This window comes from Sturnira hondurensis, unplaced genomic scaffold (genome assembly GCF_014824575.4).
Source record: "Sturnira hondurensis isolate 20B ecotype Veracruz unplaced genomic scaffold, ASM1482457v3 Scaffold0004322, whole genome shotgun sequence".
Classification (NCBI taxonomy): Eukaryota; Metazoa; Chordata; class Mammalia; order Chiroptera; family Phyllostomidae; genus Sturnira; species Sturnira hondurensis.
In genome coordinates, this window is record NW_028076953.1 from 425,567 (window position 1) to 569,745 (window position 144,179).

General features: G+C 42.2%; 1 protein-coding gene across 1 annotated transcript; it reads left to right on the forward strand.

The window, feature by feature from the left end:
- The first annotated feature begins 5,803 nt into the window (after positions 1-5,803).
- On the forward strand, positions 5,804-97,029 carry LRRC8C (leucine rich repeat containing 8 VRAC subunit C). Its single transcript, XM_037045459.1, has 3 exons — positions 5,804-6,023; positions 58,445-58,586; positions 90,519-97,029. The coding sequence occupies exons 2-3, from the start codon at positions 58,449-58,451 to the stop codon at positions 92,790-92,792; spliced, it is 2,412 nt and encodes an 803-aa protein (XP_036901354.1). The 5' UTR covers positions 5,804-6,023; positions 58,445-58,448; the 3' UTR covers positions 92,793-97,029.
- Positions 97,030-144,179: the final 47,150 nt, after the last annotated feature.

The following is a 144,179-nucleotide window of genomic DNA, read 5'->3' on the forward strand; positions in this document are numbered from 1 at the left end:
AGGACTTCTTGCCCTCCCTCCCCCAGAGAAGTAAACAACGTGAGTAAATTTAGGAAATTAATAAATGGACTTCGGAAAGACTCAAAAAATACATCTCGTGTGGTTTCTTCGGAGCATCTGAGCATAGTTTTATAGCATCTCTAAGTATACAAAGCACCATCCATGATACTGGTCTTTTAAAGAGAGAGTCGTGTTTACGTGAGTAACAAGAGCATCTTCAATTTCACTGCTCTGGTAAGGTTTCTTGAGCCATCGATCTTTACCCCTCAGAAAATGAGAAGTTTCTTCGTCAGAGGAAACAAGCAATGCTTTAGGCTTGAAATTATATGCTTTGTCAGGGCTGATGTCACTGAAATTTGAAGCAGGTCAATGTTACACTGGATCTGAGATGTTCTATAGCACATTCTATATACACAATATAATGCACTGTTAAGAAATGGCTGAATATTTTGAGTCCTGTGAAAAAATGAGTTACCTTTCTTAGGAGATGTATTTTTAACCTATTTTTAAAATAAATAAGCAAGTTCTATACCCATTAAGAGTATTTCATTGTCTTTAGCATAATTCAATTCATGGCTAAAGCCAGTCATTTGCCGATTTAATTAATGAGTTAATAATACATGAAAGTTCTTAGATCAAAGTCTGTATGTGCAAGCAAATATTTTTCATTAAGCAAAATAATGGCAAGCAAATATTTTTCACTAAGATTTAGTTATAGCAGTGATAGTTGGGTACAAAAAATCACTGCCAAGAATGTCAAAGTAATTTTNAAATGAGTTACCTTTCTTAGGAGATGTATTTTTAACCTATTTTTAAAATAAATAAGCAAGTTCTATACCCATTAAGAGTATTTCATTGTCTTTAGCATAATTCAATTCATGGCTAAAGCCAGTCATTTGCCGATTTAATTAATGAGTTAATAATACATGAAAGTTCTTAGATCAAAGTCTGTATGTGCAAGCAAATATTTTTCAGTAAGCAAAATAATGGCAAGCAAATATTTTTCACTAAGATTTAGTTATAGCAGTGATATTTGGGTACAAAAAATCATTGCCAAGAATGTCAAAGTAATTTTTTACTTTAAACGTATACTGCATACCTATCAGGTGAAAGTTGCTTACCACTGGCCCATATAAACAACGACTCTAAATTGAGGCCTGCGCTTCACCCTGCCTAAACTCAGAGCCACAGCACTTCATGGTCTTTCCTTAAGAAGTTTGCTTTCAATCATAAACTGCTTTTCAGTTAAAGCTGAGCTGCAAAATCATCTCAGGAAGGCACATTTAAGGTGTAAGGACACTATGGGGAAAAGCGCAAATGAATGCAATTTCAAAAACCACTGAACAAAATCATTAACCTTACTGAATATACTTGATAGATTCAATTTAAAAATAAATATACTTTTGCCTTTGTGATTAAGAAGTTAAGTACGAGAACTGTGGAATTAGACTTGCCCGGGTCCAAATCCTAACTCCTCCACCATTGGTCACATGACCTCTGGCTAGTTACCTGATTATACTGTGCCTCAGTCTTCTCCTCTGTCAACAGGAGAAACGAACACTGCCTGCCTGGTGGAGAGCTGTGGCCATTAAACAGGATAAGACACATAAAGCTTGTGTGTACTCAGCACATAATGTGTACCTACTAAGTGCGTATTCGTTATGATTATTCCCAAAGAGTATCTCACAAGTTAGTGACACCAACCACTTCTATCCTCTGTGTGTGTGTGTGTGTGGGGGGGTGGTGGAGTGGGGGGACATAAGATATAAAGGGATGATTTTAGAAGATTTGACCTACAGTTCTGTAGTATTCTAATTTTAGGTTATCAGCACCACCACCTTCCCCTCTGGCACAAACTCCCCTGCTATTTTAGGGTCAAGACCACATTTAACCACATTACCTCTCGGGCCAATGTTTCACAGGACATTTTCTGGGGGGGGGGGATTAATTNACCACATTACCTCTCAGGCCAATGTTTCACAGGACATTTTCTGGGGGGGGGGATTAATTCTCCCTATCCTAGCTTTTTTTTTTAATGAGTATAGTTACAACTTTTTAAAAGAGATTTTATTTATTTATCTTTAGAGGGGAAGGGAAGGAGAGAGGGAGAAAAATATCAGTGTACGGTTGCCTCTCATGTGTCTCTTGCTGGGAACTGGCCTGCAACCCAGGCATGTGCCCTGACTGGGAATCGAACCACGATTATGTGGTTCACAGGCCCACGCTCAATCCACTGAGCTACACCAGCCAGGGCTATCCTACCATTTTTAATGGCATAGAGTCAAAGACTTCAAAACTGTTGCTGCAGGTGGGTGTTACTTTGCAGCTCTTCGGAAAGTGCTCATGGTTGCAACAGTGTTAAGAGCTGAAACTTAAAACAAAAATGTTTTCTGTTACTTCAGGATCCTCGCCACAAATCTCAGGATTAGTCTGGGGTGCAGATGTGCACAGGGTGGTCAGAGAACACTGGTGGTATCAGTGTAGAATTAAATTTTACTTTCACTATTACTAGGCAGGATCAACTGACATCAAGTACCAAACAAAGCAAAAACGGCCTTAACGAACAAGGCCAGCGCTGCAAAATCAAGGCTTAAGCAGATGCATGTACACAATAATGCATTTTAGTGTAAACTCTTTGTGACTAAAGAATCCATATGAGTTCTCAAGCCTTTAGGTTGATACAGGCTACGCTGAAGGTCAGAACCAGTACAACAAACTGAAACACTTTAAAACTCATTCTGTCAGCACTGAATACCAGGGTCTATGCTAAGTGTTGACATAGAGATGAATAAAGATTCAGTGGTGAAGCAAAAATGCAAGGAGCAAGTGCTGGGAGAGCACAAGGAAGGGAGAATTACACTTGTCTAGAGCCAGCAGAGGCTTCAGAGAAGCCTTTTGAAACATGCCTTCAAGGAATGATGTAACCCAGCCTGCATTCTAGCTAACAACAAAGAATGTAATATAATTACCATCTCCACAGGCCCACTAGAGGGGTTGTAGATATTTTTTTCTAGAACCTTAAAAAGTAGGTATCAATGTTCCAATAGATGGGGAACTGGGGTTCAAATATAGTCCCATAGCTGCTAAGTAGTGGAGCCAGAAATTGTGCCCTATCTGTCTGTATCATCACGGCCCTGCACTGCCCAGGAAAACCTAATTTGCTTGCTATAGCCAACCAGTACATGGTTAACTGGTAACTACGTAGAGTCTAAGTGTGTGAAGTCATTCTAGAAGGCCAGCTACAATGTCAAACTTTGGCCCGAAGAACTGGGTATTCAGTGAAAGGTCAAGATGGTGGCTCCGTATAGACATACAGTGCCCTCTCCTGTCTCTGAACTCCAATTATGTTTAGTTTGAAATTGTTTATTGTGGTTCATGTGCATGCCGGGTTCCCTCTCTCACGCCCTGTAAACACCTCATGTTAGAGAATATGCCTTATACTTCTTTGAGACTCTCGGGGTCCAGCATTCACACAAGTTGGCTGACTGACTGCTGATTCACCTGGTGCATTACTGAGGACTAAGTGTGAATATTGAGTTGAGCTAGGTTGACTGAGGTCAGGTGATTAGACTTAAGGTTTTCATGCTATACAGTAACATTTAAAAATAGTGACCTAAGCAGTATTACATAGTGGTTTTCAGATGAGTGCCCCTCAGACTTTAGTGTGTACGTGAATCACCTGTCCACATACAGTAGAACTATTCAGTCCATCCTATTAGAAGGCAGTCACAGAGTAGACAAAACAATTGCAATTAAGCAGGTGGAGGGGACAGAGTGGGGAGACTCAACTTGTGGGGTCCATATCCCATTCCCAAATCTTGTTGCTGTTCTCAGTCCTTTTGCTTTCAGGGCAATGAAGAGTAGTAATAAGGGTACATAACAGCTACCTTTACTGAGTACTTACAATGTGCTTGGCACTGTTCTTGCTGCTTTAAGCATGTTATCTAATTCTCATAGTACCCTATAGCAGTTAGATCACTGATAATTTTTTTTAAGTAGCAATTAGTTCTTTACATTGACACAGGAAGAGCAGTATTCCTGGTTCTTCTCAATCCAAAGTCTAAGGCTGAATCTTCCTTGACACTGGGCAGCGCAGGAGCATTTCAGGGATGCCTAAGCTTGAGGTCAGGGTTCCAAAGGCACAAGACAGACAGAGGCGTGCTCTGAGAGCACTTGCAGGACAAGGCTCACCATAGGAGGTTTGTGCCCTTAGTGCTTGCTTCGCGGAGTCTTTAAATACATTTTGGTGCTGAACATACCTCACAGAGTACCTGGTGGCTTGCAAGGTACTTGAAAGGTTTAGCAAATTTCTAAAGTCAGTTTCTGTCTTTCCCCTAGAAATACTCCAAGAATTTTTCCACTCCATGTCTGAGAAAAGGCCCCACCCTAGATTTCTGTCTCCATCTAGGTTAATTAAGGTTGGCGTTGGAGCTATCTCCCAAAGGCTAAAAGGATTTAAAGTAGTTTTCTGCAGGTGGAGGAGCAAAAACAGTACTGGAATTGCAGAAGTGTAGGTGTTTGCCAAGTGAACTGGGGTGGGGGGAGCAGTTAACGCCCAAGAGAACAGCTTTTGCACGCATTTCCATTTTGGCTTGGCAATAGAAATGGGGTAAAAGGAGGTGCCTGCTTTCTTAAGGCTTGCTATGTAAGAACAAACCAACCAGTGAAACTACTTGTCTATTAATTGCTCTATTCACGTACATCAGACTTTTCCTGGCTGCCAGAACAGAGCAATTTTTAATTTTTGGTGCTTGTAAAATGGCTGGTATTGATGAGGCATTCTGGAAGGCTTTATATTACTTAGTAATCTTGTCTGTACATTTTCCCATATAGATTGTTGGCTGCTTTCAAGAAGGCAGAGTTTGCTTTTGCATCCTGAAATTGGGTAGGGGAGTGTGGAGAAGAAAAGCACGGTTCAGAGCAATGAGATAGAACCTCTCCCCCATACTCTTCAACCACAGGTGGTTTTGACGTGCACGGTCAACTCCTCTATGCACAACACGAACTTACAGGCAGCGCGTTCAACATCCCGGGATCCTGGGGCCCAGAGATCAGGGAGCCCGGCTGTCCCTGTCCCGGCACGTGGGGGTTCTGCCGGAAAGGAGACTGGAGTGTCAAAGGGCTGACGGGCTTCATGGCCCAGGGAAATTAGCTTTTGGCTTCCTCTTTCTGCGTCTAACTTCGGTGAGTCCCACGATCACTCCCGCCCTTCTGTTCCTACGCGGGGAGCGAAATCAGGGGGCGGGATTAGGTCTACCGTGACCTAGGTCCTTTCTAGGAGTTCCCCAAAGGGCTATTTTTAGTGGTAGCTGCCCCTCTAACTTACCCGGGGGGAGAGCTGCGGTAGCAGAGCGGATGCCGCGCACCTGGAAGCCTCGGGAATTCCGCGCTTTGTTAGGGATAGGTGTGTCTGTGTGTGTTGGGGGCGGGGGCGGGGGTGTCAGTCACTATTTCTAGCCCATTCCCAACGCAGGGCCGCCAGGTGGGCGGATCAGAGGCCTGAGTGACCCCGCCGTGAAGCGGCGGAGCGATTCCTCCCCAGGTTCCGAAGAAAGTGCACCGTGCCCGGCGGCAGCCTTCCGCAGCCTGTCGCAGCCTGTCGCTGGCGCAGGGTGGTCTCTGCCGGGGAGGGAGCGCGCGGCCCGGCGCCCTGCGTCACAGCGGGGCTGGGACCGCGGGGCTGGCGGGCGGCGGCGGCGACCCCGGGGCCGGACGCTGGGCGGCGCTGGCTGCCGCTGGCCCGGCTGCGTGCGGGGCGGTGCTGGGGGCGGCACCGTCGCCCGGGGGAGGTGGAGAAGGGAGGGCTGCGGGGCCCGGGCGTTAGCTGCGTCCCGGCTCGGAGCCCGCGAAGAGGACCTGGAGGAAGGCGCCGCGGTGGCCGCGGGCGCAGTGCTCTGGACGTGGCAAGCCATGAACAGCGGCCCCGCGGGCGACCCTGCGGTCGCTGGCGGCCACTGAGCCCGGCAGGGAGACACCTCGCGGCTCCCCAGTACCCTCCGCAGTCGGCACCCTCGCGCGCAGAGGTAAGGGCGGGGACCGCGGAGGGATGGAGAGGGGCGGCCCGCGGAGGACCGCGGGCTCGGTCCGCTAGGTGCACTGGGGCCAGGACTTGCCCGGCCTCGCTCCTCCCTGCCTTCTCCTGGCTCTCGGGGAGGCGGCATGTGGTCGCCAGCCCAGCGTGTGGTCCCTGAGCCCTACACGGCTGGGGCTCTGAGACCCGCCAACCCCTGCTCCACCCATCCCAAGCTTCCGGACGCGGGTCCCCAGCCTGGCGCCAAGCGCAGCGCGGCCGCGGCAGGTTCTGCGCACTTGGGGGATGGGAGTGGGTGGACGAGGAGAAAACAGGGTCGACTCGGGTGGTCGTGGTTCTTTACTACCTTAAAAATCCCCTAGACTTTAGGGCCTGCCCCTTCTGGTCTGCTGACCCCTTGCCACCCCCGAGCCCCTGAAGTTAACACTTTGGGGACAGGGGAATTTGAAGGGAATCTGAAGGGACCGAGAGCGTGGTGCCGCTCCCTGGCAGGACCGGAGGGGAGAGAGGGCAGAGCCGGATCGCGCGGGCCCCACGAGCCAGGTGTCTAGGCCAGGACCGCTGCTGCCTTGAACCCAAACTCAGGCTTGGTAGTCTTTTCCTTTCCAGCTGGTTCCCAGAAACGCGGTGGTTTAGTGATGGAGTGAATAACTCGGGGACCTTCGGACGTGCTCTGTAGACACCCATTCCTTTCTTTTCTCCCTCGGCCAATTCTTCCCTCCTCCACCCCACGCCGGCCAGTGTACATCAGATTCCAGTTTCTTCAGAACGTAAGACACCTAGCCCACATCCTAGGATGGATATTTCAGTGTCAGCGCCAAACTTCTCTTGGTTTCAAATTCTTTTAGAGCATTTTAAACTCCCAGGAAACCCATTAGGAAACGTTTTCAAGTCCTCATCTTCCTTAAAGTTAAAAAAATAAGGATCAGTCAATCTCCGTGGGAGTGCTGGCTGTGGGCAGAGGGAGGCTTGAATGACCCTACTGAACGCAGCCTTTTGGGAGAGGAATAGGTAAAGAAAATGGCAGCCCTATTTCAGTCTCTCACTTTTCACAAGTGCTCGGTAATGTAGGAAATGTAGCCTTAAGCACAGGTCGCATTTGGGACTGGTATGTAGCAGTTTCCTAAGGCATGCAGGAGACTTCTTGGTAGACAAGGCACTGACAAAGCCATCTACTTGAGAGAGGAGGAAAAGTGCTGGTAAACCTTTGGTGCTCACAACACCGAAAAAGCACCAGAGCCAATCAGCTACAGAGGTGTATCCATTCCCTATGTATTTTAAACGATTTGTGTAAACCCCAAATGAAAGATGAACTTCACAAAATTTGCTCAGATTTATAAATTTTGTGTTGGGTGTGTAGACATAGATAACAGATTACAAATATAATCTGTGATTGTTTGCATCTCTTGTGACTTGTTTAAATAGGGAAGGACACGGCTGTAATCCTGACTTGCTTTACTTTGGAGTCAATTAACCTAAACGCTCTCTCTAGGTTAGGTTGTTTGTTTTCTTTTGAGGAGAAGAGGGAGAGGAGCTGCACGGATGGGTGTTTCTCATGGTTCGTATAGGAGATAGTGACCACGGATAGGGCCCACTAACTCAGCAGTCATATCACATAGCATGTTTAACAGTACCGACACTATTATCAGCTTTTGGGAATGGCACTAATTTCTTGTTTCTCAGATTGACTAAGCACTTAATGAAAAGTATTTTTAGAAAGGAGTGCTTTTAGTGAAAAATATATAATTTTCCCCTTATATGAAGCTTATCAGTTTATCTTTTAAAAAGAATACAAAGTTAGCAATATTTTAACTTCTAAGTTATCCAGTTGTTATCAAACTGTTGTTACAGTGTGAGTTTTTTAATAGTCTGTAGTATTTCTAAGTTATAGTCACCAATAACATCATGATAAAGCCCAAGTTTTTTAAAAGTGGGATAGAAACTTGTAAGCGTTTTGCCACACATTGTGCTCAACGATTTAACGTGGTGTTACAATACAGTCCGGCTGGTGCAGGTCTTCCAACAGACCTGTAAGGTAGGTGACCCGCCCAGGTCTCACAGAAGGAAGAGGCTCACATCTTCTGAGCCTGTGACTTGCCCAAGACCATTCAGCTAAACTAATGCCTGAGTGAGGCCCAGCCTTTTTAGTTTCAATAATATACTTTTGCATTATCCAAAGCTCCCTCTTTTTTTCCCTGCATACATTTACTGTTAACTTACCATTATGACTCTACGAAAAAACTGAGGTCAAGGAAGTAAAGTCACCTGTCCAGGGTTTTTCACGTAATTAAAAATATTTTTACACTTTTCATGTAATTAGAATCTAGCAGATTTTAAATTTGCAATCAGAGCCATCTGTTTCCTCAACCCTGTCCTTGCCCCTCACCTCTATTAAATGGCTGATTAAGAGCTTAACCTAGTGGATGTTTCACTTCTGCTCATTAGTTGTTCTCATCCACGTGACGATGATGGCCTCGTGAGCTACAAACATCACGCTTCCAAAGTCTGGCTGTACCTCCAGCCCTGGATCACTTATGAAGGCATATTGCAATCCACTTAATTTATGTTAAAATACAAATCATTCTAGATTGGCATGGGGCAAAGAACATAGCCTCAGGACAGGGAAAGGTGGTATCAAATTCTGGCTCTACTGCACAGTAGAAGTGCCAACTAACTCAACTCACATGATTCCATTTCTCTGAGCCCCAGTTTCCTCGTGCGTGCTGGGGTTCATAAAGCCTACCTGGTGGGATCATTGTTCGGATTAAGTGTAGCAGTACATACAAAAGGCAGCTCCTGTCACCTGGCAGGTGCGGTAAATGGGACAGAGGAATACCCCTGGCCCCTAGCTAGTGCTAATTGAAGTTTCTGCCATTTCACTTTTTGTATATTTTACGTCCATCTAGTGATTCATCAGTGTCGTCAGTGATTCACTTTTTGTATGGGTTACACACGGTCCGATCTGGTTGTTAGCATCTTTAACTTCTGAATCACTTCCTTTTTATTTGTAGTCCCGATTTACACACATTTAGTTTACTTTATGTAGCTTTTCCTTTGTTCCACTCTGCACGGTTTTTAGAACTTTATTAGCCATATTTCTTTCAGCTGGTTGGAAACTGATTTCTCAGCCTTGCTTATCACTCATGAAAGCCACCGCGACGAACCCCGGATCTCCCCACCACATGCCTCACCCTTCACCGAGCCTCTGCCCGCTGAAATTCTGCATCTCCCTCCAGGCCCAGCCTAAATGCTACATCCTGCCTGAGCTCCTGTCCCTTGCCTTTTAAATCCTTTGTTCACTTATAATTCAGACAGCATATACCCCTAGTGCTGTAAAAAATTTTACTTTTGCTTTTTCAGTTATTTGCCCAAGTAATAACCTATGAAAGATTCTAAACTCTTTGAGGACAGAAATGTTGTTTTATTTTTTGACAACCTTTGCTTTGTAACAAGCATAGATTGGTTCTATTTCCTGGATGAAAGATGAGTCGGATATTCTGAGAGAGATTCTTACAATAATTAGGAAAGACACCAAGTTATTTGTTTCTGTTACCTAATTGTTAGTAGCACCTTCCTCTTCATTTTGACACGTATTCGTTCCAGCTTTCTCCACCAGTTTGACTGGCATGACGTTTACTGGGAGGGCATAGTTCTTCAACAAAGCCTTGGCTGTTAGCTACCGCGCAAGACAGCACATCTTCACTAATAATGAAACCTCCTGAGGAGGCGTGATAACTCCCTTCAGTGCAGCTCTGTTGAGCACATCAATGATCTGTGAGTAGTTTGGCATTTTAGACGGGGTAACAGTCCAGGTGGATTTCTTCAGTTAGGAATCGCATTTACCTGATGGAAAGGATCGCTTACCTTTGAGAAAAGGTTGAGATAATAAGTGAAGAGGATTCCTCTTGCTTGGGAATAAGACTAATCATGGCCCAGTGTGTAGGCTACCACGAGGAAGGATCTTCAGAAGAGAATTAGCCCAGAGAAAAGGCCCAGAGAGTCTCACCACAAGTGTGAGCGGTGGAAAAAACAAAAAGGAACAGGTAGAAGCGATGGAGCACTATGGTACCGTATGACTGAGGCCTGCTAGAGTTCGCTCCTTTCTGGACTGTAGAAATAGGGAGGAGACTTTCTCAAGGTGGGCAAGAGAAACTAGGGTGGCCCTGAACATCTAGGACGTTAGTCTACTCCCATTTGATTCCAGCGAGGGCACAGAGGGCAAGAGGGAAATTTCAGAGCTTTGCCTAAAGTAGTTTATGTTTTTGCCATAGTTTGGCAAAGACATACTGCAAATTTTCTAAGTATTAAGAGGTAGAAGGTAACTGAACTCTTCCCTGCTCCCAGGCATGAAACAAAAAAATAACCCTGGCTGTCCACATAGAAGTATAACAAATTCTGGGAGTGAATTTAGGATCATTCTCTGGTGCTGCATGGGTGTCCTTTTAAAATACGGTTCTGTAGTCTACAGTGTATCTAACTGTGAATGGCAGTTGGTAGAGAAATAATAATAATGGTTCAGAAACTGAATCGAGTTCAGAAAAGAGAAAGGAAAATTGGCAAAATTTAAAAAATCAATTTTAAGCAAGATGCTTTAAAGCTTAGGGAAGTAACTGAAAAGATTTTAGATGATAAGTATTTCGAGTTGAAGGAATCCGTGAGAACTGTATGTTCTTGGAAGAAGCCCCGTAAGGACTGAGAAGAGGCAAAACCATTCCCATGCCGGAGAAGGGTGGGAAGGTGGGGCAAGGGGAGAGTTTGTTTGGCGAAACCCAGAACCTACCCCAAGGGCTGCAACTGGAGAGAATATAATGAAGCTCGTGGAAACGTGTTTCTCCACCTTTCTTTCATTATTACTCTCCTTCCCCGAGCCTATTTTAGATATATTATATCATAGATACACTGTATATCTGTTTATGTAATGTGGCCTTTTGGCAAGCTACAAACCATTAGTTAAGACTTTTTTTACCCTGTTCCCAGAACCAGTTTTCAACGAAGGCAAGATGGGCCCCCTACTGAGAATACGTGGTGTAGCATGATTCTGTATTATGTTAGAAACTCACAAGAGAACCATATGGAACCAAAAGAAATGAACAGTGTATGTGTGCACACATGCGTGTATGTATGTATGAATGTGCATGATAGATCAATTAAAAATTCTCTGGAGTTAGACTGTATTTTATGCCTTATTTAAAAAAAAACATACTTTAAGAGTTCTGGCCAAGATGGAGGCATGGGTAGAAACCCTTCACTTCCTTGCACAATCAAAAGGATAACAATCAATCTAAAATCAATAAATAACAAAAATCGCCAGAAAATCAAACTTCATAGAACTCCACAACCAAGGAATTAAAGAAAAAAATCAACCAGAACACCCAGACTAGTAAGGTGGACCAAGCAGGCTTGACTCAAAGAGCCTTGGCAGGGGGCTGAGAGGCAGGACTCGGCAGAGCTAGGGGGGAGGGACGGACTTAAGGGGAAACTGAGACTCAGAGCTGACTGTGGGCTACAGTTGGGGTTGCAGCGCTGAGAGATACTTCCAGTCTGACTCATGAGTCTGTTGGAAAGCGAGCTAGAGCCGAGGAGGTCAGCAGCTGTGTTCTCTCTCTGGCCCCTCCCACACAAGCAGTGCAGCAAAGAGGGTTGCCCTGCCCTGGTGGATACCTAAGGCCTCATCCCTTACAACCTATCACCTTGGCCAAGACCAGGAAATACAGCCCAAATGAAAGAACTGAGTAAAGCCTCAGAAAGAGAACAAAGTGATGAGAAGATCACCAACCTATCTGATGGAGAATTTAAAGCCCTGGTAGTGCCCTGCCTGGTGTAGCTCAGTGGATTGAGCACGGGCCCAACCAAAGGGCCCCAGTTCGCTTCCCAGCCAGGGCACATGCCTGGGTTGCAGGCCAGTTCCCAGCAGGGGACACAGGAGAAGCAACCATACATTGATATTTCTCTTCCTCTCTCCTTCTCTTCCCTCTAAAGGTAAATGAATAAAATCTTTTAAAAAATGTATAAATAAATAAATAAAGCCCTGGTAGTCAAAAAGCTCAATCAGTTCTTGGTCGAAAAATGAAAGAACAAATGAGAATACCCAAAATGAAATAAAGCAAAATATTCACGGGACCGACAGTGACAAGAAGGAAACCAGGACTCAAAGCAACAATTTGGAACAAAAGGAAGAAATAAACATCTAAGTGGATCAGAACCAAGAAACAAGAACCCAGGGATTCTCTGGGACAACCTAAAACATTCCAATATCCAAAATTCACTTATTTGAACAAATAATAAAGGAGAACTTCCCCAATCTGGCAAAGGAAATAGATTTCCAGGAAGTCCAGGAAGCTCAGAGAGTCCCAAAGAAGGTGGACCCAAGAAGAAACACACTGAGGCACATCATAATTACATTAGCCAAGATGAAAATGAAGGAGAGAATCCTAGAAGAAGCAAGAGATAAGGGGACAGTCACCTACAAAGGAGTACCCATCAGAATGTCAGCGGATTTCTCAAAAGAAGCCTTAGAGGCAGGAAGGGGCTGGAAAGAAGTATTCCAAGTTATGAAAGATAAGGACCTACATCCAAGATTGCTCTATCCGGCAAACCTTTCATTTAAAATGGAAGGACAGATAAAGTGCTTCTCAGATAAGGTCAAATTCAAGGAGTTCATCATCACCCAGCCCTTATTATATGAAATGTTAAAGGGACTTATCTAAGAAAAAGAAGATAAAAAGTATGAACAGTGGAAGGATAGCAAACTCAACAGTTATCAACAAATGAACCTAAATTAAAAGAAAAGTAATGAAAACAAAAACTAAGCACAAGAACCAGAACAGGAACAGAATCAGAAATGGACATCACACAGAGGGAGTTCAGTGGGGAAGGGGAGGGAGGAATGGGGGGAAGGTACAGGGAAGAAGCATAATTGGTAGGCATAAAACAGATGGGGAGAGAGAAAAAATGGTATAGGAAACAGAGGACTCAAAGAACTTGTATGTACACCCAGGGACAGGAACTAAGAGGGGGGAATGCAGGAGGGTTGGGGGGGCAGGGTGGAAAGGGGATAAAGGGGGAAAAATTGGGGAAACTGTAATTGCATAATCAATTAAAAATACTTTAAAAAAACGTACTTTGTTAGCTCTTAAACTGAAATACATATGTAAAATATATAAGGCTTCTTGTCCCGATTGCACCTTGGCAAAATTATTAAAATTCATAAAGTTATCTTCCCAAGCCTCCTCTACCTGCATGCTTTTATTTCCCCAGGATTGGAAGCCTTCCCAGACTTTAAATCCTCAACATCCTTTATTTATTTGTGCCATGCTGGGAATACTCTGCCATTTGCCATTCATGTGACTGGTCAAATATATAAGTGAGTTTGTCCTTATTAAAGCATTTGTATTTTATGCCACACATTTATAAATATGAAACACTATGTTTTCTATCAAAGGGAATTTGGGCTCAAAACAAGTAAATATTTGGGAGGGGTGAGGCTTCTGAAGTCATCCTTAGCTTCTTCCTTTTCCATTCCATGCGTCAGTTCCCTGGGGAGCAGAAGCCTGGGCTTCGATGGCTCATCTAGGGAGCTGCAAGGATAGGAACTTGGTTTCTTCATACTGTGTTGGCTTTCTTCAGCATTTGGAGCCCGTTGGTTCATGCTTCCTCCCTTCCCCCCAAAACAGTTCATCTTCTTATCCTGCAGGTTTTATCTTAACCAAATTTATCTTTTCCCTTCGTTTTATCTTAACCAAATTGATATTTTTTGTTTGTTTTTCAGCATCTCTTTGTTTGAGGGCACAGGCCATATAGGCCATATCTGCCTTATTCACTTCTGTCTCCACAGCATCTGCACAGTGCCTGGGACATAGCTACCCAAGAAATAGTCCTGGATTAAATATTAAAGATGTATTTTACAGGAACGTTTGTAGCCCTACCATCTTGGATTGTATCCATTTCCCTTCTATTATTTTAAATTTGGGTAATGAAATTTAATAGTGTAATTAGAAGTTATCCCTCTTAATAGAGTCATGAAATATGTACACAAAAACATTTCTATATATGATTGGAAATTAGGAACTCGAAAAGTATTTAGCTAATAACACCTTGTCTTTTAAAAATAAATGTGAGGTTAGCTTCATCAAGAAAACCCTGTCTACCTAATTTGTATTATCTCCCTTAACATTAGCAAGGTCATTATCTTTATATCAGCAAAGTTAGGAAATACTGGCCTGCACACACAACTTTCTGGTGAGTGCACACTTATGTGGATCCCTATAGCCGGAAAGTAGTTAAAATCAAGGAGCTAGCAACTGGATGTATGTCTGGCATTTGGAGCTGAGTGTTCAGCATTTTATCTAAGAATCTGGTAGCGTAATAGAAAACATGGGTCTGATATTTTCTGTAAGTGGCTCTGTGGTGGATCAAGCAGCAGCATGGTGTTATAAAATAAAGAAAGGGAGTAGTCAAAACTAACCAATGAAGTTCATTTAAGTTTATTCTGGGCAGGTACCTAATATTCTAAACATATTAATAATATTTTGCCTGTTACCATTTTTTTAAGAAAAACAAACCAACCATACAAATATACTAGATTTTTATTTGCTTTTGTTATGTTTATTTCTATATTACTAATATATAGGACAATACCTGATATGTAGCAAAGGATCAGTGAATATTTAACAAGTAAATGAATGAAATGCAAGATAGAGAAAGGGTAACTACAGGCCATGAGGGCAAAAGTAAAATTATTCCCAAGGAGATGGTGGTAAATAACTAGTAGACTGAATTGTCTGTTAGGAAAAAAACTTTTGGGACAAATCACGTATGGGCATATGTTGAATTTTATTTCAGTCTTACCTAAAAGAGGAAAAGTTTCTGATAGGTCAGTTCCAAAATTCATTCTTACTAGGGACATTTTATAAGAAGAATAGTGAATAGAGAGCATTGATAGACTAGATAAAAATGTGGGTTTGAGGTCTCTAGATTCTTTAACAATTGACAATTAAATGGGTGGCTCTTGAGCTGGTTTCCATGCACAAGTCTTATCCCCTTTCAGCCTTAAACGGGAGGCTGGATGGATGTGCAGGAAGGATGAAAAAAATAGGCATAAATATTGGAAAGGAAGAAGTAATATCCCTTATAAACCTTTTATTAGAAATTAGGGTTCTGCATCCTAAGGACTGTGAAAGAGGCTGACAGGAAAAAGTAATTGATTCATTCGAAATATGGTGTTGGGAGAGGGCTCTCCTCTGTACCACCAGAGAGACCAACAGGTGGGTCCCACAGCAAATTAAGCCCGAAACTTCACCAGAGGCCAGAAGAGCAAAACTGAAGCTCTCCTACTTAGGGCACGTTTTAAGAAAGCACAATTCTCTAGAAAAACAATAATGTGGGTAGCAGTAGAAGGCAGCAGGTAAAGAGGAAGACCAAGTATGAGATGGACTGACTCCATAAAAGAAGCCAGAGGCGTGAGTCTACAGGAGGCGAGCAGGGGTTCTGAGGACAGGACACGGCGGACACCACTCATTGACTGAGTCACCAAGACTTGGAGCCAACTCAGTGACACATAAGGAACATCCTGAGGAGCCTCCTACAAAGCAATGACTGAAAACAAGTGTCATACTCCTCTTTGATTGATGGGGGGCTATTTAAAATTTATGAACAAAATTTTAGAAGTAAGCGTGTTTCAGTCTGCCCTTGTACATGAATGTGAGGATAATTTTACTTATCCTGAGCAGGTACCTAATATTCTAAACACATTAATAATATTTTGCCTGTTACCATTTTTTCTAACTTGACAGCTTTCTCCATATATGTGATTTCAATAAATAGAACAGCCTACTGTTGACCTAATTAGCCAACCAGGAGCTAATCAATTGAAACTAATGTTCTCTAGCATCCCTTTTACAGTGAGCGCCGCATCCAGGGTTATAGTAGAGGGAGCAGACCTGTGGTGCTACCCAGAGGCTGCCCAGCGTGTATTAAACATTCTGTCGAATATAAAATACTGTCCCTTTTCCATTGCTCCAAATTTGGAACATGCTTGTGAAAAGCAACATTTTACAATGTTGTTGGATGACAGTATAGGTGCCCAGCGATAAGGAAAGGTCATATTGGTGGCTGGCTTAGTAACAACTAAAGCAGATGGTACATAAAAAATCTCAGAATTTTACTTTCTCTAGAGGCCATGAATCCCTTATTATTCTGTTTTTTGGCTTTTGGTTATTTATAATTTTGAAATATCAAAAATCAGCACAAAAACAAGGAAGCTAATTGCTCCTTCTGAAAGAACATAAATTTTGGATTGGGTGAGGAAAGAAATAACTTTTGTTATCTGGGTAGGATATAAAGTAAGTAAATAATTTTACAGCCTCATATTCAGAACGGGTCACTTCAAAAATAATTTTTCTTTCTGAGTTACCAGTTATCCTTTTAAGCTACTTTAAAAATTAATTTATCTTGCCCTGGCTGGTGTAGCTCAGTGGATTGAGTGCAGGCCTGCGAACTACGCGATCACGGTTCGATTCCCAGTTAGGGCACATGCCTGGGTTGCAGGCCAGTTCCCAGTTCCTGGCAGGGGACACATGAGAGGCAACCATACATTGATATTTCTCTCCCTCTCTCCTTCCTTTCCCCTCTAAAGATAAATAAATAAAATCTTTAAAAAAATAAAAATAAAAATTAATTTATCTTAATAGTTACTTATATTAATCACATAAACTAAACAATGGTGGATGACAGTAGTGTTAAACTTTAGTTTTTAAGGTAAAACTAATTTCCTAAAGTATGTTATAAGATGATGATTATAGTCTTACTATTCTAGTGTTACGAAGAATAAGTTATGTATAGATAGGATATATAGGCTTAAACTATCATATGACAGTATTATACCAAAGATTAGTCATAATTACTTAATTTAACTGTTAGTCCCAGGCCTTAAAATTAATTATCTTGAATTATAATTTACATTGCCACTTAAAAATAATATTTCACAGTTTATATTAAACATTTACCAGAGAGCCATGACAATGATGGTTTCACATAACTTCAGCAATGCCTGAAATTTACAACCACCATTGAAGAAACAGGCCAGTTGTAACTAGTTATAATTCAGTGTTGTGGCACATATCCACCAAGATTTAAATTTTTAGTGTAAATAATGATCTGACTTATGAGACAAATATAAGGAATTTAGTAACTCCCAATTAAATAGGCATCCTATTAGAAAACACATTAGTCATTCATGAACTAAATTACATTTTAAGAGCTTTATTGAGATATAATTCATATGCTATAACATTAATGTGTTTAAACTATTAAATGCTTTTTAGTATAATTATAGAATTATGTAATCACTACTATAATCTAATTTGGAAACATTTCATTGCCCTAAAAAGAAGCCTGTGCCCACTAGCTATAACTCCCCCCATACCTTCCAGTTTGCCCAAGCTCTGGACAGCCACTAACTTACATTCTGAATTTATAGGTTTGTCTGTCCCGGACTTTCATGGAAATGGCATCACACAAAATGTGATCTTTTGTAACTCATTTCTTTCACTTAGCACATATTCAAGGCTCATACTGTGTATCAATATGCTATTCCTTTCATTGCCAGATAATATTCCATTGCACGACTATACCATCTTTCTTTTTCCGTTCATCATTTGGTAGTCACTTAAGTTATTTTCACATTGGAGCTATGAGGAATAGTGCCCCTGGTAACATTCAGATACAAGTTTTTGTGTGGACATATGCTTTCATTTCTTTTGAATAAATATGTGTAGAAGTGGAATTGCTAAATCATATGGTATCTTTGTGTTTACCATTTTTATGTAAATGAGGTATAATTTTTTTCCTCATCTCCCCAACTAGAATAAAGTCAAGGCCAAGTCATTTAACACAATAGTTTAATTTATCCAAGTATTCGTCATTATCAGGAATATCAATTGAACATTGTATTTTATGTAATTCAATCACAGTTTGTAACTCACTATTAAAGCACTACTAAATTGCTTTGGATTTAAAGCTCTGGTTAAGAAATATAGATAGGCTGCTGCTGTATCTTGAAGGTTGTAAATAATGCTGCAATGAACATAGGGGATGTTTATGCTCTTTGCAGTCGCTTTGGGTTCCTTCAGATACATTCTCAGAAGTGGGATCACTGAGTCAAAAGGCAGATCCATTTTTAATTTTTTATGCTGGTATATTCATACTGTTTTCCACAATGGCTGCACCAGTCTGCATTCCAACCAGTCGTGCAAAGGGATTACTTTCTCCACATCCTCACCAGCACTTGTCGTTTGTTGATTTATTGATGATAGCCATTCTGACAGGTGTGAGATGACACCTCATATGGTTTTAATTTGCATTTCTCTGATGATTAGTGACATTGAGCATCTTTTCATATGTCTGTTGGCCATCCCTATGTCTTTGAAGAAGTGTCAATTCAGGTCCTTTGCCCATTTTTTAATTGGGTTTGTTTGTTTTATTGATGTTGAGTTTTGTATGTATCAGTGAATGTGTTCTCCCATTCTGTGGGTTGTGTCCATCAGATGAGTGGAGAAAACAACTAGGATATTTACACGACAATACTACTTGGCCATAAAAAAGAAGAAAATTTTATCCTTTGTGATAGTGTGCATGGACCTGGAAAACACTATGCTAAGTGAAATAACCCAGTCAGAGAAAGACAAATACCATATGATTCCACTCATATGTGGACTCTAATGACAAACTGAACTGGAAAGGAAAATGGGGACCAACTCACAGATGGAGAGCAGACTGACAGCTAGTGTGAGTGGGGAGGTGAAGGGGTGGACAGATTGAGCAGGAAGGAAAAGGGACTCCTGGACATGGATAACTGTGTGGTGATTGCTGGGGGGAGGAGGTATGAGGGGACTAAATGGCAATGGGAAAAATACAATAAAGATTAAATTTTTAAAGATGTACAAAGGGCCAATGCAGTGACCAGACAGCTATTTGCATATTTTTCGGTTCCTTATCCTTAGTGACCTGAATACCTCCCATTCGCTTTGAACTTCCCTTTTGTATATTTTTTCCCCCTTTTTGTTGTGGGGCACCGGGGCAGGAAATACTTTTCATATTCCCTTATTCTAGATAGACGTGTTTATTTGCTTCTACCTGGAACATGTGAACTCCATTCACTTAAGACTTTAGTCTTGTTAATTTCTCTCTGGAGAGAAGCAAAGGTAGTTTTGTTTTTTTTTTTTTAAATATTTTATTTATTTATCTTTAGAGGGGAAGGGAAGGAGAGAGGGAGAGAAACATCAATGTATGGTTGCCTCTCGTGCGTCCCCTGCTGGGAGTTGGCCTGCAGGGAACTGGCCTGCAACCCAGGCATGTGCCCTGACTGGGAATTGAACCACGATCGTGTGGTTCGCAGGCCAGTGCTCAATCCACTGAGCTACACCAGCCAGGGCGCAAAGGTAGTTTTAAAAGTAAAACACTTTTCACTGGTTAACATTCTTTCATTGCTCTGATGCCTGGGATAGTGATGGCGGGACTCTCTTGATAAATTGTATATTTCTATGTGTTTTAGTCTATTTAGAATTATTCTTTTAATTGACTGTTAGACCAAGGCCTGGCAGAAATTTCCCCAAACTCTTTCTCTTCACATCCTTATGAAATCACCCAGGCAGATTCTGCCTTATTTCTTCATTGTAGTGTGAATCTGTTTGTTTAAGGAGGTATTCTAGTGCACAAGGGACGAACCCCTGCGGCCACTTGGCCGTCATTCCTAGAGTTTTTATAAACATAAGGGAAGCTGTAGGTCTAGTAGGTGCCCCAAGAACTCCCTGGCCACAAAAGCACAACCTTATAAATAACACCTCACAGATACAGGCAAGTAGAAAACCTCTGAACCAATTCCTTCATACAGTTTTAACTATTATGCAAATATATACACAAACTTAACTGCAAACTAAACAATAACCTGAGGCCTTTGTATATGTTGTCAAAGGATAATTTTCAAAAACTTGATGAATATGTCAAAGGTTTATTCAACTTCTGAAGGAAGGAGCTGTTAGGATGGCAAAGGGCGATCTAAGAGCATTCAGGAATTATTTGAAAAAAGACTGTTAGAATAACATCGCTCAGTTAGATACAGAACTAGGAAGTGCCCTTCAGGACAGTAAAAAACATACTGTTTGGGGTTTTTTACTGGACAAAAGTCTACAAGTCTGATGTTTAATCAGTGGTGGCTAGCAAGTCAAAGGAAATTATATTTCCCTAAATTATCCTCGGAGGCGCCAGAAAGAGAGTTCTTCGGTATCACAGTGACAGGGTAGGCTGCTCTCCCTTTGCCTCATTCCACGTTTTAGATATTTTTTTTTGTTAACAATGCATACTTGCTCATCCTAAACTTTCCTTTTAAGGGCTCTTGTTGTTTCTTAGTAACATAGCAGACATTCGCCTTGTGGAATGTGTCAAATACAAAACGTTAGCCATGGGACTTCTCAAACTTAAGGCCCGGGACAGAAACGTTGGGTTCTGTACTCGACTTCCCTTTGTCGGCATCCCTGTGTCGCTCAGTTGTCAAAATGCCTCTTTAATCGTATTCTGGAAAGGCATTCTGTTTGAACTCCAACCCAAAGTTTATTCAATTTTAGGGCCCAAACTGCTGTCCAAGCTCTCAAGTTAGATGGTAAATCATCTTAAGCCAGCAGAACGAGAATCCTTTCAGATGGCCATTAGACTTTGACATGCACATGCTCAAATCACTGTAGTCAGCAACAAATCCAAGATCCGAAGAGATACACAGAGGATCTCTGCAGCATAAATGCCATGAAAGCTCCTTGGTCCAGAGGCTGCCAATGGCTCCGCTCCTTTTGAAATGAGTAACTCTCCACAGGACCTCCAAGAACCCCTACAACTGGAGTTGGGCAGCTGTGGCCCAGGTACTTTGGGCCGGCAACCTGTTTTTGTGAGATGCACTTGCTGAGATTGGTTCTTAAATTTTTGAAAGATTTAAAATATTTTTAAAAGAATATGCAACGTAGACCAGATGTGACCTGTAAGAATTAAGTTATTTAACTATTTTTGCCTTTATAGAACAAGTTCACTGATTCTACATTTTTTTATTTTAAGATTTTAAATTTACTTTTTAGAGAGGGGAAGGGAGGGGGAAAGAGGGAGAGAAACAGTGATGTGGGAGAGGCAGAGATTGATTGCCTCTCGCTTACCCCCAACTGGGGACCCAGCCAGCAACCCAGATACGTGCTCTGGCTGGGAATCAAACTGGCAGCCTTGCAGTTTGCAGGCCCATGGTCAATCCACTGAGTCACACACCATTGATCCTGCAATAAAAAATATATATATTGACAATTTTGTTGTTAGCATGTATCAAAAACTTCTATAAAAATTTCCTCTAAAATAAAAGTTCTCTTGTCAGCTAATTAAAAGATTTGCTCTGGGTAGAAACATGGTATTGGAAAAGAGAGAATGGTTTAAAATGTTAGATTCAACATCAAAAAAGTAGTATTTCATTAAAGGCCATTGAACACTTGGTTGACAGCTAGTCAAATGCATGGGTGGTAACTAATTTCCTAGTGTCTCAATGTGATGAAAGTTCATGCGAACTGATTACTTAAGCATTGTAATTAGGAATACTATCTTCTTTCAGGGAGGTTATACAAACATTTGGGATAATTTTCCCTTTATAAGGCACTGTATTAGTATACTTTAAAAGCATACACTGGAGAGATTTCTGGTAAAGATGGAGGCGTAGGTAAACACACTCGCCTCTTTGTACAGCCACATCCAAACTACAACTAACTATAGAACATTCATCACTCAGAACTGTCAGAAATCAAGTTGAATGGAAGTTCAAAACTATGGAATTAAAGGAACCACATCTATCCAGACTGGTAGAAGAAGGGGTGGACAAGCAGAATGAGCTGGTCACATATCCATCTGTGGTAGAAGAAAGTTTTGGGAGGGATATCTTGGGAGCAAGGAGTCTCACACCAGGCCCTGCAGCCCAGGAATCCAGTGCTAGGAAGATAAGTCCCCTAACTCCTGGCTGCAAAACCAGAGGGATTGAGTCAGTGGAAGAAACCTCTGAAATCCCAATTAGTTCCTCTTAAAGAACTTAAAGAACTTGGGAGTTCTTAAAGAACTCCCTGGCTGGGTAGCTCAGTTGGTTAGAGTGTTGTCCCAATATGCCGAGGTTGCAGGTTCAACCCCCAATCAGGGAACATATTAGAATCAACCCATGGCCCTGGCTGGTGTAGCTTAGTGGATTGAGTGCTGACCTGCAAACCAAAGGGTCACCTCTTTGATTTTCAGTCAGGGCACATGCCTGGGTTGTGGCCCAAGTCCCCAGTAGGGGGCACACAAGAGGCAACTACACACTGATATTTCTCTTCCTTTCTCCCTCCCCTTTCTTCTGTCTAAAAATAAATAAAAAAGTATTTTTTTAAAAAAGAACCTACACAAGGAATTACTGAGGTTCACTCTCTCTGAGTTCCAGCGCTGGGGTAGAAGCTTGAAAAGAACCACTGGCATACAGGGAGGAACGGATTAATCTAACATCAAGGTGGGAGCTGGGGGTCAGCTTTCTCCCAGATAGAAAGGCAAGCAGAAACCATTGTCCCTTTTCTGAACCCTCGCTCTTACAGGATCACAGAGCCAGCAGGCAGGTACTATATCTGAGACTCCATTGCCTGGCTAACACTGTTTGCTTCACCCTAGAGATCCCCTGAGAATCTGTTTCACCCAACTTATAGGCCCACCCAAGCTGCTAACAGTGGTTTTTCTATATAAATAGCTGGTCTTGGCTCATGCTTCACAACTTCCTAAGTTCTCTCAAACAAGTAATAGCCAGCCTCAGCAAGCCCCCAGCCCCTATACCTCTTGCTAGGTAGCCTGAGGCCTGGACTAGCAACAGCCAGTTTTGGATCACAGTTTGGCTTTGCTGGGAATCTCCAAGCCCAGCACAAGTACCAGCTATCTCCAGATTGCTTTATAGCACATGCAGCATGGCCCCAGGCAAAATGCAGGTGGGAGCTGACCTTGGCCTGCACCACCTGGGAAACCCCAGAGTCTGCACACCCAATGGACAGCAACAGACCACAGTGGAGGATCACCACCCTGCCTGAGTACATCAGATCCTCCACAGAGGACAGAGGTTGGTGGTCAGTGGTCACAGCCAGTCCTTGCAGCTGACTGGCTTTGGTAAATCTCTCCCATTAACCTGCCAACAGCAATCAAGACTCAACTACAAAAGGAGGGTGTACATGAAAGGCACTCCTTGAGTACCCAGCTTGGGTGATAGGGGAGGCTGTGCCATTGGCCCCTACAGGACACCTACTACATTAGGCCATGCTACCGAGACATGGAGTCATGGCAGCTCTACTGAATACATAGAAACAAACACAGGGAGGCTGCCAAAACAAGGAGAAAAAGAAGCATGGTCCAAATGAAAGAACAGATTAGAACTCTAGAAAAATAACTAAACAAAATGGAGATGAGCAATCTATCAGATGCAAAGTTCAAAATACTGATTATAAGGATGCTTGAGGAACTTAGTAAGGACCTCAAGAGCACAAAAAAGATCTAGTCAGAAATGAAGGATGCACTAATTGAAATAAAGAACAATTTACAGGGAAACAACAGCAGAATGGATGAATCCAACAGTCAAATCAATGTTTTGGAACATAAGGAAGCAAAATTAACAACCAACCAGAACAACAAAAAGAAAAAAGAATCCCCAAAATGAGGATAGTGTAAGGAGCCTCTGGGACAACTTTAAGTGTTCCAATATTCGCATCATAGAGGTGCCAGAAGTAAACAGTAAAGTAAGAAATTCGAAATTTATTTGAAAAAATAATGACAGAAAACTTCCCTAATTTGGTGAAGGAACTAGACATGCAAGTCCAGGAAGCTCAGAGAGTACCAAACAAGATGGATGCAAAGAGGCCCACTCCAAGACACATCACAATTAAAATGCCAAAGGTTAGCCCTGGCTGGTGTAGCTCAGTGGATTGAGTGCAGGCCTACGAACCACACAATCACGGTTCGATTCCCAGTCAGGGCACATGCCTGGGTTGCAGGCCAGTTCCCAGCTGGGGGGCTCACGGGAGGCAACCATACATTGATACTTTTCACCTTATATCCTTCCCTTCCCCTCTAAAGATAAATAAATAAAATCTTTTTAAGAAAATGCCAAAGGTTAAAGATAGAGAATCTTAAAAGCAGCAAGAGAAAAGCAGTTAGTTACCTACAGGAGAATTCCCATAGGACTGTCAGCTGATTTCTCAAAAAGAAACTAGAAGAAATCGGCAAGAAATATTCAAAGTCATGAAAAGCAGGGATCTAAAACCAAGACTGCTCAACTCAATGACAATATCATTTAGAATCAAAGGACAAATAAATGGCTTTTCAGACAAGAAAAAACTAAAGGAGTTCATCATCACAAAGCCATTATTATATGAAATGTTAAAGAGACTTATTTTAAAGATCAGAACTGTGAACAATAAAATAACAAAAAATATATGTCTATCAACAATTGAATCTAAAAAACACTAAGCAAACAAGAAGAACAGACAATCATGGATACAGAGGGCATTTTGATGGTTTCAAATGGGAGGACAGTATGGGGTCATGGGTGAAGAAGTGAGGTGTTTAGGAAGTACAAATTGGTAATCCCATAATAGTAATGGGGATGTAAAGTACAGTGTAGGAAATGGAGTAACCAAAGAACTTACACACATGACCCGTGGACATGAACAGTGAGTGGTGTGGGGATTGCCTGAGGGAGTCAGGTGGAGGGGTGCAAAGAGAGTAATAGGGACAACAGTAATAGGGTAATAATGTGTAATTAAAAACAAAAAATGAAAGCATACACTGGAATATGGTAGAGGAAAAGCAGACTGTAGGGATCTTTTGATGCTTAAAGTTTACAGTAATTTAAGGCTCCATGAACTAGGAAAATGAAAAACTTGGAAGATAGGGGACCGTCACAAAGAGGATCAGAGCATTGAAAAACTGGATCTGTGTGGGTCAAATGAAAAGAATTGGCATGTTTCAGCCAAGATGAGGACAAGGAGAAATTTGATCATTACTTCCAGGTCTATGAAGGCATCCCCATAGGCATCCAGCTGAATATGAAGAGTGATTGTACATCTCTTCTGAATAGAAAGAGGTAAGGATTTAAATCCCACAGTGTAAGGATTCAAAAAGGGAACTTTTCTGATACCAAGTACAGCCTTTCCATAAATTTTCATAGAGATTGGAAATTTTATTTTTTTAAGATGGTAAATATTATATTGCATGTTTTAAGTATATTTTATTAATTATGCTGTTACAGTTTTCCCAGTTTTCCCCCTTATCCCCCCTCCACCCTGCACCCCCGACCCTCCAGCATCCCCTCACCCCCTTCGTTCATGTCCATGGGTTGTACATATAAGATTTTTTAAAATTCAGTTTCCTATACCATTTTTTATCTCTCCCTGTCTATTTTATGTCTTCCAGTTATGTTTCTTCTTCCCTGTACCTTTTCTCCCCATTCCTCCTTTCTTCCTCCCCACTGATAACCCCCCATGTGATGTCCATTTCTCTGATTCTGTTCTTGTTCCAGTTGTTTGCTTAGTTTTTGTTGTTTTTCTTTTAGGTTCATTTGTTGATAGTTATGAGTTTGCTGTCATTTTACTGTTCATATTTTTTATCTTCTTTTTCTTAGATAAGTTCCTTTAACATTTCATATAATAATGGCTTGGTGATGATGAACTCCTTTAACTTGACCTTATCTGGGAAGCGCTTTATCTGCTCTTCCATTCTAAATGATAGCTTTGCTAATAGAGTAATCTTGGATGTAGGTCCTTGCCTTTCATGACTTCAAATACTTCTTTCCAGCCCTTTCTTGCCTGTAAGGTTTGTTTTGGGAAATTAGCAGACAGTCTGATGGGCACTCCTTTGTAGGTAACTGTCTCCTTTTCTCTTGCTGCTTTTAGGATTTTCTCTTAATCTTTAGTCTTGGGTAACTTAATGATGATAAGCCTTGGTGTGTTCCTCTTTGGGTCCAACTTCTTTGGGACTCTCTGGGATTCCTCGACTTCCTGGAAGTCTATTTCCTTTGCCAGATTGGGGAAATTTTCCTTCACTATTTGTTCAAATAAGTGAATTTTAATATTGGAGCATTTCAGGTTGCCCCAGAGATTCCTAAGTCTCTCCTTTTTTGAATTCTTGTTTCTTCATTCTGTTCCAGTTGGATGTTTATTTCATCCTTTTATTCCAAATTGTTGCTTTGAGTTCTAGTTTCCTTCCTGTCACTGTTGGTTCCCTGAATATTTTGCTTTATTTCATTTTGGGTATTTTTCATTTGTTCTTTCATTTTTCAACCAAGCTCAATCAGTTCTGTGAGTATTTTGACTACCAGGGCTTTAAATTCTCCGTCAGATAGATTGGCTGCCTTCTCATCGCTTAGTTCTCTTTCTGAGGTTTTGCTCTGTTTTTTCACTACATGGGCCATATTTCTTTGTCTCGGAACACCTGGTAAGTTGTAGGGAGGCGGGGCCTTAGGTATTCACCTGGGCAGGGCAACCTTCTGCTGTGCTGCATTGCCTGTGTGGGAGGGGCCAGGGAGAGAACAGTACAGCTCCCCTGCTTGCCCCTAGCCCACTTTCCAAGGAACTCTCCTGTGAGACTGGGAGTTTCTCCTACCACAGCAACCGTCATAGTCTACAGTCAGCTCTGAGTCTCAGTTTCTCTTCAGCTAGCCCCGCCCACGAGGCTGGGAGATTTTAAAACTAGAATAGAGTTGGTGCTCTCTGCCGTGGATTGAGTATGAGCTTGCCTAAAATTTAGCCGGATAACCTCTTGAGATCAGCCACGTGTTTTTTAAATTTAAGACTATAGGGGGTACAAAGCACCACCAGATCTGCTGTCCTTTGAGACTAGGAACCAACCACTGTCTCTGGGATCTACTCTGTGACATTGGGGTTAGGGTAAATGGATATATAGGTGGCAAAGATAAGGGGAAAATATTTGCAAGTATTTAAGTATCTAGAAAGGGAAACAATGAAAAATATGACTCATAAGGCAAAAACTAGAAGGATGAAAAAGAGCCACTTATATCTGAGGAGAGAGTGATCCAAGAAGAGAAAACAGCAAATAAAGGACACATCCCTGGCATGGTGGAGGGGAACAGCAAGAAGGCCAGTGTGAGTAGAGGTCCCTGAGTGAGGGGACGAGTAGTTATTTACAGAGGGTGTTATAGGCCCCTGCAGTGCCTTGTCCACCTCCATTCTGAGTGAGATGAGCCACTGGAGGGCTCTGAGCAAATGAGATTCATAATCTGACGAGTTTTCAAAGGGTCACCATGGCTGCCGTGTAAAGAAGCCATTAGCCAGCTATGTGGCTACAGGGACTCAGTACTCTTAAAAATTATTGAAGACCCCCAAAAAGCTTTACGTGGGGTACTTTTAGGCACTTTTGTAAATAGGAGATACGGCAGAACATACAGTAAATGGGATTTTTCAGAATCCAGAAGCTTCCTAGGAGAGAAGCCTGGTTAAGATTTTCTTAATTAAATAATGACAGTGAAAATTGTCATTTACTGCCAGGTAAAGTGTGCATCATTCAGAGAGGTTGGCACAGACTTCAAACTTCAGTCCTTGTGGCTGTAAAATATGCATTGTAACCACCACATTATGTTGAACAAAATGGTGAGTAGAAGTGACTTTAATTTTTATTTGTTAGATTAATGTGGCTGCTTCTGGGAATGCAGATGTTCAATGAGGTGGTATACATATAAGGTGATGACAGGAATATTTTTATTCATTTTACTCTCACCATACAGGTTTTTAGACAAAGGACTTCCTATCACCCTAAATGCACAAAACAACTATAATTAATTCATAGAGAAGAGAACTTGCACAAATTACCTTTGAATTTTATACTAAAATACAATTAATATGCCCATGCCCTAAGTAGGAGCATATCCCATCATTAGGAACAGCCCACCAACGTGTGACAGTGGGCTCAATAGGCACCTGCCATCATGGTTTAGAAAAAACAGGCTTATATGACGACAGCTGTTGGGAACCGCCCCGCCTGGTTTCAGGAGTTGTAACTGCTCTGCGTGGATGAGGCAGAGTGAGCGACCTTCGGACTGTGAGCCACTAAGGAGACAAAGCTTATCTCCCTGGCAGGAGCACCGCTTCCGCTTCATCCATCTCTGGCCCCCAATGCTTGGTCGGTTAGTCAATGACGGGTAAGACCCCTCAGAGCGGGGGCAACCTAAGCCAGACATGATCACTTGGGAGGCCCTCAAGGAAGGACTCGGGGGGCTGCAGCAAAGAGGGGGTAATGGACCCTCGCCCCCCAGCTTTGACGAAGCCTGAGTCCTCAGTTTGTCTACAAGAAGTCTCCGAGAATTCCTTGGCTATTTGCCTCCTCTGCCTGACTTAAGCCTGAAACAATGACAGAGGGTGGTGCAGCCCTGTGCTGGAAAGGCCAGGGTCCCCTGGTGATTAGACCTGAGAAAGGATGTGTAAAATTCCCCTGAAGCCTGCTTTGCTAAGAATGCTTTTAGTTAAATGATAAAGGTCCAAGCAGAAAATGAGTTTGTTTTCCCAAAGTTTTGTAGCCTTTTAGCTGATAGACCCTGACTGAGAAGAAGCCCTAATAGTCCTTTGTATGCTATCTTCTGTTTACTGCCTAACAATGATTAATAAGCTATATCTGCACTCCTGTGCAAAAAAAACAATAAAAGCCTGTCTAGGCAAAGGTCAGGGCGCTCTCCTCTTGAGAGGGCGGCCAGGTCATTCTGAGGCGCTCCCCCCTTGAGGGAGTAGCCGTGCTGTCCCTTTTCCTCCACAGGACTCGGTAGTCCATGTGAATTTGTCTTGATTTCCCATCCATAACGGGCGGGCACTGTGTCAGACAGCCTGTTTCTGCCAACTTTTCAGGGAACCTGTTTTTCCACAGAAGTGAAAAAAGTTTTAGACCCAATCTGGAGCTGTGCACCTAGGACCATATCACATTAGAGAATTTTATACACAAAAGAAAAGTGTTGTAGGTGAGGCAGTAGAGCATGTTATTAACGTTAAGCAGGAGATGTATTCGTGGAGAATCTCAGGAACATAAGTGTATGACCGAGAGCATCTTTATGTTTACTCGGCTGTAATGAGATTTTTCTTTTAATTGAAATATACCATGCTTTCCAAAAGCCCTCCTGTGTCACATCCAAGTACGAGCAGAATAGGTCCCTTATAAGAGGAAACCGCAGATCTTGAGAACAGTGGTGTTCCTTGATGTCCTTTGGCCACACTCCTGTTTGGTTTAACTAACGTTTCTGGTAATGGAACTGCTTGAGTCGCAGAATTAGTTTGCTTAGAATTTTTATGTTTCTGCCAGGCCTCTTCCTGTTGACATACTCAGACTGAATCAAAATTACTTGCGTGACATCATAAGCAGTGTAAGTATAGCATTTGAAAACAGTCTAAGGCTCTGATACATTAATCAATCTATGTGGATACATTAGTTTGGAAACCTGGAATGAAGCCTGACTCAGTGTACAGTTGTCTTTAGAATATAATCTGAAAAGGAGTTAGGAAGTATTTAACCTCCGTAACATTTTTAAATGGTCATTCCCCATCCCTTAACATCTCATACTCCAACTAAGGCATTTATTTAACCCGACTGGGGAAGGCTGCAAAAACAAAGTATTTTTAAAATAGACACAGCTATGTCCTAGTTTTTAGAAAGATTATACCAAAGCACCACTCACTGTTTTTATATTGGAATCACCTATGAACAATAAATCCTCATTATCTTTCTAAAACTAAGCTGTTAGTATAAAAATTGAACCTGTGTATTATCAAGTGATAAACTATAACACACTTATTAAATATGAATATACGGTATGCTGAAAATGGGCTATGTGTACTCTCACTTAGCTCCCAGATGTAGATTCTACCCTTTTTTAAAAAGATTTTTATTTATTTATCATTAGAGGGGAAGGGAATGAGAGATGGAGAGAAATATCAATGTATGGTTGCCTCTCAAGAGTTCCCTGTTGGGAACTGGCCCGCAACCCAGGCATGTGCCCTGACTGGGAATCGAACCTCGATCGTGTGATTCTCAGGCCCACGCTCAATCCACTGAGCTACACCAGCCAGGGCTTACCCTTTAAATTCTTTAGTTATTAACTGCTTGACCAAGAGACTGAAAAGCTAAATGATTTAAAGCCAAGGAGTTAGAGGTGCTGCCAATGGAAAAGCCAACAGAAACTTAAAACATCTCTGATATATCTTCCACTGTGAGTACAATGAATTTAAAAGAAAGCATCACTGGTGTTATAATGCAAGTTAATGGGAAATTTTAAGTAGCGTCACTGCCAGTTTTTGAGAAATCCTTCCATGATGTTCAGAGCATTTTTACATTCAGACCATGCTTTGGAGGGGTAAGTCATTGTTATAGATGTGGAGCTCCTTGACAGGTAAGACCATTACTGCTCAGACAACTGGGTCAGATGCTGGGAATGCTTCAATGAGCAAGGAAGGCAGCCTCTGCCCTTACCGAACTTAACCTAGGGGAGGGGAGGTGGATGAGTATATAAATAACTCAGGAGAGTGAAAGAGTGAACAGAGCAGGTAGGGAGAGTGTTGATCTTGGACTGGGTATGAAAACACCCAGCCAGAGGCTTCCAAAATAGAACACTGCGGTTATGGTCTGCGACCCTTTCACATGTTATCCTAGCAGCGTGCTCTCCCTGGGGTGGGGGGAGAGTGGGCTGCTTGAGGGGGCCTGTCTGGGTGTGGTGATCTGGGGAGAGAGGGGGGTGAGGTACATATTAACTGAAGATATGATCAACCAATTCCTTATGTTTATTAAACTATTAATTCAGAATACTGAAATCATTTAAAGTAAGTGAGCTTTACTTTGGGAGGTCTAGCTAAAGCTCTGGTTTTCTCCCCTTAGTAAGACCTCATCTGGTGTTTAGGTTGACTTTTTATCACAAGAAGAGAAAATATGATATTTACAGGGAAATGGGTCTCAACCCTCAGCCCCATCTGCCGGTAGGAATTACCCAGGGATCTTTAAAAAGAAACCTCAGGCGTGGTCTCGCCCCAGGCATTCTGATGTAATGACCTAAGCACTAGTATTTTTAAAGCTTTCCAGCTGATTCCGATGTGCAGCCAGTGTGGAGAGTCGCCGTTCTACCTATGCTGGGTTTTACTTCCCCCAAGATTTTCTAATAAATTTCAGGAGACTGGCTCAGCCTAGATTCTGTCGACAGGTTTTCCAGTTGGCTGTTCCTAGTTTACTATCGATCTCCCTTTGGAAAACATGGCACTTTCTGCTGTTTCAGGAAGGGATGTCTACTGCTGGAGAAGCGCTCATCTTGGGTTCTGAGCAGGGCAGCGGGGGCTTTCTCCTCCAGCCCTGTGCCTTCAGAGAGCACATTTCACCCTCAAAACACGATTACTGTCCTATTTTTCCCACATCTCCGTGCCATGACCAACCTACAGTTTTGTCCTAGAACCTTCCATTCAGTCATTTAACTGGTTCTTTCTCTATATTCTGAATTGCTCGTGCAGCTCTTTGAAGCCTGTTTTTATGTATGAAGCGGAAGCATTTTGTATTTGGTATGTCACTCTGCCCATACCCTTCCATGTTCTTGACTCATCAGTTACACTTCCATATTTCCTTTGCTTATCTCAATATACATAACATTTCTGCATAGAGCCTGTTTCTACCACTTTACTCTTTCATTCAACAAATATCTATTGAATGATAAATATGTTCCAGGCCCTTCCTGGACATTGGAGACAGATCAGGCTAAATTCTTGCCTTCCTGGGACTTACCTTCAAGTGGAAGGGGACAGAAGGGAAATTGATATGTTCAAAGATGCTAAATGCTATGGAGAAAAATAAGGCAGGGCAGGAGGAAAGCACTGCTGGGTCTGTGGGCGGGGTTGTAATACTACATCAGCTTTGCCGAGTTATGCAAGCAAAGGCAAGGGAAGGCTTGGACCACAGTGACAGTGACAGAGATGGCGAAATGTGGTTGGAATCTGGGTAGGTTTCTGCAAGTCCTGAAGAAAGCCAGGGATTGGGCCATGCAGATATCCAGAAGAGGAGAATTTTGTCAGAGAGCACTGGAAATGTAAAGGCCCTGAGGCAGGAGTGAACCCAGATGTTCAAGAAACTGTTAAGAAGGACCAATGTGACCCTGGCTCGCGTAGCTCAGTGGAGTGAGCACAGGCTTGTGAACCAAAGGATTGTGGTTTGATTCCCAGTCAGGGCACATGCCTGGGTTGCAGGCCAGTTCCCTGCAGGCCAACTCCCAGCAGGGGACGCATGAAAGACAACCATACATTGATGTTTCTCTCCCTCTCTCCTTCCCCTGCAAAGATAAATAAATAAATAAATTCTTTAAAAAAAAAAAGGGCCAATGTGGTTGGAGCAAAGCAAGAGGGTATTTGTCTTTCACCACCTGACTTATTTCACTCAGCATAATGCCTTCCAGTTCCATCCATGCTGTTGCAAAGGGTAGTAGCGCCTTCTTTCTTTCTGCTGCATAGAATTCCATTGTGTAAATGTACCATAGTTTTTTGATCCATTCATTTACCTGATGGGCATCTAGGTTGCTTCCAACTCTTGGCTATTGTAAATTGTGCTGCTATGAACATCAGGGTGCATAGGTTCTTTTGGATTGGTGTTTTAGGGTTCTTAGGATATAATCCTAGCAGTGGAATTGCCAAGTCAAAAGGCAGTTCCATTTTTAGTTTTCTGAGGAAATTCCATACTGTTTTCCAAAGTGGTTGTACCAATCCGCAATTCCACCAACAAGTGCACCAGGGCGTGTCAGACTCCGGCCACCAGAGTCCACCTGTTGTGACTGAAGACGACAATAAATGCACAGGCTACAGTAATCCTGTGGAGAAGAGGGGGACGGCATGGCCACTCTCTCAAGGGGAGAGCACCTCGAGTGCCTTGACTACTCTCTTAGAGGAGAGCGCCCTGACCCTTGCCTAGACAAGCTTTTCTTGTTTTTCTTGGGTCTTACATTAAAGAAGGATTTATTATCTATTACATAGAATATTATTGTCTACATTTTAGGTACAATCAAGGAAATGAAAATAACAAATGCAGAAAGGAAAGCTGGTGAGCTGACTAGCTCCATCCTTGGGAAAATTTACACAGGCTTTGGAAACTACCTTGAAGATAGACAATACATATCTACTCTTTCAGACCAGGGTGAGGGAGTTTTAGCAAGAGCAAGCCATAACAGTCTGTATGCATTTTCTAGGCCTGATTCCCATGGGGAAACTCAGTTCCTGCTCACCACCTCACTTCTATAGGTTTTCCATACAGGCTGAGTCACATTTGCCAGACCAAAACAAACTGGTCTTCTACACTAGGGTTCCCTTTTCTCCAACACCCTCTCCAACATTTGTTGTTTGTTGCTTTGTTTATGATGGTCATTCTGACTGGTGTGAAGAGGTATCATTGTGGTTTTAATTTGCATCTCTGATGATTAGTGATACTGAGCATCATTTTTATGTCTCTGGACCCTCTGTATGTCCTCCTTGGAAAAGTGTCTTTTCAAGACCTTTGCCCATTTTTTAATTGGGTTGCTTGTCTTCTTAGAGTGCAGTCATGTGAGTTCTTTATATATTTTGGAGATCAAACCCTTGTCTGAGGTATCTTGGCAAATATGTTTTCCCAAACAGTTGGTTCTCTTTTCATTTTAATGCTGTTTTCTTTAGCTGTGCAGAAACTTTTAATTTTGATGAGATCCCATTTGTTTATTCTTTCCTTTATGTGTCTTGCTCTAGGACACATATCAGTGAAAATATTGCTACATGGAATATCTGAAATTCTTTTGCCTATGTTCTCCTCTAGGACTTTAATGGTGTCACAACTTATATTTAAATCTTTTATGCACCTTGAATTTATTTTTGTATATGGTGTAAGTTGGTGATAAGTTCTATTTTTTTTGCGTATAGCTGTCCAGATCTTCCAACACCATTATCTTTGCTCCATTTTATGCTTCCCCCTTTGTCAAATATTAATTGACCCTAGAGATTTGGGTTTATTTCTGGGCTCTCTGTCTGTTCCATCGGTCCATGTGTCTATTCTTACGGCAGTACCAGACTGTTTTGGTTACAGTGGCTTCATAATACATTTTGATACCAAGTATTGTGGTTCCTTTTACTTTGTTCTTTCTCAGAATTGCTGCAGGTATTCAGAGTTGTTTAATGGTTCCGTATCCATGTTTGAAGTGTTTGTTCTACAAAGCATTTAAGGAAGAGCTAACCCCTGTCCTTCACAGACTATTCCAAAAAATCCAAGAAGATGGAAGACTATTTTTAAAAATATTTTATTTACTTATTTTTAGAGAGGGGAGGGAGAGAGAAACGTCAGTGTATAGTTGCCTCTTGCGTGTCTCCCACAAGGAACTTGGCCTGCAACCCAGGCATGTGCCCTGACTGGGAATCGAGCCTGCAACCTTTTGATTCACAGGCTGGTGCTCAATCCACTGAGCCACACCAGTCAGGGCTCAACCATTTTTTTAAAGAAAAACTATCTTTGTGGGCATGTCTGCAATAAAGCAAAAACACTTTGCTGAAACATCAGAGAAGGGAGATTCTGATCATTTTCTAGGGGCAAGAGTTGGTTAAAATTGTCTTGACCAAATCAGCTTGATTAAGAACAAGGAAAAGGAAGTAAGTAGTCATTGTCCTTCTATTTTAATTCAGTAAATGTTTCCCAGTATTCACATTCCCAGGACAAAAGGTTCTTGATGTTTTTGCGCACTGAGTTCCTGGAAATCACAGGCATATCCCCCCAAAGGGAACTGAAAGTTTAAAATTTGGGGTTTAGCATCAAACAAAAAATAGATATGACCAAGAGTATAGCATAAAGGCCCCCATGGCAGTGGTAAAATTGTTTTTCTAGCTATTGACAATAGAAGAGTAAGTCCCATACCAGTAATTGCTTTATAGAGAAAAGCTGAGTGCTTTCCAACCTTTAAAAAAATCTTTTCTCAGACTGGACTCCCCTCTCAGTGCCAGATTTTAGGATAGAATGTGCAACTCACAAATATGCCCTGAGTTCAGTCCTCAGATAGCTAACTCCCCAAATAGATGTTTTTGCCAATGGATGACAAGGCTGAATTTCCAATGAAGGGTGTTGTTAGAGACAAAAATAATTTTTCTCATGAAGTAAATGAGCTTGGACATTGGAATCTGATGGACTGAGTGGGAAGTTTTGCTATGCCACTCACAGGCTTTGTAACCTTGAAGGACTTATTTAATCTCTTTGCACATTTCCTCTACTGTAGAGCCAAATAGTACCTACCTCATGAATTTACTGTGGAAGTTTGAAAAAAAAGCTCAATGTTTAATGCCTGGCAATTAATAGGCACAATGATATTAGATGTTCATAGTTACACCTTTCCATTCCCATTTAACAAAAATAATTCTTTTCCAGTTAAAACTAGAGGCTGCAAACCACCAAGGAATTCTTACTCTTAAGAGTAAACTCCATTTCACACTGGCCATGTTTGACTATTAGCTTTATTGATAGTATATTGAGTGCTAATTTCCTAGCTAGTAGTGCAATTAGTGTTTGCCACAATTATCTCTTACACACTTTATAACCTGGTGAAAGAAGATACATCTTTTTCCCCATTTTAAAGATTTTATTTATTTGTTTTTAGAGAGGGGAAGGGAGAGAGACATCGATGTGTGGTTGCCTCTCAGATGCCCCCTACCTGGGACCTGTTCTGCAACCCAGGCATGTGCCCTGACTGGGAACTGAACCATCCACCCTTTGGTTCACAGGCTGGTGCTCAGTCTACTGAGCCACACCAGCCAGGGCCTTTCCTTATTGTAAAGATGAGGAAACAGAAGGATTTAGTGACCTGCTCGTGGTCACTCAGCCTACAGATGGCAGGCCTTGACTACAGTGTTGTGTTCCAACCTCTGTAATAATAGAGTTACAGTATATTAATATGAATGTCTGTTCTTGCTTTAATTACCAGAGATATATTGGCTCCAAAAAAGTAGAGATGGGGCATGAAAATGTAGCTTATTCCTTATATTTGTTTTTTTTTCTTTTGCCCTTTCTTGTTAGAATGAATGGAAGGTCTGTGCCATTTGGAGAAAAAAGAGAAAAAAGAGTGGGTAGAAATAATACAAAAGCTGAACGTTGAAAATCACTTAAGATCACATGTTAGTGAAGAAAGTCTTATGTGATCACTGCAGACTTTGCCCCCCCTCCATTTAATTTCATGAGCTAAAGTAAGGTATAGAAATATTTATTAGTTCAGCTTAGCTCTTATTACTATGCTTTCACTCCCTTGGATATTTTCTTTCTTTAATCCGTTTACGTGTTTTTTGCCTGTTGCCATAGTAAAGCCTATTTCATGATGTGAAAGACCTTATGCTGAGGAAAGTTTTTTTAACGTCAAGTCCCACATTTTCGCTTCCACATTTTATCTTGCTGTTACTAGGGCAACCTGTATAATTTCATTTTCTCTTTGAAGTTGCTACTTTAAGCTGTTATGCCCTCATGCTGACTCACTCATGTTCTTCTGATTTTTTTCCTAGCTTAATTCCTATAACTACTTTCTTTACACAGGTGTTTTCTGCTTCTCTATAATCATATTAGCTGATAATACTGTTGGTGTAACAGTTCAGTGTTTGGGGGGTTTTAAATCCCACTGGGAATTAGAAAAGCACTATGGACCTTCTTACCAGGAAAAAATGCCATTTTGAGAACTAATGGATGAATATGCAATAGGGAAAGCAATGTCTCTTCAATAAATGTTGTTGGGAAATCTGGACAGCCACATGCAGAAGAATGAAACGGGACCACTGCCTTACACCAGATTAACTCAAGGCAGATTAAAGGCTTGAACTTAAGACCCAAAACCATACAATTCATAGAAGAAAACATAGGGGGTCAGGTTCTTGACATCAATCTTAGCAATGATTTTTTGGATTTGACATCAAGGCAGAGGCACAAAGCAAAAATTTAAAAAATGGTACTACATCAAACTAAAAAGTTTCTGTACAGCAAAGAAGCCATCAGCAAGAGAATATATTTGTAAATAATATATCTGATAAGGGATTAATATTCAAATTATATAAAAATTCATACAACTTAATAGAAAAAACTAATCTGATTTTTAAAAGAAACAGGCAGAGAATCTAAATAGATATTTTTCCAAGGAAGAGATGCAAATGGCCAACAACTTCATGAAAAGGGGCTCAACATCGTAAATCATCAGGTAAATACAAATCAAAACTACAAGGAGATACCATCTCACACCTGTGAGAATGGTTATTATCAAAAAGACAAGAAACAGCAAATGTTGGGGAGGGTGTGGACGGGAAGGAATCCTTGTGCACTGTGGGTGGGAAAGTATGTAGGTCCAGCCACTATGGAAAACACTATGGAGTTTACTGGAAAAACCAAAAGTGGAACTACCATATGATCTAGAAATTCTAGTTCGGTATTTGGTGAAAAGAAATGAAATCACTAACTAGAAAAGATATCGGCCACCCCCGTGTTCATTGCAGTATTATTACAATGGCCAGGACATGGAAACAAGATAAGGCAAATTTTATACACATACACACATATGTATATATGTATACATACATACATACATATATATGCACACACACACATATAGCCATCCTTCAACCATAAAAAGACAGAAATCCTGCAATTTGCACCAACATGGATGGACCTCATGCAATATGAAAGCATTGTGGTGAGTGAAATAAATTAGACAGAGAAAGACAAATACTGTGTGGTCTCACTTATACGTGGACTCTAAAAACCTGAACTCATAGACACAGAGAACAGATTGGTGGTTACTAGAGGCAGGAAGGAAGCATGAAATGGGTCAGGTGGTCAAAAGATACAAATTATCCGTTATAAGATAAATCTCAGAGATGTAATGTACAGCATAGTGACTAGAGTTAAGAAAACTGTGTTGTAATAATATTTAAAAGTTGCTAAGAGAATAGATCTAAAAAGTTCTCATCACAAGAAAAACAAATAGTAACTATGAGTGGTGATGGATATTAACTAAATTTGTTCTGGTAATCATTGACAATATATGCATGTATCAAACCATGTTATTGTATACCTAAAACTAATGCAATGTTGCATGCAAATTAAAAAAGGAAATAATAGATGGAGATATTGAATAAATAGTATCTCTAAGAGTACCTCATATTATCCAAATCTAGTTGGTTCTTGAGTTTTGAGTGGCAAGTTGTGATAGTCTGTATAGCAGGGGATTTATCAAAAAATTCTATCCCAACTATTCTGTTTCTAAGTTCAGATTGCAGAAGTTAGGATACCTGTTTATTTCTGCTTCATTCTTACTTCATCCCAGGGCAATCCCATGCTAGGTTTTATATCTCTGCTCCTCCCTTGGCAAACTCTCTGCAGGGGTCAAATGGCTAGTTGTCATGTATCTGTCTGTCTTTTGTTCGTCTGCCTCACACGAACCCTTGAGGTTTGAGTCCATACAAAGAGCTGAGGAGCAAAGAGAAGGGATGACAGATTCCGTGTCTCCTTATTTACAGGCCTACTGCCCACATATTCCTCTAGCTTCTTGTTTGTTCTTTATCCCCAACACTTGGCACGCAGGAGTTGGGTGACAATTGTTGAAAGAGGGAGGGAGAAACAAAAGGGAGGGGAGGGGGAAGAAATAAAAGGAAGAAAGGAGGATATAGACTAAAGGGAACAAAGAAGAAAATGGAAAAAAACAGACCAAAGACTGAATTTCCTATGTGTAACTCACAAGTCAATTCCTAAGTAGGGATTCTCCTGGGATTCGAGGGAGGTGCCTACGTTGAGGGCCAGACGGTGCTTGGACAGACGCAGGGTGGGGGCAGAAGCTTTTGGTGCCCACAATTGCTGCTTGTGTTCAGTTATAAGAAATTACGGAGCAGCCCGCTCACTGGTAAAGACTGCCTTATTCCAGAACAACATTCAGTCTTTGTGTTGAGAATTTTGTAAATTCAGGACCAAACATGGGCTAGTCAACCAGGACTTTGGGTGTCTCTACAGTGAATTAACCAGAGTGGAGGCGTCATGTGGTGACGGAGTTGAGTTCACATTGTTGAAAGGTAGTTCAGCGGCAGGGCATGAAGTAAAACTGTTGAGGTCTACAGGTGTCTACAAAAAGGTTGTTTGGGTAGATTGTCATAAATACCTTAGATACAGACTCTTGGTGAGTCTCAATCTTGGTGGCTTTTCGCCATTTCAGGCTGAGAACATGTAACTTGTCCTCTCAGTCTCACAGAGTCTGGACCAACTCAGGCTGACCCTACCCTGTGTCTCAAGAGACAGAAAATAGGAGGTCCAACCTTACTTAAAATAAACAAAACCAAAATATTTATAATAAGTGATGGAGGGCAAAATGGTGTATCTCAGGGGAGGAACAAAAAGCCATCACACCTTTCATTCTGCCCGGAATGTTCTGCTGGCTCTGGCCTCCAACTTTACATAGATAACTTCTACCTGCACTTCATATTTCCATGCAGGCATCACTTGTAAAACCCCCAGCAGCTCAGGTGCCTCAGTATACTGTCATTCTCCTACACTTCTACTTCATCATACCTACCATGATTAGGATTAAATGGTTTTGTGTAACTATTTGCTGTCTGCCTTTCCACCATAATGTAAGATGCACAAGGCTCAGGATTATGTCTCTCTACTTATTGGTATATCCACATGACTAAGCTCAATGTCATGCAGATGGGACTTCCAGCCAAGATGGAGGCATACGTGGAAATACTGTACCTTCTCACACAACCAAATTTAAGGACAACAAAGATTTAGAAACAAAAACCAGAACAGACAGAAAATTGAACTGTACCAAAGTCCAACAACAATGAACCATTCATCCAGACTGGTAAGAGGAGCGGAGTTGACAGCCGGCAGAGAAAGGTCCCGCGGGCGGTGGTTGGCAGAACCAGGCTTGGGGAAGAAATGAGCAAACCCAGTGAGATGCACGAGGTGGTTAGCTGACTGGACTCACATTCACACGCAGATAAACCAGGGGAAAAAAAAGGGCAGCGAGACAGACCACACAACCCAGGGCCCCAGCGATGGGAAATAAAACCTAAAAGCACTGATTGAAAAAACTTTGGGGGGTTGAGGTACTGGTAGAGGCTCCCAGCCTCACAGGAGAAGTCGTTGGAGAGACCCACAGGGTCCTAGAATGTACACAAGCCCACTCATGCAAGAATCAGCATCAGAAGGGCCCAATTTGCTTGTGGGAAGTGGCAGAGGGGACCAAACTTTGAGAGAGAGCAGAACAAGCACCATTGCTCCCTCTCAGACCTCGCTCTCACATACAGCATCACAACCCTGCAACTGGGTTGCCCCACCCTGGTGAACACCTAAGGCTTCACCCCTCATATGTAACAGGCATGAACAGACCAAAACATTATGGCTCAAGTAGAACTCAAAGCCCCAGAGCCAATACTTCTAAGCAACAGAGAGATAGCCAACCTATCAGATGCACAATTCAAAACACTGCTGATCAGGATGCTCACAGAACTGGTTGATTTTGGTTATAAATTAGATGAAAAAATGAAGACTACACTAAGTGAAATGAAGCAAAATGCACACGGAACCAATAGTGATGGAAAGAAAACTGGGACTCAAATCAAGGGAGTGGACCATAAGGAAGAAACAAACAAACAAACAAAAGAATGAAGAAACAAGAATTAAAAAAAATGAGGAGAGTCTTAGGAACCTCCAGGACATCTTTAAACGTTCCAACATCCGAATTATAGGGGTACCAGAAGGGGAAAAGAAACAGCCATGAGTGGAAAACTTATTTGAACAAATTATAAAGGAGAACTTCCCCAGTCTGGCAAAGGAAATAGACTTCCAGGAAATCCAGGAAGCTCAGAGAGTCCCAAAGAAGTTGGACCCAAGGAGGAACACACCAAGGCGCATCATAATTACATTAGCCAAGATTAAAATGAAGGAGAGAATTCTAGAAGCAGCAAGAGATAAGGGGACAGTCACCTACAAAGGAGTTCCCATCAGACTGTCAGCTGATTTCTCAAAAGAGACCTTACAGGCAAGAAGGAGCTGGAAAGAAGTAGTCCAAGTCATGAAATCCGAGGACCTATATCCAAGATTGCTCTGTCCAGCAAAGCTTTCATTTAAATGGAAGGGCAGATAAAGTGCTTCTCAGATAAGGTCAAGTTCAAGGAGTTCATCATCACCAGGCCCTTATTATATGAAATGTTAAAGGGACTTATCTAAGAAAAAGGAGTTAAAAATATGAACAGTGAAAGGACAGCAAACTCACAATTATTAACAACCATACCTAAAATGAAAGCAAACTAAGCAAACAACTAGACCAGGAGCAGAGCTACAGAAATGGAGATCATATGGAGGGTTAGCAACAGGGGAGTGGGAGGAGAAGAGGGGAGAAGGTACAGAGATTAAGTAGCATAGATGGTGGGGAGAGGTTAGGGGGAGGGCAAGAGTAGTATGGGAAATGTAGAAGCTAAAGAACTTGTGACTCATGGACATGAACTAAAGGGAGCAATGTGGAGGAAGGGGTGTGCAGGGTGGAGGGGAATGAAAGGGAGGAAATGGGACAACTGTGATGGTATAATCAATAAAATATATTAAGAAAAATATTGTGCAGATATTTTCAAGTAGAAAGCTATTCAAGTACTTGTTAAAGAGTGAATACTGCTAAAAAAAAAAAAATGGATGAATAATGCTTCCATGCACTGTGGTAGGTGCTAGGGATGTAAAGATTCTCAAAGACCAACTGCATTTATCTTTGAGAAACTTTGTGCTCCTGGAGTAGCGATCTCCAATGGTAATTTATCCCTCTCTCAGCTTCCAGAGGAACCCAGGATGAATTAAGATTCTGTGGCTCTCTCCAACTCGTTTTCCAAACCCCACTTTTTTCCTACCACCAGAATTCCTGACAAACACTGACACTGTTTGTCACTAAGGACGTAGAATAGAAGGGAACCAATGTGTCTCTCCACCAATTTCTGTTTCTTTGCTGAAAGGACATGTATTTTGTTGTTGCAGAAACTATTTTAATTTATGTCTGTGTAACTTTTCTAGGTCCCTTTAACATTGGTCTGTTAAGTTTTCAACATGAGTCATCTTAAAATAGTATCAACATTAAACAACAGATTAAAAAACAAATCTCCACAGTTGCTCTATAAACCTTCTCTTTTCCCTTGACCCTAAGCCGCCCCAAAGATCACATACTCATTCCTAAATACCACTTCACCGCAGGACTTCTGACATATCTGTTGTAAGATGTTTGACTTTTAAAAGTAAGTTTTTTCTTGTTTCTTCCATAGTTTTTTCTACTAAAGCTACAGTTTTAAATAATCATGACCCCTGTACACAGTTTTCAATTTTTTTAAATATTTGTGATGAATACTTAAAGCTTCCCAATTTAGCAACTCTTGAACCCCTTTTGCTCCTGTCAAGCATCCACAGTCCCCCTTTCCATCCCTTTGCCAAAGTCACTGAACAAAATCTGTCCTGAAATCGTCTCCAGATGACTAGGTGTCACCATGCAAGCTGATGTGTTGCTCAGCTTCAGTATCTTGTTTTCTGGGTCTCTCAACCATTTGTAAAAGTAGGTTTGGCAGATCTTCCAGTATCTTTGGGATGGTTTTTTCGGAAAGACTTTCTCTGGTCTCAAGCTATCTTTCTTCCTAATAAATGCAACTGCACATAAACAATTTCAAAATACTCTATAGTTTGTCGATAAAGGTGGCGCTGAGTTGAGTCCTATTCCAAATTAGCTCACGGACTTCAAATTTTTTCCTTTTTTTTTTCTGACAAAGTATTTAAATGAATCAGTCTGAGATCTCACATTTACAGTGTTCTTCTACTTTTGTTTCAATTAATTATCCATTTATTTGATGAATACATGTTGAGCTCCTATTATGTGCAAAGACTGTTAGGTGCTGGGGAAACAACGGAGGGCAACATTGACCCAAGAATGACCCAGATCGATGGAAATAGTGTCTGTGACCGTCCAGGATGCATAGTGCTGTGAGAGCCTCCGGGCTGGATGGGACCTGCTCAGGGAGATCGGGGTTGGCTTCCGTGAGCAAGTGGAGCTGGAGCTGAGCTCTGCAGAATGAGTAGGAGTCTGTGAAGCAGAGGGCGGTTGCGAGAACATTCCAGTTACAGTATTAGCACCCGGGGCCCTGCTGCTATTGCTTATATCTCCTTTGTAGTGACTTTTGAGAGCCACACCTATCACTTGATCTTTGCAATTATATATCACCTACTTTCACGTTTCCTTTGCTATACTTTTTGTTGTCCTTGTTAAGTAAATAACCTATATTCAGAAACAGATGTATTTTAATGAATGATTCATATTTTCCAAGTATTTCTTTCATTCAAATTTTTGGCATAGTCTAGGTCTGAGAGGCAAGTAACCTTCATATCACGAAACCTTTGATGCCCTCCCTCAGATTCTAGAACTTTAGACTCTAGGAGTATCACAGATCATCACATTAGATTTTATTTAGCTTTGCTGTGAGAAGTAAGAGTTGGAAAGAGGGAACTCGTATGTCAGACTTGGAAATGATGGTCATTAAATCAATATGTTAAATTTAGAGTCAACCCCCCCCCCAACTATTTGTCTTGTATGTACAAAACCTTGGGTCTTTATTGGTTGGATGGGCAAAACTCAAATATTTTAATTATCAGATGCATTCACATCAGTTTTAATTATTCTGACAATAAAAGTCTGGCAGTCATTGGTTTCTTCCCACAGAGTTGTGGTTTTTTCCTGGAGACGAAGACCGGGACTTCTTTCTTCCTTCGTTTTACTGAGCATAGCCAACAGGAAAGACCAACAAAGAGCTGACTTCTCAAGGACTTACTTGAGAAGTCCCAAACAGAATTAGTTGGCAGTTTTTCTGCTGTTAAGAACCCTTCCATGGTCTCTGGTCTTAAACCGGAGATTTTAAGTGGTAGGTTCCTGTAAACATGAGTTTAATAAAAAGGACAATAAAAATGATCATGCTATAAATCCATTAGTGTTTTAATGTCTCTCTTTAAACACCAGTCTCTTGTTTTCTGAGCAGTTTACCTTTGTTTCCTAATTGTTGTATATAGCGTGGCAAGAAATGTAAAATTTTTACCCCGTTAAAAATGAAAAGCTTTGTGGAAAAGTTTTGATAATAAGTTGCTTTAGCTTCCCTGACACTTGGTTTGACTATTTTATAAGTACCAGTCTATCTTGGTGAAATTGTAAAACACACCAAACCTCCAGTTGGAACAAAAAGGCAACTGTTCCCCCATAGAATCATTTGGAACTTAACTCAACAAAGTATTGAGCATTTGAGGCCATGGAGCTAGCTGTGTGAGAGAAAAGATGCCCCCTGCCTTTTCAAACTACTCCAAAGTCCAGAAGGTAAAAAAACAAGAAACGTTAGTTTGAATGTTTTGAAGGGAAGGAATCTCACTGTCTTCTCCACCTTCCTCCTCTTGGATCCTTTCATCAGGAAGAAAGGAGCCTTCCACGTAGACTCTCCAGACTTCTCTGGTTTGGGTTTTCTGGCCTGTGCTGTGTGTTCATGTTATTTCTGTGCTTCTTAGAACTGTTGGGCTTCCTTTGCTCCAAGGAAATACACCACAGTCTTTTTGTCAGTTGGAGGAAGACATAGTCCTCAAAAACCAATCCTCAGTTGAATTCTAGGCTTAGCTTTTGATGTTGAGACTGGTAAGAACTGAAACCTTGTCTGAATCACGTTTGAATGATACCAAGAGGGATCGGAGGGGAGGGATGGGTAAGTATACACTCTGCCTTCTGAAAAATTGTACCTGATTTAAAGGCAATAGAAACAACATGGATTGAAGAGGTGAGCAAGAAGACCAGCAGGATACAGAGAGCTGAAGGCTTCCAAAGTCACAGAGAGACTTTAAGTATATTCAGAATAACAGATGGAGGGAATGAGTAGTAATGTGGTAATAGTCTTTGCTGGTCAGTTTTTTAAAGACTGTTAGATCACACTTTAGCCTCATCAGAAAAGATTTATGAATTTAAATTTACTTAAGATATCCAGAATAAGCATTAGTTATTAATGTCACACAAATATAGCTAAAGCTCTTTGACAGAAATCCCAAAGAAATCAAAACCTCACCAAGATTTATAATTGCAGTATTCCAAACCATTATCTTATAAACAAGACTTTTATGTTTGGATTTGTTTTCTGTCACTTGTTTCTTAACAGGGTAATGTTCTGATAAGGGAGTCACAATATTCAGCCATTGGGTACAAGCTGAGACCCAGTAAGCCAATGATCAACACATCCTCTTTATAACTAGTGATAGAACTTTGTGCATTAAAATTTCAGTGAACCTTAACTTTGAAATTATAAATTATTCCTGACTCTTTTCCTTTTCTGAAATATTCTGTTTAGTAGTGAGTGTTCTTTGAATAACCATTATTTACAATGTGCAGCAATACAGTAATAGTTACTTACCGTATTTATTGTAGTGTCAAACTTTTTAACAGGATAGTAACATAATAGAAAAGTTTTATCTGTACTACAATATGCTTGATTAGATGTGTATGAGAGAGAGAGAGAGAGTGTGTGTGTGTGTGTGTGTGTGTGTGTTTAGGTCTAATTCAACTTAGTAAATATTTATCCAGGGTCTATTCTAAGGCGTTGTGCCATATACTAGAAGATACAGAGATAAATAAGATATAAACCCTGTTCTCAGTGAAATAAAAACAACCACCTCCTTAAATGTACCATTGGCACAGGAAACAATAACCAACCACATGTCCAAAGAAGATCAGTTACAATTCATGGTCTTACAGGAATTTCTTTAATGCACGTTCTCCCATGAGACTACACGTAAGTAAGGGTAGGTACTTAGTCTGTTTTGTTCACTTTTATTTTTTCCAGAATCTAGCACAGTACCTGACATATCGGTCCTACACACTTAAAATTATTTATATAGCATGTACATGAGTAAATGAAAGTAATCTTTGCATGTGAGAGGAAGAATTGGCTGCTGATTAAATGTAACAAATTTTTAGTGGACTCAAAGGCTTATGAATCTGATCAACGCAACTGTGAAACTAGCATGTAAAGCAGAGCCCTTGCAATGTATGGCTTGAAGTAGAGTGATTAAGGGGATTTTTCTTTAAATATGCAGAAAGTATGATGAGGAGGAAGTATGTTTTTCCTTGATTAAGTGAGAATGAGAATTTTTAGGGAAGAGTAACATTTGATCCCTACCACCACCACCCTTAGAAAAACAGGTTAAGCTCAATTTGAATATTTTTCAGATAATGTGACAGGGCCATTCATTTAATGTATGACATCACTAAGGAATATCTAAGGAGATGATAATACAGAAGCCTGCTGGGTTGCAAGTTCAACCTGCCTCTTACTATTTATTCCTTCTGAGTCTGAAGTTCTCATTAGTGGGGATGTAAGAGCACTATAGCTTAGGGATCATTTAAATGTATTAATATTTTATTTTTTCAATTTTATAGCAACATGAAAAGGGAAATTGAATATAGGAGATATTTAATTTAAATTATCTCTTTCTTAGCATATGTTGGATTCTTTACATTTGAATCGGCATGATGTACTATTTAGCTAAGAACAATAGAGTGAGGACAAAGGTTTGGTTAGAAGTCCTGGCTCACCATTATCTGTTACATAATCCCATTTTGGCTCATGTATTTCACTCCTAAAATGAGAATTATGGACTGGATGGCCTCTGAGGTGCCTTTCAGGTTTTATAATTTTATAACCCTTTATAATTGTTTAATTAAGTGTATTTCTACAAAGCCATACAATTGTGGTCTTCTTTAGTGGATTTTTCTAGAACTAGCTTGTCATGTGTACCACAACTACAGAGTGAAACACAGGCTAGAGTCATGCACTCCCAAGAGAGAAAGGTAATCACTTTTTACATCATTGGAAAATATAGCCATTTCTTCTGTTTTTTATTTCCATATTTGCACAGCTAATGGAAAAGGAGTTGTTTCATAATTTATGTTTCGAGCATATCCTGAGGACTTTACTTTGATTTATGGGGACTCTGGGTACAACCGAGAAGGACCCATAAATAAGTCGTGGCATTTCAGGCTCTTCCTTTTGTGCTCTCTTTCTCCATCCTGGCCTCAGAGGTGCCCGCGGCCTGGCCCTGTGCCGCGGGCTTGTCCTCCCACGGTGTTACTCAGACACACGCTTTGCCATATGATTATTATTTCTAAATCTAAAGGCAATTTTGCTCCCCTTTCTTCATTATAATTACTATTATCTTCACTAATTTATTCAGCAGTTATTGAGTGCCTACTATATGCCATGTGGTATTATTTCCTAGGTAGTTGGGTTACATCACTGTGCAAGATAGAACTGAAAAGAAAGTCCCTGCCTTCACGATGTGTTCTTGTAGGAGGAGACAGACAGTACATGAGGTCTGTCGGGAAAAAGTCCAGCCATTGTTAATACAATGAGAATGGTTTGCACAACATCAGTGTAACCTGGCAGCCAAGGAGAGTGGACTGGAATGCACATATGTGAATAACGATGACTTCACTGTACTAGTCAGTGGGGCTGGTAGGTAACATTGAGTGAGCATGTGTACTGTGTGGCGGTGGCCTTCAAAATTTCTGGGAACATAGAGCAACAAATCTGCATCAAATTTTGCATTAAGCTTGAACTTTCCTTTGTGGAAATTATTTGCATAAATCAGAAAACCACAGCTATGGGTATCAACAACATGCTCACTCATATATCACATCTCAAGCCGAGTTTTCTGGCAAAATATCAAATTACGCAGGTTACTCAACCTACCTACAGCCCACATTTGGTGCCCTGCAACTTCTGGCTTTTCCCAAAATTAAAATCACCTCCGAAAGGGCCCTGGCTGGTGTGGTTCAGTGGACTAGGTGCCATCCGGCAAACCAAAGTGTCACCGGTTTGATTCCCAGTCAGGGCACATGCCTGGGTTGCAGGCCAGGTCCCCAGTAGGGGGTGTGCCTAAGGCAATCATACATTGATGTTTCTCTCCCCCTCTTTCTCCCTTTCTTCTCCTCTCTCTAAAAATAAAATCTCTAAAAAATTTAAAAACTCACTTCTGAAAGGGAAGAGATTTCAGACTGTTGATGAGATTCAGGAAAATACAATGGGGCGGCTGCTGGCAGTTGGGAGAACTGTGTGAAGTCCTAACATGCCTACTTTGGAGGGGACTGAGGCGTCATTGTCTTGTGTACAGTGCTGCTTGTATCTTCATTAAATGACTCATTTTCATAGCACGTGGCTGGATACTTTCTGGACAGACCTTATATTAAGGAACTTATAATAAATATTTGTTGACATTGGGGGTGTAGTAGACAAAACAGCATCAGGGATAGCTTCAAGATTATTTGGCCTGTGCAACTAGAGAAATGGAATTGCCATCAACTGAGATAGGAAAATATCAAGAGAAGGGCTTTGCTGGGAATGGGGGCGGTGGGGATAAAGGGATGGAACTAGAGTTGGTTTGGGACATCCTGCATTCCATGTGTCTAGTGGATATCCAGATGGAGATGTCCAGTAGGCAGTTGGTTCCATGAGTCTGGATACTGATACAAATCTGTGTTTGGAGTAAATGAGAGAGGGAAAAGAAAGTACCAAAGGCTAATAAGCACTGGGCATTCCAAAGACAGGGGTCAGGGCAGAAGAGGAGGAAACAGCCAAAGAGTTCCAAAAGGAACAGCCAGCGAAGCAGGAGGAAAACTTCGTGGCTGTGGTGTCCTGAAAGTCAAGTAAAGAATGGTCATCAATGCCACTGCGGCCGATAACAGCAAGAAGGTCAGGGCTGAGAAGTGACTCTTAGATTTAGCAACATAAATGAATAATGCAGGTGGGTTTTTTTCTGGCAGAATTCATATTTTATATGCTCAGGAATTATTGAATTTTTTATTCATTTTTTAAGGAGCCAGTTACTAATATGCTCATTATTATCATTTAGAACTGGCCCTTGTTTCCTTGAACGGGGGTAATTGCACTGTCGAAAGGTGATGCCAGAAAAAAATACTGAACAAAGCAAATGTCAGCTGGCCCCACCGGATAGCCATAGAAGAGCAGTGTTAGCAGTTTTGAATAAAAATAAAGTAAGTTTGACATTCTTTTTTTTTTCTTGCAACTATGCTGGCATTCTGGTATAGTTAACAACAGTGTTGGCATGAACCAGGTCGAGAATACCAACCAGCTACTGGCTGCCATTCTCCCAGCAGTGGAACACTTGCCCAGGTACAAGGCAACCTAGGCAGTGGCCTACAGCTGGGGAAGTTTGATATTCTTAAAGTCACGGGTTAATAGAAAAAAATTGTCCCATGTAGTTAATTCTGGAAAGTAAGAAATTAAACTTCTCCTGAGAGGGAATGAAGACATTGTTTCAGGACAAACCAAATAAATGAAAGAAATGAGAAACTCCATGTTTGCAACTAACTTTACTGATATTCTTTACCAAGGGATTATACACTGTGATAAATTTCAGTGGTAAAGGTTAGTGTTGAGTGGTAAAGGTTTCTGGCTAAAGAAACTATTAAAATGATTTGATAATAAGTATTTTTAATAAAGGAGTACACATTGATTTCTGGAAAGGGACACAGCAGAAATAATGTAAAATTATATATTTTTAAATTAACATACCAGGATCTCTTGATTGAAATTGAAATGCCATATTTGCAAAAACATTATTTAATTAGGAAAACCAAAATCTTACATAACAAATTGGAAATTGAAGTTAGAAGAAATATAAAGATTTTCATTTTCATTGCTAAAACAAAAACCATAGATAAAAATAAAATTATGCTGATTTGAGCTTCAGAGGGAAAAAACTATTTAAACCCAGAAGTTTATTTAGAAGTAGCTCCTGCCCTGGTTGGTGTAGCTCAGTGGATTGAGCACAGGCCTGCGAACCAAAGGATTGCGGTTCATGCCCAGTCAGGGCACATGCCTGGGTTGTAGGCCAGTTTCCACCAGAGGATACGCAAGAGCCAACCATACACTGATATTTCTTTCCCTCTCTCCTTCCCTTCCCTTCCCCTCTAAAGATAACTAATAAATAAAGAAGTAGCTCCTTCAGTTTAAAATGATAATTCTTGAAATGGTCACAAATCACTTGGAAACTATAATAATCATGAAAGGGAAATCAAATGTAGTTGTCACGGTAGCATATGACTTTCAGAGGTGCTGAAATTTGGTGCTGACAAACAAAATAGAAACAGGCTCATAGATGGAGAGCAGGTTGACAGCCCAGGGAAGGGGGCTGAGAGTGGAGGGATTGGACAAAAAAGTAGAAAGAACTCATGAACGCAGACAACAGTGTGCTGATTGCTGGGGGGAGGTGAGGAGGTGGAAGAGGGTATTGGGAGATAAATTTTAAAATAATAATAAATTTAAAAATAAGAATACTAAAAGTTTTTTCAGTTAAGAAAGCAAAAGTTTCATCCACTCCCTTTTCAGTTTTGGAGTTTTTTAGTCAACTCCTTCTTTAAATCCCCTGCCCCCATTTTTGCCTCAAAACGAATTCCAGAGATTGATACTGTGCTGATACTGACTTTGAGCTTTGTGATATGTTAATAAAGTCTGTGTATATATGTATGTATATCTGTGTGTATATTATACATCTAACTACATACATTTATATGTAGTATATATGTACATACATATATGAGCATACACATGCATACACGTACACAAACAAACTCACACACCCAAAAGAGATTAAGTACATTAAGAGTTCAGTTATAACAGTGAAGACTATGTCATCTTGACCAGCTGTTTCTCTAAGAGGTCTTGTGATTTATCTTAACTAGGCTGTGCCAGTATTAGGAAGCAGTAGATTGTACTTAAGTTTCTTTGTCTATTTTCGATGTTAAAAGAATGCTGCCTGTGAAGGCAACTCAGCCAAAGACTGGGAGCGCCTCACCTACAGTCGATACCCAGGACTTTGCTTTGTCAAGGAGAGCTGTAAGTGTAAAGGAATATGAGCCTTTTCCAGAGTGGTTTTCAAAGTGTGGTTTGTGGAACACTGGTAGCCTAAACCACAAGTTCAAAATTAATTTTTTATTATATTTTATTGATTATGTTATTACATTGTCCTGATTTTTCCCCCTTTGTCCCTCTCCACGCAGCATCCCCCGCTCCCTCAGGCCATTCCCCCACCTTTGTTCATGTCTACAGGTTATGCATGTAAGTTCTTTGGCTACTCCCTTTTCTGTACTGTACTTTACATCCCCATGGCTGTTCTGTAACTACCTGTTTGTACTTTTTAATCTCCTCACCTTTCTCCCATTCTCTCACACCCCCTCTCCCATCTCTTTATCTTTAACTTTTGGCATTTTAATTGTGATGTACCATGGAGTGGGCTTCTTTGTGTCCGTCTTGTTTAGGACTCTCTGTGCTTCATGGACTTATCCATGTCTATTTCCTTCACCAAATTAGGGAAGTTTTCTTTCACTATTTTTTCAAATAGACTTCTGATTTCTTTCTCTTTCTCTTCTCCTTATGGCACCCCTATGAAGCAAATGTTGAATTGCTTAAAGTTGTCCCACAGGCTGTTCACACTATCTTCGTTTTTTTTTTAATTTTCTTTTGTTCCATTTGGTTGTTTTTTGCTTCCTTATGTTCCAAATCACTGATTTACCAGCTTCATCCACTCTACTGTTGTTTCCCTGTAAATTATTCTTTATTTCAATTAGTGTACCCTTCAATTCTGACTGGATCTTTTTATGCTGGTGTGGTTCTAAGTTCCTGGAGCATTCCATATAACCAGTGTTTTGAACTGTGCATCTGATAGATTGCTTATCTCCATTTTGTTTTTTTCTTTTTCTGGAATTTTGATCTGTTCTTTCATTTGGGCCATATTTCTTTGTCTCCTCATTTAAGCAGCCTCCCTGTGTTTGTTTCTGTGCATTAGGTAGAACTGCTTTGACTCCGTGTCTTGGTAATGTGGCCTAATGTAGTAGGTGTCCTATAGGGTCCAGTGCCATGGCCTCCCCTAATACCCAAGCTACATACTCACAGTGCACCTTTAATATGGACTGGGTACACCCTCCTCTTGTAGATGAGCCTTGGTCACTGTTGGAACATTAATGGGAGGGATTTACTCAGGTCAATCAGCTGCAAGGATTGGCTATGACAACATACCACCAACCTCCACCCTCTGTGGAGGATCAGTGTGCAGGGGCAGAGTGGTGGTGCTCTAACTTAGTCTGTAGCTGTCCACTGGATGTACTGGCCCTGGGGTTTCATAGATAGTGCAGGTCAAGTTCAGCCCCCATCTGTGTTTTGCCCAGGGCCACCCTGCCTGAGCTATAAAGCAGTGGAGATGGCTGCTACTTGTGCTGGGCTGTGGATCTAGGCTGCTCGTTCCCAGCCTGGGCCTCACTGAGGCCAGCTGCTGCTTCTTTGAAAGGACTTAGGAAGTTGTGCAGCAAAAGCCAAGGACAGCCATTCATAGGGAAAAACGGCTTGGGCGAGCCCATAAATTGGGTGGGGCAGAGTCTCTGGGGGTTTCCAAGGCCAGTCAAATAGTATTAGCCAGGTACCAGTCTCCCGGCCCCATGGGAGGAGAGCCCAGAAAAGGAACAATGGCCTCCACTTGCCTTGATGCCAGACTCCTCAGTCTTCCCCTGCACAACACTGGTGCCCCTTAAGCCGCCACCTCAGTGCCAGAGTCCTGAGGGAGCAAGTCAGAGTAGGTGAGTCTGTATGTGGGTTCTTTAAGAGGAACTGGTTGGGGCTCTAGAAGTTTCTTATTTTTTTTACCTTTTTAAAAATACATATATTTTACTGATTATACTATTACAATTGTCCCATTTTCCCCCCTTCATTCCCGTCCATCCTGCACACCCTCTCCCACCCACATTCCCCACCTCATGTCCATGTCCATGTCCATGTCCGTGTCCGTGTCCGTGTCCGTATGTCATACTTATAAGTTCTTTAGCTTCTACATTTCCCGTACTATTCTTGCCCTTCCCCGTCTATTTTCTGCCTACCATCTATGCTACTTACTCTCTTTACCTTTTCCCCCTCTCTCCTCCTCCCACTCCCCGGTTGCTAACTCTCCATGTTATCTCCATTTCTGTGATTCTGTTCTTGTTCTAGTTGTTTGCTTAGTTTGCTTTTGTTTTTGTTTTAGGTGTGGTTGTTAATAATTGTGAGTTTGCTGTCATTTTACTGTTCATATTTTTAACTCCTTTTTCTTAGATAAGTCCCTCTAACATTACATATAATAAGTGCTTAATGATGATGAACTCCTTTAACTTGACTTTATCTGAGAAGCACTTTATCTGCCCTTCCATTCTAAATGAAAGCTTTGCTGGATAGAGCAATCTTGGATGTAGATCCTTGTTTTCATGATTTGGAATACTTCTTTCCAGCCCCTTCTTGCCTGTAAGGGTTTTTTTTTTGTTTTTTGTTTTGTTTTTTTTTTAGAAATCAGCTGAGTCTTCTGAGAACTCCTTTGTAAGTAACTTCCTACCTTTGTAGGTAACTATAGGTAGTGCTAATTTTTAATGCTTGTCTCTTGCTACTTCTAGGGTTCTCTCCTTAATTTTAAACTTGGGTAACTTAATTATGATGTGTTTTGGTGTGTTCCTTCTTTGGTCCAACTTCTTTGGGACTCTCTGAGCTTCCTGGACTTACTGGAAGTCTATTTCCTTTGCCAGATTGGGGAAGGTCTCCTTTATTATTTGTTCAAATAACTTTTCCATTTGTTGCTCTTCCTCTTCCCCTTCTGGTACCCCTATATTTCAGATGTTGGAATGTTCGAAGATGTCCTGAAAGTTCCTAAGCCTCTCTCATTTTTTTTTTGAATTCTTGTTTCTTCTTTCTTTTCTGATTGGATGTTTCTTCCTTCTGGCCCACTCCATTGATTTGAGTCCCAGTTTCATTCCCATCACTATTGGTTCTCTGTACATTTTCCTTTATTTCACTTAGTGTAGCCTTCATTTTTTCATCTAATTTGTGACCACCAACCAATTCTGTGAGCATTCTGATCAGCACTATTTTGAACTGTGCATCTGATAGATTGGCTATCTCTTCATCACTTAGTTGTGTTTTTTCTGGAGTTTTGGTCTGTTCTTTCATTTGAGGCATTTTTTTGGGGGGGTGGGTCTGGTCATGCCTGTTACATAGTGAGGAGTGGAGCCTTAGGTGTTCACCAGGGCGGGGCAATCTGGTGGCTGGGTTGTGCCACTGTATGTGGGGAGCAGGGTCCAAGAGGGAACAACAAACGGCACTTGCTCCGCTCTCTGCTTCATTTCTGTCACTTCCCCTGCTTCCCCCGCTTCCCCCAAGCAAATTGGGCCCTTCTGGTGATGATTCTCATGTGGGTGGGCTTGTGTACTCTCTAGGACCCTATGGGTTTCTCCAGTGAACTTTCCTGTGAGGCTGGGAGTCTTTCCCTGTGCGTCAACCGCCACAGGTGTTTTTAATCGGTGTTTTGAGGCTTTATTTCTTGGCGCTGGGACCCTGGGTTGTGTGGTCTGTCTCTCTCCCCAGTTTTGCCTGATTTATCTGCATGCAAATGTGGAACCACCTGGTCCACCAGCCACCTTGTGCGCCAGGGCTCTTCCAGCCACCCTACTCCGCCCCTCCTGCCGGTCTGGATAAATGTGTTTACTTTAACTCCTTGGTAGTTGGACTTTCATACAGTTCAATTTTCTGTCAGTACTGGTTGTTTTTTGTTCCTAAACTGTTGCTATCCCTATTTCGGTTGTGCAAGGAAGCACAGTATGTCACCTACGCCTCCATCTTGGCCAGAAGTCCTACATGTTTCTTCCACCGACTCAATCCCCACTGGTTTTTGCTTCCGGAAGTTGTAGGGATTTATCTGCCTGGCACTGGAACCCTGAGCTGGGGATCCTAATGTGGTGCTGGGACTCTTCACTCCTGATATATTCCTTTCAAATATTTACCTACCACACATGGATGTGGGACCAGCCCATTCTGTGCCTTCACCCCTCCTACCCTACCAGTCTGACGGATGTGGTTTCTTTAATTCTGTAGTTGTTGTAGTTCCATTCAACTTGATTTTTGTCCATTCTGAGCAGTGGTTGTTCTATATCTTTGTTGTAATTTTGCTGTGGTTGTGCAAAGAGGCAAGCCATGCCTGTCTATGCTGCCATCTTAACTGGAAGTCAAAATTAATTTTTAATGCTAAGATGTTTTTTGCCTTTTTCATTGGTGGTACAGGCAATGGTGGATAAGATGCTTTAGGAGGAATCAAAATAGAGGCACCAGACTCTCCACAACACTGTAGAGAGGTCATCAGCACACACTACTTTAAAAAAATGCCAGTTTCATTTAATGTCTTCATTGAATTAGTTAAATTAATATTTTAATAACTCTCAACTCTTAGATGCAAATTATATTAATATACTGTATTGAGGGGAAAAGCATGTAAAGTACTTCTACCTTTTAAAGTATAATGGGTATCTCAAGAGGGAGTCCTTATGTGAGATGAAAGTTGAATTAGCTCTTCTATCATATTACCCCAGTCTTACTTAAATAAAACAACTGATTATTTAGGCTTGAGTGTGTGGAAGGTATTTTTCAAAATGAATGAAATGACACTTTAAGGAGACCAACCAGTAATATTTGCTGCCAAAAATGAAATCCAAACTTTCAAGTGATGATAGGAATTTGGGAAATCTTGTGTTCACCATCATGAATCTGACAGCTTCCCATTACTTAAAAGCTCTTTTGATGAAAGCAGTGGTGATACTAATGGATGTGATTTTTGATATGTTTTGTCAACATTTGGGAGAGCTGCATAACTCAGTCATCTGACATTTTCCCAGATGCCAAGAACATGATATTACAAAATCATGTGTGAGGGAAAAGATTCACTCAAAGTTCAAGATAGACAAATAGGGTTTTTTAAAATTTACTTATTTATTTATTTATTTTTAAATGTTCAAGTACAGTTTTCTGCTTTCCCCCTCCCCCAGACAAATTGGTTTTAATATCAGGAGATTGAAAAGTTGATAGTTTAGAGATTCTATATTGCAGCTAACAAGCCAGTTGGATATACTATAAAAAATTCATGTCCACAATTAGATGAAAAGGCTGTGAAGATACTTCTTAACTTTATCCAAACACATATCTGATTCATAAATTTTAATCAAGACAACACACCACAGGCTGAATGCAGATGCAGATATGAGGACCCAGTTACCTTCTGTGAAGACAGATGTTAAAGAGACTTGCAATAATGTAAAACAATGCCATTCTCATTTTTCTGTTTTATAGAATATAGTTATTTTTATAATATATGTTATGAAACGGGCTTATTATTTTTAAATGAGCTATATATGTTTTTAAGTTTCTTGGCTTTAATTTCTAGTAGGGTAAATATTGATAGGTATAGCCCACATTAAAAAATGCTCTTTGAGGACCTCCACTATTTTAGAGTGTAAAGAGTTCTGAGATCGAAAAGTCCGAGGACCACTTCTCTACATCGGTCCACTGTATTCCTGAAATTCTTCCCCACTTCACAGAACAAGCCGGGCCCTTCCAAGGTGGTCCGGCATTTATCATGAAGGACACAACAACCAGGTCTGTCGAAAAAAGTAGACTAGAGCACAGGTACTGAACTTGGCACTGCACCTGAGTGCTGTCACCCCAAATCTAGTTTGGACCAGCATTGTTCCATGAACGAGCATCTGAATTCACTCATTTAATTATTCAGCAGACAGTTGTTTAAGGCCTCTTGTTTGCGAGACATTGTAGTGAGTGAGGAGGATGTAAAATAGAATAAGATGATAGCTTCTGAAGCAAACTTGGAAATTAAGATGAGTTGGTGCCTATCTGTGACTGCTGCTAGAACAACTGTTACCAGAAAAAAAAATGGGGGCAGTGAGATTGTAATGATGCATTGAGAAGAAAAGGGGTCATAAGGTGTCAGAGAAAGTCAAGCTTTGAACTAGTATGAAATTTTAATGACACTAAGTATACACATTTACTTAGCTTGTTGTTGCTTACTTGTAACCTGTTTTGAAAATGCATGCACATAACATAGTTTCTGCCTTCAAGAAGTTTGAAGCCTAGTGGTAGTAACAGAATGGAGTTAAGAAAGTTGTGTTTTGGTTAAAAAAAAAAAACACCAGAAAATCATAGCAAATGCACAGATGCCAAGTAGATTGGTCCTTACTTCTTAAGAATATGACCCATAAAGCAGCAAGACAGAATGGAGACATTATAATGGTTTCCAAAGATAACCACCAGGAAATTCAGATGAGTCGTGGCTTTTCTTTGGGCTGTTTATTGTACAGCCTTTAATTCAGTATTAGGGAGAGAAGATCCAGGAAATAAACAAGGCTTGGGAGAGTAAGCACTCAATGTATCCTTTCCCCTGCTCTTAAGTTAGACTCAGTAACGACAAATGTAGTGAGCTGGATTATTAGATCCAAAGATGGCAAACGGGAGAGAAGTTTTTCTAGTCCTCTTTGGCCACTCTTACTCGTTGCCATAATATAAGGAAGAATATTCCTTCTCACAGTAGCAGGAAGAGTAAAGTTCATGTCCTGGATCATAATAAAGGGAGTGGTACTGAGCGGTGAGAAAGGAGAATACAGACCAAGAAAAGGATGCAGTCATTTCCCCTTTTCCCAGAGCCTCTGGTGCACGCACCCTATTCATTTATCTTCTGTCATTTAGGTAGAGATGGGTGTTTTCAGGACCAACTGGTTTCTCCGAAGAGATAAGGGATATAAGTTTGAGGCTCACAGCAAAATATGAGAAGTACAGGAAAGGAGAAAAGATATCAACTCAAAGGAACAGACAGGGACCAAAGAAGGGAGATGCAAGACAAAATGAGAATCTCTCCAACTCCTCCCCGCTAACCATCAATGAGATCTTGCCTCTTACAAGACAAGGACCATATGGCAAAGTTGTTGGCCTTCTCCAAGGAGCAGGCAAAATACTTTACACGTATCAGGAGATAATTAACACAGACCAATGCTGAGATTACACTTAAAAAGTAGTTTAAAGCAGCGGCCCAAGATAATAAGATAAATAGCAAAAATACCTCAAAGGCTGGATTCTGCTTTTTCTGGTATCCTCTTACTCTGTTTAAGGAAAGAGGGAATCCAGGAAATAATGGACTCAGAGACTGCTCTGAGTGGTCTCTCTGGTCCACGTGCAGTCTAAGAGAACCAGCTTAATGGATAGTAGCAAAGGTACTTGTCTTTTCACGTGAGGGTCACTATTTGAGGCAATGCCTTCTGAAAACCCCAAGGTGCCGCGATAGTGCCCAGGCTGACCGAGACCAGTCTCCTGGAGGGTTGGGGCCGCATTTCGAACATTGTTAACAATGGAGTGTGTGGTGCCTGAAGATTGGTAAATTCACGAGTAATCTCTGCTTTCTCAGAAACATGATTCCAGTGACAGAATTCCGGCAGTTCTCTGAGCAGCAGCCTGCCTTCCGGGTGCTGAAACCGTGGTGGGATGTGTTCACCGATTACCTTTCAGTGGCCATGCTGATGATCGGCGTGTTTGGATGTACTTTACAGGTAAGTGCCGAGTAGACGCATGTCAGATGGGGGCCAGAGCAAGGCAGCCATTGTAACCTCTTAAAGCAGCTGGCTGTGTGATTTTTTAACCAACTGAAATCTTACAGATGCTGTTTAAAATCATGGCAGGAAGCCTGAACTACTGATTTACTGAACTTCCCTAATAAAGTAAATTTGGTGCCGGTAAGGTTTCATTGAGCTCAAACAGCAGGTGACTGGAGTCAAATAATACTTGACATCAGTAACCCTGAAAGAAGTCCCTTATTTTTTAAAGTTGGCTTCACAGTAAAATACATCATATGTATCCACAGTTCCATTTATATTGCCAAAACAGAGCTTTTTCTTTTCTTAACCTTTAATAAGATTTTCTGGAAGGACATTTTGATGAGATATCATTATTAATTTTACCCATCGTTTAGTTCTCAATTAAAATGTAGCCCAATCAAATGTATTCTACATTGATACTGTGTATTCATATATTGAACCCATATTATTTTCACATACCTACTACCTGTCAGGCACTGTACTTGGAAGACATACTGGGTTGGCCAGAAAGTCCATTATGTTTTTCCGTTATGATCGCTCTACTAGCACTTACTTTTTAACGTCATTCGAAACAATTTTGTTAGATTGTATTGTGACAGCTGTCAAGTCAGAATGTAGTTAAAAAAACTTGCCAAAATTAATGGATGTTTGTGGAAGCCATTTTAACATCAAAGATGGAAGGAAATACACAACGTTTCTGGTGTATTATACTTTATTTCAAGAAAGGTAAAAATGCAACTAAAATGCAAATTGAGATTTGTGCAGTGTGTGGGGAAGGTGCAGTGACTGATCAAACGTGTCAAAGTGGTTTGCAAAGTTTCTTAGTACTGTTGACATTTTTGCCAAATAGTTCTTCACTGTGGGCTGTGTTACGCACTGGAAGATGTTTACCAGCACTCCTGGCCTCTACCCACTAGAAGCCAAAGCGGGAGATAGCTGATTTACTCAAAATATCCAAATCAATAAAGTTATTGGTGAAAATGAAAAATGTGTCTTCTGTTTTACAGAAGAAAACCATATGGACTTTTTGGCCAACCCAACATATACCTATAAGCAGTTTATTTCTGGGGTAAAACTAAATAAACCAGCCATGAGAAAAGGCTGTGTTGTACTCCAATGGATGCATCTATAAGCAATAAGGGAATTCAGAGGAGGGGTGCTTGGCTTGGAAGCAAAAGAAAAGGGGAGGGGTTGTATGAAAATTTGGGAAACTAGCTGAAGTTAGGGAGGGGGAGATGAAGGTGGGAGAAAGTGCCAGGAAGAGGAAAGAAAGTTCTAAGTCATGGATGTGAGAAAGCACCTGGCATCCTTGGGAAACTCAGTGCACCTGGCTCCCACAGCCGCAGTCATTGAGTCGCCCGAGGGGAATTGGCAAGTGCCCTGTGTCAGGAATAACATTAAAGAGTGAATGAAGGAAAAGTGGGTGTGCCTCTGAAGACGCCTAAGAAGGGGCAGCTGCAAGAATGGGTGGAAACAGGAAAGGAGGGACTCGGAAGTCAAAGGCAGGTGTTGCTAATGATGGTAGGCAGTACAAGTAACTCGTGGACTAAGGGGAGAAAAGCAGCAACTAGGTCATTAGAAAGCTTAGTTTCAGTAGTTGGAAAAGTGAATGGAAGTTAGAGTAAAGTCAGTGGGGCACTTCTTTCCTCACTGTTTTCACCCAGAAGTATAAAATGGTAGTTACAGAACAGTCATAGGGATGTACAGTACAGCACAGGGAAGGTAGTTGGTGGTAGTGTAATAACAATACTGTTCAGTGTGTATGGTGCCAGGTGGGCACTTGAAATATCAGGAGAAACACTTTGTGAGGTATGTGATTGTCTAACCACTATGGTGTACACCTGAAACTAATACAGAATAATGCTGAATATAAACTGCAATTGGAAAAAGAAAGGCTGTGGGGTAGATGGAATTTTCAGGTAACACGACTGAGGGGAAGAGGAGTTTGGGAGAGAAATGTTGTTAGAAGTGCTGCCGGGTAACAATAAAGGCCTTTTTAAAGTTGATTTTAATACTGGTTAACACATAGTGCATTATTCTGAACATGTTACATATATTGTGAATAATTTCATCCTCGTGACAACACTAAGGTGGATGTACTGTTATCATCCCCGTTTACCGATGAGGCAGCTAAGGAACAGAAAATTGAGGGCACCTTCCCAAGGTGGGTGGCAAAGCCCTCATTCAGAGCCAGGCAGTTCGGGCCCATCTCCCTGTTCACAATCCCTAACACCAGGCTGCCTTTTATGTGTCAGCTGAAAAAAATGTTGCCCTTCCCCATTTCTCAAAAAAGGATGCAGTGAAAAACTAGAATTTGACAGAGAGAAAGGGCATAAATTCATTCATAAATAAAACATTTAATCATTGAAGAACCTACTTTGTGCCAGGCTCCGTTCTAGGAGCCAAGAATTACTTCTACATGAAAAAGAAAATAAAAGACAAATGTCCCAAGTTTATGGAACTTAAATTCTATGGAAAAAAACAAGCCGAATAAGGCAAATCAATTAGTAAATTATTTATGTTAGAAGGTAATAAGGGCAGTGGAAAAGAAAATAGAACATACAGGGATGGTAGGGGGTCCCAGCAGCTGAGAACAGGAGTTGCAGTTCTCAAGTAGGGTTGCTGGAGAAGGCCTCATTGGAAGGTGACTTTGACCAAGGACTCGAAGGAGGTACAGGAGCTGGCTGTGTAGATATCTGGGGAGGAGTCTTCTAGGCAAAGGGAACAGCAAGAGCAAGGGACACCTAGGCGAAGCGTTCACAGGATCCTTCCATAGGAGAATTTGACATTTCACTTCCTCAACTTTCTAACTTTGTTTCTCTGGAGACCTGTGAAAGGTAGAATGTTTCAGGGGTACTAGGCAACATTGCTTATGATGTAAATGACTGCTGATTGGTCAGCTGCATCTGGGCTGGGGAATGATCAGTGCTGATAGAAAGCCATACCATAGGATTTCTTCCATTATAGTGACACTTGTAACTAGGCATGTCCTTTGACACGTGGAAGAGGTATCTGCTGAGTTACAAGAGATGTGGGCTTCTTTGGAACCTCAGGCGTTTAGGCCAGGCTAAATCCAGAATCTGCTTGCAGTGGGTCCCTTTTCCTGGCACCTGAGGTGATCCGGGGAGGAGAGGCTCAGGGACAGCCCAGCCCCAGGTGGCAGAGTGGACCACTGCACAGACAGTCATGAAGATCCCCCCAAAGGGGGTCCTGACGCTGCCTTGCTGGCATGCTGTGACTGCAATCCTGTATCTTTCTAAGTGATTCTGGTGCCAAGTGAGGTTTATGGTTATCTTGCAAGTCTGACTATGGAGATGAACTAGAAAGGCCCCTGGTGATGTTCTAGGCCTAAAGCGGGGACATTTCTGGCATGCATCAGAATATGAAGGCCTTCTGGTCCAGGGAATTTATGGAGTGGACCATTTTATTCAACAGACATCTCTGAGCACCAGCAATAAATCAGGTGGTGTGTGGAGCTCTAGACACTGAAAGAGAGATCAGCACAGCCCAGGCTGTTACCAGGTTGCTGATAGTCTGAAGGCCATAGAAATGGCCATAGAAGCAATGTCGTTCAGTGTGTGACTTAGAGCATTAAACGTGTTATCAACTCAGCTACTGGAAGTTAGGGACTTGAGGGGGTAAAAATTGAGGTGAGTCTCAAAGAATGAGTATATAAAACTTAAAAAATATTTTTAAAGAGGAATGGATGGAAAAAATCAGTGTAAACGGAAGCTGTGGTATGAGCGTGTCACAAAGCCCTCATAGATAAGCGCAGATGGCAGTTCAGGGGGCATTTCCTCACACACAACTGTCTTATCCAGCAGGCTATTCACACTTCCATTGAGTGACACTGGGCAGGAACCTGTGCGAGAATTAGAATCTCTTAACGGGCTTTAGCTCCCAGAACAAACCTGTGAAAGTGTATAGATTAGTCCCATTTTTCAGAAGAGAGTTCTGAAGATAATAGAGTCTGTTTGTTCCAGAGCTGAGAGGGACACAGCAAGGGTTCAGACCTCGAGATGGCGGTTTGGTAGCAGGTCCCTTCACCCCTGTGCTCCCTGCTGTGGAATATTGTGGAACCGTTACAGCTGCACGGATTGTGTGGCCAAACATTGGCGAAATGTTTAAACATTTAAACATTTAAACAGGATTTTAAATATAAAAACAAATACCGGTGACTAAAAGGGAAAAAATAGAAAGTTATAAAAAAGAGTGAATTTCCTGATTTACAGTTTAGATTTTTTAAAGATTACTCACCTGCTATAAAAAGAATAACTTTCAATCTATAGTAAGCATTAAAGAAACAGAAGGTAAAAATATGGTGTAAATTACAAAGGGGAGTAAAACCACCCAGTATACATATAACAAATTAATGCTCCCTAAGGAAGAAGATGTAATTTCTTATTTTAGCCCTACTATGATAATCCTTTGAAACTGACTTAATGACTGACGACTTCACAAATATGTTCTCTGTGAAACTCAGATTCCTTTCCCATTTCCAAGGTGATATTGCAGTGATTAATATGTGTTTTCGTGACTTGATTTTCATTTTCTTAAGATGAAAATGCAATCATTATTTCTCATCTTTTTCACAAAACAAGTTAACTCTTAGGGTTCAAAAACAGGGCAAATCAAAATCTAAGGTAGAATGAGAAGAACACATGTCGGTGATAAAATAGTAATCCACTAGCTTTTTGACAGTTTTCTAAATTACTTCCCCCAGTGGCAAATAACAGTTGATTATCTATTTACTCCTAAAAGATTGTGTTCACAAAGGTTTAACACTACCGTAAAGGTTTAACATTGACAATCCTGGGGGAAAGGGAAGTTATTACTTGTCAACAGAGTGTTGATCTTCCTTGCCCTGAAGTGAAAGGATTAGAGTCAACACTTGCATCTCACTCATCTGACAAATATTTGTTCACTTCTGAGCAAGTAGTTACTCTCAAGTTTCCATGGGAAAAAAAAGGCATATACTGTAAAGTGCATTGCTTAAATTATGTCAGCCCACATAAGAAACAAATATAAACTCCTCTAAAAACAGGAAGAGTGTATGTAGTATCTTATTCCTGTGCAGTCATACACCCGTAAGAACCAGTAGTATAAACACCCAACTGTGTGCTATGAACAACGCTCTTCAAAACTCAGCACACTTAGTGAAATAGACCAAATCCTGAAAGGTCAACATGTTGCTTCCTGAAAAAACAAAATTGCATTTGATCTCTGCTTAGGGACTCCAGGTTATCTTATTATGACCAAATCCAAAACAACCCACAGGCAGGCCGTTACCAAATATAGAGCTAGCTGTTGGAAACCAGAAACAGGAACTGGAAGATGCAAGCCCCCTGGAAACCCTCGGGGACCGCTCTGTGACTGTTACACAGGAAAAACATTTCCTGCTTTCTGAAATGCGTGCATGTAGAGTGGGGGTAGGGGAGCCAAGAAAATGATTTCAATGGCTTGAAACTACCTACAGCGACTCCTTGCAGACTTTACCCCGTCACCAGAAGCAAACTGGCCAGCAGGGTCACACTGGGACATCTGACCTTGTTGGTCAGAGTTAATCCGCACTTTGATTTTTGGTACATAATGAAGTTATCTTCTGCTTTTCTGACTTAGAACCATAAATGTCAACTTCATGGCCAATAGCCTTCAGGAGAAAATGCTCACAGGTGGTTCACAGGAAGGTGTAGTTGGTGAATTATAGAGACCCCAAAGAGACTTCAGAAGAGTTCACTCTGATGATGCGCCCTGAATCTTTGCTAACCCTCTGCCCCCACCTCATCTGCCCAACACTGTCTGGATTTCTGGTAGACCTTTCTCCTTTGCAAAATATGAATTTGGAGATTGAAGCTCAGAAACTCTTACTTAGACTAGCCAATTCTTTAAGGTGAAGCTCAGAGTACTAATGAAAAGCTGATAGCACTAATCAGTAGGCACAAAATTACAACCTCATCTCTGTTTCATTCTGTAGTGTCTGTGTACCCACATTCGCCCACCATTCTACTTGGGCCTTTGGAGAATATAAAACAAAAGTCATTTGATGTCTTTTAGAAAACAGCCTTTCTCACCCCTGTAGGAATAGTGGTAGATGTTATCAGAGAAAAACATAATTTCAAGATCTCTTATATCTAGTAACAAAAAATATACTTAAGTTAGGACTGTCTTGTTAGGGTGGTTTATTCAAACTGATACTTTTGATCTTCCCTAGAACTTTGCTTCTTGTCATCCATCACCTTGACAATTTAATGTGCAGTGAATTCCTGGCCACAAGAGTAATACATGAGTGCCTTTCACCTCACCCTCTTGGGTTTAACACCCTCTTGGGTTTAGATTCAGGGCATGAATCTAAATGCTTTTCTTAGATCATCTGATGCCAGCCAGTGAATGAGGAGCATTTTCTTTGATCTCACTATTATGCAGGGTTATGATCGTGTTTCCCATTGATTGTTTAATAATACATCTTTTCCCTCCACAAAGCACTGACAGAATACTAGGTTTTTTCTGCGAGAAGCAAATGAATTTTACTTTATATTATATTTGGTCTCTGTTGTTGATCCTGGGTGGCAAATCCCCAAAACCTGTGTTGAAAGAGCTCGGTTATGCAGATTTGCTGTGATATGGAGGAGAGGACCACGTATTTCTAACTAGGGCCCTGGACTTGGGGGTCCTCCGCGGTCCCTGTCGGGCTCACAGATTCACCCTCCTCCTCCACCCTCACTCGGTTGCTGTCAGAGTCCTTTCTTCCTCGTTTCACTGAGGACACTGACAGCATTTGGATCCTCGAAGCCACCACACAGAGGGCTCTGTGGTGAGGTTTGGGCTAACACTGGGACAGCATTTTGATTGCAAAGCTGGGAAGTTTCTAGATTATATCTGGAGTCTTCTCTTTGACCAAAAGAATGCTGTTCCTTCTTCCCCTACGCTACTGTTTTCCTTTATAAATGCCTGCAGATTTTATGTTTATAATTCCTGTTGTTTTGGAATACCTAGCCTCTGTATTAAAAAAAAAAGGTACAGTTAATTCAGGACTGTTGTTTTGCATCCACTTTTAAAAATATGAAATGAAACATTCCCAATGAGAAAGATACATACCAACTAAAAGATGTAGCCAAAAATAAGATACAATCAAAATAGCAACAAAAAATGTTAGTATCTAAAAATTAAGCTAACCAAGAGTACACAAGAACTTCATAGAAAACTTACTAAATGTCTAGTAAATTATATATAAGACAATTTGAATAAATGGAAAGGTATCATATGTTTTTGGATGGCACAGACGATATGACAAAGGTGTCCAGTCCCCGTAAATTAAGTTAGGAATTTAAAGCAATATTTATAAAATTCTAATTTCATTTTTTGAGAAACTTATATCAAAATTTATATGAAGAGTGACACTTATGGTGGTAGAGGGAGTAGAATGGTGTAGGGGATGGATGGGAGAGGGAGTGAGCAAGATGGAAAGGAGGGAGGGAGAGAGGGAGGGAAGGAAGGGGAGCTGCAGGAGCTGACATTATATTCTGCACTGAGTAACAGGGATAATTCAACCCTTCACCCTTGCGGCCCCCCTCACCTGCCCCCTCCCCCACAAATCCCCATAACTACGTAAACTAAATTCTCAGATTTCATTTGTAGACTCTGAGTCACGTATTCCATCTAAATCCCATCCTTTTCTTCAGCTGTAAACTTCTAAATCTCTATGCAAATATTTCTTTTGTATTTCATAAGCAGGAAATTTAATTCTAAATTTCATAAGTGTGGAAAATCATTAGCTATAAGATTTTTCAACCTTTTGTTTCAAAAACAAAAATGTATCAACTCCACTAAGGCCACGCCTCATCAGGAGGGTTTACTCCTGTATTCCTGGGACCAGGAATAGTAACGGACACATGTAGGTGCCTGTCAACATTTATTCTGAGACATGATGGGGCAAGTGAGAAGGAAGTATAGGTGGGACATTTTTGCCATGTGTTAATGTACAGTGGCCACCTAATGGCCTTGGAAGGAGGCTCAGACCTTTGAATCACAGGGATATTATGTTCATATTTGAGTATTTTACACCATAAGTTGAGACATTGTGAACAGTAGAAGAGAGACCACAGACCCTCATATGAGGCCTGGGTGAAGACATTGTTAACCTCAAATTAAGAAGATTGAAGGGACCGGGAGAGTAGATAGCCGCAGGGCTGTGATTGGATGTGCCCTTTCAGAGACTGAGTGGCCTGGTGGAAGGGAGGCTACGGGGAGAATCCATGTGCCGTGAGATCAGTGTGATAGGTAGTTCTGGGCAGTGGATTAGGCTGTGATTAAAATGACAAGACCTTGCCAAAATGTAAAATGAACCAATGCATTTAAAATACAATGTCAGATATAAGTGCTTAAAGGTGTGGGGGAGGGCAGTGTAAGGACAGAGGGTGACAGAAGTCTTACTTTAAATAGGGTGGTCAAGGAAGTTCTCTCTGCAAAAGTGACATTTGAGAACTAAAGGAACTGAGATAGGGAGGTCTGTGGGTGTCTGGAGGAAGAATATTCCAGGCAAAGTCCACAGAAGAGGCCAGTGTGGCAGGTATAGAAGGAGCATGGGGGAGACTGGCCCCTTTCAGCTTTTTCTTGCTTGGATCCACTTTGTAGGGCTTGCCATGGTTATTGACATGAATTGAGCCTCACTACCAATGCCTCAGAGCACTTGTGCTTCCCCAGAGCTGGTGTCTTAGATTTAAGCTTCCAACATCAAATACCACTCGCCAGAGTTAGGACAAAGAATTTAATCCTACAGTGTTTACAACCTGGGATCAGCAATGAGCATAACCTCAGTGTTGGCACTTAATAGGCCAGAGTGTAGCAGAAAATGTTAGGGGCACATATTGTTCGTGCTACAGGACTTAAAGCTGCTAATGGCAGGATTTGTGTCTGATTCATCTTTGCACCTATTTGCTTGTCTCAGGCCTAATGTGCACCCAAGAGACAAATGTGTTGAGTGAATGCGTTAATGTGGTCCAGCATCTCTAAGAATTCACTGTATTAATAAAAATAACTATACAAACGCAATTTATAAATTGTCTCATAAGCTGATGGAATAAAACTTTGGGGTAATTAATGAGAGGATAATAAAAATTAGATTTTGGGGAAAAAAAGTATAAAAAGCAGCCATTAGCAAGTGACTTTTCTTTAGTATTATCAGAGATCAACCATGGCCTTCTGCAGATCATCATCCTTAGAATAATTAGCATAAATCCAGTGCCAAAGAAATGAGACAGGGCCTTATGTTTGTGCAGTAAACGTGGAGGGGAAGTCCTTTGAGATGTACTGCAATGGTACACTGAAGAGAAACCATCAAATCCTAGGACACGTGGACAATAACTAAGGTGGGGGGTGGAAATGGGAGGGAGGTGGGGAGCACTGGGTGGGGTGGACAGGGCTGGGAATATAAGACAGAAAACTGTACTTGAACAAGAATAAAATAAAATAAAAATAAAAATAAAGAAACCATCAAATCCTGATTTCTAATGCTTATGTGACCTCGTATGTTGGAAAACTATAGCTAAAGTCTGGGTAGGAAAAGAAATCATGCTGTTAGAGCCAGGAAACTTAGGAAGGTGCAGAAATTGAGGCACTTCGCAGGCTGAGTCAGAGTTTTCCCAGTGAGACCAGTGGAGTCTACAGGGTGGGGCAAAACTTATAGTTGTGAGCATGTGAAAGTTTATTCTTGTATTATTACTTAATTATTGTACTGTTTTTCATACAAACGCCGTAAACCTGCTTTTGCCCTACCCTGTATTTTACAGCACCTAGAATTTATGTTTTTAGCCAACCGTGGTTCGTTTATAATAATAGAATTTTAGTTGACTGTCATGGTGAAAAGTAGGTTTTCCTTATCTGAGGGCTGCCATTCAGAGGGATGGTGTGGGCAAGGGTGTTGCCAGGATCCTGAAGTAAATAATTGTGAGTGCTGATGAAGTTATATAACAGTCAGTATTAGTACTTGATGTTATTCCCTGAATTGAACTTTATGAGCTGCCCTGAGAGTCTGAAAACCTCCATGCTGTTTTGTGGGAAAATGGTGCCTTCATTCTACACGACCATTTTCAAGTGAATCCCTGAGGACTTGCCTGTGTTTATGAGCACCCCATGCTATGTGGTTTGTTCTGGGTCATAAAAAAGGAAATCGTTTCCAAATATTTCACAAATCAAGAATCATTTATATTATTCTTATGAAGTGATACAGTAGATTAACTAATATACTGTAGTCTTTCAAAGATTTTTTAAAATTTTATTGATTATGCTATTACAGTGGTCCCATTTTTTCTGTTTGCCACCCTCGATTCAGCAGCCTCCACTCACTCAGGCAATCCCCAGGGCATTGTTCGTGTCGAGGGGTCATGCATATAAGTTCTTTGCCTACTCCATTTCCTGTACTGTACTTGACATCCCGTGGCTATTCTGTAGCTACCTATTTGTATTTTACCCGCTCCCACCTAGAAACCCCCTCCTATCTAGAAACCATCAAAATGCTCTACATATCTATGATTTTGTCTCTGTTTTTCTAGTTCACTTAGTTTGGTTTTTAGATACAAATGTTTATGGGTATGTATTTATTGCCACTTCATTGTTCATGGTTCTGATCATCATCTTCTTAAATAAGTGCTTTTAACGTTTCATATAATAATGGTTTGGTGGCAATGAACTCCTTCAGTTTTTTTCCTATCTGGAAAGCTATTTATCTGCCCTTTGATTCTAAATGATTGCTTTGTTGGGTAGAGCAGTCTTGGCTGTAGATCCCTGCTTTCCATGACTTTGAATATTTCTTGCCAATCCCTTCTACCCTGAAGAGTTTCTCTTGAAAAATCAGCTGACAGTCTTATGGAAATTCCCCTGTAAGAACTAACTGCTCTTGTCTTACTGCTTTTAAGATTCTCTCTTTATCTTTAACCTTGGGCATTTTAATGATTATATGTCTTGGAGTGGGCCTGTTTATACCATCTTGCTTGGGACTCTTTGTGCTTCCTGGACTTGCATATCTATTTCCTTTACCAAATTAGGGAAGTTTTCTTCCATTATTTTTTCAAATAATTTTCAATTTTTTACCCTTTCTCTTCTCCTTTTGATGTACATATTGGAACACTTATAGAGATAACTACACTATCTTTTTTTTTATTATTCTTTTTTCATCTTGTTGTTCTGATTGGTTGTTTTTTGCTTCTGTATCTTCCAAATCATTGATTTGATTCTTGGCTTCCTTCACTCTACTGTTATTTCCCTGTAAATTGTTCTTTATTTCAGTTAGTGAATCCTTCATTTCTGACTGGATCTGTTTTATGCTGTTGAGGTCCTCACTAAGTTCTTTAAGCATCTTTATAACCAGTGTTTTGAACTCTGCATCTGATAGATTTCTCATTTTGTTTAGTTCTTTTTCTGGGGTTTTGATCTGTTCTTTGGTCACTTTTCTTTGTCTTCTCATTTTGGCAGCCTCTCTGTGTTTCTTTCCATGTATTAGGTAGGCTACTTTGACTCCATGTCCTGGTAGTGTGGCCTATTATGTAGTAGGTGTCTTGTAGGTTGTAGTAGCACAGCCTGCCCTATCACCAAAGCTGGGTACTCAAGGTGCTCCCTCTGTGTGGGCTGGGTATACCCTCCTCTTTAGTTAAGCCTTGATTGTTGTTGGCAAGTTAATGGGAGGGATTTACCCAAGCCAGTCAGCTGCAAGGACTGGCTGGAACTACTAACCACCAACCTCCACTGCCCATGGAGGATCATCTGTGCAGGGGCAGGGTGGTGGTGCTTCAGCATATTCTGTAGCTGTCCATTGGGTTTGCAAGCTCTGGGGTTTCCCGGGTGGTGCAGGCCAAGGTCAGCCCCAGCCTGAGTTCTGTCCAAGGCCATTCTACATGAGCTATAAAGCAATCTGGAGATGGCTGCTACTTCTGCTGGGCTTGGAGGTTCCCAGGTGAAGCCAAGCTATGAACCTAGGCTGCCTTTTGATAGTAGTGCCTTACCTGCGGCCACTTTCAAGAGGTTCAGGGCTGGGGCCTCACTAAGGCTGCTGTTGATTATTTGAGAGAATTTAGGAAGTTGTGAAGAATGAGCCAAGACCAGTTATTCTTATATAAAAGCCACTGTTAACTGCTTGGGTGGGCCCAAGTTGGGTGGGATAAAAGCCTCAAGGCATCCCCAAGGCAGGGCAAACAGTGATATTGAAGTTAATGGTGTCTCTGGTATGGCACCAGCCTGCTTGCTCTGTGGCCCTGTGGGGGACAAGTTCAGAAAAGGGACGGTGGCCTCTGCCTGCCTTTCTTTCTGGGAGAAAGCTGTTCCCCAGCTCTTGCCTTGGTTCCAGACACTTCAGTTCCTCCCTGATGCCCCTGGTGCCTTTCAAGCTGCTACTCCAGTGCTGGAACTCAGAGGGAGTGAGTCTGAATAAGTCCATGTGTGGGTTCTTTAAGAGGAACTGCTTGGAACTCTAGAAGTTTCTTCCAGCTCAATCCCTGCTGGGTTTTGCAGCCAGAAGTTATGGGGTCTTGTCTTCCGGGCACTGGAACCCTGGGCTGAGTGGCTTGGTGTTGAGCTGGGACTCCTCACTCCCAAAGTATCCCTCTCAAATTCTAATGCACCACATATAGACATAAGGCCAGCCTGTTCCACTTCTCTGCCCCTCCACCAGTCGGGTTGAATGTGGTTTCTTTAATTCTGTAGTTGTTGGACTTCCATTCAAGTCAGTTTCTGAGTGATGGTGGTTCTATAGTTTAGTTGTAATTTTGATGTGGTTTTGCAAGGAGGCAAGCTGTGTTTACCTACACCTCCATCTTTACGTGAAGTCAAGTAGTTCTTGAGTAATGATATTTTCATGATACTGGTTTATTCTAATCCATGAAGGTTGTAGTCCTATGCTAGTTAAATCTCTTTAAAAATGTAAGTTTCAAAATTGAAAGAGAATTTAGAGATGATTATTTTAAGTTCCCATTAAGTGTAAAAAATCTGTTTTATACCACTCTTGACAGGTTAATATCTAGCTTCTGTTTTTGTGTATCTAGTTTAGGGAGAAATGTTCTCTTTTACAGCAAATAAATCAGTGCATATTAATGGAGTTTGACTAAGTTCCCAGCACTGTGTTAAGTAACATGGACAATACACAAATAACTCAACATCTCATCTATCCTCCAAAGAAGCTTAAGAAATGGTTGAGGAGGCTCTGGCTAGGTTGCTCATTTGGAGAGAGCATTATCCCTGTACAGCAAGGTTGAGTTCGATCCCTAGTCAGAGCACATACAAGAATCAACCAAAGAGTGCTTAAATTAGTAAAACAACAAATCCATGTTTCTCTTTTTCTCTCTAAAATTAGTTTTTTAAAAAAGAAATAGTTGGAGAGACAAAATGACACATTCATTCATTGTACCAATTATGCTTTTTTAAAAGATTTTATTTATCTATTTTTTAGACAGTGGGGAAGGGAAGGAGAAAGAGAGGGAGAGAAACATCAATGTGTGGTTGCCTCTCATGCACCCCCCCAACCAGGGACCTGGCCTGGAACCCAGGCATGTGCCCTGACTGGAAATTGAACTGGTGACCCTTTGGTTCTCAGTCTGGCACTCAATCCACTGAGCCACACGAGTTAGGGCTCATTGTACCGGTTATTCTGTGTGCTGTATTCTAGGCACTATGCTGAGTTCTGACAACACAAAACTTGCTGTCAGCCCTGAAGATAAACTGTTGCAAAGATAGACATTCATATATATCCTTCTAAGACATGAGATAATTGCTGCAGAGTGTGTGTGTTTGGGATTGGGGGTTCACATTGTAATGATGACATATTGCAGTGGCTGCAAAGGTGGAAGAACAGCTGAGTCTACCTGGGGAATTCAAATTTCTCAATATTCTGTGTAGGGTGATTTAAATTGTATTCCTGGGAGAGAAAAAGTGTATTTTGTGTTACAAAGAATAAGTCTTGAGAGGAAAAGTAAAATGAATAAACTTGGAAGTTTCTAGCAAATAAAGACTTGCAACTTGTAACACACTTCCTCTTCCTAAGAATAAAGAAATAAAGGCTGTTAAATGTACACAGTGACTTTTTATCATGTAATAGCAAATTCAAACGTTAGCTTTCCTGAGAAGTACACTATGCTAACTGGCAATGTTAGGGTCAGGTCTTTTACAAATTGAGCTGACGTCTCCCTGCTCAAGGTTTCCTCATACTAGCCCTTCAGAGCTGGTGAGAGCCTCTGCATTGATACCTAAAGCCAAGGGTATGTAACCTTGAGTTCAAATATGTTAGCTCTAGTTTGGGGGTGTGGATATTAACTGTTAAAGTGTAGGGGTTAGATATTGGACTCAGAAAACGCTTCTTGCAAGATCAGGAAACGTTATGGGGATATTCCCTTCGGGGTTGCTTTGTGCGTGGTTGTGTTGATTAGTCACTGAATTTGATACTTTAGAAATTCTGCATTACCAGCAGCAAGTCTCGTGTCTAACAGACAGGTCGTCTACTGCATCATCATTTTGCCTTGTAAGGGACCACATATGCTCAGTGGAAATACAAAAACCTGGTTTGATTTTATTATTTCACCTAGGCCAAATAAATTTAAAGGGAAAAGTTAAATCTATCTCCAACCCTTCATACAGAAAACATGGACTCCCATATGATTTTAGGTAAAACACAAAGTTTTCCTGAGCTTCAGTTTTATCAAATGAGCAGGATGGTCCTGACTGATACAGCTCAGTTGGTTGGACCTCATCCCACAAAGTGAGGGGCCACCAGTTCGGTTCCCCATTAGGGGACACACCCGGGTTGCAAGTTCAGTCCCCAGCTGGGACACATATGGGAGGCAACCATTTGGTGTTTCTCCCTCACATCAATGTTTCTCTCCCTCTCTATCTCCTCTCCCTCCTAAAAATAAGTAAAATCTTTTAAAAAATGAGCAGGATAAACATCTTTCTCTTTCACAGATTTGCTGTGAAAACTGTGTAACAAAATATTATTCTTAGTCTCTCTAACCATATAGATTTCAAATGCCTTGTCTTCATGTGGGGCATTTCTGTCATAGTCGTAAGTGTGATTAGCTGCACCCTGGCAAAAAGACTGCGAGAGGTCTAAGATCAGAGACCACTTGCCCCAATCCTTCCCTCCCATAGCTGCCTGCTTCCCTCCCCCAGGAGAATCTGTAGGAGCTTTATAAACAGAGGACAAAACCAGACAAAAGAACATGTAATGATATCTAAGCTCTGGCCCCAAACTTCACTATTAAATCTTTCGGTGAGCTCAGCCAGACCTCAGGGAAATCACAAGACTTCCTCTCCTAAGCACTCACAGCCTGTGTGACCTGGACCAGGAGAAGGTACAAGGGCAGCTCAAGAAGCTTCTTTATCCTTTTCCCCTGCACTTCAGTCTCTGTTTGCTGAGAGTAAGAAAAGGGGAACTCAGGAGAGGACGAGTCAGAGGGAAAGGGAAGGGAGGAGACTGATGATTGATTATCCCTGAAGCCAAGAGGAGAGCTTGAGAGCTTGTCTGAGCTGTTCTCGTAGGGTATGATCCACTTCTAAGAGCCACGCAGTTTCAAACCCATCACATCACACCAGCTTCAAGGAAGAAGAGAGACTTCACAGGGATGACTCCCAAGAGAAGCTCTGAAGAGAGTGTAACAGAGAGCCCACTCACTGCACTCAAAACCGCCGCCCCTCGTGAGCACAAAGGTTCAATGCTTTCCCTTTGACATTGCCTTCTCTACGAGCCCCCTTTCCCGTAGAAAGGAAGAACGAAGAATAGTGCTGAGTTCTAACCTGAGATCTAGATGAGCCAGAAAAAAGGAAAAAAATGGTAACTGAAATTCACTTTATACGGTAAAGGTCTATCTGCCTAGAATGTATGGAACCTTTCTTATCCAAATTAATGATATTTCAAGAGTCCACAAAGCTTGTGACTGAAAAACTAAATTGTCCTACCATCCAACACATGTAAATGACTAAGAATCGCTCCCACTCTTGTCTTAGCTGCAAACCTTTCATGACGCCACGACAAGGTGCAGCTCGCTCACTCTCAGTGATGCCATCTCTTCCTTCGCGTAGACTGGACCACGGCCTGGCAGTTGGCATCCTTTATTGCTGAGCACTGCAACACTTTATTCTTTGGTCATTATAGTAAATTTCTAAAATAAATGATCATTTTTTAAACATCTTTTTAGAACAGTTACTATTTTTTGTTTGTTTATTTGGATTCTTCCTGTACTTAGAATTCTCTAACTTTGGGCTGTTTGCATGTTGTGTGTGGATACTCCAGAGGATTTGTGTTTCTCTCTGAACTCCCCCAAAGATTTCTTCATCTGCATCCTGGTCACAGATCACTCCGCGAACTGCAGGGTATCCAGACGCTAGTGAGCTGAGAACAGAACTAAGAGTTCACTTCCTGAGGATTGCTTCAGAAAGAGCTTTCCCTTCATTATTTCAAGAGCATAATGATAAATATTTCAAATTTTTCAAACAACAAACAAACTGCCTCTTGTATGAATCATAAATTGTATGTTCCTAGTGACTGTCTATAGTTCTTTTATGTCTGCTGAATTTTCTCACTTGATTTTGACTTTCAAATGTATGCTTTGCACTTAAATCTTACAGTACCATGGGTCAAATAATTCACTAGTTCACTTGGCTAATGAAAAAAATGTTATGAAGCAAAATGGAAAGTTTTGAATCTCATTCACTTCATTTTTGAAATTTTTTTCTGATACCTTTTGTATCTTGGAGCAGCTTCCCTCAAAAGAAGAAAGCAAACACAGATAGCATGCAGCTAAGATACAGGAAGCGAAAGCATCCTCAATGGCTGGAAAGTCTCAAACTCATCAGGGTTTAAAAAAAAAAACACATTCACAATCATAGATAAGTGATTCTACCCATGGAAAAGTCACTGTGTCTATATTTACAGTGATAGTACAATGGAATTGCCTTTATTAAAATATCAAAGTGTAGACGTAAATCCTAATGTAGATTTCATGGTCTCTTTTTACTCAGGAATAAATGGATACTGCCTCCCAAATCTGGCACCCCTTGTGTATCTTAAATGAGTCAGCACTTAGCTCTGGCTTTAGGAATCTCCAGGCTGACATCATTTGGCAATTTGGAGGATGTGTGAAGTGAAGTGTGTCATCTCAGGAAAGTAGCTAGAAGCCAAATATTCCAGATGTTCACTGGCACCTGATTTTATAAATGTGCATAAATAAAATTTTTGCCATTGTGCTTTGTTTTCCTTTGGGGAAAGGGGCACAGTATTTATTTATTCTGTGCCTACTTTGCGCCAGGCAATGTGAAGGATGGAGCCTAGCTTTAAAGAGCTCACTGGGAGGAGGTAAAATGATAAGTAAACAGACAATTACACTATGTTTTCTTAGGTGCTGTAATGGAGGGAGGATCGGCATGTAAAAAACTGCTCCTGTTCCGTTTAACTATATATTCTTGTTCTGCATAGTAATGACTCAGCACATTATGGTCTGAGTTTGTCAGTGTTAATTCTTCTACCAGACTAATGGTATTTAATTTTCCTCAAGAATAGAAATGTCTGATGATGATTGAGAAGATTTGCTTGATGCCTGGTTTGTCATCAGGTGCAGATGAACCCGGTAGCGAGTGTACTGCTGCTGCACCCTTGCCAGGGAGAGAACGTGTAACTTCAGAAACTCAAGTTTTAATCAGCCCACCCCTTAGATATTTCCCTAAGGTCACCAACTCCATGCCTCAGAGGTGCCAGGGTGTGATTTTTTCTTCTTCTTCTGTTGCTATTGGGGAAATGAGCAACCAATAAAAACAGACTGTACACAGCCATTGGTTTATTAATAAACACTTTCAAACTTGGAAATTGCTTTAGACTGGTTTTCTCTTTCTTGATCTAGTATCTTAGATCTAGAAAGGATCTAAACTTTGTCCATATAGTGTGTTACTTCCTGTGCATCATATATGTTTTATTTTTTAATAATATTGTATTGATTATGCTATTATAGTTGATCCAGTAGTTCTCCCTTTGCCTCTCTTCACCCAGCATTGCACACTCCCTCAGGCAGTATGCATCCCACTGCTCTTATCTGTGGGTCATGGGTATATGTTCTTTGATTTCTCCATTTCCTATGCTGTACTTTATACCCTGAGGCTACCAATACTAATTGGTCCCCTCACCTCTTCACCCATTCCACCACACTCCCATCCCTTGTAGAAACCATCAAAATGCTCTACATATCCATGATTTTGTCTCTGTTCTTGTTTGCTTAGTTTGTTTTTTAGATTCAGGTGTCGATAGGGATATGTCTTTCTTGCCATTTTACTGTTCATAGTTTTGATCTTTGTCTTAAATAAGTCCCTTTAATGTTTCATATAATAATGGTTTAGTGATGATGAACTCCTTTAGTTTTTTCTTGTCTGGGGAGCACTTTATCTGCCCTTTAATTCTAAATGATAGCTTTGCCTGATAGAGCAATCTTGGCTGTAGGTCCCTGCTTTTCATGACTTTGAATATTTCTTGCCAATCCCTTCTACCCTGAAAGGTTTCTTTTGAGAAATCAGCTGACAGTCTTATGGAAAATCCCCCCATAGGAACTAACTGCTCTTGTTTTTAAGATTCTACTGCTTTTAAGATTCTCTCTTTATCTTTAACCTTTGGCATTTTAATTATGATGTGCCTTAGAGTGGGCCTCTTTGCACCCATCTTGGTTGGAACTCTATGCTCCCCAGACTCGCATGTCTATTTCCTTCACCAAAGTAAGGAATTTTTCTTTCATTATTTTGCAAATAATTTTCACTTTCTTGCTCTCTCTCTTCTCCTTCTGGCACCCCTGTGATGGAAATGTTCAAACTCTTGAACTTGTCCAAGAGGCTCCTTACACTATCCTTGTTTGGTTGGGTTTTTTATTTATTTATTTATTTATTTATTTATTTATTTATTTTTAGAGGGGAAGGAGAGAGGGAGAGAAACATCAATGTATGGTTGCCTTTTTGTGCATCCCCTGCTGGTAGTTAGCCTGCAAGGAACCGGTTTGCAACCCAGGCATGTGCCCTGACTGGGAATCGAACCGCGATCGTCTGGTTCGCAGGCCCGCGCTCAATCCACTGAGCTACGCCAGCCAGGGCCTGTTTGTTTGTTTTTTACTTCTTTTTTCTTCTTGTCCTATTGTCTTGTTGCCTTAACTCTCCTGTTTAACTTTCATATGGCTACTTATTTTCTCCAACAAAATTGTAAGTGCTTTTAGAATAGTGAACATTGATTATGCCTCCTTGATTTTCCTATGATGCTTAGCTTTTAGCGGCTATTCAATAAGTTTTAGTTGATAAAGGGTAGTCTGTCTTAAGTATTGATGAACAAACCCCGAGAGTCGGTCTTTGCAACCTGTTCCTAGCTAGGTCATTCTTCGGTCAGTAGAGATAACTTGTTTTGTTCTGTCAGATTGAGGGCAAATCTGGATGATCAACTTCGGGGTAGAATTCTCAGGAACCAGCTGCATTTCAATCTGGAGTGGAGAGAGAGTAAAGGATACAGTTAATCACCTTTATATTGGCCCATGTGCCTTTCTATGGTTCCAGTCTGTCTGTTTTTGTCATAACAAAGTGAAAGCACTATCTAAAGATTAAACAAACCACCATCCAAAGAATACCCCTGGATGACAAGTTAATGTATTGACACCAGTTGTTTGATCATATGTGGCAAATTGCCTCATTTCTTTTGGTGATAATATAGTCCTAGTTTAAAGTTGAAACTGGGGAAATAGCTGTTGGGTTTAGTTCATAGAAAAAGAGTAGTGAATGTAGTTGCTGAGGTTGTAGGAGAGTGAGTGCTGTTGAATGCTGTCAGTGGAGGTGTGTGAAGACATGCATCTTTTTCGGTGGGGAGGGGAACTTGGCATTGCATGCTTACCTTGTCTGGCGCGACCCAAGGAATGCAGAGTGCTGATTTTTCTCTTTTAAAAAATTTTTGTATTGTTATCCTATACAGTTGTCTCAATTTTCCCTCTTTGCCCTCCTCCACCCAGCCCACCCCCTCCCACAGTCAATCCCCACGCCATTGTCCACGTCCATATGCCATTCATATATGTTCTTTGACTAGTCCCTTCCCCTTCTTTCCACCATTGTCCCCCTCCTCCCTCCCCTGATTTTTCATGTGCTAGTCTTGAGACTAATTTTTATATTAAAACACACGCCCACACTTTCTCTTCTGGAAAAGATAGTAAAGCAAGTGTTACACTTAAAAATACTCCCACTGTTTAACACATGTAGCCATGATAGAAAAAGTATAAGAGAGAGAGCAAAAATGCATACGTGGACTCAAAAACAAGATACACGTTTCTGTGGAACACGAATGGAACACTGAGTGGGCTAAGGAACCGCTGGGCTGTCATCCAAAAGTTGGCGGTAGCAACCAGGGGCTGAGCTCCTGCCAGTAAAGTGAACTAAAAATGTACGGGGTGAGATAAGAGACTGGAGCCTGGACACTGTTTGAAGCTGAAGGCCCCCATTCCCAAAAGGAAGCTGGAAAGAATGGCAAGTAACTCGATGTTGGATCTGGTGCCTTAAAGGAAACTGTGCATCTGGGGTGCCTCCCAGCCAGGAACTGAGTCAGCCTGCCCGCTGTCTCCCTGAATGGATTTGTGAGATCCAGACACTAGAGTAGAACATCAGAACACCACAGTAAGACCTAATGGTGGATTTGGGGGTGGGGGTGAGTGTGCAGGAAACCACAAAACAGTGTGCAACAGGTGGTGGGAAATAGTTTCCTATTCAGAACAAGCCTGACACCCAGAACACATGAAGAAAAGCGCTCAACAAAATCAGCAGTTGTTGCTTAGGATAAAACTAAGTTTTGAAACAAACATGAAGTTAAAATAGATCAATTTAGCCCTGGCTGGTGTAGCTCAGCGGTTGAGTGCGGGCCTTCGAACCACACGATCGCGGTTCGATTCCCAGTTAGGGCACATGCCTGGGTTGCAGGCCAGTTCCCGGTTCCTGGCAGGGAACGCACGAGAGGCAACCATACATTGATATCTCTCTCTCTCTCTCTCCTTCCCTTCCCCTCTAAGATAAATAAATAAAATATTAAAAAAATAGATCAGTTTACAGTGACCACTGTAAATTGGTCTATTTTGGCCACTGTAAATTGATCTATTTTAACTTCATGTCTGCTTCAAAACTTAGTTTGAAACAAAAAGTAGGTAGATATGACATAAGAGCAAATGAATATTAAAAACTTAGAAATCTTGGAACTAAAAAAAAGGTCACTGAATTTAAAAATATCAGCGGTGGAATAATTAGACTACACTTAATATGCAGAAAGAAGTAATGAATTAGGTAACAGTTCCGGATTTACCCAGAGTTTAGACAGAAAGTCAGGGATTAAAAAGCTCACACACACCCATGGAAGATGATCACTGGCTCCAACCTCTGTCGGATAGGAATTGCAAGAAAATGGAAGAAATGAGGAAGCAATTTTTGAAGCAAATTTTTCTAAAAACTTTACAAAATTGAAGAAAGTCCTCAGCTATAGATAGCGAGTAGTATTAATCCACGAACATACAAAATTAAAGTGAAACTGTGGCCATTAAGAAAAATAGATTGCCCAATAAAGAAGAAACTGGAGCTGATGGCAGGCCTCTCACTGGCAGAATATAGGCCAGAAGAAAATGGAATAATACTGTTTTAAAGTGCTGAAGGACAATTAGTATCAACAGAGACTTGTATAACTTACTGTTATTCAAGATTGAAAGCAATATAGACATGTTCAGGCATACAGGTAAATGAGTTTTCTATCCACAAATCTGTATTAAAAGAATACCTTAACCAAAAGTAAAATGAACCCAGGGAGAAAATACTACGATCTAAGAAAACTGTTGAGCACATGATTTAGTAAATATATAAGTAATCACAATCAAGTATAGATTATCCAAAAATGTGCATTTCAAAAGAAAGGTAAAACAAACTCTGGGAAGGGCAAAATGGGATAGTCCAGTGGGCAGTTAAAGCATGCTTGGAGTGGGATAGAGACTCTAAACCTTTAAGTGTGTATGTTTTAAGAAATAGGTAACCTCTATTATAGAAGTACAATCTTCATATAGACACACAATTTTTACTTTCCTAATCAGCTGAAGCGGGTTGGGAAATTCTATATGGAAAGTGTTGCTAATGCAACAGAAGGCAGGTAAAGGGAGGGAAAGGTATTTAGAAAAATAAAAATACAGAAATAAATCTAAATATGAGTAAATAAGTATGAGTGGGCAAAATAATATAATAGATTAAATTCACTTGTGAAAAGAATGAGTTGATTAGTTAGTTTGTTTGTTTTTAATTAAAGGACAATATGAAACAAAAAGAAATGCTAGTAGATTGCCATTGGCATTAGACAGCATTTAGCCTGCCCATCTTCAGGAACACACAGTTTGAAGTTTTAAAACATGCGCAAATTCTTAACACTGCAAAAGAATCTCAACACCCCAAGGAATTTCCAGGAGCCGAACCTTTGCAGTGAACCTGTGGCAACCACTGGTCGGTCTGTTCTTCGTTCTGTTCTGTGGAATGACATGTGAAATCAGACGGCCTGGGGTTTTTTGGTGACTGGCACTGGTTTTAGTAGAAAAACTGCCTAAATGCACCTCACTGTGGGGATGGGGCAGCACACGCACTCGACTCTGCCCTCCTTCGAGTGAAGCAGGTCCCTCTGTGCCAGTGCATTAGGGCCTCCAAGGCATGCAGTGAAGATGGAAAGCTCCAGGCACAGGAACGACCCGTGTAGTAAGGCCCATGCTTGTATATGTAGTGTATATGTAAATGCACAGGGGTAGGCCGGGAAGAGCGTACAGCAGGCTCATCAGGGTTTGCTAAGAATCAGCATGGGCGTAAGGAAAGGTGGAGGGAGGACTCTACCTTTTTTGTTAAAAGCGTTTTTTAAGAAAAGCAGCAAAAAGGATTTAGGTATAACTTAACCATAAATGTCCAAAATCTATGTGAGGAAAGCTACAAAACAGTCCTGAAAAAATAAAGCACAAATATAAATGTAAACAAGTGGAAACGCACACCATAAAAATGTCTGTACTTTATAAATTATAACTGCAGTGTGATCCCAATAAAAATAACAGCAGTGGCTTGTTTTGGGGTGGTTTTGGGGGGGAGTTAGATAAGTTGATTATAAAGTTTGTTGTGATAGACAAGCCTGAATTTGAGCCCTTATCACACTAATTACAGATGTAGTTGTCTTTTTCCTGTGCTTGGCCTTGAAGGGCTTATCTTTCTTGGTAACCCTAACATAACAAGGACCAAAGTGGTTGACCTGTCCTCAGGGCGCACTCAGAACCCCTCAGCAATTGTGTTCTGCCTGGCCTCCACCACCCTGACGTTCGACGTTCGTCGTTCGTGTCCTTTGTAGCTCTGACAGGTAGTAGGTAAGCTGTCCCTGATCTTGTTCTATCTTTATTATTTCAGGCAGTTGTATTGAAGCTAAGGGTTTTGTTTTGGTTTCTTTGTTTTAACCTCAGCCCTCTGGTTTCACATTCATGCAAGTACACTTTTCAACTTGTACCTTAGTGGGTTCTGCTTTTCATTACAGTGCTTTTCTGGAAACTGCCTAAATAAATAGATCTTATTTTTCTACATTGTAATGGTGCTATTATTTTAACGAAGGACAAAGAATCAAATAACAGCCATCAGAGATATATCATACAGCCATGGCTGGTGTGGCTTAGTTGGTTGGAACATTGTCCCATGGACCAAAGGATCGTGTGTTCAATTCCCAGTCAGGGCGCATACAAGAAGGCAGCCAGCTGATGTTTCTCTCTCTCTGTTTCTTCCTCTATCTCTGAAAGCAATGGAGAAAAAAGTCCCTAGGTGAGAATTTTAAAAATGATATACAATCAAAGTTATGAACATTAATGTTATATCATTATATCATTAAATGTTATATCAGTAAAAAATGATATACAAAGTTAGGAACATTAAAATAGTGAAAATTACTATTAAAAGGCTTTAATATTGCGTAGACAATGTAAGATAATGCAGTGTGTGATAAAGTTTGTATTTATGCCAGTTAGAAATGTGTCTCTTTGCTGGTATAAATTTTACAATTACAATTTTAAATATTTGATTTCTTGTCCCAGATCTGAGCAGCATTTTAGGGCATGGTATCTATGGGTTGTTTCTTTGAGGAAGCTTGAACTTTGACACTGTTTTTCTTGTAAACATTTCCCTGTAGAAAACAAATGCAAGAAATTCAGTTTATCTCATTGACCTTAGAATTAAGGAAGCTGAGTTCCTTTTTTTCCCAAAAAAACAGTTTGAAAGGGTAAAGTCAGCCCCACTTGCTGTTGCGGCACCATTTGCCGAGCAGGCCCGTGACCCTGTCAAACACGACTCCTGTTTTACTCTTCTGAGCTTGTCCCCAGGACTGGGAATTACTGGAAAGCAAGACCAGCACTAACCACGCCCTGCAGCCACAGGTGGAAGATGACATTGGAACAAACTGCAGCCTCGTGCTACAGCGCCCCCAGCAGCCCAGGGGCCACACAACAGCACCCCCCTTTTTGATAAGAATTATCTTCTCAAAATTTGCATTTTATTTATTTTTTAAAAGGCTTTATTTATTTATACAAAGAGGGAGAAATAGAGAAACATCACTGTGTGGTTGCCTCTCCTGCACTCCCCCACTGGTGGCCTGGCCAGCAATCCAGGCTCGTGGCCTAACTGGGAGTCGAACCACTCACCCTTTGGTTCGTTTGCAGGCTGGCACTCAATCCACCAAGCCACTCCAGCCATGGCCAAAATTTGTATTTTGGAAGATGGCCTAGACAAGAGTTCTTGAAGAAGTCCAGGTATTTTTGCATTTCAAATATGTAGGAAAAGAAAGCCAGCTTCTCCTACAAAGACTTTGGTTTCATCAGGCGAAAGGGCGAAAAAGCGGCTTGAGTTTCAAATGCCACTTTTTCTCTTCAGTGAAACACAGGCCCAGTTTTTCCTGGGATTTAGCAGCTCCCAGGTCTCCAAGAGGAGAATATGGAGTGTTTTACAGTCTGAGGGGTGTGTGTATGTGTGTACAAGATTTTCTCCCTTTGCACCCTTGTTTTTACTCAACGTGGGCACAGTGGAGCCAAGCCTAATTCCAAACAGAGCTGAATGTGGGCCTTGGATTAGGCGTGTAAAGGATTAACAGAGTTACCCTGTGCTGAGTGATACTGATTAAAAGAGCAGGCCTTAAGGGATTAGAGTGTTGCTCAGCTGGAAAACAAAGACGGCAATTACTCTGTAGCAAGACAGACCCGAGAAGTGGTAGAGTGAGGCAGATTTGAACAGAGAGGCACAGTTAGGAGAAAGAACCCTGGAGTCCCCGCTGAAGGTTAAAAGCTCGTCTCCTCCTCTGGAGAACGAAAGAAACCTAAGGATCGAGACTGTGGCAGGAAAGGTCCAGCTGGAGGACACTCTTCTAGTCAAGATCTGCTCACGGGCCAGGCTTCCTGGTCACCAAGTTTGTGTTGAGGCCAGGCCATGTTGCAACAGAAAATCAGGGCTCGGGCTTGAGGTTGGCAAGTCGCAGAGCCTTCAAGTTCGTAAGTGGACAACCCAATGGGGAGTGCTTGGGTGGGGTCAGTTGAGTCTTGGCCATGGTGAGAACTACAAAAAAGGAAAGGAAAAGCTATCTCAAGGACAAGAACAATTGAGGGGCAGGGCAAAGGAAGGTTCGAGGAGGGCGTCCTTGACTCAAACAACCTAGAAGTCTGAGGCCTGAGCTGAGTGTCCTCAAGCCTGAGGGCAAACCAAACACAAGGTTCTGCCTCAGAGCTGGGTGTCCCTGGGCCCTGAGAATAGGCCAAACCAGCAGGGGGATGGTTGGAGGTGCCCCCCCGCCCCCCCCAGCTAAAACCCTGGGGAAGTGATCAGTACCAGGGTTTCTGACAACAAGGCGAGGGGGTAAGCTATCACCTTCATCAACAGGCTGGTTTCATCCCTAGATTCAGGGAGACTGACTGATTGCTGGCTGTGAAGACGGGAGAGGAGGAGGCTGTCCACAGAGTCCAGAAAGACAGAGAAGTTTAGAATCCTCCCTCCAAACCTTGCAGAGACGGGGCTTGGGGGTTAGCCCGGGTTGACCTTTCCCTGCCCACTGCTCCCCTAGTCTCAAGTCTCGGGAGGCTGGAGAGAGGAAGACAGAGAGAATGTCCCCATATGGGCCACCAAATTGTTAGGGTGGTTGGTGACAGGGGCTGTGAAAGAATTCACAAAGAGAAGGAAGTGTAGAAAATGGAGTTTTTATTCACTTTCCAAGAAAGGAGAGGGGCATGATGTGGAGAGATACACCAGCCTGAGTGGTGGGGGCTTTGAACTTTTACTGGATCATAACTGGGTTAAAAAGTGTGTGTGTATGGTGTGTGGGGGGTTGCTGTTGTGTGGCCCCTGGGCTGTTGGGGCGCTGTAACACGAGGCTGCAGTTTGTTCCAATGTCATCTTCCACCTGTGGCTGCAGGGAGTGGTTAGTGCTGGTCTTGCTTTCCAGTAATTCCCAGTCCTGGGGACAAGCTCAGAAGAGTAAAACAGGAGTCGTGTTTGACAGGGTCACGGGCCTGCTCGGCAAATGGTGCCGCAACAGCAAGTGGGGCTGACTTTACCCTTTCACAGTTGTTGTGTCATCTCAAAATAATGTACAAAATGATAATTAATAAATCCTAATTTTAGTGAACCCATTTCTGTAATCCCTGCAACCCTTAGGTTTATTTCTCAGAAATAGTACCTAGATATTATGACAATCATGGAACAAATTTACTTGTATATTTTTCTTCCTCCAGGGCCTTTAATTATAAAGACTCACAGAGCATTTTATGTACTTCCGTCACCTAGATGTCCGCTGCTCCTTAAGCTGTAGGGGACATGGGGTCAATTCCAGTCTAGTGCCCACCCTGAGTTCTGGCAGACTCCTGGTAGGTCTGTTTCTGCTTCCACGGAAACACTTTAGATTATAGATTTTTACCCTCCCTTCCTGGGATTGGTAAGGTGTATCACCCCTTCCTTAAAACCTTCCTGGGATGTATAGTAGGCACGTATTAAAAATGATATCTTTGTGAAGATAGAGAAATCTGATGTCAGAGGCTGAGAGGAACTACGCTGGGCCACTCACTTTAGAGGCTCCCAGGCAGAAGCTTGAAGAAGTGAGGGGCCTGTGTAGGGTGTGGAAGGACAGTAGGCTGTGGACGGAGAGACGGGTTTAAATTCCTGCTTTCGCATTTTCTAGCTTTGTGAACGTAGGTAAGTATATTATGAACTTAGGTAGGTATATTACCTAAGTTCTCTGATCCCTGGTCAGTTTCTTTGGTAGAATGGGGAGAGTATGACCTGCCTCCCTGGAGTGGCAGAAGGCACTGATCAGGTGCCTTTGTACAGAATAATAAAAATCGTCCGCACTGTGTGGCCATGGCCCCAGGGTCACACAGCCCAGCGAGGTAAGCAGAGGAGGATTTCAGCCCAGACTTGCCCGTTAGCTGGGCACTCTGGTACAGTGCTTAACCTGAAGCCTACCCACCCAAGGTGTGGGGACCTGTCATTTCCCATCATGAGAAGCAAGCTTGGGAAGGGGCTGGGCACAGGAACAGGAATGGGTCTGCCTGGCTGCTCCTTGGGGATTTGGCACCTGCCTTAAGAAGGAGCCTGCCTTTAGTTCCTCACTGATCTTGCTTTCACACCGATGCTTCTGTATTTTCATCATACCACTAACAATGTCATATTAACTCGAAGGTGTCACTCTTGGAGAAGGTACTGAGGGAAACACTCCTTTCCCTGCTGGTCTCATGCTCCCACCTTCTGCCCACTCCACAGACGGTAGAAACATTTCGTGAGACCACAAAGAGGAAAACTTCCGGAACATAAGACCAACACTGAACTTCTTTCTTGTTTCACTTTTAGTTTCCTTTAAGATAATCTGGCATTTGTCTAGGCTTTCTCCTACTGTGTTCTGTTCCTGGGATTTCCCTGAGAGCATGCTTGACCCCAAGATAACTGAGATCTGAAATAAAAATTAAACACTTTATTTATACTTATCTTAAAGGGAAATAAATTAAGCTTTTCTAATATTTGACATACAGATTGACAGTACTTATTTTTAGAGAGTGGGGAAGGAGGAGGGAGAAGGAGAAGGAGAGAGAGAAGAAAGAAACGTCAGTGTGTGAGAGAAATATTGATCGGTCGCCTCTTGCACACTCCCACCCAGGGACCTGGCCCACAACCCAGGGATGTGCCCTGACTGGACATCGCACTGGCGACCCCTTGGCGTGTGGGATGCTGCCCAGCACACTCAGCCACGTCAGTCAGGGCCGCAGTCACGTTTTTCTAATCTTCTCTGTCTTCTTTTCATTTATCTAAGTATTAGCCCCCCGTTTTATATTCCAGGACAGAGTTTTTATAAGTCTTGTGGCAAAACTTGCCCCCTTTTCCTGGTCTCTCTCTTTTTTTAATGGTTATCTGCATTAGCCTATGAGAAGAACTAAGTTTTTCCCCTGGAACAGGAATAATTCCTAAAAGGTAATTTGTACTTAATAGTAAAGTCAGACTGGGAACTTTTTTGTTTAATCCTAGAATTCAATAAAATAAAATAAGAGTTTGGACTTTGGATCCAGGCAGCCTGGGCTGGATGCCATTGGCAAGTGACTCGGCCTTTCTGTGTTTTGTTCTCCTCATCTGTGAAGTGAGAGGGCCTGCCTCGGCCGGGTAAGGTGACAAGTAAAAGAATGAATACCCACGACATTTTCAGAATAAGGCCAGTTGCATATTAAATACAACAGGAGTTTGTCGCTGTTGTTGCTATAATCACCATCCTTATCTTCATCTCTAGGAGGGGTACGGTACACACCCAGGCCCATGGCAACTATGAACTGGAAATTCCAGCATCCGTTCTAGATTCATCCGCTTTCTCAGCACATGCGTGCTGGTGTCTCCGATGCACCAGGCACTCTACTAGGTGTTGGACACTCCACTCCATTGCTAAACCTTGTACTTCTCTGTGGTGGGCTGTATCTCCCATGTCACCAGCTTGTGGCCATGGCGGTCCACTTTGCAATGGAGTCAGTTTCTATTTCATTAATCAGTATAAAGGGCTTTGCTGTTACAAAATCACTAACCATTTTGCCTTTGCAGAATTACTAAAACACTTTGGATTTCTAAGCCATTTGATATTTTAAGGTGTAAATAGACTTTCCCTGCATTATTAATTACACATGTCACTGCTTTCAATTCCTTGACTGTTCTTCTCCTGAGCTATTTGCTTATTACTCATAAAGTACCACTTACATGTATTTCTTCCTGGGGATGATCCCTCCAGATTGACTCAAGGTGTATTCCGCTGCAAACTACCTAATCTTCACGAAGGATACATTCTCTCCTACCTAGACTGCAATCTTACTAAATTGCTGGACACTCGTGCAGCTGGCTTACTATGCTTTTCAACGAATTAAAGTACTGGTAGAGCAATAGAGTTCTCAATGTAATATTTTGTGTGAATAGCCAGCAAATTCAAACATAATTATTTTACTATAGAACACTTTCTCTGAAGAAATTCTTTTCACCTCTCTCTGAAGAAATGGTTTTTATAAAAGCTTAGGAAATCCCCATTATATTAAAGCCGTTCACATTCATCTGTGCATATAGTTCAGGATATGGGAAGAAAGAAAAGAGAAATGATAAAGACAGGAATTTCTTCCATATTTCCTCCTTTCAATCCTTTCATTTCTTTTTTTAATATATATTTTATCGATTATACCCTTACAGTTGTTCTATTCCCCCCTTCATTCCCCTCCACCCACAAACTCCCTCCCCCACCATTCTCCCCCCCTTAGTTTATAACCACGTGCCTCAAGTTCTTTGGATTCTATATTTCCCCTACAATTCTTGCCCTCCCCACTATCTATTTTCTACCTACTGTCTATGCTATTTTCTGTACCTTCTCCCCCCTTCTCCTCCTCCCACTCCCCTGTTGCTAACCCTCCATGTGTTCTTCATTTCTATGGTTCCACTCCTGATCTAGCTGTCCTCTTGGTTTGCTTTTGTTTTAGGTGTGGTTGTTAATAACTGTGAGTTTGCTGTCCTTTCACTGTTCATCTTTTTCATCTTCTTTTTCTTAGATAAGTCCCTTTAGCATTTCATATAATAAGGGCTTGGTGATGATGAACTCCTTGAACTTGACCTTATCTGAGAAGCACTTTATCTGTCCTTCCATTCTAAATGAAAGCTTTGCTGGATAAAGCAATCTTGGCTATAGGTCTTTGGATTTCATGACTTGGAATACTTCTTTCCAGACCCTTCTTGCCTGTAAAGTCTCTTTTGAGAAATCTGCTGACAGTCTGATGTGTACTCCTTTGTAGGTGACTGTCCCCTTATCTCTTGCTGCTTCCAGGATTCTCTCCTTCATTTTAATCTTGGCTAATGTAATTATGATGTGCCTTGGTGTGTTCCTTCTTGGGTCCAACTTCTTTGGGACTCTCTGAGCTTCCTGGATTTCCTGGAAGTCTATTTCCTTTACCAGATTGGGGAAGTTCTCCTTTATTATTTGTTCAAATAAGTTTTCCACTCGTGGCTGTTTCTTTCCCCCTTCTGGTACCCCTATAATCCGGATGTTGGAACATTTAAAGATGTCCTGGAGGTTCCTGAGCCTCTCCTCATTTTTTTGAATTCTCATTTCTTCATTCTTTTCTGGTTGGATGTTTCGTTCGTTCTTCTGGTCCATTCCATTGATTTGAGTCCCAGTTTCCTTTCCATCACTATTGGTTTCCTGTGCATCTCCCTTCATTTCGATTAGTTTAGCCTTCATATGTTCCTCTAATTTGTGACTAAAATCAACCAGTTCTGTGAGCATCCTGATAAACAGTGTCTTGAACTGTGCATCTGAGAGGCTGGCAATCTCTTGGTCACTTAGAGCTATGGGCTCTGGGACTTTGAGTTCTTCTTGAGCCATCTTTTGAACTGTTTGTGCCTGTTACATATCAGGATCGGAGCCCTAGGTGTTCACCAGAGCAGGGCAACTCAGTGGCTGGGTTGTGACGCTATATGGGGGGCGGGGCCAAAGAGGAGCAGTGGTGGTCCCGTCTGCTGCCTCTCGCAGCTGCCGCCGCCGCCACCAGTGCCGCAGCTGCCACCATCGCTGGGGCCCTCGCATTTCGTCCCACTGCACGCTAGTGTGCCGCGGCCATCAGCCCTCCACCACTGGGTTCGCCCGCTGGGGCCTGCGTGGTCCATCTCACTGTGCGAGAATGTGCGACCGAGGTCAGTCTCCCTCACACCCTGACTGTGTCCGGCCACTTGTGCGCCTAGGTCGGGGGATCTTTCCTGCCCGACCCTGCTCCGCTGCTGGCTCCGCCCCTCTTACCATCCCCGTTGAACGGTTCGTTGTTGTCGGACTTTAGTATAATTCAATTTTCTGTTCTTTGGCTGTGTCTTTGTTCTCCAAACCTTTGTTGTATTCAAACTTGGTTGTGGGAGAAGGCACAGTGTTTCCACCTATGCCTCCATCTTGGCAGAAGTCCTCAATCCTTTCATTTCTTATCCACAAGCTGATACAATCTTGGGAGCCATCCAGTTCAAGATTGAGTCTGATAATGGGATGTACTTCCCAGGCCTCAGCAAGAGGGGGAAAAATGCGTGGCTTTTTAAAAAGATTTATTTTGTTGTGAGTTGTTTTATATCTTAACATAAAATGCTGTGTTTTATGTCATAACTCAGACATGATTGACAAGGTCATATATTTTCTTTTTCCAACATGTGGGTTGAGAATAAGGCCTCATGCTGGAGTTGGACACTGTGTTCTCCAGACAGAGGAAATGGACACTTATTGGATGTTACTGCTGCTTTCTCTGCACTAATGACATTATGAAAGCTCTTTGAATAATATAATTTGAAAATATTATTTCTGTGTTTCAGGTCATGCAAGACAAGATAATTTGCCTTCCGAAAAGAGTTCAGCCATCTCAGAACCACTCTTCCGTTTCAAATGGCTCTCAGGCAGTGGCCACAATGCCCCCGTTGCCTCCACCTAAACCGTCGTCCACGACCCCTGTCACTGTGGAGATGAAAGGACTGAAGACCGACCTGGACCTCCAGCAGTACAGCTTTATAAACCAGATGTGCTATGAGCGAGCCCTCCACTGGTATGCCAAGTACTTCCCTTACCTCGTCCTCATCCATACCCTGGTCTTCATGCTCTGCAGCAACTTTTGGTTCAAATTCCCTGGCTCCAGCTCCAAAATAGAACATTTTATCTCCATCCTGGGGAAGTGTTTTGACTCCCCCTGGACCACACGGGCTTTGTCGGAAGTGTCCGGAGAGGACTCAGAGGAGAAAGACAACAGGAAGAACAACCTGAGCAGGTCCAACACCACCCAGTCTGGCCCAGAAGGCAACCTGGTCAACTCTCAGTCATTGAAGTCCATTCCTGAGAAGTTTGTGGTGGACAAAACTACCGCAGGGGCTCTGGATAAGAAGGAAGGGGAGCAAGCGAAGGCCTTATTTGAGAAGGTGAAGAAGTTCAGGCTGCATGTAGAAGAAGGTGATATACTATATGCTATGTATGTTCGCCAGACTGTGCTTAAGGTTATAAAGTTTCTCATCATCATTGCGTACAACAGTGCCCTGGTTTCCAAGGTCCAATTTACAGTGGACTGTAATGTTGACATTCAGGACATGACTGGATACAAGAACTTCTCTTGCAATCATACCATGGCCCACCTGTTCTCAAAACTTTCCTTCTGCTACCTGTGCTTTGTAAGTATCTATGGACTGACATGCCTTTATACCTTGTACTGGCTGTTCTACCGTTCCCTACGGGAATACTCTTTTGAGTACGTCCGGCAGGAGACCGGTATCGATGATATTCCCGATGTGAAAAATGACTTTGCTTTTATGCTTCATATGATAGATCAGTATGACCCTCTGTATTCCAAGAGATTTGCAGTGTTCCTCTCTGAAGTGAGTGAAAACAAATTAAAGCAGCTAAACTTAAATAACGAGTGGACCCCCGATAAACTGAGACAGAAGCTACAGACGAATGCCCACAACCGGCTAGAGTTGCCTCTCATCATGCTCTCTGGCCTTCCAGACACTGTTTTTGAGATTACAGAGTTGCAGTCTCTAAAGCTTGAGATCATTAAGAACGTAATGATACCGGCCACTATTGCGCAGCTAGACAATCTCCAAGAGCTCTCTCTGCACCAGTGCTCGGTCAAAATCCACAGCGCGGCACTCTCTTTCCTGAAGGAAAACCTCAAGGTCTTAAGCGTCAAGTTTGACGACATGCGAGAGCTGCCCCTCTGGATGTATGGACTTCGCAACCTGGAAGAGCTCTACCTGGTCGGCTCTCTAAGTCACGATATTTCCAGAAATGTCACCCTTGAGTCTCTGCGAGATCTCAAAAGCCTTAAAATTCTCTCTATCAAAAGCAACGTTTCCAAAATCCCTCAGGCCGTGGTGGACGTTTCCAGCCACCTTCAGAGGATGTGCATCCACAACGACGGCACCAAGCTGGTGATGCTCAACAATCTAAAGAAGATGACCAACCTGACGGAGCTGGAGCTGGTCCACTGCGACCTGGAGCGCATTCCTCACGCCGTGTTCAGCCTGCTCAGCCTCCAGGAATTGGACCTCAAGGAAAATAACCTGAAATCTATAGAGGAAATCGTTAGCTTCCAGCACTTGAGGAAGCTCACCGTGCTAAAACTGTGGCACAACAGCATCACCTACATCCCAGAGCACATAAAGAAACTCACCAGCCTGGAGCGTCTGTCCTTCAGTCACAACAAAATAGAGGTGCTGCCTTCCCACCTCTTCCTGTGCAACAAGATCCGATACTTGGACTTATCCTATAATGACATTCGTTTTATCCCACCCGAAATCGGAGTCCTACAAAGTTTACAGTATTTCTCCATCACTTGTAACAAAGTAGAGATACTTCCAGATGAACTCTACTTCTGCAAGAAACTTAAAACTCTGAAGATTGGGAAAAACAGCCTCTCGGTACTTTCACCAAAAATTGGAAATTTACAGTTTCTTTCCTACTTAGATGTTAAAGGCAATCACTTTGAAATCCTCCCTCCCGAACTGGGCGACTGTCGGGCTCTGAAGAGGGCTGGCTTAGTGGTGGAAGATGCGCTGTTTGAAACTCTGCCTTCTGACGTCCGGGAGCAAATGAAAACAGAATAACTTATTTTTGTTTTAAAGTTTGACTGATACATGCTTCTACCAAATACAGTATACATAATTAGGTAGTCTTAATACTCTTCCTATTTTATGTTTTTTTTCCTTTTCACAAGAAACAAAATGTACACAAAGATTGAGTAAGGAGTATGTATTTTTAATAAAAATTTAATTGTATTTTTTCAGTATTAATATTTTAAAGTTTTATTTGTCCTGGAACCTAGTGTACCTATTATTGTTTTCTACTGGCAGAAACAGATGGTTCCGTCTGTTTTTGTTGTTGTTTTCAGTTCATTCTTGTGAAGGGGAGAGAATTTTAAGTTGCTTTTTTTTTTTTTTTAGTATTTTTTAAAATAAATGAAGCTGTTTTGCCAAGGTCATTCTTAGCTTGTTTACATCTGTACAGTTCCCTTTGTTGTCATTGTCTGTACACAAGGAATCTGTGCTGGTTGTTTTAATGTCAGCTGCCTTCTCTGTTGGCCATGCCCTCCATTGTATATAGGACATTCTTTTCTGGAGTTTAAACTCACATAAGTGCATTGTCACAGATTATTATTTTAAAATTGTCCCCCATCTCCAAGGGAACCCTAAGTTACGTTGTTTCAAATACCTGTCAGTCAAAGTTATCCTTAGATGAGGGTTTTTTAAGTGAGTGAAGACAATAATCTTCCATAGTTGGCATGCGTGCATCGGTCCTTTATAATTTAATTGATTTCCATTTTTACTAACATTTAAAAATATTTTAAAACTAAATACAGAGCCCGCCCCCCTCCTTTAATCTCAATGTAGCTATGTAGTGCTGGTGAACAACCTTAGAGAAGTTAGATTTATTTTAATTAAAATAGATAATTAAATTTAAATATCATAGAATATAAGCCTGGTTTTTGAGTAATTTAATCATCTTTGGTGTCTTGATATGTAGCTAAATCAGATGGAAAAAAGATCACTACTAAAGCACTCTGTTAAAGACCCAGTGCACGCCAGTCCAGCCCAGTGTTTCCTCTGGCAGTGTGGAACCCATTCAAATTCTGCCTGTTGCACAGAGTAATCCACATATATATATATATATTTAATCAGTTTCCCTTAAGTCTGCCCTTGCTGTGAGTGCTAGTGAGGCAAGCACAGAACAGTTTCTGCTCTCTTTGGCTTAAAATAAGTATCTCATAGAATGGTTCTGTTACTTTTATTTTTGAAATGTGAACAAATTGCTAAGTGGATGTCACTTAGCGATAATTTTTTCCAGTGATCAGTAGAGCTTTCATGTATCTTTGTACTTAAAAATCCAACACGGTGTGGGTCTCAGAAAGAATTTTTCAGTAACCGTTGAGCTGTGTGGTGCAGGAACACGGATGCACGATCTGTGCCCTCCGTCCGGGAGCAGCACTACTGATCATGGAATTCCGTGTTACTTACCGGATCACATTGACCATTTTCCAAGCCTAGTCTTCTGCAAGACAGTATTGTGACACAGCAGAGAGAGCAGGAAGATGATTTGGAGTTTCAAAATGCCACCTCTAAAATTTGCTCCTTGATCCTGGTGACTGCTCAGTGCTAATCTGGGTCACGTGACACGCGCCACCGGAGCTCCTTGCAGGTACACGTGCCGCATCTGTGTTCCTGGTGTTAGATACAGCACATCGTGGGGGAGGAGCTTGGGAAAGACATGCTTTTCACTTATTTAATAATCTAATCATGCAGACCAGAGTGCTTCACTATTTCTGCCCTATGTTAAAGTGTTAGAATGGTGATTTTCTATAACTGATTTATTTTGACCTCTAATTGAAACAATATGTTTAAAATAATAACATGGTTGTGTTTCTCATAGGATAAAACACTCAGTTCCAGAATATTGTTAGGATCCTGGTGATGAACGTTGTGCTGTGTTTAGGAACATGGCCCTATCTGTTTTAAACAAAGAAACAAACAAAAAACGTGGGAGACTGTCCATAGCTGAGCTCCACGGAAATACCCGGCTGAGAGTAAACTTGGATAACCACCGTTAAAACACTGGGTGCACTGTTCTTCTGTATGAAATTTATGGTTATTTTCTATATTGCCCTTCAAAAGGGACCTGTTCAGGTTAAAAATCATATTTATGCTCAAGTCTTTATCTGGTGTTAATTCGTAATCTCATATGTGTTCATTACTGAAGTCACTAATAATTATCTTATCACTTATAACAATCTGCTCGAAGTTCCAAAAGAATTTGATTCACTTTCTTAATGATTTTGCAGGCTGACCCTTAACCTATGTTTTAAATAACATCCAATAAATTGGTATAGTCCTATGACTTTATGTTTTCATTAAAAGGGAAACTTCATAGATGTTTCTATTAGATTTTATAAAGTTTCAAAATTCTCAAATTTTATCTTGAGTCAAAATTTTCTGACTCTGGCCCTTTTTAATATAGATTTTTGTTCACATTCTTAAGTAAAAAGCATTCAATTACTACTTAGCCTTTAAATGGGAAACTCAGGTAACTGAACTGCTGACTTTTCTGAAGTTCCTTAACAGATAAACTTCATATAAAAGGGGTGTTTACCTAATCTTTTTTGTATTTTACAAGTGCAATTGCTAAAAAAAGAACAGCTAGCTCTATTTCTGCAACCCCTATAGGGTTCATGGGAAACTGCTCAATGTAGCTTTAAAGCACCAGTGTTCTCATAACTCCTATGGCTACTTGAAGCCCTTAATGGGTATGCTTTTTGGTCTGTTTTAATGGGCAAGTGTAGAACGGTCTGGCTCATGGTCTGGTTGAAACAGAGCGTATAATATATCCCAATGGAACTCCCAAAAGAAGACCGCACCTCTGAAAAGTAGTTATGTGTTTTTATTTTGTTTTGTTTTTAACAGTGATTTTAATATAAAGGTTTGTTGTACAGTGAAACCTGTTAGTTACAATTGTACATTTTTTTTATTGTTCACCCACCATTTTTTCTGCCACATACTCCTCATACAGCTATTGTAATAAGTTCTAACAGTTTGCATGGCATCCTGCTTTTCCAGCAAGGCATGGGAAAGGTGCCTGCCATGGGGGTTTTGTTCGTTTAGAGGTGGCTCCTTACCTGTCTCTCAAGCCATCCCGTGTAAGAGGGGCCTACACAACCTGGCATCTTCTTTGGGTTACTTGGGATAAGCAAGCTCAAGTTCTTGCAGGACAATCTCTGACACTAGGAAAGAGGACAAAATCTTTACCTCTTGTTGCCGTCTCCCCCAAGGGAAGTTTGCTGTTACTCATTTTTCTAATTCTGTAAGAAAAGTTCATTTTTAAGTAGTTTATTTTACTCTCTAATTTCATACTAAGTACCTGATTAATGGTAATGACATATTTACTTAAAGTGAACATTCATGGTACATCTTTAGGAAAACTATCAGCAGTACTCAGTAGTGAATAGATCAGTTTCAACTTGTGTTTAGAGACTAAATGAAGATTCAGTTCACATTCCCTTATTAATACAGTGATTATGTTACTCAAATAGTTCACACTTGGGTAGGATCTCAGCAACTCAGGGCAGGGTTCCATGCTAACCCCGACTTAGCAAACAGCGCCATTACTCATGAGGGGGATGCCTCAACGCTCTGCAAGGTTTTCCCACCGTTCCTTGCCTGTTCAGACAGAATGTAAGAAATTTTGGACAGTCTTGACCAGAACTGCCACTGATCTTTCAGATTTAGGCCTCATTGATATGCTTCTAATACAATGTTATACTAACCTTCCAAACTAGGGATCCACTCTTATTACATTTTCCCAAGCCATTTGCTGATACAGGTAACATCCTTAAAAGTTTATTTTGGGGAAAAAGGGAGAGGGTCTCCTTTCACCCCAAGGAATTTTTTTTTTTAAATCAAAAGACCTTTTGAAAAGGGGTATGTGACTTTGAACTTAATTTCTGGACCATATTAAATAACAGTTCTTATTCATGGTTTTTAATGTGGTATAAATATGTTTTCTGCTAAACATCATTCCCCCCCTCACCTGATTCTGCCTCTTTAGTGAAATATTTTTAATGAAATCCAATGCCTTATGTGCTCACTCGGTTTTCCTTCTGCCTCTTGTGTTCTGTCACTGTCTCTGTGTGTTCAGACGGTCTCAGATGCTGGCAACACCTCTACGACTGTCAAGAAAAATGCTTGAAGGTTGATTTGTCATTGTGCAAATTCATGATAAAATGTCTTAATGTTATCTGGCTCTGTAGTACATAGGAAGAGGAAATAAATAAAGTCACTTTTGTAATTTAACGTTGAGATTTGTCCCTTTGTTATTCATTTGGAGAAATCGTGTGTGTGTGTGTGTGTGTGTGTGTGTGTGTGTGTGTTTTGCACTTCTGTGGTGTTTTTGTGTATTCTGCCACCAGGGCTCCCTGTGCTCTGCAGGAAATGGGCCGCATGCATTCTTTCACTGTGTGTTTAGCCAGTTTCTGCAGTTGTGACTAATTATTTCCTTCCTTAATTCACCGCACTGCATGTACACAAAGTGCCCCTGGAGTTTCATTTGGGTAATTAGTGCCTTAATATGTAATCTGGAGTGCAATTTCTGTCCATTTGCCAGATCAGATTGTACAACTGCTGTCCAGCCAGCCCAGCTTTCAGTAAATACTTGGTGGTAAAGACTGTGGTTAGTTAAAGAAATCAGAAGGGTTCTGCATAGCTAGGAGGACGCCCCTGGTTAACCACATACACTCCAGGCTTAGGGAAGCCTTTTATAAGAAAATTTGTACCACTCATGGATACAAATTTATGACTGGTAACTTTGAAGCTAAATTGTGACTTTACATGTTTTTCTGTAGTCATTGATGGCTCAGTTATCTTACTGATAATCGACCGACAGCCCTTTGAAGGACTAGTGAGATGAAGAAGGGTTGAGTGTGGGGAAAGAGGCCGAGGAACCTGTGTATCAGACACGTACATGGCTTTGTGTGAAAGCTCCAGAGACTTTCTGGAGACAAGAACTGAGAAATGCAGTAAGTAGGGACATTAGTCACTTCGGTCCAACTTGCACATAGGATTGTCAACATAAGAAACATTCAGGCCTGTAGAGAATTTTTGTGAGTTTCTTTGCTCCCAACTGGTAATTGCCAGAAAACAAAACCTCAATGAGCTGAGAATATGCTCTGGAGAAGGGCAGTTTAGCACCTTATTTTTATACATTACAGTCAAAAGTGGAGGTGTAATGAGGTTACATGAAATCCACTGGTCATAGATTAGGGAGGTAGGAGAAGGCAAAGCAGGGAATCCTCTGGGATTGGATAAAAGGTAAATGATAGACACTTTTACACAGGTGGGTACAGGATGGTGAATACGATAACAATGAGGGGATTGGTGGTCTTCCCCTTATGCAGTGCCTGTGCTTTGGGCGGTGGGGGGGTCCAGCAAAAGGAAATTTGACATTCCAAAGGTCAACAGACAGGGTCACTTAAGGCAAAGATTGACCTTTGTTAGGAAAAAATACCAGCCTAGGACATGACTGCCCGCTTTGACCTGCTTTTTGTTAGAAAGTTTTTCATCTCAGACCATCCTGTGGTTACTTTAGATGTCCAGTTTGTGAGGCCACCACACAGGCCTTCCCTGAGCTTATCAGGTTTGCACATCGCCCCTTTTCTTGCACAAGATTTTATCCACTGCCGTCTTCCACTATATCTTTCAGGCCTTTCATTTTTGCAGAATATTGATAAAAACATTGAAATGAAATAAACTGACTCATTTACTAATGTTGCCTAGCAAGTTGTAAGCATTTTGGTTTGGGTGGAAACATACAAGAAGAGGGAAGTCACTAAAGCCAATTTTAGACTCAGAGGAATACTTAGCCGTAGCACAGGGCCCACATATTTCTGAAGGGGTTGGAATGTCATCCTAAATATCCAAGTAGGAAAAAGGTGAAAAGATCTCTATAAGTTGCATTATTTTTTGTGTAAATTTTTTAATACAGGCTATACTTTAGATTTCAGATCTAAAGATATTTTGAACAAGCAAGAGCGAAAATGACCAGGATGCCGTGAGTGATAGTGTTACAGACCCAGCCCGTGGTGGTTGGAGCAGCTGTGGGGTTTGATTGCCCACCACCAGGCAGCGTGACTCCCAGTGCAAGAGTCTGGTGCAAAAGGAAAGGGTTTGTTTATTTAAAGGCTGTACAGATTTAGAATAATGGCAGATTTCTGCCATTAAGTCCCTCTCTCTTTAAAAGCACCTGAAAAACACCTAGTCCTGCCAAAACAGGCCACTTTCAGAGAATGCCACTTAGAGGCACTGTCTTTCAGAAAAGCAGAAGGCTGCAGCTCAACATTCCCGGTTACTGTCCAGATCCAAACATCTCTCATGAGCCTGCGTGGCTAGGCAGGTGCCCGCAGCTCTGTCAGCTCTGCAGCCATCTTTTCCAGGTGGACTTCCAGGCAGACCTCTCTCACTGCAGATATCCTGGCTCTCTCTGATCTGCAACCCACCCTAATTTAAATGCTTGGTCTGGAACTTCCTATGTGATCTCACATCTGCTTCTTCCTGCGGTGCATTAGTGTCCACCATTTTTGTCAGGTCCGCAGTGTCTTTGACCCCCTTTTGGCTGCCATCTTTAGTCAGGGTAAGAGTTCCCAGCAACACGGGCATTGGGGTGCGCATCCATGCCCCTCCCTGCCCCCAATGTTGTGATTCCCTGCATGATCTCACAGTCACGTAGACAGTTCTAGGGCAGCAGTCCTCTTCCCTTCAGGAAGGAACAGCTATTGCCTGGCCTTTTGTTATGTAATGTACCTAAATGCTGCACCTTCTACTCTTCCCTTCCCCCAATCCTGCCCATAGACAGACAGGATTGTGAGAATTGTCCCCGTACTTTCCGGGAATCCATGTTCTGCACCCCATTACAATAGAGTATTTTCAGAGTTTGAATACTTTGCAGAAAAGACACAGCATTAGGCAAAGATCTAATCACCAAACATCTCAAACATTCCGATTATTTTGACGCAGATTCTTCTGTTATAAAGTTTGGGAACAAATAGAAAATGAACTTCTCTTTAGTTTACTTCTTCAGTCCTTTAAGAAGTTAATTTTATTTCAACTCAAGTTACATCTAGACCTCACCACGCAAAAAGTTCCTATCAGTAGTCTCGGGCAACACAGATCTTGGGAAAAGTGATGGAAAAGAGGCAGCGTGTGGGCTTTGTGTTTTATATTTCTGCTGCAGCTCTAAAAAACCTGCTTCCCAGCCATGATTTCGATGTAGAAAAAAACATTTCCTACGTTTGACATGCAAAGATTCTTGGGTTTTCCTTCTAATTTAACATAGACTATGTGGGGTAACTTTGTTGAAAGAAGACTCCAAGTAACATTTGGCAGCTTTGAACATCTCAGGCTAATTTAGTTAAAGAATAATTGAAACCAATGCAAAAACATGAAGGTATACTCCTGGTAGGCTTGAGGGATAAATAGCCACAAACGTCTGAAATAGTTGATGAGCTCCTTTTGTGCCTAATGAGTGATATGTATAAATTATATTTTTTAGTGATTGAAATTGCTTTATGAGAAATACTCTGCAGGATAACCAACCTCAACAAAAACCTGAAATGTCAGGCACATCAATGACCTCTAACTGGTGTTAAGGAACAAATTATCATGACCCTTTTTAGGAATGGTAAGGAAGACTTCATTCAAGACTTATTATTTATTCTTTTCTTAACTCTCCCCAGGTTGTAGCCTCTGCCGCTGACTCAGACCTGCGGGTGGTCACACCCGGAGCCTTCACAGCACCAGCTCACCACAGACTTGGTTGCCCTGTGCGTCCAGAAACAAAGACAGGATGTTGACAGCCTTTGTTTCATAGAAGTTATTTAAAATGAGTTCATGACTGTGGAACTGAAAACTAGAGATGCAGCTTCAGTCAGAACTACTCAGTCTAACCATTTAGCTACATAAATATTTTGTTAAGTCCAGATAACTTCTTAAAGAAACTGAATTCATGTCCAATGGAACATACGAAGAATGCCACAGAATCATATATGTATACACATATACCTGATTTCCATTACATAAAATTTCTGTTCAGTGAGGGGAGGAGAAAATGGAAGTGTGCGTGCAGAAAAGTGGTCTACCTTCTACAACTGGAAAAGAGACCGGCGTTCAGGCTGCCTGTCACTACCAACCCAATAAGCAATGACAGCAATTGAATCTTTATGGGCGCTTTATTCAGATGGCTGGGGATCCGAGAAGATGGCGGGTTCATACCTTAACAGACTCTCTTGTCTCTTCTTTGCAGGACAGACTTTTTACAAGGTGGGGGTGGGTGGATACACAAGGTGCCGTGAGGGCTTTGAAATTCAGGGAGGATTAGGTGATAGAAGCTTGCAGCATCCCAGGGGAGGGTAGTCCTCTGCTCTCCCTGGAACACAAAGGCCCAGATGCCTGCAACTTGTCCCCAGGTGGTAATCTCTAACCAGTGCCCCAGGAGGTTGGCTGTTTTCCCAAGAGCCAGAGTGGGCCTTATCTGTAGTTTCTGACACAAAAGCTTTAACATTACACACTACTTGCTAGATGTATAACTTTTTAAAAAGATTTTATTTACTTATCTTTAGAGAGGAAGGGAAGGAGACAAGGAGAGAAATATCAATGTGTGATTGCCTCTCATGAGTCCCCTGCTGAGAACTGGCCTGCAACCCAGGCATGTGCCCTGACTGGGAATCGAACCGCAATCATGTGGTTCGCAGGCCTGAGCTCAATCCACTGGGCTACACCAGCCAGGGCCAAGACTTATAACTTTTTACCTTACACTAAAATTTTCCAAATCTTGAGTCCCCTATCACTTCTACCCTTCCAAGTTCTTCTGGCTGGACTAATAATCGAATTAGCATGAGAGATGAACAGAAGAAAATGACCAGACTTACTATATATGTAAATGCTGGGGTTTCATAAGACTACGAGACAGGAGAAACGGTGGGCAGTTGAGGCTTATATGCCATCCTGGACTAAGGAGAAGGAAGCAGGGGTCTGGAATCAAAGGGAGAGCAGGCAATTCACCGGTAGGTAAGAAAGAGCAAACATGGTAAACAAATTCTTACTTAGTCAACTAGAAACGGTGGGACACGACCTGGAATCTAAGAAGCAGGCTGTGCTTGCTTTCTCCTTGTCTGCCACATTTAATTCGTATATGCTAAGGTGAATATGCCCAGTCTCCTTCCCAAAGCAGGTTTTTCTATTTGAATTCTTAGGCAGGCAAGGGGGAGGCTTAAAAATTTTTTTTCTTAAGTTTATTGGGCTTTGTTTTCAGTTTGAAATAATCTACGTGCCACAGCGGCACTCTGAGAGGAAACCAGTCCCAGACGCCTAAGCTGACTAAGGAGCCCCCTGAAGAAGGATGCTCGATACGCACTTTCTAAAATTCAGGTTGATTTGCCCTTTACGTGCTACCAACAACAATGTTAAAACAATCAAATCTCAGTACAGCAAGCCAGCCAGACAGTTATTTTCAGAAAGCTTTCCCGAACTCGCTAGATAAAAAACTGTTAAAAATATAAAAATCAATAAATAAAAGTTTTTTAAGAAAGAAACTTCTAGTGACTATTGAGTGCTTTAATTATAAATCCGATCAAGAGCTTTTATCAAAAAATATCTGAAAGTTGACTCCAAAACGTTAGGTAAACGCTGATAATGGCATTCTTAGTGGTGCTGACTGTATGTACCATAGTAAACAATTGTAAGATAGAGTTGCATTCTGGGTTATTTTAAAATATTTAAGATTATAAACAATTTTTCTTATATGTACAAAGAGGGGAAAAAGTACACAAACTTCTATTGGGAACTCTATAATGCTTTAAATAGGCTGGGCAATAAAGAGGTGCTATACTTTATCTGTGCTACTTGAATTGATTAGGCAGGAATGAATACGGTATTAAGTAACCATAGAAATGCCCCTTCTATCTTCAGTTCTACCTACCCAAATATAGTTTTGCTTTTCTATTAAGATTCCTGAGACACTTTAAAGTTTTAAGACTTCTTTAAAATTTCTCTAATACGTCCCACCTGCCTATGTATTCCGGGCACATATCACTGCTACTGTGGTTATTTTAGGGCCCATCACAGCTCTCCTTCCAGAGCTAGAGGCCCAGGGAGTGCAGAAACCAAGACTTACTCATCTTCGTATTTCCCTAATGTGCTTCCCACTGTGACTTACAGAGAACGGGCCCTGACAGCTACTGCTGAGTCAGCCAAGAGATCTAACTCTATTGACTGAGCGCGTTGGAACTGTGAAGGACCATCACACCTGCTTAAACTGGTTTCTGGGCGTATGATTTTCCTAAGGCTTCTATGGCAATGTACTCCACACTGGGTGGCTTACAAACGAACAAACAGAAATCTATTGTCTCAAGCTATCAGCAGGGTTGGTTCCTTCCGAGGGCTGTGAGGGAGTCTGTTCGAGGACGCTCCCCTGTCTTAGTGGTTTGGTGGCAACCCTTGGTGATCCCTGGCATATAGAATAGATGTATCAGGTCAGGTCTCTGTCTCCACGCTCACATGGCGTTCTCCCAGTGTGTGCCTCTCTGTACGTCTAAATTTACTTTCGATAGGTAAGTACACAATCATATCGCATCAGGGCCCACCCCAATGACCTCATCTTAACTGGATAACCTGCAAAGACCTTATTTCCAAATAAGGTCACACCTTTGTTGGGGATGCAATTCAACTCATAACACTGGGCAAGATACTTTTTTTGGATGAAGCTATTACATTCCAGGTGTAGTAGAAACATAGAATGTTTGCCCATGGAATACTGGCTAGTCCAGAGGTTTTCCAATAGTGTTCCAAGGAGCTCTAAGGCTCCAACAAAGAATCTCAGGGCAACTCAGGGGCTGAACAGGTCTCCTGGTTTCATATCTGTTCCAATTACAATGGCCATGAAACAAACCACCCAAAAACTTAGTAGGGTAAAACAATTTTATTATAGATTATGGGGGTAAGGAATTTGGACAGGACAAAGCAAAGACAGCTTATCATCTCTGCCCCACAATGTCTGGGACCTCAGTTAGGAAGACTCAATGGCTAGAAGCTAAAATCATCTGGACCCATCTTACTTCTACATCTGGCATTCAATTTTAGCTGGAATCTCAGCCGGACATCTTCATACAGCTTGGGCTTTCTGACTGCATGGTGACTTCAAGATAGTCAGAGATCTTACAGGACAATTTGTGGCTTCAAAGCAATGATCACTACAGACAGAGGATGTTGCGTCATCCTTTGACCCAGCCTCAAAAGTCACATCCCTCATTTCTACCATACCCTGCTTGTTGAAGCAGTCATAAATCTTACCCAGTCAGTTTAGGGGCCGAGGAGAGGGGACACAGGCCTTACCTTTCAACAGGAGGCGGGTGGATGTTACATTATAAGAAGAATGGAACAGAAAATGTACGATCTGTCACACCATCCACACCAACATCTACAACCACTGGGCAGCATCTTCCCCCAACTCTTCAGTATTTACTCGCAACTGTAGGTAAGAAATGCAGGGGCCATCGAAGCCAAATAACACTCATAAACTTTACAGTCTTTTAGCATATCCAGTGATTATTGCAGAAAACCAGAAAATTGAGGGAGCTCATGTTTTTCTTCATCTCTTTTCTTTGTTTCTAATTTCTTTGAGCCAACTTGAAAAATTTGTCAGAACTTCTATTATTAATAACTGGAAGAAAGTTATCATTTCATTTTACAGAACACATTTTTTAAAAACATTATATTTATTTATTTTTAGAGAGAAGGGAAGGAGAAAGAGGGAGAGAAATATCGATATGTGATTGCCTCTCAAGCACCCACTACTGGGGACCTGGCCCACAACCCAGGCCTGTGCCCTGACTGGGAATTGAACCAGCGACCCTTTGCTTCACAGTCTGCTACTCCACCCACTGAGCAACACCAGCCAGGGCTACTGATCACATTTTTAAACCATCAACTTTTTGGCAAGATTTAAAGTAGTGCTTTCACAAATTTCATTTCACCTTCATATGTTTCTCCCAGTGTCAGCCAAAATTTCCTGAGTTGCTCTGAGTGGCCTCTGTACACTCACACACACACAGAGACACCCAGGTCTGTGACTTACACAAATTAGCAAGAGGAAAAGTCTGATCAGTGTCTGTGGTGAATAGTGAAGAGACCTGGGATGGCACCTTAGCCAAGTCCCTCAGCTTCCATTCTTACCCAGGCTCCCGAGTCTGCCCACTGCTCCAGCTCCCTGCAGGCGCCCGAGCCCAACAAACCCTCGCAGCAACTGGAGCACAGGCAGCAAGAGCAGGTCTCTGAAGCCTTCGACCCTGCCCTTCGCAGCAGCCTTCTTGGGTAGGTCGCATCCTTCTAGCTAAGAGGAAGGAGAAACATTGGGGGGTTAGGAAAAGTTTTCTAGGAAACAATTACTCACAAGCAAAGGGACCAAAAAAGTCCCCGAGATGTTCTCCAGCAAACCATTTAAAAGAATGGCTCACAGCTGGGCAGCCTGCCCTGGGACGACTCATGTGAACTGAATCCGTGTAATGTGGCATTAAGATCTGTGTTCTCCCTCCAGCCTCATAAATCTTCAAACCAATTCATGGAGGGCTCCCCTCCCTCCTGTTCACTCTTGTAAAATCCACCCACATATTTAGCTCATTCAGAAAGAATAACGATTTAATAGCATGTTTCCCATTATAAGGTTTTGCCACAGATGTCAGCTGGAGCCTGAATGTCTCTGCAGATTTAAGTGACATTGGCTGCACCCCACCATTCCATGCCCTTTGGAGGTCTAGTACCCCCACCATGCGTTCACAGTTTCTGGTGTGTCCATGCTTTCAGGCCATTGGCTATGAGCGTCTGTTTCTACAAACTATCTTCCGCTCATTACCTCACAATGCTACATGTTCAGTCCCTGTTCTATACCTAAAAGACAAGTCCACCCTCTTCCTTGATTTCCCCCAACACTAGCACCCAATTTTTGTGCATTTTAGAGACTTTGAAGAAGGTTTGGGGAGAGAGCAGAGCATTCGTGATTGCCACACGAGCTATTTTAGAGCTCCACATGGTACAGGTTCTCCAGCCTGTCCGCAGTTCCTCAGCCGCGCCTCCCGCCTCTCCCAGCCCTCGGCCTTTCCTTGCTCCCCGTCTCCAATTCCTCCCGCCCAGCGCGGGGCGGTTTAACTTCCTCTTGTCTCCCGTCTCCCGCTCTCCTGCTTCTGCCTCCTCGCTCTCACCCTGTCACCTGGGCAGCTTACTAAAGTTTTTCTCAACACATTTCCATCCCATAAGAGGAACTCTGGTGTCTGCTGTTAAACTGTTTTCTTAGCCTACTTGTTACAGGTTGTTGCTCGGACCTGCATTTCTCTGACTATTCATCCTGTCTTTTTCAACATCCCCTGCCTTTCTTCTCCCTCCGAGTATGCCAGATCTCCAAGTGCAACCCTCAGCTCTCTCTCCTTTGTCCCCACACCACCCCTTCGTGACCTCATTTATTTTCAGAGCTATGGCTGCAGCCTCTCTATAGTAACTCCCAGGTCTCTATAATTATGCTTCTCCTCCACCTCCTCTACCAGCTGTCTTCGGTACGCTCCCACTTATCCATCATCTCAAGCTTAATGTGTCTGAGAGGAAACCTCTTCTAAGCATGACTATTTTAAAGGCAACAGCCTCCAGTCCTAAATGATCTCCCCACAATCCTCTCAACCCTCCACCTTCATTCACTCTCTCCTCGTCTCCATTGCTGGACTAGTTCTCCAAAGTGTAACCCCGATTTCATGGCCCCTCTGCTCAGAAATCTTCCCACTGCCTTCTGAATGCAGTCTGTCGGCCTTGGCCTGCCCTTCAAGATCCACCCCAGTGTACACCTTGTCTGTGATCCCAGCGCAGGCCCTGGAATCCAAAGGGAACTCCAATCCTCACTGTCGGTTTAGCTGATGTAGGACCTTGGGAAGGTTACTGAGAGCTTTCTGGCCTCTGCTTATGTTAAAGACATCCTTGTTTTGGCATCTTCCCAGGAAGTACTGAAATGGTAAGCATTCCAATGCTGGCAACACCCCAGTTCTGTCCCTACTGAATTGTAAATGTCTTGATTATCACCAGTACTGGTTCTAATCAAGGTAAGCCCATCTTACTCTTGAATTTTTACCTGCATCCTCAACCACAGTCATAGCTATTTTCAAGATCTCTGTGATGTAACCTTAGTTTTTATAGCAAGAGAGTAAAATAAAGTGACAATGTAATAATATATACATATAATATATGATATATATATACATGATATATATATATGTCATATAAACAGCCAGCCAAATGGATGGTTAGCTGTGTCATGAAGCCACTAGTGGGAGCTGTAAGGAGAAGGGAATGGAGTTGAGGAAGGATGGTTTGTTCCCTTTCTCCTTTGGTAACTGGAGATGCAGGGGTTAAGGGCAAGAGCCAAGACTCTGGCGCCCTGATAGCACCTGAATTCAAACTGGAGTTTATACCCCATCCCTACCACTGTCTGGATGTGCGTTGTGGAGCACATCACTTAGCCCCTTCGGTCGTAGCCCCCCTTACCTATGAAATGGCCTACAGGGCCCGTCCAAAGGGCTGTGTGATGAGTAGTGGTGTGAGGCACACAGTGTGCCTAGGTCAATGCTTACACTCAACAAATTTACTGGTAAAGTCGTGGATACAGAGAACAAACTGATGGCTGACAGATGGCAGGGGGTCGGAAGGCTGGGTGAAAAATGTGAGGGATTAAGGAGTATAGATTGGCAGAATATTCATGGGGATATGAAGTACAACGTAGGGAGTAAGTCAACAATAATACTGTAATATCTAAGTAAGGTGCTAGGTGGGTACGAGACTCCCTCAGGGGATGACTTCGGAAGTTATATAAAAGTCTAACAATTATGCTGTACACCTGAAACTAACATAATATTGGATGTCAATTGTAATTCAGAAATAAAAATTAGTATCATGGTGACTATGGACTGACCTCTGGATAACACAAAAGGTAGCCTAAAATATTGCACATTTTTCTAAAGTCAACACTTACTTAACACTGAGACTGTGCTAGGCATTGCTTTAGAGGCAGTAGGCTTGTACCTTTGCCCTCAAGGAGGCGGAGCGTCCCAAGGGAGTCCCAGGGAGCATTTACTGCAGGGACGAGAGATGAATGGTAGAGCCAGTGTGTTCACGCTGTACTCCAGAAACACAGTGCTTTCTCCACCAACCGGCATTTTCTGAGCACACTCCAGTTACCAGCCACTGTTCTAGGTGCTGAAGAATCAAAAATAAATATGATCCGTGTTTTCAAACAGTTCATAATCTAATAGGAAAGGACATCCACGTATTCAATAGCTACCGCGTGTTCCATGAGCTCTTCTAGAAGTCTGTTCACTTTACACGTGAGCACAAAGAGGCTTTGGTCGGATTTACCTAGTGATAGGGAGTCTTGGGAGGTAACTGAGCTGAGTCTTGATGCAGGTGAACCCCAGACAGAAATGAGGGGACTGTAAGGACCGAGCACAGAGTTCTGAAAGACCACATGGTGTCATTGGAGGATTTGGGGGCAGGGAAGGATTAAGCACCATCGTCACAGGAGGTGAAGATGAAAAGACACATTAAATCAGCTCGCTGGCCTCCCGAATGTGCTTCCCACGTCAGAGAGCTTCTAGTCTGTCCTTCAGGCAGTGGGGACGGGAAGCAGCTTAAGTCCACCCTCGGTTATATTCAAAGCCTAAATAATCAGTCTTAAAGAGTGTGTTTGAGACCATCCTCTGTTTTCAAATCCTGGTAAATAGAAAAAACAACCATCTGGTCTTGCTAGGAAACCAAAGGCTGCAGAGAGAAGTCAAGGGTAGACAGATTGACAGTGCCCAGAGCAAACTTGGTTGTGCATAATGAGATACAAAGATGTGAGTGTGTTGCTTTAACTTGTCCTTGGCCTTAGGAAGACCTCAGGGAAACCTTCCAGCAGTCTCTTTCTCCTGTGCCCCTACCTCTTCTCTTTTTTTCCGCACCCTACTTTCCTTCTTTGCTTTGCTGCCAATTTTTTTTAATAGTCCAGCTGATTTTGGGAAATTGGCCGTGGTGAGAGTCTGGAGAGCCGTAAGGGAAACCACTCAGTTAGACTGAACTCTGAGTGTCATTCTCAGGGGAAAACCCTCCTCCTTCCTCTGGCCCTGCCCCTCGTGGCGCTGGGGTGCTCACTCGGTGGGTCTCCGAGCACACTGCTTCTGCCCATCCCTCCGAAGCCTGCTCCTGGGTGGGCCCAGGCTGCCTGCCTGAGTCATGTGGGCTGCCCGGTCCAGACCAGAAGGTGCAGAGGAGGAAGTGGCTCAGCCCGGCCCAGTGTCCCTGTCTGACCTCTTGCTCTTTTTCTGTGACAGGAAAGGTGGAGCTTTCCTGCCACAGAACTTAATTCCCCTTTTCCTTTCTGTACAACACTGCATTCCTGTCCCTCCTTTGGGGAAGAATGGCCCTTGGTATTCCCTATGAGCAGCACTCTTCAGAATCCCTTGTTTTCTCAAAGCCAAGGGTTTTGATGGGCTGACTGGGGAAAGTGCAGGTTGAAAAGCTAGGATCACCCCCCTCCCTTGACGGTGCCATTTCTTAACATATTTTACGCTCCCTACCTCCCCCAGGGTGAGGCTCAGGCTCTGGCAGGACCAGGTGAGCCTGCCATGATGGGAGCATCTCTGTCACCGAGTTCACTCTGACTAGACCCAGGGACACCCTCTCTCTTCCAACCGCTTTCAGACACAAAGCAAGCACTGTCCTACGAGCTGGAGACTGCCCCGCGTTACCTGTCAAGAGGCAGCAGGTAACACCACCTGGAAGTGAAGGAAAGTTCGTGCCCCAGAGGGTGAACTTGGACCAAAGAGAGAAAGGAGATCCAAGGGTGCTGGCCAATAAGTTCTGCTCCTTCCCAGCCACCTCCCCCCCGCCCCGGGGATCACTGGCTTCGTGTGCCCTGCCAGAGAGGGCCCTTGTCACCAAGAAACCAGCTGTGGTTTATTGTGAGGCTATGACCAACTTGTTAACAAGCACTCACTTTCCTCCTTCCCTGCCTTGATTTTCCTTTCGTCTCAGTTTTCCATCCCTGCCATTGTACTTCCCAAAGAAGCAGTAGCAGATGGGCTTTGCCTCAGACCTTCCAGGGAGTCCAGTGACAGTGACCCAGTGACATCAGAACAACACTCTGGACCCATTAATGCGACTGTTTTGTCCCTGTGTTGGCCTAGGCAGGGTTACAACCACCTACCCCCACACCTTCAAACCCCCCAAAATCAGTCCTTGCTTCTGCCTTGAAGGAGAATAATTTTAGATCTACACATTCATGGAAAACATTTAGTGACTATGAGAGTCTTCACAGCGCTGTTAACAAGAGAAAGAACAGAAGATGGAAACAATCTAAGCTTCCAAAAAATGGAGTGTTTTTAATCAATGATATGTTTTTACAACAAAATACTAAATAGACATTACAAATACTATAGACCTATTTATTGACATAAACTTGTTAATAATGTGTTAATTGAAAACAAAAAACTAAGTACAGCATCATCTCACTCTTGCAAGAAACAAATATCTGCGTATTTCCCAGGCTGAATGATGCTTGAGCTCTGTGTTAAGCGTTGCAGGAGAATCAGCGAAAGTGTGCGTGCGTGCGTGTGCACACACGTCTGTATGGAAAAACTGGAGGAAGCTACACACCAAATGCAAACAGAGGTTGTCATTGGGTGGTAAGATTATGAGATACTCCCCCTTTATTTTTTATGTGTGTTAATATTTAAATGTTTTCTCTATAAAATATATATTCATTGTGATTTTTTTATTGAAAAGTTAAAAGTATCCTGAACCGGGTGCTCACAAATGCTCTTTCTGCCAGCGACACGCTGTAACTTTAGAAGGAAAGTGAGGCGAAAACTACAGAGAGATTCTGGAAGACAAAGGATGGCAGAGAAACTTTTACAGGCTTTTAATTTGGGTGAGAATCATGAAGAGGATATGGTTTGTAATTGTTCCCAACGATTATTTTTGTGGGAGGATGAGGTAATACATCTGTATCTGCTGTTGTAACCAGCGTTTGTGGGGCAGCTCATCCAGCCTGCCCATGCATTTCACTAGTTCATTGGACTTAATCATTGTACTAGGCCTAAAATAAATGTGTTGCCCCAGGACTACTTCTTTGGGTATGCTTTTTAGTTCTTGAGACTTTTTAAGACTAAATCATTGCATTTGTTCAGGGTGAAGCAAATGGTAGACAGTCCATTTACCCAACATACACCAAGCTTTGCCCATGCTTCAGAAGCTAAGCTGGGTCCTGGGGAATCAGAAGCTGAAGACACCTGCTCCTTCCTTGGCGAGCTGACAGGAGAGAAGGACCAGAGAACTGACACCTGCCGCTGACTATAGTGGACACTCTAAGCCCAGGACTCCCATGGGCCACAGTGGGCACCAAAACCGTTTGGGAGCCATGAGTGGTTGGAGATGCCTCCCAGAGTGACTTTGGAGCTGTATGTTGAAGGAGGTGTGGGAATTAGTTAAAGAAAATGAGAAGGACGTTCTAAGCCAAGGCTAGGACACAGAAGACACCAGACCCAGGGATTAGGAAAAGTTAAATCTGTTCATCAGTGCTGTTCAGAAACTATCCACAATAATGGAAAAGTTCTGTATCCATGCTGTCCAAAACAGTAACTATGAACAATTGAGAAATCAAAATTTTCATTTTATTTCATCTTTTGAGTTTCAAGTTAAACAGCCACATATTACTAGTAGCTACTGTATTTTTTTAAACCATATATTGAGGTACGACTGACCTACAACAAGGCGTACACAATTGATGTATATATGTGGTGAGTTTGGAGAGAAGTATTTCACCTGTGAAATAATCACCACAATCTATGCCATAAACATCTCTATCAAAAGTTCCCTCCTACTTTTTAAATTTTTTTAAAGATTTTATTCATTTATCTTTAGAGGGGAAGGGAAGGAGAGAGGAAGAGAAATATCAATGTATGGTTGCCTCTCATGTGTCCCCTGCTGGGCTGGGAACTGGCCTGCAACCCAGGCATGTGCCCTGACTGGGAATTGAACTGGCGAACCTTTGGTTCTCAGACCAGGACTCAATCCATTGAGCCACACCAGCCAGGGCTGTTCTTTTTATTTATAACCGTTTTTGTGTGTGACCAGAACACCTAAGATCTACCGTGGCTGCCGTACTGAACTGCACCCCTCTAGCTGAGAGCAGCTGCAAGATCATAGGCACTATTTTTCACTAGTAAGTCTTATTTTCATTGTAAAGGTGAAAACAAGTCCCTGAAACATTTGAAACCCAAGTAAGTACATGAATGAACTTAGAAGAAATATTACTTGCAAATTTGGAAGCAAAGTGATTCTGCCAGTTTTTAACATGAAACGTGCACTCACTTTTCATGACCTTCTTTGAAAAGGTGACAACAAAGGAAGCCTATGAAACAAACATTGCCATAAAAAATCAGCTTGGAAATAATCTGATAGTGGAAATGACCAATTTGTTGACGACAAACCAGTAAGTAAAAGATAGCTCTCACAGAAGGAAATTGAGTAGATGGCGTTAATGGGCCATTCCCTAGAGGCCACACACCAATGGCCAATTAAGCAGGTAAAATATGTTCAGCCTCACTAGCATTCAAAGCGGTTTCCATGCAAATGAGATTCCCACTTTGCGACAACCAAATTAATTTCATTTTCAAGACTGTTTATTGTGAGAGATATAGATAAAGTCACTCTCTTAAGTGTCTTTAGGAAAATACATCGCTACATCTTTTCTAGCGGCCAGTTTGGGAGAATTTTAGCAAAAGACTTGAAAATGTTTAAGCCCTGTCAGCCAGCTATTCCATTTCTCGGAATTTGCCATAAAGGAGTAACTGGGGATTCTTGCAAAGACTCATGCGCAAGGCTGCTCATGTCTGTGTTGCATACACCATACAGTGGGGAAAAAAGGGAGAGGAAGAAACTTTGTTCTACTCTTCTAGCTTCTTTCAGCTAGTCACACAATTAAATCGACATGAGACAACATAATGAGAAGAATAACCAAAGTAGGTACCGGAACCCCATAGACATGAGAGATTCAGAGACAGAAAGGTTAAATAAGGTTGGAACGAGGCAGGGCCCTTGGTAGAGGGTGAGAGAGCAGCTGTTCAAGAATGAGGCGTTTGCCCTGCCGTATAAATAAGTCATAAAAAGTTGTCTCTGGTAATAACTCTTGTTGTGGGCAAGGACCCTGATTTAATTCCTCTAGGCAGCTGGTGGAGTGGAGGTGTAACAGGGTGCAGTTAAGAGGGGGCCCCAAATGGGGACTTTGTAATGGGGTCCAGAACTCAGGGTGTCCATGAAATATCAGAGAAAAACATATATATGATGTCTTCACCTCCACCAGTCTGAGCTGGGGGGTGGGACACCTGGAGCAGGGCCATTGAGAACTGTTTTATACAGCCACAGCTTTGCAGCTGACCTCTGGCATGGTCATTTAACATATCTATAATCTTTAACTGGTTTCATAGATATGTTAAATAGCTGTGGCCATGCTTTGAGCCAGGGGATGGGAGTGACTTCAACCCAGGACATAACTGGGAAGCACCTCCCCCTGGTTACAGCGCCTATGTGAGAGTTTGGAGAGGATGGGCTCCACACCATGGGGCCACACCTGCCGGGACTTACTATGGCAGCCCAGTAAATCGGGAAGGATACGGGAGTGCTGGCAGGTGTAACTGATTGTGGGAGGAGTCGGAAATTGGGGCTGCTGAGAAAGATGGGCGTGGGGATTTAAACCCAGACGCGGCAGCCATGACAGAAATCATCACACAGCTTGGGTGAGAGTTAGGACCAGGAGGCTCTGGTTTGCTCCCTTTTGCCATGTGGCTTAGGAAGCAGGAGAGGCTTTGCCTGAAAGAAAAGGGGTGAAAGGACTCCTGCTAATGGGCTATGAGAAGGTGCAGCATGGCTTTGGATTAACTGGAGATTGTGGCAGCGACACAGCGGATGGTGCCGGGAGCCTGAATCATGGACTTCTTTTCCTGAGATACGGTACCCCAGACTGGGCAGAGGGCGAAGGAAGGACTGTGTGTGTTTGCAGGTATTCTAAAGGTCTGATATTTTAATGAAGACATTAAGTCATTACTCTAAGTCTGTATAACTTTTAAATAAATAATTCCTTTTCTTTTCACCAATCTCTGGTATTGAGAAATGTCTTTCCTCTAGTGGCAGGCAAAGTGAACCTGATACGTGGGGGGGACCCCCTGGAGAAAAAGGGGGGTCCTTTCAGTTGTAGGATATCATTCACCCAACCCCCCAGGTTTGTTCTGTAACGGAGGCAGAAGTTTCTCTTGAACCCACAGGGTCTCAATTGTCTTCAGCTCAAAATAATCCACGTGCCAAAGCAGCACATCTTGGGGAGGCCTGTTCTGAACCCCTTCAAATGAAACAACGTAACTATGATTCCCAGTAGATTTATTAAGTAAATTATGATATATCTACACAAGCGAATACTACACAGCCATTAAATGTCACATTGCATATGATACTTAACTGCATGGAAGAAATGTGTGTGATACATATCTTTAATGGAAAAAAAGCAAATTGCTATTAAAAGGTAAATTTTCAGTTAATATAAACAATGGAGGAACAGAGAAAAGTACTTGAGAGATATTTACCAAAATATTAATGGTGTTTATCATCTATTGCTGTGGTTATGGGTAATCTTTATTTTCCTTTGTATTTTATAATTTTTCACAATGAATATCTATGCCATTTAAAGTAGAAAAGCACCCTTTCAAGCTGAGGTTGTTCACTGAGTTGTCAGTGTTCCACCGGAACAGAAGTAACCGGATGTGTGCAGAAGTACGTAACCACCACACTCCTGCTCACCACGGAAAAGAATCAAAGTGGAGGTAGGCATGTGCCAGTCTGGACTGGAAGAGGCAGGTGACCCAGAGCCCTTTGCAGAAACTCTTCCCTGCAGCAGAAGTAGCAGCAGAAGTGCTTCAAAAAAATCAAGATAAAGTGTCTCCAGCCAGAGATAATTATGTATGTGAAGAGGATCTTGCAGCCAGATATGTAGATGGTGTGAGTAAATGGAAGGAATTTTCCCGTCATTAGATTCTTCCTAATATTTTATCTTCAGATATATCAGGAAAAGAAGAGAGGAGAGTGGCAAGGAGAACTTTAACTGAAGACCAAACAACCAGAACCTTCAGCCAATCAGAAATTCTGCCTTTGACTTTCAGGAGACAACTGGGCTCCCTCCAGCCTGATCCCATCCTGAAGGTGGGGAGATCCCTGACCTCCAGGCCAGTTAACCCAGTAGGCTCAGAGTGCCTAAGGCTCCTCATACTCTTAGAGGCCCACAACAATGGTCTAATTTCTTTTACAGTCAGGAGAAAAATGAATATATAAAAAAGCTTTCATAATAATAACTCCAGCCTGGGTGATATTTATCATTCTATCATCACAATTGTAAACTATAGTCTTTATTTATTAATGGAGAAAGGGTCCCGTGAAGGGGAAAAAACCAACCAGGGTTCTTGAATGCCATGGCAGGGCCCTGGTTGTCCTGAGGGAACAGCAAAGCCGGCCCAGGCCACTGCAGCCCTGGGCGGGGCTGCTCCTGCCACCAGCTTCCGAGGGAAAGCCAGCTCCGCAGGCAGGAAGGCTAGGGCTTCCTAATCTCCCTGATCTCCCAAAGAAGGCAAATTCTGTACAGTGTACCCTCTCCCTCTACCCAAGGACCCCAAATAAGGGAAATGCAACGTGCTGTTACTCTTCTCCCAAATAAGACAAATCCAGGTATGACTTCATTCCCTGAATATCAAGTAAAGAGGGCTCATCAATGACTTCATTTCCTTTTCCCTCAAAAGTCAAGATCAATCGTGACCTCCCCCCAAATCCGACAAGATTGGGCTTGATGTCATCTCATCTCCCCCCCTCCCCCCTGCCTCCCTTCCTGCCTAGCTGATGACACATTTCCATCCAGACCGCTGCTCAGAAGTAGCTCCGCCTGTAGGTGTGGGTGTCTGGCTGGGCGCTGCTTCCTCTTTGCCACAGGGCAAGCCCTCTGAAAGGCAGCTCAGAGTCAGTGAGGAGTGACAAACTGTGACTCAGCACGGTGGCAGACATATCTATTCAAGGCTCAATATTAAATAAGGAATTTTTAGGCAAGCCTGGAGGGCAGGATGAGCCAACCCAGGACGACAAACTAAAAAGCAAAAGAGGAAATTCAGGGCTGAGAAATTCCTAGAAAAGAATTTATAAGCTTGGCTGGGAGGAGAAGGTTGCTTGAGTTGACAGGGCTGCCAGACAGGGATGCCCTCAGTCCTGCGGCAGCTCATGACCCTGCAAGCACCCAGAAGCCTGGCCATCTGTCTGTCCGGTTCCCCCCATGTCCTTTTGACCTCCCCCGCAGGCACTGGGTCCTCCATCTGTAAGAGGTTGAGAAGGGCAGGCCTGGAAGGCGGGGCAGCCCCAGTGTGCATGGGGCACTCAGCGTCCAGTGAGCGGTGTTGCATCTGCAGCCCAGCTTCCATTCATGAGGCAGGAGCAGAACCAGAAAGACGTTAACCTTGTAAATAAAATGTTGCATGGGATGTCAACAATGCATATGAACCTAAAACTACTCTAAAAAAGTCTATTTTTAAAAATTGAGATTTTTTAAAAATAGTCTTTCCTATGGCCACAAAACCCAGCTTAGAATCATGAGAAGGTTTGTTTTGGCTCAAGGGAGAGACCAGGTGAGCAACCACCTTAACCATCACGACTGTAGGGGCCACAAGCAAGTTGCCTTTTCTTTTCCTCGTGCCTTTGGCATGTCCCGTGGTGCTACAATCCCTCACTGTGTGCAGTCGCTTTGAATGCCACAGCTAGGAAGAGAGATATAGCGAAGAGTCCTGGGAGAGAGGGATTCTGGCATATGAATAGCTAAACAATCCGTTCTTGAGAAAAAGGTTTTATATTCAAAGCCTCAGCTTCGTCATCTGTTAAATGAAAATAATAATGCTGTCTTACGGAACTGTCATATAGATCCATGTTCACTGAAATCTTCACCACCCACCCTATTTAAAAAGAGCTACACCCTTCCCTCAAGCCTCCCCAGTATGTCCTAGACCCTTCCTCATTTTATTCGTCTACAACACCCGTGTCATCCCCTCCACATCATGTATTTCACTTTTTAAATTTTCTTTATCTTCCTTTGGAATATAACTTCCGTGAAGGCAGGGGTTTTTGTCTGCTCTATTCTGTATCCCAGCGCCTGGAACATTTTCTAATATATAATCAGTCCTGAGTTAATTACTGGATAAATAATTCATGGATAATTGAATTATCCATGATAATAAATTCATGTAAATAATTCATGTAAAGTGTTCACTCAGCACAATGGCTGGCACATGCCAAGTATATAATAACAGGCCTGTGACCCTGTCAAACACGACTCCCGTTTTACTCTTCTGAGCTTGTCCCCAGGACTGGGAATTACTGGAAAGCAAGACCAGCACTAACCACGCCCTGCAGCCACAGGCGGAAGATAACATGGGAACAAACTGCAGCCTCGTGCTACAGCGCCCCCAACAGCCTGTAACACTGGGGCCGGGGTCACTTAACAGCAACCAGGGGCCACATAACAGGAACCCCCCGACCCTTTTTTAAATTTGATTGTAATCCAATAAAAGCTCAAAGCCCCCATCCTTCAGTGCTGGTGTATCTCTCCACACCATGCTCTTCTCCTTTCTTTATTCCCTACACTTTCTTCTTTTTGTGAATTCTTTCACAGCCCGCATCACTGACCACCCTAACAGTGAAGTTCCAGAGAGGAGAAAAAGACAAGCAAAAAAGGGAGATTTAGTGAGCATCCAGGAACATAGAAACAGACTTCTTACATGCATAGTTTTCGTTCCTTAAAGCTGAAGCATCTCGGAGCCAGGTGCAGACAGCAGCACTCTAAGCGCATTCTCATCGCTCCCCGAGGCTGGGCATCTTTGCACAGGACAGTAACTACATAACCATGCTGGACATGTGAGGAGATGCTGGAGATCTAGGAGTACACGAAAGACGAAATGCCCCACCCCTACGGTGTGCACCCCAAGGATGAGACCCTTTTCCTTTGCAGCTGGAGTTTAAGATGTCCTCCAGGTGATGTACATCCTAGCCTTTCTCCTCCTGGCGGACCCCTATCCTCCAGCCAGCCCTGCTGGAGGCCTGCGGTACTAACACTTAAACTAGGTCGAATTAGGAAGAATGCCTTTGGGGGGTTTAAATGTAAAAGGACATTTGGAGAGGGATAATGTGGTGGTAAGGAAAGGCCGCAGGACATGGAATCAGCTGACCTAGAATGGTGGCTTGGTAAGTGTCCGCTTGACAAGATTAAACTGCATTTCCCAGAATTCCCTTCCCTGCCCATTTCCCATCAGAGATATTCTTGGGATTTGGAGGGGGAAAGTGAAGCCGTACCCATGGTGTAGCCCACACGAGTTGCCACCACTCTGCTGGCCCCCGCAAACAGGATTCTTTTACTGTTCTTGCCTCCCCAGAGCTCTGCCCTGTCTGCCCACCACCCCTGCCCCTCCCAGGTGAAGTACCAGTGCTTTCTCAGGGGCTTGGAGAGAGACAGGCTTTACATGAAAGAAAAGTGAGTAGACTTGTAGGCACCAGACGGGTGGGAAAGTATTTTGGGGGTCGTTTTCCCCCAATCCCACCATGACTGGCATCATATACTCTATTTGGATTCACAAAAAGGAGATTATTCATTAGCTAATTAGCAGAAATTATGGATACCTTAAACAAAGCCTTCACTGTTTAAACTCTCAGTTTTAGGGACATGCTGGAATATGGAGCTATTCAGACCCACTCAACGCTTCAGCTCCACCTGCCCCCCCATGCCACGCCTACACCCTTCATCCAGGCACTCTCTCCCCTGCCTCCTGCTGAGTTGTCTCTCTGTGCTCCATCTATCTTGTCAAACATGAACAAAGGAGTATAAGCTACCCTAGGAGTAGGACGGCTTGACACAGAAAAAAGGTCTTTTCAAAACCTCAGAATGTCATGATGAACTAGATGAGAAAAAACATGACGGACTGTCTTGGCTTTTCCCAAGTCAGTTTCTGTGGAAAAGACATTGAACACTCGACTCATGGGGTAACAATATGAGACAGTTAAATGGAGGATGGCGAAGAGAGAAAGAAGAACGGAATGAGCAAATGCTGTCTTTTTTTGTTAAGTATCTGATTTGGGTGCCAAAGCTCATAAATTTTCTAATACAGTCAGCCCCAATCATGGACGATTCTGCAAATGAAAGGCCAAACATTGGCAAAACAGAAAGCCTGTTTGGTCCATCACGTTCCTACTCTAAAGGAGGCTGAGAAATAAACTCTCTATACCCACCCACAGGTTTCCTAGTCCTGCCACGGCCATCCCCAAACGCCTGGCTCCTTCGAAGTGTCACCCCTTTGCCCTGCCAGAGAACGCCAGTCTTTAAAGCAAGGGAAATCCAAGGTCACTTACCTCCACATAAATGAAATATTTTGTCAGCTGCCAAATTCATTTTTCTAATGTATTCTCAACCAATAACTTACGCATGGTGCTCTGAGCAGGGTCCAACTTGGGTGATTCCGTTCTCCCAACCAGATTCCCCCAAGGACTTTGAACTGGACGTGACATTATTTTGTGCTTCTTCAGCTGTCCTCTTGATCAAACTAATGCTTTTCATCCCCCAAGGATGGTGGGGATAAGAGGCGGAATTTCTAAAAAGAGATTAGTCTGAAGAATTTCGTGATGAGAGGTTCCATGATACGGATTTAGTCAAGTTCTTTGGAAGTGGAGTCTGGATTCATCCATTCAACAAATAGTTATCAAAACATGTGCCAAGTGCTGTTGTCAACATTGCAGGTGCAGCCTGACATGAGAAAAGATTTCTGCCCTCAAAAAATAAATATTAAAATAAATGTACAGGTTGGAGAAAGAGAGACGGGATTCAGCTCATTTAAGCCACACCGTGGAGTTTGGATATTATCACAAGCACAGACGGAGAGGACTGGTGGAGTGACATGATTTCTTTCCCCTGAAGATCACCATGAAGAAGCGGAGCCATTACACAGGATATCTGTGGGTCAGGCTTCTAACATTTTGCTGTTTTTCACTGAAATTGGATCATTCTAGAGTCAGCTCAACTGCAGATGTATTTTCTTCTCTGCAAGCCAAAGATCGTTGAATCTTGGCGCAAAGAGCCAAGGAGTCCCAAGTCGTGGTTTGGCCAGCTGAGCCAACGGCATTGCACTGCTGTGTGGCAAATGCTGCCTCCTTCTTCCCCTCTAGCTGGTCATACTTCACAGGCTCCCTTTGATTATATGGGGCACCAGACAGGAGAGGGTAAATGAAGGAGCATTAGCTCATCCCCACTGCTCCAATAGCTGCCCGTGGTCTGCCGAAGGCCATTCAGTGGCAAAATCAAGGAGCAGAAGTATTTATATGTGTATGTGACTTACTGAGCGGCAGCATTCTTAAAAGTTCATTACCACTGGCAAAGAATCATTGAAAACTTTCTATGTATTGCCCACCCTGTGAACAGGGACAGGTATAAATTAAAAAGTTATAGAATCTGAGAATACAAGGGAGCATTAATTGTCATCAAGTCCAACATTCCACCCAGTTCAGCATTCTCTCATAAAGTCCTCCAGTGTTCTTTACCCCTCTTATGTCATCTGAGGGCCAGGTGAGTGGCAATTTAAGAGCACATTGTTCTGTTGGCTAAAGAAAGTCATTTACTGTGGCACCCATTGCCCGAAGTTGTGGTCCAAAGGGCCAAAGAGCAGATAAAAAGAGAGGCCAAGCCTGGCTGGCTAACTCTGTTAGAGCATCATCCGGTATGTGGAGGTTGCAAGTTCCAACCCCAGACAAGGCCCGTGCAAGGATCAACCAATGAATGCATAAATAATTGGAACAACAAAGCAATGCTCGCTCTTGCTCTCTCTCCCTCCCTCCTCCTTCCACCCTCTTCCTTTTCTCTCTCTAAAATTAATAAGTAAAAATTTTTAAATAAAAAAATAAAGAGCGATCAAGTTCACAGCCTGGAAAGGAAGCTCCAAATAAGTTTTCCAATCTCAGGAGCAAGAAGACAGAACAAAGGATAGAGAGCTAGACAAGGAGATACCCAGGATGCTGGTGAATGATGAATACTGAGTAGGTGGATTAAAGGTGAGCAAGCCTGGGAAAATTCCTAAGGGCGTGTGTGCATTCTTAAAAGTGCATTACCATTGGCAAAGAATCATTGGGAACTTTCTATTTATTGTTCTCATGATGGAATTTTTAATGCAATTCTCACACAAATATGTATGATTGTGTTAAGTATAGTCATACTTGGCAGGGGCTGGGAGGGAACTTCTTTCCTACTTCTGCTAAACTGTGACTACCTTACATGAACACCCTTTTCATTACTAAGAAATGCCAGAGATTCAGAATGTTTTCTGTATCTTCCTCCCTCTGGCCATAGGCTGTTCTCACATGAAATGCAGAGCAAATCGAATTCCTTTTCCTCAAGACAATACTCCAAGTAATTAAGAACAACTCCCAGGCCCCTTTTCAATATTTATTGCCCTGGGCTATATGTCCCCAGACTGTTCCCTTTGACTGTTCTCAGCATAATGTCAGAGGTGCCAAACTTTCAAGAACTTTAGAAATTCAAGTCCAAATCTCTCATTTTAGCCAGAAGGAAGATGAGGTTTAGAAAGGTGAAAGGCTGCTGGGTAGGGGATAGATTTTGCCCGTTGTCTTCTGGAAGTGACAATGTCTCCAGAACCTAAAGTTGGGTGTCTTAACTCCAATCCCGGAGTTCAACCCCTATCTTTCAATAACACTCACCATCCCACTCCCCTTCCCCTGGACTCATTCCAGCTTCTCAGATCTTCTCTAAATGTAGCCCCCAGTGCTGAACACACTGGCAGATGTGTCCAGCCAGCCAAGAGAATAGGGTAATTGTTATCTCCTTTATTCTAAACTCTATACATCCATTAATGCTGCTTTGATTTCTCCAGATCTCTCTGACAGGCCCTGATGATTCATATGGGGCACGTGGTTAAAGAAACCCATTGTGCTGTTGTTTTGAACTTGACATGTGTCAAGCAAGATGTTTTCTACCTTGTATTAGAATGGTTTGTTTTTACTTTAACCTAGGTATAGGACTTTATATTGAATCCTCCTAAATATCATTTTGTTAGTTGAGATATATCCTTCCCTCTGGCTGAGATATTTTTGAGTGTTAGTTCTCTCATCAGGCGTATTAACGACCCACCCGTGTTTTAGGACACACAGACTCAGTCAACTCACTGTGGCAAAGGCAGTTGCTGTGGACTCTCCTCCTTTTCCCAGAATTTGTTGTAATTGGGTTGGGGTCGTGGGACTTCCTCTTGCCAACAAACTGTGGATGAAGGAGATGTTACTACTTCTCCAAGGCACTTAAAAGCTAGTGTGATTTTTTCCTAGTCTTGTATTCCCTGAAACAGAGACCTTGCAGGCGGAGGGCCTTAGATGTACAACTACGGGGAGGGGGGGGAGGAGTTTACATGAGCCAGTGCAACATTTTCAAGACCATTAACAGCATTCCATTCATTACTCAAAGACATCATGAAAGGCTGGTTCAGAAGTCTTGTTAAAATCCAAATCTATTAAGTCCCAAGGACCATGGTAAACCACTGAAGGTTCTTGAGCATGGTGTGATAGACTCAGACTTGGATTTGAGAGATGCAGCTAGGTGGGGAGTGAATTGGGGAGATCCAAGACTAGCGGCAGGAGAACTGTTAGGAGGCTGGCTCGTGATCATCTGGAAAGGTAATTATGATTATTGGAGCTGAGATGAGCTTTTTAAAAACACTTCTATCACAGGCACTTCATTTCCCCTTTTGTCAACGTTGCTGGATTGGTGAATCAGAGAAATGACAAAGTCCTTATTCCTGACCCTGGCTCCCGCCGACCACTCTCCTTGGTCCCGCCCCGGACCCCTTCCTCTTTCCTCTGGCCACTTCTTTTTCCGTTTACTGCAGTGCCTGAAGGACTCCCTCCAATGCTGCACTTTTGCACAGCTGTTTCCTCTGTTTAGGCTGCTTTCCCACCCTCTGTCTCCAGGCTAATTCCTCAAACATTGAGGAATTTCTTAGGAAAACCGAGGTAACAGTTCTCCTGCCTCTAGTCTTGGATGCCCCAAAGGGGTCCTCTGAACCCCTACACTAAGTCAGACCCCCTTGCTCAAATACCATTCGCCCCGTACCCTCCCCGTTTCAGAGCACTCGGCAGTGCCTCCGCCACTTCTTACTAGCGTACTTTCTCTTTCCTTTGAGGCTAAAGAATTCCTCGAGGGCAAAAACAGTGTCTTTTGTGCTTACCACAGAGAACTTAGAGCAGTATGAAGTGGGTGTTTAAATAATATTTAGTGGATAGCATTGCCCAATAATAACGTTCTGGACCTGTGTCAGAACACAGCGAGAAGCTAAGCGGATGGCAGGTTTTAGAATCTCCCTTTGTGCCCTCTGCCCTTGTCCAGATTCTGCGTACTTCCTCTTTGCTGCAGCGTTGCTCAGAGACGACCTACAGTGAACTTCTGCCTCCACAGCAAGTTCTTTCCGTTTTCTGAGATTGGTATTGCTTTATTACAGGGATTCACAAACGACAGCCCGGACCAAAGCGGGCTAGCTGTCTGTTTATGAAGTTTTATTGGAACATAGTCACACCTATTTGTTTCCAAATTATTGATGGCTGCTTTCACTCTAGAAAAGCAGAGTTGAACAGTTGAAACTGAAACCACATGGCCCACAAAGCCTGAAATGATCACCTTTACAGAAAAATTTGCCAGCCCCTGGTCAGTATAAATACTTGAAATAATTTGTTTTTTTTTCTATCATCTCATCTGTGTGTAGCTTCCTTTCCTCCTTACAATCTTTTATCCGCCTTTACAATATAAAATTTATTCTTTCTAATAAAGAATTCAGGCCCTGGCTGGTGTGGCTCAGTTGCTTGGGCATCGTCCAAGGAACTGAAAGGTAGCCCGTTCAATTCTCAGTCAGGGCACATGTCTAGGTTGTGGTCCTGGTCCCCAGTTGGGGGTGTGTGAGAGGCAACTAATTGTCACTGTTTCTCTCACATATTGATATTCCCTCTCTTTCTCCCTCCCTTCTACTCTCTCTAAAGATAAATAAATACAATCCTTTAAAAAAAACTAACATTGACTAATATTCAACAAATCCCAAATGCAGTTCTAAACACGTGACAGTCATTCACTCATTTAATCATCATGAGATCCCTGTATGAAAGATACTGTTATTGTCCTAGGTTCATATGTGGGGAAACAGGTACATAGTGGTTAAGAACATTGTCCAAGTTCACAAAGCTAAGTGGTGCTTCTGGGACTTGAACTCATGCAATCTGCCTCCAGAACTCATGCTTTCATCTGCCTTTCTCACAAAGAGTTTTCCTACTGGGCCAGGCAGCTTAGAAACAGGTCTTCTAGCATCACTTTACCCACCTGCTTCCAACTCACAGCCTCCCTACAACCCTTGCTCTGGAGAAATTTTTGAGTGCCCTTGGAGAAGGGCCAAACAGAGGCAGGAAGTGTTGGGGACTGGGGGTGGGGGAACTCTTTAGGCCCAAAGGCCAGGGTGAACGTGGTGGTTTCTGGTAAGAACAAGTAGCTACAGAGGTGGGTAAGACTCAAGGGTTCCCCAGCCCCAATCCTGCCACATCAGGAGAATCTCTCTCAGAACAAAGGCTGACAGATGACTAACATCAGTCCTATTTAAAAACAGGTCCCCTGCCCAGGGAAGCATCCCCAGATGTGCACGAGGGGAGAGCAAAGTCCGGGTGGATGAGCCGCAACCGACCTCCAGCCCATCTGTTCCTCATTCAGTCTCTGACTTTCCACCCTCACCCGCTCTCTCTTCGTGTCCCCAATTTCTCTTCTGTCCAACTCAAGCAGCCTCACAAACCACAACATACACTTATTATTGCAGTTTTTCAGATTTTATTAGGCAGTCTCTAAACAAGTGTAGCTCAAGTCCTTTTCTGAAATATATTTAATGATTATGTTATTACAGTTGTCCCAGTTTTTCTTTCTTTCCCCTTCCTCTGCCTGATATCTCCATTCCCTCCAGCACTCCCCCACTTAGTTCATTTCCATGGGTCATGTATATAAGTTCTTTGTCTTCTCCATTTCCTAGACTATTCTTACCAACCCCCTGTCTATTTTGTGCAAGAGACAATTGATCATCAATATTTCTTAATTCCTGCACCTTTTCCCCCATTCTGCCCTTTCCCCTTCTCAGCTGATAGCCCTCCAAATGAGCTCCATATCTATGATTCTGTTCTTCTTCTGGCTGTTTGCTTAGCTTATTATTTTAGACTCAGTTGTTGATAGTTGTGAATTTCTTGCTATTTTACTGTTTATAGTTTTGATCTTCTTTTTCTTAAATAAGTCCCTTTAACATTTCATATAATAATGACTTGGTGATGATGGACTCCTTTAGCTTTAGCTTGTCTGGGAAGCACTTTATCTGCCCTTCTATTCTAAATGATAGCTTTGCTGGATAGAGTAATCTAGGTTGTAGGTCCTTGCTTTTCATCCACTTTGAATACTTCTTGCCAGTCCTTACCTGTAAAGTTTCTTTTGAGAAATCAGCTGATAGTCTTATGGAAACTCCTTTGTAGGTAATTCTCTGCTGTTCTCTTATTGTTTTTAAGATTCTCTCTTTATCTTTAACCTTTGACATTTAATTATGATGTGTCTTGGTGTGGTCTTCTTTAGGTCCAACTTGTTTGGGACTCTGTGCTTCCTGGACTTGTATGTCTATTTCCTTCACCAAATTAGGGAAGTTTTTTTTTTTCATTTCTTTTTTTTTTATCAAATAAGCTTTCAATTTCTTGCTCTTCCTCTTCTCCTTCTGGCATCTCTATGATTCAAATGTTGGTATGTTTGGAGATATCCCAGAGGCACCTTATACTATTCTCTCTTCTTTTTTTACTTATTTTTTCCTTCTTGCCAGTCTGGTTGAATGTTTATTTCTTATATTCCAAATCATTGATTTGCATCTTGGCTTCATCCCTCTGCTGTTGGTTCTCTGTAGATTTTTCTTTATTTAATTTAGTGTAACTGGCATTTCTTCCAAACAGCTCAATTTTCTGACAGTTCTGGGTGCTATTTGTTTTGAGGTTTAATTGTAATTTTTCTGGGTGCTATTTGTTTTGAGGTCTAATTGTAATTTTTTTCTGTGGTGCATGAGGAGGCATGTTTACCCACACCTCCATCTTTTTTTTTTTAAGATTTTATTTATTTATTTATCTTTAGAGGGGAAGGAGAGAGGGAGAGAAACATCAATGTATGGTTGCCTTTTGTGCGACCCCTGCTGGTAGTTAGCCTGCAAGGAACCGGCCTGCAACCCAGGCATGTGCCCTGACTGGGAATCGAACCGCGATCCTCTGGTTCGCAGGCCTGTGCTCAATCCACTGAGCTACGCCAGCCAGGGCCCCACACCTCCATCTTGATCAGAAGTCTCAAGTTTTAAGAACAAAGGCACAGTCCTGCACTGTCCTTTCCTCATTCCTAACCATGTCTGATGGTTGTTACAGGCAGCCTGCAGGGAAATTAATTCCTGGCTGGAATTAAATAACAATGGGCTTCTAGAAATCTTGATTTCACACTGACAACTGAAGAACTTAAGACACAGCATAAGACTCAGCACAGAGACTGTCCCCCAGTCCCAGGCATTTGGACTTGCCTATGAGGTAAGTCTGATCTTTAGAAAAATGCTCTTTTGAACTGCTGGATTATGTCGTCATATTTAAGGAACTATTAATCAGCACAAGATGGCTGATAGTATGTAAAATGAATGGTGCAGAAGAAAGGCAATAATTTTTTTCACCAAATGAAAGAGGAGATTTTAATCTGAGGAACACAGTCTGGCCCTGATTGAAAGTAAATTACCAGCTGATTAGACAGCTGTAAATACAGGGAGACAAGCCTCAACAGGCAGCTGGATTTTGTAAGGAAGAGGGAAATTAGAGAGGGCAACGGAGACCCTGAGCATAGGCAGGGCTCAGCAAAGCACAGTGGCAGCTCTGTGTGCCCCAGATCACAGAGCAGGAAGAGATTTGTAGGAAGTGTTTTGTAGATGGAGCCTGCATCAAAGTGCAGCTCCTGGCTCCCACTCTGCTGGCCCCACCCCCCAGAGAGCCTGAGGGTGTTAAACAGCCAAACCCATATCCGGCAGCAGTTAGGAAGGTGTCTGTTCTTGCAACACAGGAAGTGTCAATGATTTCTATTCAGAGGGGGAAACCTGTTTTAGGTTATACTCAGTCTGAAAGCTTCTTGCTTTCTACCAAAAAGACAAGGATTTAAAGACCACTCTCATCCCAGCAGCCTACAGGGACAGCATCCAAGCAAATCTCAATGGGAGGTTCCATTCGTTCTCCGAATAGTAGCTGGGCCAGTTTCTGCAGAGAACAAGCAGTGAAAGGAGCAAGTTCCCATGAATTAGCAATTCTGTAATTAGTAGTGGAGCTTAGGACAAGGAAGGACAGCATAGTGTAACTTAAAAGCTTAGCATTCCTCTGTGCACACTCAAAGAGATCCCTTCTTTCTCTGTAAATATAAGGAGTAAGTTCAGGGGGCCAGGAGGAGGTGATTGTTTGGGGTGGAAATAGTGGAAGAGAAGGAGGATGACTGTGATTTTTGTTTTGGTGATGGGTGTGAATTTAGCTAAGAACAGGCAGTATATGCCTTAATCCCATGGGTGTTATTGTTTCCACAGCCCTGAGTCCTTCCCTGTAAAATTTTGTAATCCCCAAGCAAGCCAGCTGGGTGCTGTCACAGTCCAAGGAGAGAATACAGAAAGATTATATTGCTTCTAGGTTCACTCAGCCACCAGCGACAACCCACCCTTGTTGTCATTGGGTTCTAGCTCTCTCAGGCTCTGGATATGCCTCTCATTCAGAGTGAACTCTTGGAGGACAACAGATCCAATGACTGCATCAGCTACAGTTTGCTGCACTAGAAAGAACCATTCCAATCTAAAATAAAGATAACTGGGGAGGAGTTGAGGAAAAGGTCTTCTTTGAGCTTGGATAAAGTCATTTCTTAGCCAGCTCTGACTAGTGGTATCATTAATTCCCTAATGTGGAAGTGTCTTTAGTTACAACACACAGGATGCTACTTTAAGTTTATTGTGTAGATACCACATTTAATATTTACTGATAGGATTAACTGCTTAGTTACCTGGATAGAGTTCTCATTGCACACATGCGCTTTGCAAGCTCAATAAATCTTTTGCTTGCCTCTAAAGAATGCAGAGTTAAATCATCTGTAAAGCATCTGTGATACAGAAAACTGTTACCTGTAGTCAAGATTTCCTGTGCTGAGGGCAAATTTCAGGTAAGTAGTGCGTCTTACCAAGGGCTTCTTTAACAGTGCTTGTAGCCATCAGGATGTGACTCCCATCACAAAAGCCACTATAAATCAGATCACTAAAGGGGCCCACATAATTTAGGCTGGTAAGGGAAGAATTCAGAGATTTTTTAAAGCTAGTTTGGGGCCAACTTTGGATGAGGACAGATGTGAGATTGGGTCCACTTTGTTTGGTGTTAATTACAATAAAGGTTAACATGCCAAATATCTGGGTCACTGACTACAAACAAGACAGTAGATTGGAGAACTAATGGGTATGACTAGGAGGAAGTGGTCCACTAAAGGAAGGAACAGAAAAACAGGAGGCTCAGCTTGTTCTCTAAAGGATAGGAAACATAAAGAGAACAGCAAAGGAGAGTGAAGAGGAGAGGGGACGTTTAAAGACCCACAAAGCCATCCCCTATCATGCCATTGCCACCTCTTTCCCTGCACTCAGAACGACGCATGACGATGCTGGTGAAAGGTGCATTTTAATAATCCCTCAAGTTCACTAAAGCTTCTTTCTCTAGCAGTATAGAATCAATTTTATTGAAGGAAACACTTGGTTCTCACAGACTCAAGGAAGAACAGCCTAATTCTCTTGAGGCATCTCTATTTTGTTTTTCTAAAACAAAGTGTATAAATCCCAAAAAGTATGGTGAGCCCCAGAAGAGCCAAGTTGGAGCATTGAGTCCCCTTAGATTCCAGGATTCTAGATGGAACAAAGTTTATTAGTGAATCTTGCACCAACTCCAGATGCCCAACTTTTCCATACAGTTTTTCTCTGTTGCTAGAAAAGAAGTTGTGTTGGCTGGAAATAAAAATATATCCCAGGCAAGAGACCTTTAACAATGTAAGACTTTACAGCTGCTTTGTTTAAAACTTACTCCCCAGAAATTCTGTGGCAAGAAAAAAAAAATCTTTTCTTAAAACTAATTCATATTAATGCAATTCTTACCGAAATCTCAGCACATTTATTCGCAAGTTTAGAGAAACTTATTCTAAAATTGACATGAAAGGAAAAGGCCCTAAGATAGCTAAAACAATTGTGAAAAACAAGAATTGGGAGGAGACACTCTTACAGTATTAAAGCCTAATATATAACTGCAGTATCAAGACAGTGTTGTACTGATGGAGGGAATAGGCACACAGACCAGTGGAACAGAATAAGAACCCAAACACAGTCACACAAATATGTCAATCAACTTTTGATAACAGAGTAAAAGCAATCTGGTGGAGGAGAAATGGCCTTTTCAATTGCGCTGACCTAAACCTCACACTTAATCCAAAAATTAACTCAAAATGGGTCCTGGACTCAGATGTGAGGAGAAGATCTCTGTGGCCTAGATCTAGGCAGTGTGCTTAGACTTGACACCAAAAGCACGATCCATAATAAGAAAAATTTATAAATGGGACCTNAAACTTATTCTAAAATTGACATGAAAGGAAAAGGCCCTAAGATAGCTAAAACAATTGTGAAAAACAAGAATTGGGAGGAGACACTCTTACAGTATTAAAGCCTAATATATAACTGCAGTATCAAGACAGTGTTGTACTGATGGAGGGAATAGGCACACAGACCAGTGGAACAGAATAAGAACCCAAACACAGTCACACAAATATGTCAATCAACTTTTAATAACAGAGTAAAAGCAATCTGGTGGAGGAGAAATGGCGTTTTAAATTGCGCTGACCTAAACCTCACACTTAATCCAAAAATTAACTCAAAATGGGTCCTGGACTCAGATGTGAGGAGATCTCTGTGGCCTAGATCTAGGCAGTGTGCTTAGACTTGACACCAAAAGCACGATCCATAATAAGAAAAATTTATAAATGGGACCTCATCAATTTAAAAACTTTTACTCTATAAAAGATCCTATAAAAAGAATAAAAAGGCAAATTAGAGACTGGGAGAAAATATTCACAAATCAATATCCAACAAAGGTCTGCATTTAGAATATATAAGAACTCTCGTAATGCAACATTATATAAAAAAATGGATCCAAGCTATCCTTTAGCACCATGTTTATATATTCTGTGGACCACCTGACTTAAGACCATCGGGCAGGGAGGGACAGAGGAGGGACACAGGAGGCCTTGGTAAGTACAAGTTCATCTGGTTCACTACAAAAATCCTGACTTGAATGAGACCTGAGAAATCTGCATTTAAAACAAGCCCTCGGGATATTTTTTCCCTTACTAAAGTTTGAGAACTACTGCTGTTTAATCTAGCAAACTATAAGAAATAGCTGCAGACTTCCGGTCAAGTTGGTGACATAGGTAAACATGGCTCACTTCTTTGCAAAACCACATCAAAATTACAACTAAATAGAACAGTCACAAACTGAGTTGACTTTTCACAAAGATGGCACCCGAAGTGAAGAAGGAAGCCCCTGCTTGTCCTAAAGCTGAAGCCAAGGCAAAGATTTTGAAGGCAGTGTTTAAAGGCATCCACAACCACAAAGAAAAAGCAGACCTGCACATCACCCCACCTTCCAGAGGTCTAAGACACCGTGGCTCCAAGGGCAGCCTAAATATCCTCAGAAGAGCTGCCCTAGGAGAAGTGACCTTGACCACTATGTTATTATCGAGTTCCCCTTACTATGGAGTCATCCATGAAGGAGATAGAAGACAATAACACATTGTGTTCATTGTGCTATCAAAGCCAACAAGCACCAGATCAAACAGGTTGTGAAGAAGCCCAGTGATACTGACCTGGCCAAGGTCAACACCCTGATCAGGCTTGATGGAGGGAAAAAGACCTATGTTTGACTGGCTTTAGGCTATGATGCTTTGGATGTTGCCAACATAATTGGGATCATCTATACTGAGTCCAGCTAGCTAATTCTAAATATAAAAATTGTATACTACAATAAAACAAAAAGGAATTGAGTTGAATGGAATTCTGACATCTGTGAAATTAAAGAAACCAAAGCCATCCACACAGGTAGGTGGGGTCGAGGCATGGAATGGGCTGGTCCCACATCCAAGTGTGGTATATAAAAATTTGGGAGAGATATCTCAGAAGCAAGGAAACCCAGCTACACACCAGACCCCCAGCCCAGGGTTCTAGTGCCAAGAAGATAAGTTTCCATACCTTTTGGCTGCAAAAACCAGTGGGGATTGAGTCAGTGGGAGAAACTTCTGGAGTCCCAAGCAGTCCCCTTAAAGAACCCATACATGGACTTACTCAGACTCACTGCCTCTGAGCTCCAGCACCAGGGTAGCAGCTTGAAAGGCACCAGTGGCATACAGGGAGGAACTGGAGTGAGCAAGCATCAACATGAGAGCTCAGGGACAGCTTTCTCCTGGACAGAAAGGCACGCAGAGGTTATTGACCCTTTGCTGAGCCTCCCCCCACACAGCCACAAACCTGGCAAGCAAGCACTGTATCTGAGACTCCATCAACCTGGCTAACATATTTGCCCCACCCCGGAAATCCTCTGAGATTCTATCCCACCCAACTTACAGGTCCACCCACACTGTTAACTATGACTTTCCCATATGAGTGGCTAGCCTTGGCTCATGTTTCACAATTTCCTAAATCCTATCAGACAAGTAACAGCTAGCCCCAACAAGCCTCCAGCATCTATATCTCTTGCTAAATGATCTAGGCCCAACACTAGCAGCAGCCAGTGTAGACCCACAGCTTGGCTCTTCACCTAGGAATCTCCAAGCCCAGCACAAGTAGCAGCCATCTCAGATGGCTTCATAGCTCAGGCAGAGTGGCCTCAGGCAGAATACAGTGGGGAATGATTTCAGCCTGCACTACCCAGGAAACCGCAAAGCCTGTGCACCCAGTGGACAGCTACACACCATGTCAAAGCACCACCACCCTGCCTCTGCACAACTGATCCTCCACAGAGGGTGGAGGGTGGAGTCAGCAGTCACAGCCAGTGCTTGCAGCTGACAGGCCTGGGTACATCCCTCCCACTGACCTGCCAACAGCATCAAGGCACATCTACAAGAAGAAGGAAGAGGGTGTACTCAGCCCACAAGAAGGGCACACCTTGAGTACACAGCTTGGGTGATAGGGGAGGCTGTGTCCCTGGATCCTATAGGACACATACTGCATTAGGCCACACTATCAAGACACGGAGTCATAGCACCTGTACCTAATACATAGAAACAAACACAGGAGGCTGCTAAAATGAGGAGACAAACATGACCCTAATGAAAAAACAGATCAAAACTCCAGAAAACGAACTAAACAAGGTAGAGATAAGCAATCTACCAGGTGCAGAGCTCAAAGCACTGATTACAAGGATGTTCAGGAAAATTAGTGAGGCCCTCAACAGCATAAAACAGATCCAGTCAGAAAGGAAGGATACACTAATTGAAATAAAGAACAATGTGCAGGGAAATAATAGTAGAGTGGATGGAGCCAAGGATCAAGTCAATGATTTGGAACATAAGAGGCCAAAAACAACCAACCAGAACAATGAGAAGAAAAAAGAATTCAAAGAAATGAGGATAGCATAAGGAGCCTGTAGGACAACTTTAAGCAACTCAATATTCACTTCATAGGGGTACCAGAAGAAGAGAAAGAGCAAGAAATTTGAAATCTCCCTGAAAAAATAATGAAAGAAAACATCTTTCATTTGATGAAGGACATAGACATGCAAGTCCAGGAAGCACAGAGAGTTCCAAACAAGATGGATGCAAAGAGGCACCACTCCAACATACATCACAATTAAACCCCCAAAGGTTAAAGATAAAGAGAGAATCTTAAAAGCAGCAAGAGAAAACCAGTTAGTTACCTACAGGGAAGTTCCCGTAAGACTGTCAGCTGATTTCTCAAAAGAAACTTTTCAGTCTAGAAGGGCTTGGCAAGACACATTCAAAGTGATGAAAAGGAGAGACCTGCAGCCAAGATTGTTCTACTCAGCAAAGCCATGATTTAGAATTGAAGGGCAGGTAAAGTGCTTCTCAGACAAGAAAAAAAACTAAAGGAGTTCATCATCACCAAACCATTATCATATGAAACATTGAAGGGACTTATTTAAGAAAAAGAAGATGATCAAAACGATGATGAATAAAATGGCAATAAATACACATCTACAAACAACTGAATCTAAAAACAAACTAAGTAAACAAGAAGAACAGAGAAAGCGTCATAAATACAGACAGGGTTTTGATGGTTACCAGGTGGGAAGGCGGTGTGGGGGAATCAGTGAAGAGGTGAGGGGATTAAGAAGTACAAACAGGTAGTTACAGAACAGCCATGGATGTAAAGTACAGTATAAGAAATGGAGCAGCCAAAGAACTTACACACATGACCCATGGACAGGAGCAATGGTGTGGGGATTGCTTAGGGAGTGGGGGGCTCTGGGTAGATAGGGCAAAGGGGGAAAATTGGGACAACTATAATAGCAAAATCAGTAAAATATAATTTAAAAAAACTTAACCGCTAATACCTACTGTTGACTGGAAGTCAACATAAATTGTCCATGAACACATATTTTTGTGATATTGTTAAAATATCATAAGGTAGGGAAAGGACAATGTTATGAAAATCATAAAGACCAAATGTATTTACAGTATTTATTGAAAAAATCTACATGTAAGTGTCCTGTACAGTTCAAACCTGTGTTGTTCAAGGGTTAACTGTAATATAATGTTATATGTCAAGTATATCTCACTTTTTAAAATAAAATTTTAAAGATGAAAAAAAGAAATAGCTGTGTTAGAAAAAAAGCCAGGTCCGGGCCATTTGTGTCCTGAAGGGACAGACAAGGATAGGGACTGTCAATGAGCTGGAAGTGTAAAACAACGTTTTCTAAGAAGCGTCTACTCTGCAGATGTACTAGTATGCGGATAAAATGATGAACCCCCTCCCCATCAACACACACACACACATGTTCAAGTATACAATGGGAGAAAAACTTGCTATGTTTGGAGAGTTTTATAAAAAGTTCCCAGAGCCATGCTGCTCAAAGGGTGTGGTGTCCCTCAAGACATTTTCAAAAGGGGGTGTGCAAGGCCGTGAGAGGCCAAGAGAGACCCTGTTCTCTGAGACCAGGGCACAGACTTTGGCAAAGTGGGGGACAGTCATTGCACAACTGAACCCTCATCTTTGGTGTCTGTGTGAGCTGGACTTGGAGGGAACCCACAGACGGGGACCAGCTATTGCATACAAGAAGGCCTGACTCAGGGGTCCCTAAGGTCAATTTTTTTACCACCTTTCCCTCCCACTCACACAAAATCTATACACAGGTTTAGGGATTAAGGAGCAGCTCCTTGTTAGCGAGCTACCAAATAGTTTGTGCTTCTGCTTTCACCATTTGCTTCCAACCATTCACAGGTTGCAAAAGGAGAGTCTCGGGACAAGGCAGCATGAGACGGTGCAGGCACAGGTGGAAGCCAGAGACCTGGCTGAGCAGCTGGTGCGTAGGGGGCTCTAAGCGTGTCTCTGAGTGAGTCTCTGAGAACTATGGACAGGGGCCAGCCCTGAAGAGAGAACAAGGAAACTGACCTGGGGAGAGTGAGGTAGGTTGGTAGCTGTCATCCCATTGAAGCAGGAAGTGGTCTTGTAAGGTAAGACCTCCCTAAAGAGATGCCAGCCAGGATGGGATGGCACACAGATCTTTGTCTAAGGGCGGGAATGGCTCACTCACCTCACCTGATTCAGGCACCTGGGCTTCTGAACCAGCCTCTTCTGCCCAGCAGGACTCCTGAGGGGCTTCCCAGTTTCCCTGCACAACCTAGGTCCCTGGGATTTCCATCCTTTGCTCATTTATGTTGTATCTTCTTGCCATCAAAACTGAGGTGGGCTAATTAGGGTAATAGAAGCAGACTCCAGTTGACTTCCGTTCACCTCATTATTTGTTTCTCTTTTGGGTTGAAGCCAGGCAACAAACATTAACATTCCTCTGCAGAGCGGGCACACACAGGCACACAGCAGCTTGCTCGCATGCACCACACTCTCGGAGGCACACACATGTATACACATCCACACATATGCACCCACATGTGTACATGGGTATTTGCTCAATGTACATATTCATGTGCACACATATACATATCCACACATGCACACACCACCTATATGCACATACACACACATACACACATTTACATACAAGCTCACATCCAGCTGCTCTGGCCAGAGGACAAGATGGAGTTCGGCTGACCAGCGGCACCTAGGATAACTCCTGCCAGCTCGTGGTTGCTGCAGGCATTTTGTAGGCAGTTGTTTTCTCCTCCTGCCCTCCTGTTCCCCAGGCCGCCTGGGTACCTGCTCTGTAATTCATCCTTACATCTTAAGCCTGTTTTTTGCTGTTGTCAAGAGTGGGAAACCTTCCAGTGAAGATCAACTGTTCTAAACCCAAGCTCCCATGAAGCGATCCAGACTTGACTTGATTTTTTTAAGGCACATATTGTATTTTTTAAATATTTGTAATTAAATTTATTGGGGTGGTATTGATTAATAAGAGCATCTAGGCTTCAAGTGTACGTTTTCTATGATACATGATCTGTATATTACTTGTGTGCTTTCCACCCAAAGTTAAATCAGCTTCTGTCGCCATATATTTGGTCCCCTTTACCTTTTACTCTCCCCCACCCCCTTCCTTCTGGTAACCACTACCTTGTTATCTGCGTCTATGACTTTCAGTTTTATATCCCATGTATGAGCGAAATCATGCAGTTCTTAGCTTTTTCTGCCTGACTTGGATTTTAACAGCAGCACTGCCCTCCCTGGGTGTGAAGCAGCCTGGGCTCCAGGCGAGGCAGGGCGGCCCTCTAGTGGCCATGGCTGAGGTGATAACGAGCCTTGAGGGCTCCCGGACTGTGCAGGTCCAGCTGGCTCTTCAGGAAGAAACGGGTCTCTTCACTGCACCCACCCTCGCTCTGGCCGTATCCATGCTTAGCTGTGCTGCTGTAGTCTGTTCCCTGGATGCACTGCCTCCAACTTTTGTGTCCAATTCATCATGCACCTTGCTGTCAAATTTGTCCTCCAGACACTCATTGGGTTTTTTGTTTGGTTGTTTGTTTTTCTTTTTGTTTTTAAGATTTTATGCATTTATTTTTAGAGCAAGGAAGGGAAGGGGAGAGGGAGAGAAATATCAATATGTAGTTGCTTCCTACACACCCCCTACTGGGGATCTGGCCTGCAACCCAGGCATGTGCCCTGACTGGGAATCGAACTGGCAACCCTTTGGTTCTCAGGCCTGTACTCAATCCACTGAGTTATACCAGCCAGGGCTATTTTTTGTTTTAATTTTAAATTTTCTTTATTGATTCTAGAGAGAGAGGAAGGGAGGAATAAAGAGAGGGAGAGAAACAGACCAAAACTGAGCCCCAGGTTTACCCCTTATGAATTGTGTGTTCAGGTTGCTGAACATCTTTGAGCTTTAGTTTACGAAGATAGTAAAACACAGAGTATGAACATAGTAGGAGGTCAAATGGCAACTACTACTATTGGCATAGAATTGCTAATAATAAAGCTGCTGATGCCAATACTAATGATGATTATCCAGAATTTAACCACACTCGGCTTGTCCGCTGCCATCATCCTGGTTCAAGCCTCTGTTACCTCCTGCAATAGCTGACGAACTGGTCTTCTTGCTACCACCCTAATGTCTGTTCTGAACCCAGCAACCAGAATGGTCTCTTTAAAATGTAAGCCAGATTACGTCACTCATCTGCTTAAAGGCCTGCTGTGCCTTCACACTTCATTCAGAGTAAAAGCCAAAGCCTTCCCTGTGTCCTAAGGGACCCTGAATGTTCTGTCTCTGCTAGCCCATCTCCTGCCGCCTCCTCCTGCCCCCCACCTCCTTCACTCCACTTCCTCCACATCCACCTGTTGCTTTGACCCGAACACACCAGGTGTTTCAGCCTTTGCATTGGCTTGTCCCTCTGCCTAAAACGTTTTCCTCATTTGCCTGCATTGCTCATTCCTGTACCTTCTCCATGACTTTGCTAGGACATTGCCCTCTCAAATAGGAAAAAAAAAAGGCTTAAATTTTGACCACTGTATTGAAAATTTCAACCTGCTCCACTTTCCTGCAGTGTTGATAATGCCCGTTGTCTTGCCCCACTCTTTCTTTTCCTTGTCTCTTACTGCCTTCTCTAAAACAAAACCAAATATTGGCAGACGGGTCTCTCATAGATTGCTGGTGGGAGTGTAACTTGGTACGACCGCTTCAGACATCTTTTAGAGAGTACCTATTAAAGCTAAATACCCTATTCTACTCCTGCATGTGGATCCAGCAGAAAGAGTACTTCTATTCATCAAAAGACATGTAGAAGAATGTTAATAGTAGTTTTATTCATATCTCCAAACTGAAAAAGAACTCAACCCAGTATTTCAAACAATGGAATAATACATAGCAATAAAAATAAAGAATTACTGATATCCTTAACAATACGAATGAATTACGAACAGTACTGAGCACGAGAATTCAGAAACACAAGAGACGTTTTATATGATTTAATTTATTTGAAGTTCAAGAAAGGCAAGGACTTCAATAATAGAGGTCGGAATAGAGCAACTTATTTCCCTAATGGGGAAGTAACTTAATCTCTCTGAAAAAAAAATAATATCTATCTTGCAGGCCTGGGAGAATTGCAGATAATGGATAGTATCTAACATTTATGCCAGTTCCTAGCACTGAGTATTGGCTAAATAAATGATGGTTTATATTCACATGTACCCAACACATGGTAGCTTACTAATAATTGATAACTAAATAATAGTTTTGCTGATATGCAACTGAAAAGTTCCAGTTGCATATACCATTAGTTGCCTCTCTACAGCTATTCCCCATTTCTTCATTCCTGCTGGACCCACATTTTTGTTCAGGGAAGCCGTATGCCCAGCCCGGAAAGATGAAGCATGACAAAGCCAGTTGTGCAACCCCCACGTGCCCTTGACCACCACCCACTCTCCCAATCCCCCCTCGGACCTAGGGGAACCCATGTACCCAACTTGACCAATGAGACCTAAAGAGGAATTTTTCTGGGAAATTGTTTAGAAAAGATTTCTCCTCCTTGCTAAAAGCAGAAAGGCATGCACACTTTCTCAGCGCATCCCGTTCTCTGCCCTTGGACAGACGAATGATGTATGGAGCTGTGGCAACCATCTTTTGACCATGAGAATCACAGAGATAAGAACTCAGGCTCCCAAAATAGTAGTGTTATCAAACCACCTACCTTTGGGCTTTTTGTCCTAAGAAGTCATTAAATATCTTCATTGTTTAAGCCACTGTTAGTTGAGTATTGTGTCACCTCCAGCTGAAATTGTTCCCGTGACTATTCCCTTATAGAATACAAGTGCACGAAAGAGAATCCTTAAAGTGATCATGAAGGCATTTTACCATGCTGTCTTTGATTTTCCCAGTGTCTGAGCACAACCCATCCCTTTATGATTCTTTCATGAGTCTCCTCCTTGCCATAAAAAAAAGAAAATTTTACCCTTTGTGACAGTATAAATGGATCTGGAGAACATTATGCTAAGTGAAATAAGCCTGTCAGAGAAAGAAAAATACCATATGATCTCACTCATATGTAGGATCTAATGAACAAACTGCACTAACAAGGAAGATGGGAAAATTCATTGATGAAAAGCAGGATGACAGCTGGGGGTGTATTTTGGAGGGTGGAAGGATTAAGCAAAAAGGAAAAAACTTCATGGACAAGGACAACAGTGTGGTGATTGCTGTGGGGAGGGGAGCATAAGGGGACTAAATGGTAATGGAAAACAATACAATAAAAATTAAATCCCCCCCAAAAAATGGTGAGAGAGAAACACTGATTTGTTGTTCCTCTTATTTATGTATTCATTGGTTGCTTCTTGTATTATATGCCCTGACCAGGGATCAAACTTGCAACCTTGATGTAAGGAGCTACTTGGCCAGGGCCAAGTAGCCTCCTTCTAGTTTACGAAAACACCTTCATTTTCTAAGGTACCTGAACACACCAATGAGGTTAGTAACTTTCCTCAGGTCTTGAAGCTAAGGAATAAAAGTTAACACTTAGGAAAATTCTATTCAGTTTCTTACTCTTATTGGAGGTTAGCAAATTGCTAAATTCTGGTGGTAACTTATACTAACCTATATCTGTTCACAAGCACCCCCCTGTGCCAACCCCATAGACATAAATGTGCTGTGTACAGATGGCTCATCCAAACAGAGCTCTTCTCTGATTGACAGGGTAGATTTGCCTTGAAGTGGATGGTGTTCTGAGCTTGCACAGTCCCCTTACAAGGCCCTGTTTGGGGACCAAGCAATGTGATCACATGGCCATATGCTTTTGTAAAACTTGTTAAGATACATTAGCCACAATCAGTTAAGACCTCTGTCTCTTTCCTCTCCACTTACCCTCTATTACACTTGCCCTTCCATAGGGTAGCATTAGACCATGGGCTGTTTGGGAATTGGCTAAGAGGAAGATGAGTTGAAGATACATAGCGTCTAGCTTAAGAAGGTCATATCTATGTGGTCACTTTCACATACAGTTAAATTACTGCTAGCTACTCTGGTGCAGGAATGGCTGCCAGCAATATTCCCACTGCCTGCTTCAGCAATGCCAGAGGTCATGTTGTGATACGAATGTGACCTGTTGTGCTGGGCTTTGGAAGTATGTGGGTATTGAAGGACAAACAAGTTTTCAAAACTATGAAGCCAGAAGGTAGTTGGTCATAAACTCTGCCAGTCTTCAGATATGTAAAAGTATAAGCACAGGATTTGATTCTCACAGATGCCTTGTCAAAACAGAGGTTCCGTTCTGCCAGGCATGCACTCAATAAGCAACGTATCCAATTAGAAATCCATAATGTAGTTTTTCTTTCTTAATGCAAGTCACACAAAATGGAAATTGCCAGAATTCCCACGTTTGGGTCAAAAACTAGTGCCAGTTCCACATTGACTATGTATATTTTTTAGTCATATACTTTATACTTTCAATGTATTGCATCATATCACATCTGAAGAAAATCAGCAGCTTTAGACAAAATGGGATGAAAGATCACCCATCAGTGGGACTCAGCAACCTAGGGAAACAATCTAGTGACAAATATCAGTCTACACATTTATAAACACATTAACATATTAATATATAAGAATAGTGTGATCACATAGTCAAGTAGTTTGATGTAATGTAGAGGTGTTTTTAAATGCATTTTAATTATTTCTGTGTATGCCTTAATTTCAAAAAATGTATTCAGAGTTGGGTTTATTTATTTATTTATTTGTTTACTTCTTAGAGAAAAGGGAAGGGAGGGAGAAAGAGAGGGAGAGAAACATCAATGTGCAGTTGTTCTCCAGTGCCCCCAGCTGGGGAACCTGATCTGCAACCCAGGCATGTGTCCTGACTGGGAATCAAACTGGAGACCCTTTGTTTTGCAGGCCCGTGCTCAATCCACTGAGCCACACCAGCCAGGGCCAGAATTGTTAATCATCAAAATTCAAAAGAAATTAGAGGAGTACATATAGATAAGACAAATCATTCATAAAAACATTGTGAAATTTTTCTGGACTTTTGATGTTTTTGGTATTAGTCAGCACTTAAAAATTTGCAATTTGTTGTAATTTTTTTTCAACAGGGGTAAAAATTTACTTTCATACCCAATTTTGTATTCCTAATTTTGCATTATTTTTCTTAAGGAGTACCCCCCCCCCCCCTTGTAGAATCTTCTGCACAACCCAGAGTGCTTCTGCTGATCAGGCAACAATTACAACTCGTAAAGATTGTAGTATCATTTACCAGTTTGTCTGGGTATCTTGGAAGTTATTTTACTTTCAGGCTTGGAAAGAAGAAGAATATTCAGTGAGAAGAACTGAAGCTACTGTATTGAATGCTGTATGTAGAGTTTATTGAGTGAATGTAACCTGGTGTTAAATAGAACACTCCTGCCTCAGTTTCCCCAGGGGTACTGATATTATAGCTCTGAGGTAGCAAACTATATAGGACAGAAAGCCATAAACAATTTTTTTTTAAATCTGAAGTTTGGTTTCAAAACTTCAGGACATTTATCTGGGGGCTTCATTTATACTGCAAGAGTTAAAAAGCAGGATGGAAAAATTCTGGTGAGGATATTTTTTGGAGAAATTTGTGCTCAGACCTTCAAGTCCTGTGTTCCCATAAAGAAATAAGGAGTGAGGGGGCGCCTGGACCCCTCTTCAAGCTTTGGGGGCAGTCTTCAACATGGCCACTGTTGTTGCCTGCAGCTTGGGAGTTACAGGCAACAACAGCACAGCGAGCTGAGGGCTAGGTTCTGCCCCAGAAAATACAGAAGGTAGGAGAGAAATTGCAAGGCTGTGTTGGGAGCTGTGGCACCAAGGCAAGTAGCTGCTTTGTCTGGGAAGTTCACACCCCCTTCCTCATCTGGGAGCAGGACAGAAGGTGTTTTTCCGGCAGAGCTCACAGGATCAAGGATCTGCCTACCCTGAGACTGTTTTAGCATCCACCTGAGAGAACCACGAGAAACGAGAAACGGCAGTGGGACTCCAGCAGTGAGGGTCGAGTCCTCGGAGAAGGGGGGAGCAGCCAGCTGAGGTGGGGTCAACACATCACCAGAGTCCCAGCAGGGGGACCCTCAGAAGAGCTCTCAAGAGAACATCCTCTTTAAACAAGAGCCTAACTCAGCCCCAGCCCAGTTACAGCAGGAACAGCAGAAGAGCATTTCCTGTTCCCATTTTCCCTTTCTCTTTCTCTGTTCCTACTCTAGGGGTTACCTTAATAAGAAGAGAGAAATAAAAAAGAAATGTGGGCGACAACAGCCCACAGCGGTATGGCCTGAGAAAGGGAGGTCCGACATTCAGTTAGACTCAGGGTTTTCATTTCTTCCAGTGCTGGGTGTACTGTGTGTGGCTTAGGCCGTGACGGTGACTTAGAATGACCGTAGCCAAGATCACGTATTACCTATGGGTGAGTCACATTTATCCAGGGCAGGAAAATATTACTGCACATTGAGTTCTATTCCATCCCACAAGTCAAATCTGTTCAACACTTTTGTCATTAACTTTAGAACAAGCAAAGGAAAAGCAATAAATAACCTGAAGCTCTACTTATGGTATTGATTGAACTACATTTTCTAATCCTTTTTTTCACAGAGCTTTACTGAAATGTCTATTCAGAAGTGGCCAAATTCATGTCTCTGTCTTGGTCTTAGCATGAATCGTTCATTTATGTAAAAAATACGTATTGAGACCTGATGAGTTCAGCTTCCTAAACGCTGATTCCGTCTTGCCATTCTCCTCAAGAACCTTCTGTGACTCCGCATTGCTCTCAGCAGTGATTTTGCCGGGGAGGAACACCGCCCTGGGGCGGAGTATCCCTAGGGAAGAGCTTTAATCCGCCCTCACCCCTCTTCCTTTTTTCACACTCAGAGACAAGCCTTAGGGGAGGCGGAGTGTCCTTAGCTCCCCCTCCAGCCACCCTCCTCACTGCCCTAAAAGCCACTGCGATGAATCTGAGGACTCACTTAGTCTGCTCTCATAAGAGCTCCTAGCTTTCTTTTGTCCACTGAAATCACTTGGATAAGAAGGAAATAGGATTATATTTCATTTAGATTCAACTTACATTTTCTTTTTTTTTATTAAGCTAGGAATATGATAGTCTCTGTTGGCAGCGGCCCAGCGCCAATCGTTTCAGCTCAGATCGCTTCTCCAGTGCTGCATCCTGGGAAGGGAAGGCTTGTGGGGCTTCCGACGGTCATTTATCTCCAGGGGCTCTTTAGCCTGTCTCCCGCACCTGGTCTCACAGAAGGTTCGGCAGCCATTGGGGTCAAATCAGTTTGGGTGAGAAAGGGGATTTAGGGGTAACAGCTCTGTAAGTCTGCCCTGCACCCAGCTTGTAGGATAGCTTTGTGGTTCACTCATTTAGATGAACTATTCTAAGACATCGTGTCCCTCCACTCTCTCCTCTGTGGTCTCCAGTATACCTTGCTTGGATAACATTAAAATGAAATTTTTTTATTTATGTATTTATTTATTTTTTTTAGAGAGAGGAGAAGGGAGAGAGAAAGAGAGGGAGAGAAACATCAGTGTGTGGTTGCCTCTTGTGCACTCCCCCACAAGGGACCTGGTCCACAACTCAGTCATGTGCCCCGACTGGGAATCGAACCAGCGACCCTTTGGTTCATAGTCCCCGCTCAATCCACTAAGCTATACCAGCCAGGGTTACATTAAGATGAATTTTTTAAATTAAGTACGATTATTCTATTGCCGCTTGTACATCACATTGGAAATGCTAAAAATCACTACTGGTGGTAAACACATTCAAAATACAGGTATTGGGAGATAATATTAAAATGGTATCCTATGCTTTTAAAAAATCATTTCTTTATTCTTATTGTTATGCTCAGGGCAACAGTCATACGTGCTAAGCATCGAGGATCTGAAACATCAGAAAGAGGCTCTGTGGTGGGGACGGCCTGACCGTGATCTCCGGCAGCCGCGCCAGAGCCACGCAGGTGATGGGATAATGCTGGCGGGAGTGAGTGAAAGGCGTGAACTCCTACAGGAAGAGTGAGAGTGCGGCCTTATGGATCTAAAACCGGTAATCCCCAAACACATGCTTGTTATGAAAATGCGTATTTCCTGTCGTCAGTACAAGCTTTAGTTTCTTCTTCCCATCAGATTTTTTTTTCGTTTTAGTGGCATTTAATCAAATCTATCCAACACTTCTATGTGTAATCAAACGTAAAATAGTATTCACAAGATATTCTGTATCCTATTTTGCCTACTCAGTCTTCAAACTCCTATGTGTGTTTTACTCTTCAAGCATCTTATTAGGTCACTAAACTTTGATTAGAAATACTTGATCTGTATTCAGATTTTATGAAATATATCACTGATGAAGTAGATCGACATACCCAAGTTGTTCCAGTCATACTTAAAAGTTTTCCAGTAACTGAGTTGGGCATCGGTTTTAAAATGGATATGTAAATCAAAACCAAAAGTTTAGTTCTTTAGTCGCACTGGCCACATTTCCAAGGCTGTCACCACCATGACAGTGGTTGCCCTATTAACACAGCCAGTGCAGAAGTTCTTAATGGGCTCAGT

Excerpts from the sequence above, each read along its gene's own strand:
- LRRC8C (XM_037045459.1), top strand. The coding sequence starts at position 58,449 with ATGATTCCAGTGACAGAATTCCGGCAGTTCTCTGAGCAGCAGCCTGCC. Across the intron at positions 58,587-90,518 it reads TGTTTGGATGTACTTTACAG|GTCATGCAAGACAAGATAAT; the intron begins GTAAGTGCCGAG and ends TCTGTGTTTCAG.